The sequence below is a fragment of the Diprion similis genome, chromosome 10 (assembly GCF_021155765.1).
Source record: "Diprion similis isolate iyDipSimi1 chromosome 10, iyDipSimi1.1, whole genome shotgun sequence".
Lineage (NCBI taxonomy): Eukaryota > Metazoa > Arthropoda > Insecta > Hymenoptera > Diprionidae > Diprion > Diprion similis.
This window is the reverse complement of record NC_060114.1, coordinates 13,429,055-13,569,494: the sequence shown is the minus strand read 5'-3', so window position 1 is coordinate 13,569,494 and position 140,440 is coordinate 13,429,055. Positions and strand designations below refer to the sequence as shown.

General features: G+C 41.0%; 4 protein-coding genes across 4 annotated transcripts; 3 read left to right on the top strand and 1 right to left on the bottom strand.

Moving 5' to 3' along the window:
• Window positions 1-38,733: 38,733 nt before the first annotated feature.
• Window positions 38,734-41,270, bottom strand: LOC124411517 (SUMO-activating enzyme subunit 1). Its single transcript, XM_046890667.1, has 6 exons — window positions 41,044-41,270; window positions 40,522-40,693; window positions 40,201-40,457; window positions 39,951-40,123; window positions 39,696-39,828; window positions 38,734-39,293 (listed from the first exon to the last, which is right to left on the bottom strand). Exons 1-6 carry the CDS (start codon window positions 41,145-41,147, stop codon window positions 39,128-39,130), a joined length of 1,005 nt encoding a protein of 334 aa, XP_046746623.1. The 5' UTR covers window positions 41,148-41,270; the 3' UTR covers window positions 38,734-39,127.
• Window positions 41,271-42,274: 1,004 nt separating this feature from the next.
• Window positions 42,275-45,105, top strand: LOC124411505 (protein C12orf4 homolog). Its single transcript, XM_046890651.1, has 9 exons — window positions 42,275-42,965; window positions 43,207-43,428; window positions 43,501-43,704; window positions 43,789-43,904; window positions 43,982-44,118; window positions 44,205-44,325; window positions 44,395-44,513; window positions 44,610-44,735; window positions 44,849-45,105. The coding sequence occupies exons 1-9, from the start codon at window positions 42,469-42,471 to the stop codon at window positions 44,960-44,962; spliced, it is 1,656 nt and encodes a 551-aa protein (XP_046746607.1). The 5' UTR covers window positions 42,275-42,468; the 3' UTR covers window positions 44,963-45,105.
• A 1,243-nt stretch (window positions 45,106-46,348) lies between these two features.
• LOC124411508 (leucine-rich repeat neuronal protein 1-like) lies at window positions 46,349-48,770 on the top strand. Its single transcript, XM_046890655.1, has 4 exons — window positions 46,349-46,971; window positions 47,069-47,431; window positions 47,498-48,099; window positions 48,162-48,770. Exons 1-4 carry the CDS (start codon window positions 46,912-46,914, stop codon window positions 48,439-48,441), a joined length of 1,305 nt encoding a protein of 434 aa, XP_046746611.1. The 5' UTR covers window positions 46,349-46,911; the 3' UTR covers window positions 48,442-48,770.
• Window positions 48,771-60,189: 11,419 nt separating this feature from the next.
• On the top strand, window positions 60,190-92,205 carry LOC124411507 (homeobox protein SIX3). The gene is made up of 3 exons (XM_046890654.1): window positions 60,190-61,073; window positions 90,250-90,645; window positions 91,746-92,205. Exons 1-3 carry the CDS (start codon window positions 60,433-60,435, stop codon window positions 92,125-92,127), a joined length of 1,419 nt encoding a protein of 472 aa, XP_046746610.1. The 5' UTR covers window positions 60,190-60,432; the 3' UTR covers window positions 92,128-92,205.
• The last annotated feature ends 48,235 nt before the right edge of the window (window positions 92,206-140,440 follow it).

The following is a 140,440-nucleotide window of genomic DNA, read 5'->3' as shown; positions in this document are numbered from 1 at the left end:
GTCATTTTCACATGAAATCTTTTTCACCCTATGTTTAATTGAACAAACAATCAGTTGTTTTATTTCTTTTCAATTTTCACGCCATTTTTAACAAAATCCTTAAAAAAAAGGGGTAAAAGTTATTCTTACAAGTATACCTATTTTGCAATTCGGAATGTGCATAACAGAAATTTTCCAAAATTTTCGTACAAAAAATGTCTAAGGAAACAAAAATCGTAGAGAAAATTAAAGGGCAGTTTGAAAATCTATAAAAAAAAAATTTCTATTCAGACGTTCCATAAACTATAAGATCTATTTTTTTCATTTTTAATATACAATTTCATTTATATATTGTTATTGTAAAACTTTTTATTTCACAATAATAAGTTTTTAAAATCGTAAATGTGTTCATATTTGCACACTTTGAAGTTTATAAATGAAAACTATGGGTAAAATCTTACGTATAAGAAGTCGGAGGGGTGATCAAAAAATCTTATGTGTTTTTACATGGGGGCAGGGGGGAGGGGGTTAAAAATGGCTAAAATCGTCCTTACGAGTTACGTAATTAACTAATGGCTCCTAATGTCATAAAAAAAATTGACATAATTAGCGTTTTTTTTTTCGAGGCGATTTACTAAAGAGACCCCTTAATTTATTTTATTCTTTTTACTTGTTCGCATCGCGCTCCTGCAGTTTCACCCTCGAGTAGAGGATCGTTTGACAAACTTGGAGTAAGCAGGTGTCGCTAGGAGAGCAAGGGTTTGGGGTCTGATACGTCAAATTGAAGTTATTTTACGCACGCGATCGAGCTTTTGGCCCAATGAATTTTGGCGCGCGGTCATTCTTGAATTATTTAACGTCTCAGCCGTAATACCTGCCCTGACATGCTGCATGCCCGCGAGAAATCATGATGATTAACTGCGACATGGTCAATATAACAAATGCCTCCAACGACAAGTGGATCTGATGATCTTTTAATAAACCTTAACGAGCTTGTACCCCTCCTGCGCCGATTACGTACCTACTTATGTGCTTTCGTTACTTGATTCGGTTTACCGTTTCTGAGATGCAGGATTATACCTACTCTTTTTTTTTGCAACTTTTACTGCACACGATAGCATACCTGCATTATAATTTTTGAAAATTAAATATTTTCCACCTTAAAAAACAATTCAGCAAACAAAGAAATTAAAAGTTTGAAATTAAAAATGAATTTATTAGAAAAATCCACGACGCATTTCGTTTTTGAAAATCAAAACGACGCGTCTCTTTAAATCTCTTATCGAAGGACATTTTATTACCTTGGAAACAATTTTTCTGTCTCCAATATAAAGAAAAAAAAAACTAATTTCATCTCCTCACAAATCGCAAAAGAAAAACATAACTCGACGATCCGAAATTGAAATTCATTTGTTTTTCAAGAATAATGTAAAGAAATTGGGTGGAACACTTCAGTCATTGTTGAAAGTAAAAAATTTTGTCCTTAAATTTAACGGGTTTAAAAAAAAAAAATTTTCATCAAATCTGGCTAATCAAACAATATGAAACATCAAACAAATTATAAATCGTCGTTCCGTCACCATAATAAAATATTTGTTACTTAAAAGATGTACAATCGTTAAAAGTGTTGATTAATTTATACGATCTTAAGCGAAATTTTTATCAAACCAAACGAGAAAAGAAATTTATCAGTCTAATTAGTGACCGCGACTTGTCATTTTTTTTTTTCTTTTTTCTTCCAACCAGCGTAACGAGGATAAAAAGGTTACGGGAACATGCATGCATGTCTACCTGCTACCCGGGGGCAATTTACCAGTATTAAATTAACCCTTCGCGCACGCATCTATATAATATACCCTCTGCGCAAGTTCACCCCTTTGAACACGCCATCAGAGAATTTCCTGCATGGGAATCGCCTCGACAGTCCAACCTGCAAACACCCATAAAACTATTCGCAATTCTGTGTCTTTATAAAGCTTCCCCTAATCGTCGTAGTTATTATCATAAAACGCGGACTTGCAATCATGATTAAAATTGAAAATGTTAAAGGAATAAAAAATAATAATAATAATAATAATATCTAAGGCACTGGTTAATAGATTAGACATTTTTTCTTTTCAAATTGTTATTTCGGTCCAACTTTTCACAGAATTCTCCCTGAAATATGATAAAGAACCGAATCACTGATTTTATCAACGTTTTATTTAATCGTTTATATACAATTCTGTCAAGAAAGCAAAAAATTGTTTAGAATCAAAAAAAGGTTCATTATACGATACAATTATTGAATGAGAAAAGAATATTTACCCTACGTATAAACAACTTCTAAATAGACGGTAAAAAAAAAAAAAAAAAAAAAACTTATATGAAACTAAATATCATTTGTTATTTGTTACTACCACAATTTAAACTTCAAATAACAAAATTTTATCTCCGTATATAAAATAAGTATCAATTTTTCAATCACGAAATGAACATGCACTATAAAATTTCTACATGGTCTGTTTTTTTTTTTTTTTTTGGCACCGTGGGTTCGCGGTTCTGTTTTCGTTGTTCAATTTTTTTCTCTATTTTTTCTCGTTTCCCTTGTGTTAACCGTCAATTTGGCGAGCAAACGTGCCATTTTAACGCCGCGAAAAAGAAGGGGTAGGTCTATTGGTAAGGGTGCATGCATAGATGGTCAGGTCATGCGGGGTGGGCGGACGGACAGGCGGATACGCGTAGAACTAACTCCTCTCCTCTCCTCTCCTCTTCGGATTGCACTTAGCTGATGAAGTGCAACCCGTGTGCGCGGGCAGGCAGTAGGTAAGCGCATATACGAAATTGCACGCAACGAGTATAGACGCACACAAACGCTAGAGGCGAAGCCATCGAGGGTTGTCCGTGCGTGCGTGCGTAGAAGGCTGCGTGCGTGCGTGCGTGCATGCAGTAGTCTCAGAGGCGAGGGTAACCCCTTTATCATCCCGCAGTCAATTTCAGGTCTAATTATTTAACCGTGAATTATAAACGCCTAATTGAATCACTCGGTACCGAGACTATATACGGACGAAAAAATATCATCTCGTATTCAGCTGCGATCAACAATTGAATTACAACAATTCTTTTTTTTGCAAGAAAATAAGGATTCAATTCAATGCTTTGCTTGATGTAGTCGCGATTTACAAGTTCACGAAACAGAGGAATATTGATATTTAATTCAAGTTTCGAAATTCAGATTCGTCATTCACGATTCAAAAGTCATTGGGTATAAACGTATTACATGAACGTATAACGATTTTTTTATATTTAAACACTGTAATGGATTCGCTAGAACAAATTTGGAAGTCTGGTCTTGGATTCAGACAAGATTAAAAAAAAACTTCGCCTACTAATTTCTATCAAAATCGGGATGTTTTTAGACTTTTTTTCCACCATATTGGATCGGTATTTTGGATTTCGCAAACTGACGTTAGATTCGTGATTAGCGCCCCAAAAAACCTTCCGATATAAATTTTCATTCAAATCCGTTTATCCATTCTCAAGATATCATTATTTTGATTTAATTTTTTGAAATTTTATTATTCAAATAATTGAAAAGGTGCCAAACCGATCAAAGATAAAATCTAATCAGTTCTAAGTTTACAAAAGCCGCATATCGATTGATACCAAAATCATCAAGATCCGGTAAAAATCTTAGTTCATTTTTCAGCATATCGAATATGAATTTAAATTTTGAAACATTGACTTTGAATTCGTGATCAGTGACCCCAAAAACCTCACAGTAAGAAACGGAAGTAGTAAAAACATGTGAACTTGTCGCAAAAACACTGACAAGTTAAAGTGAAATGTGGTTTGACGTCATTCAAAACTATGAGGAACTGATCGCGACACGTATATTCTACTGCATTCGTTACCACGATTTGCATAGCCAGCAATCCATTTGCCAGTCGCACACATACCTAATATCTACGTGAACTCATTACCTTGAAGTATCCTGCCTGGCGATCAAGGCTCCCCTCCTTATTCCATCGCCAATTGTCTCCGGATGATTATTGGTAAACAGTCACCAGCAACAACAGAGCAGTAGGAGAGAGAGAGAGAGAGAGGGAGAGAAAGCAAACACGATGCAAGACGCACAAGCAACAGAACATCGACACGTGTAACACAGCACAGTTTTAGACACTCGAGACACAACGCATCACCAGTTCAACCGTCACTCAAGATTCCATTATTCATCCGAAATCACGGGTTAGAAATTTGCGAGATCCGTTCACCGCCGGCTCGGAATTAAGACTGAATTTCGAATTGCTTGGGTGAACCGGCCTTCTCGACTTTGTTTACGTTTCTACCGAGCGGTAGAAGAACTATCGATAATATAATCGATACCGAGGAAACCATAATATTACGAACGTAGGATACAGTCAAACACTGAGTCTCACGATTATGATGATTGCGAATGGTGCATGATTTGATCACAGATGCAAGCACGTGGGTATCGTCCATCCAACAGTACCAGAATCTTTGCACAGCCACACAAAAAATCGTGACTAGATTACCGTGCCTCTAAGTTTTTGAAGATGCTGAATCAGTCAGACTTGGAATATTCGTTCATCGACCTCGAACGATACAAGATTTTTCGGTGTAGGTTACTGAAGAGTGAAATACTCCGTATATAACTCAAAACCTCGGGGTAATGGAGCAATACTGACACCGGATTCGAATTCAACATGTCCAAAAGCATGTAGGCACGATGGTTTAGTCCACCAAACAAAGCTGTTTTACCTAGTCGACTAGAAAGTATCCACAGATCAGCTTGTTCAGCACCGCGTTACGATAACTACACCAGCGAATGTAGGAAGCATTTTGTGGTTGAGGACTGCATGCAGTACCCATTTACATGAAAAGTGTGTACGCGAGGTATATTATGTAATTACATTAATTTTGACCTGAAACTGTAAAATGCGTACGAGGTAGATGTTGTGCGACAGGGTTTGAGGGTCCTCGGGGGATGGCGGTAACCGATGATTAACTTTTGTCTGGTCACGTGCCGGCAGTGTTAACCCAACCATTATCGAAGCCACTGCCGAAAGTCCGTGAAGCATGGTAGTTTCTTTTCTTTTCAGAATCCGTGCACATTGTAGGTGTAGACCTCCTTTGTCGACTAAAATTACCCCGCGTCAGCCCTCGTGCAAGTATTCCGAGTGCTGTGGATTTCCTGATTATGGTCATACTGCACAGGCGCCGCCGCTACGCAAGTGTGGTTATAAATAAATACACCAGCTTATAACGCATGCGACCGCTGTGCCGCGGTAAAAGTAGTGCTCACAACTGCCTAGGCTTGACATTAGCCATATTAAATTACTGGGGTTGACTTTGGGGCGGTACGGACACCGACTCTCCATGCGCGCCTATCCTGCAACTTACTATTAGCCTCATGGGCGTTTTGCGGGACCCCACGTGGTCTGGCCATGGGAAACGGATTCACGCGGTGAGAACCAATTTTTTACCTCCTTTCTCTCGTTTTTTCCTCCCTCATTTTTTTCTCTCGCTTCGGCTTCATTCCCTCTACACATGGCCACTTTTCAGTTGTATTATTAGTAGTTGACACGTTGCAAGGGTTTTTGACCCGAGACTTCGAATTGCATATTTCAAATACGGAAAGGTCGTGAAAATTAATAAAAACTTCTCATCCAGTAACAACTTTCCTCTCTTATAACTGGTCTAATTTTTTTTCATCATTAGTCGTCTTTAACGTGCGTCCGGCAACCATTACTCACTCACCATTGACGGTGTATAGTTTTTTTTTTCTTTAGCACGACTTTCGTGGATATCAATTTTCAAACGTTTTTTAATCCAACAATCTCAAGTCAAAGATGATGATTCTAACTCCGTATTCAATTTAAAACGGTCAGTTGAATATACCCGACGAATTAATATCGCAAACGATAAGCATGACGTCATTTTCGCAAAAGTTCCTTTACAGAAGTTTTTTCCAACACAATTCCTGTCCTTTCAATAATTATTTACAACTATTTTCATCCGTTTAGCACATTTTCTACAAGGAAGTTGCGCTTAATGGTTCGTTACAATGGAACAAAAGTTCTGTTTCTAGGTTACCAAAAGTGGTGCAACAACAACAACAATAGCAAGAACTTAGAGCATCTCGACGATCCGGGGGCTGTTCTATATCACGTGACCTAGTTGCGTAGAGATTGCAGCAGGAGCTACAAACGCGTTGTGTACGTTCCATACGTACTATTGTCACGTTCAACGGGTTGGCTCGAGTTGGGTTATACGGAGAGCTAATGAGGAGAGGAGGGACAGAGAGTTCAAGGAGCGAGAGTGTGTGGTGTGTGGTTTACATACGCTGTAGGAGAGCCATGGAAGCAATGCCTGTTCAAGCCTGCATGACACAAGGTACACGTGCAGACTTGCTTAATAAAAATAACTGATAACCGGCCATGTAGCCATGCATACGTCCACTCTTATCTCTCACAAAACTACGCTGCGGCTATAATTAATCATTCTTCAGCAATGGTAGGTAACGTATCGTAATTGCGTATATATATATATATATGTCGATTGACTATGTTCTAGTAAACTTATAATCGTACCAGTCCAAGGAGAAAAGGAACGCTGGATTGATTCAATGATGCGAGTAACTCCTCCAGCCCTCCATCAACCTTCTTCATTCAATGACTACAATGGAAATCACGACTAACGTACCATTGACTGTCCGATTGGAGAGAAGGAAAAATGGAGAATAATCTTAATCCATGTATAGTGATGTGACTGGACAACACTTTCACACTGATTTGATTACAAGTTTAATAGTTTTCTAACTTTCTTAACTGGTTTAATCGTACTTTTATTTTTCCTCGGAATCATGGAAGTTACTTTTTATATCGGCACAATTCTAACTCAATTTTGACTTTGCCCGAGGCAGAAGTGTACCTATGGAATATTTTAATGGATTAGATTTTCGACTTTAAAGTTAACCACGAGTGATTGTATTTATTGTGTAATCGGAAATAACATTAAACATGGTAAAATCAACAACAAAAAAAGCATCCATCTTTTTTCTCCCTTGAAATCCTATAAGACTTTCAGAATGAAATCCAATCTGAAAACCCAGTCTGACCGTTCTCAAATTAGATAATCTAGGTTAATTCAAAATCGTTATTCCAATATAGCGGACGAACAGTATCTAATCAGTTCAATTACCATAAAAGTGAATATCCCGAGTTTTTTTTTTCTCGCTAAAACCGCAAATCTGGTGCGCCAACACAGAAGTTCATAACCTTAGAAATCATATGGCGAACGAAAACTCGCGAAATAATTTTAATCGTGACAAAAATATAAGATAGTCAAAGATTCGCTTGAGTTTGTTTGACTTGAGGACAAAACGCTTTCGCTGATATTGAGAATGTCACTTTGCAATGCGTCATCCTGGTGGAAAAAAAAAACAAACTAATACAACCAGGCTAAAAGCTAATCGTTGACGGTGTTTTTTCTCGTGTAGATAGCAAAACAGGTACATCCTTGCTTACATTTCATTAATTTATGCGACATGAGTAATTTGAAAGCCGAAGAATTCCGATTTGCCTCCATTAAAATGAAAAACTTAGGTTATGTGGTGATAAAATGGCGCCGACAACCATGCTCTGACGTCATGAGGACATTTTCCAATAAACTTATGCATGTCGCTGATACATAGATAATAGAAATGTGTATGTGTAAGGTATATTTACACCGACGCCACGCGTCTTCAGGGAACATAACCCCGATGCTAGGACATCGTGCAGAGTAATTTTAATCGCAATTTATTAACCATACGACGGGCTATTCCTCAAGAGTGTATAACCGCAATGACAAAATGTATATATCTAGGCTGCGCCGTGTACAACAGACATTACACGAGACAGCGTGCGGATAAGGAAAGAGAGAGAGAAAGAGAGAGAGAGAGGGAGATGGAGATGGAGAGACGGCGCAAAATGCAAATATACTAATTGAGTAATTAATTGTGAAGCTCGGACGAGAGCAGACGGCATCACATTGGCGAAGATACGGTATAGCTGAACATTACGCGTTTAGCATTGCCCTGTTTATAATTACTGTCATAACGGTCCGCCGTTATCGGATCGCCATGCTGTTAACGACCCAGAGTTTATAATCGCTATCGGGAAATGGTATTTTTTACTCTTTTAATACGAGCCTTTTTCTTTCTCTTTCGCCTTATTTCCCCTCCTTTTGTCTCGTTTCATATCTTCCCCACGCAATTTCACACGCAGTCTCGCTTCTCTTCGGCAGCGGAACGCGTGCCGCCATCTAGTTTCACTTTAGTGAAACAGAAATCAGACTACGGAACGAGTCCCTGATTAACTCGTCTCTCTCTCTATCTCTCTCTTTCTCTCTATCTCTGCATTTAGGTTTTTCCTTGGTTCTACAATTATCCGTATAATCGTTCAACAATTTATTATTAACCTTGTAAATATTTATTACGCACTGATTAATTGTACGTATTATCTATGGTATTAAAAAAAGCAGCGGAACTATTCTATTATAAGGATAAAATAAACTGCGTCAGAGATTTATTGCAAAGTCTCTTGGTTACGTATTGTTGTTTTATTTATTTATTTATTTTAATCGAGTTGGAAGGTTTTTTCTTTCTTTCATTCTTCTAACAATAATCGAGAAAATGTAATAATGAGGGAAATAAATGTAAACAATTGAAAGAGTAACCGATTATTCGACAAAATCTTCTTTTCCGCAATCTAATCTGTCTACAAATAAGACTGCATACTTGAAGTTTGAAGAAAAGAGTACATATTTTGACAGATAAACGGTTCGAACGGTATGAGATTAGACGGTAGAAAATAGTTTTAGTAACGAGCAAATAAACATTCCGAGTATAAACGCATCAATAACTCAGTGACTAGTTCAAACGAATACCTCGTACATGAGGATAAAGATGTTCGAAGGAAATGAACCTCTCAAAAAAAATATATATATGGCAAATAAAAATAAAAAAAAAAAAAAAATAAAAAAAAATAAAAGGGTGAAAGACACTAGATGATTGTTTATGTCATACATATATAATTATGTATGGGGTATTCCACGTCAACTCGACCAGGGTTAAACCCCGACCATCTCGAAATCATTTCATGTTTTTTTCTAACATTCTACTCGATAAAAAACGCGACCTGAATTTTTTTGATTTGTTTTGAGATTAACCACACAATTTAAGACAAATCTATTAATTCATCAGACCTTTTGTCGTCTGGACGGATGGATGGATGGATGGATGAGTGCAGCTATCACATTATCAATGCGAAGTGAAGAGAAGAAAAGGAACAGAGATGGACGGATAGACGGATGGATAGACAGATAGAAGGAAGAGGAAGGCAAAATGACGAAGACGGGGCCAAAGTGACAGCCATGCTTACAGCTGTTTGCCTCCAATTAGCTCCGCTTGATAAGCTCAACAATACCAGCATTATTAAGACTGCGGTGTATAAAACGCAAGCAAGGCCCTTTGCCACGTTGCACTGACCCTTTAACACATATATATATATATATATATATATATATATATATATATATATATATATAAATTGATGCTAGGCTTCCGAGTTTTACGCCCATTTTTTATAACCAAATTCTCGCCTTTGCGACGTTTCTTTTTCATTGCAATTTATTTTTCCAATTTTTTACTCGATGAAACGAGGTTAGAATGAATATTGAAAAAATATGAGGTTGAATTTGTCGCAGATAAAATTAATCTCTTTGTGAAGAATTGATATTAAACACGAGTTTCTTGAAACCGACGATGAATTAGAGAAAAGTAAGAAAAGTAAATTTATTCTTTTTTGTGTACATTAACCTGCAGGAAAATCAATTTACTACAATATAGCGAAAAATTTTTAGCTAAACTTTCACAAAAAGTGAATACGAAGAAGGCTTTGGTTCAAGAAGTGATTCACTCAGTGAGCAAACAAATGACACAGCAACACAAGGCCCTTTACCTTTATTTATTTATTCGGCTAATTTTACGTTAAAAATTACACGCTATTTAACCACCGATTTCTATAACGCTAAATGACTTCTCACGACTACCAACAATTTCTAATGCAAAAAATTTAATTTTAATATCACCGATTTCAGTATAAAAAAATCTTTTCGAACCTATTAACCTAACCATGTTTCCCTGATTATTCTAATATCTTATTTAGTACAAGTTAGACTTTTTCAAAGGAGAAAAAGAGAAAGAGAGAGAAAGAAAATAAAAAACAATAATACGTAGTCTGCTTTACAATCACTGAGTAAAATATACAAATCCTCGTCATCGTGGCTTTATAATACACGCGCAATTGCGTTTCAGCCGAGCCAGAGTTGATAAAAAGTACTCGTAGTGAAAAAGGAAGGATAAAAAGCGCGGAGAGTCGACGAGATGAAAAAGGAAGAAATCGAGCGCTGGACGCCACTCACACACATCGCTAATTCTCCTTACATTGTATGCGTATTATCCGGTGTGTACATCTTTGATACCGAGGCTTGTCACTCCTTGTTATACTACCGTTGTCATTACGATTGCCATTATCATTCCCTTATTTGTTCTCCTCCTCCCTCCCTCTCTCTCTCTCTCTCTCTCTTTCCATATTTATACATGTGCATACATACACTCGTATTGTATACAATTTCCACAAGTGCAGTGTTTTATGGAACTCGAAGAATGCATCCGGCACGCTGCGATAAGAAGCTTGAGGCTCTCTCCGATTTGTTGCTGTTCGTTATTTCATTCCCGGAATATTTTTCATTTAATTTTTTACCCAATTTTGTTTCACCGTTTTTTCTCTATTCGATGATCCTCGAAGAAATGATAGATTTTTTCAATTTATTTCGCCTTCCACGCAACTGACTTGTATAAGTACGTCATATAACTTTTATCCGGATGGATGTAATTCGAAATGCAACCCAAGACATTAATTTGAATTAATTGTTTGTTTGTTTTTTTTTTTATATAGAATTTTCGATCCGGATATTTAAAAATTGTGTAATCAATTAAGACAATTTTTTATTCAAATCGAAATAATGTCTCCAAATTCGATTTCGACAAGTCGATTTTTCAAGTTATTCCATAATTTTTTTTATCGAAATCGTTATATTGTACCAAAAGTAGATTTGTCTGCGTGCGTGTGCGTTTGTTTTTTCAGATTCTTTTTTTTATATAAATTGACACCCTCATCTGTACCCTAAAAAGAAGCAACTGCATCGCTCTTCTGTAAATGGTGCAGCACATGTATATTAGATACATGTATATATATATATATATATATATATATATATATATAGATAATCTGAGAAAACGAGAGTAAAAAAGAGAGAGAGAGAGAGAGAGAGAGAGAGAGAGAGAAAAGGAGGAAGATGAAGATTATATCACTGTTGAAGAACATAAAAAGAAACCAATCTTGAACTGAGAGTAAAAGAGAAAAAAGAAAAAGATAGAAAACAAGTATATAAGGAAAGAAAATGAAACGAAGAAGAAGAATAAGAAGAAGAAGAAGAAGAAAAAGATGATGCGATGATGATGAAGAAGAAAAAGAAGAAGACGGAAGAAAAACCGGTGACGAGGAGAAGAGATGCTGCGTGCTGCAACGCCTCGCTCTTGGTTACAACATTGAGTAAATTATATATACCTACTTACGTATCACATAGACAACACATAGCATGTATATATGTATATATACATTATACATATACAGCATACGCCACAGCTGATGATATAGTATACAGTCCGTAGCTCCTGCGGAGCGTAGCCGTTACGGGATTTTGCGTAGCGTGTAAAAATGCAGTCGATTCTTTTATTTCAATGCAACATATATTATTATGCATTATTCAGCCTCCCCCTCCTGCCCTTCCCCACCAAAACCGTAATCGTTTTTCTCTTCTTCCTCGTTTCGTTGATTATTTTATTCATTTTATCATTTTTTTTACCTTCAGCACTTCATGCACCTGATATAATAGATACCTATATATAATACCGTTACATTATCACGTATGAGATTACAAACTGTGCAATTACATTATTATTATTATTATTATTATTATTATTATTATTATTATTATAAGACTGTTGGCACGAATGCTCTGGCTACAAATCATATACGTATCGGATGTTTTCTTTATCGTGTATCGACGGAATTGCGGTCCGATTGATTGATGGTTATGCATGCATGCTTGATGTTATAACCTCACAATTTCTTCTGTATTGCTGTTTATTTTTTTCTTTTTTTTTTTTTATATATGTTTATTTTTTTTCGTTCGTTTCTTTTTGCAATTATTACACGTGTAATATATAAATGAGATTTATGGAATCGACATATTATATTCATTTCTATACCTCCCAGACCGAAATCAGATCTTTTGAACTATCTCCGATCAGGGATCTTAGCGAAAAAACGATGAACACTGGATAAATTTCGAGTGCTATGGAGCTGGATTCTCACTCTCGGGATCGGAAGAATTTCTTTCCGGTTATCTTTCTTTTCTTCAATTTTTGCATCGTTTTCGTTTTTTCCCGGAGATTATTTTCGAACGTCACGTGACTGGTGCGAATCAACTTTCTCGCGTGATTGGACTTTCGCATAAAAAATCCAACTTACACGCATTGATTACAAACGGATTTCATATTCAATAATCAGAAAGTGAATTCCTAAGGACTGCACGCTCCGTCGTCTGCTGATTTTAATGCGGACGCGCCACAATCCGAGAACGGTTATCTGCCAGGGTGACCAACCGTTTCTAACCTCGAAAATTTAATAAAATGCATATATTCAGAAAATATTACGATATTTTTTGTTGATACGTATCTTTCTAAAATCTGGTGATATTTCTTGGTACGAAAAATTTAATAAATAATCAAAAATAATCCGATACATACGGTTTACATACCGATTTCAAATCTAATAAATAAACAACGATACGTAGTTACGACATGCTTGCAAAAAAAAAAAATAAATAAATAAATAAATAAATATATATATATCACCTCGACGAATCTCTATCCCCCTGTTTATCCTGCATATATGTAATAATACTCTGCATCAGCTTGTGGTATAATATAGCCGAGGAATTGAGAGAAAGAGAATGAGAGAGAGGAGGAGAGAGAGAAAGGAGAGCATGTGCTGCATTTATACTGTAGAGTAGATGCAGCGCAGTGAAAGGCGATAGCGTAGGTGCTACAGTGCGAGGCGTAGTACTACTACTACGAGGCGTAGTAACCCACCAACCCCCCCTCCCTCCAGGCATCCGCTTACGGGTATGCGTCGTGTATTACGACAACGACAACGACAACGACGAGGACGAGGACGAGAAGGAGGACGACACGTATCCGCAGCAGCGGAGAGTAGAAGCAACAACAAAACCACCAGAAGCAGAAGCAGAAGCAATTTTATCGCGAGGTCACGTGGTGCAAGTACAGAGAGTCGAACCACGACGTCCTACACGTCACAGCACGGTTCACTAACCATATACGTATATAATATACTTATACATATATATACCATATATATATATATATATATATATATATATATATATATATATATATATATATTCACCTATGTATCATTTTCGCGGCACTGACCTTACCGCGACGTCCTTTTTAGTCTTTTACATGCACAGTACATACGTGTGTATTGTTATATAGATATATATGTATATGTATATGTATGCATGCAGCATCTGGGCAGATGAAGATCTTTGTATTTATATATATACCGAGTGTCCATGAGGAAAGTGCGCAGCTTATGCGCGCGCGTTAAGTCAATCCAATCTTATTGGCCGAGAGTTATTGATAGAAAATGTCCTTAGGACATACAGGTGGGCTCCTAGGGACATTTTCTGACAGTCGCGATTGGTATTACTTCGGCTGCTCAATCAGGCGGTAATTATCGGCCAATAAAATTTGAACAACTTGACGCACGCGCGTAAAGTGCGCACTTTTTTCATGGACACACGGTATATGTGAATATGTATGTACCGTCATGCTGCGGCATAATTTGCACGATATAGAATTCAAGAAACAAGAAAAGTCTATATTCGTTAGACAGGAATTGTATGACAGATATTGATATTTTTGAAATTCTTTGATTTTCGATTGAGAATGAAAATCAACTTTTTCATCAACTTTTTTACATAGACGTAGTGGTTTTTGATTAGAAATGAAAAATACAAGTCGACTTAATCGTCGAATTAATGTTGATCATGAATCGATTTCAATATCCTGTAGATCATACGGAAAACAATTTTTTGAACACTAGGCACGAGAGAATTCAATAAACTAAACGAAGCTAGAGGGATATAGTTCGTCCAATTTTCGCGAATCATAACTCACTCAATTGACCTACTAATTCCATATGAACCGACAATCTTAGTAATTAATTTTTGTCGTCAATCTCATCTGAGTCGATAACTTTAAACATTCCAAGATGTTCAAGATAGGCCAATTTATCGCTGATCTAAAGGCAGTGTTTATCCAAAACCCATGACATTCTCTTCCGTTTTTTTTTTCCTGTGTAAATAACAATTGTTTTTTTTTTCACTTAACACCGTCTATGAGATTCTTAAAATTTTCATTCATTTACCACTTGCTCAAGAGGCAGAAAAACTTGAATCAACATATCCGGTTGCCGAATCCTATTATGTATACTATAACATAGATCGAGTGTCATAATTTAATAGAACAATTGAAAGAAAGAATTAAAAAAGGTTGTAAAGTGCCATTTGAAAAAAAAAAATAATTAACCTATAAATAAATGTATAATGTAAAAAAAAAAAAGTCTTTCTTCATTTGTTAAAATTCTTAGTTGCAGACACTCGCAGCATTTTTTTTTCATTCTGCTCTTCAATTTTTATAACTCACACTGTTCAAATAATTCACAGAATTACTACGCGTAATGTGAAACGTTAAAAAATAAAAAAAAATAAAAAAAAAACAACAAATAAATAAAAGAAAAAGTTAAAATTATACACCAATATATATATATATATATATATGTACATGACATATAATATTATGCCAGGATGATATTGTCCTAAGAAATATCGAGTATAAGGTAGGTATGGTGAAGTGAGAGGCTTGGAGCGTGTGCCAGAGCTTGTGCCTGGAACAGTAGCCGACAGAATATCTTTCTTTCGAAGGTTCCCTCTCATGTTCTCTCTCTCTCTCGTCTTTCGATTTTTTTTTTCATCATTATTTTTATTTTGCTTTACTTTTTCCTTTTCTCTTTTTACTCCTGCTCCTACTCCTGTCTTCTCTTCGCCCCTTCACTCGGCTCCACTGCATGTATGTGTACATACATTGTGTGCAATACGTATATTTCGTTGGTTTATTTTCTCTCTTTATAGGATATAGGACCGTCGTAGCAGGCCTATGAGGCTGACAAACCCGTTCCGTAATAATAAAATAAGCAAAACCTGAGTGTAGCCACCGTTGAAAGCAACACGATAAAAAAAAGGCAAAACATCGTCGAGACTGAAGAGTGAGAGAGAGAGAGAAAGAGAAGGAGAGAGAGGTGGAAAAAAAATCGTTTATCGTTGACGAAGAGTGGAAGAAGAGCGAAGGAAGAGGATAAAGAAGATAAAATAAAATTCAGAAACAAGAAACGCAGCGAGACTAAAGAAAATCAAAGAATTGAAATTATCACGGTAAAATGACGACCAGACTAACGCGGAGAGAAAAAAACGAAGCGAAAACTTGCCGCGTGAGTCAGGGGTGAGGAAACGAATAAAACGGAATAGGAAAAAGAAGAAAAAAATATTGACTTTCTACGATTCTCTGCAGATTTCCCGCCGCGATTGTCGCGTTTGCGCAAAAATTATGAAAATCTAAAACTTGGCCAACATCATTATCAAATATCAGTAGTTTTGGAATTTGTGAAGTTATTCATTTGTTTGAAACCTGAATCGATGGTGAAAAAAACGTCGATTTCAAAATCAAACGTATTTAAAATATCTAGGAAGATAAATTTACATGTATAATTGGTTATTACAGGATATTAAGGTACATGCTAAAATTATATCCTGATAAAGAAGCCTCAGGAATTCAAATGTTCAGTAAACATAATAAATTTCGGCGCACGTATTGACCAAAAAATGTATGTTTCAATCAAACACAAGCAGAGATTGCCTCCTTACTGATCTGACCAGCTGAATCGAAGAATGAAATAATTCAGAAAACTCTGTCAGTATTCATTAGCACAATATAACGATGCCTGGAAACAATTGCGAGAATGATGGATGAACGAAGATTAAGTACAATTAAGTCGGAATCGCGCGGCAGTTGCATTACGAGGCAAGAATTCCGCACGTCGAGTAAACGATCGTAAAACTTTGGCAAGAGAATATCTGAACGAAAATCCATGGAAACCATAATTTGGCGGAGTAAATCCAATAAAGAAAACGCAGAAAAAAAATTGCAAGAGAGTTTCCGGAATTTGGAAAGAAAATAATCGAGGCCTCTGACGTGCCGTCATGGATGATTAAGGGGTCAGGATCAGGAGGCGGAAAATATTTCGTGTCGCGGGCGGGTTTCGGTGGTCAAAGTTTCGCGACGAATCTCTGCCCATAATCCATTGTGTTCAATGCCAATTAAACGGGGCTGTCATCCGTGCAGGCACCACCGATCGGCCAGAACTCTCCGGACGGACGGTCTGAACACCGAGGTGCACGGCCGCAGAGGACGGATACTCGCTGATTGGGGAGCATCTGGAGCTGCACTGGCTGCGGCAATTACTGGGCCAAGTTACACCCCAACCCACCCCCTAACAACCGAATGACGTAAATACGTGCACACACGTCGAGGCGTCGTGTATCCACACAGATGTCGCCTCGCGATCTGTAGCAACCCGCTACTGTATGTACCAGCCACATGTACAGAGTGTATTGTTAATTGCGTGTGATAGCTCCCGGCCGACGAGAAAGCTTACAAGCTCCGATTTATAGCTGATGTCTAAAAACGGTACCATGTGAGTGGCGAATTCTCTCTTGGGTTGATCGCATTTGACGGTCGGTTCTGGTGACCGGTGCATTGGGTTGGGATCTTTAGTTGTTGATGTAGGAGTTTACAGTAGGTGGTAAGGATATGTCCAATGAGTCGCATTCATAAGTTGTGGAAGCTTGGACTGATTCAGTTTTAGAATGGTTCAAAGTAACTTCAAATGGAACCAAACTTCGGAGGACCACATTTTCAATTAGTCAGAACTTGGACTGGACATATTGTAATCAAATTATATTTGAAAATGGTTTTAAATGGAGTGAACTGGTCTAAATGATAACGTTTCCAATGGTGAAAACTCCAGACTGGTTCGATTTCCGAGTACACAGTTTAAAGTGGTTTCAAATGGAACCAAACTTTCAAGAACTACATTTTCAAATGGTGAAAATTCCGACTGATTCAGATTCGATTACCGAATCGTTTGAAAGTGACTTTAAACAGACAGAACGCCAAAAAATCATATTACCATGTAATCAAAACTTGGACGGGAGCAATTACCGAGTATCTGAAGATGGTTATAAATGGACTAAACTAACCCAAATGGTGAAAACTCCGTCTGTTTCAATTTCAGAGTAGTTCAAGTTCATTACCAAAAATGTCCCCGAGGTTTTCTGTTACCTGGATTTAAACTATCATTTGAAAATTTTAATCTCGTTCCATAAAATCAGGCCTGATGTTGACGAATAATTCCTTGAATGACATTGTGTCTGGACACTCAACCCAGCGTCTATGACCATGACATCGTTCATTGGCAATCAATAACCCGAAATCGGTGGTATTCGACGACACCCTGTGCGTCCATTATTGGATGCATGTTCACATAAGGTTATACATAGGCGCGTGGATACATACGAGGTGAATCCGGCAACGCGTCTGTCTCTGGGTTCGTCTTGTGCGCGATGGAAGGGGCCGTGGTCTGAAGCGATGCGTTATAATCGACGGATTACCGGATGGACACTGACCGGATCGATATAAATCGGTTGATTGGTTTCTACCGCTGCAACTGCATAATGCGCCAGATCTGCACTTGCATACCTATATCGCAAGCCTTCGTTACATCCCGGTAAGTATAGGTGACATGATTGATGCGGAGCTGGATCACACTCGAGGTCGGAAAATTAAGGAGTCAAAAAAGCCTGGAACGAGGACTTTTATTGCCCGACGTTATGTCTCATCTTGTGGCTGGAATGGAAGATCCTTCTTCCCCCGGACATTCCCTGCAGCACATAGCAGCGGAACTTTCCAGTTTCGCTTGCCAAGTATTCGCCGAATGAATCTCTGATCCGTGGATCCTTTTGTTAAATTCGTTTTAATTTTATTTTCATGAGTAAAGAAAACTCCACGTACCTACCTACCTCCTATACTTCCTCGCCCAGCAGGATGGGTACTTATTCGCATTTTTCACTTCTACCAGCTCACTATTACGCTCATTATTTTCCCGGCTATCCTACGTACTCACATTCCCAAGCTACACTCGCTATTGCACCCACTCAATTCCGTTCCCCTGCATTAAGCTATCGAAAACCAGTGGCTCTCGAAAATTTATCGACAATTCTGTGCCCGGGTCGACTAGCAGAACGACCCGCGGTATGATAGGCGAGGATCATTTGCCCCGAGGGAGAAGAATAAAAAGCCACAAGGTAAAAAATGTACTACGAACAGAGGAATCCCTGGAAGAAAATAAGCGTCAAAGATGACGTTGGTGGATGAAGTCCGATGATTCGAAGGACTCAATAATCCCTTAGTTTTTCGAAAACTGAGTGTAAAATCAAACAGCAAACGTTCCTCCATGAATGCTTCAGCTACCGCGGAGTGAGGCAGAATTGGGGTGAAATTTGAGGGTGCAATATGAACAGCCCCGACAACTAGCAATATCGCACGGTCAGATTGCGCCGCACAATGGCCGCTGGCATTCTATTCTGCGATTTTCCGATTCTACAATGCCTTGCCGTCGAGGAGTCGAGCACTTGCTTCTCCACTGCCTTGCAGTGTATATAAAACTTGCTCACGTATACGATGAAAATTGCGCCCAGTCTGCTCGACAATAAATTCACATGAGGCGATTCGCATGCACGACTATCTCCTCCAGACTTGTCTGCTGTTGAACTGATTTACTACCATTTTCAAGCAGTACTAGTCACCTTTGCAAAATAGAAGAAATATAACAAGTCATGGCGACTTCAGTCATGTTACAATGACTTCACAGGAATAATTGAGTGATTCAACCGCACTTCGATGCAATTGCAGTCCCTGTCTTCTGACACCGCGTCGTTTTGAATTGCCGCCTCACTGCGATTGGCGAAAATTTGAAACCATGATTGCCGCTGGCAAAGCCTTGACTACTGTACATAGACGAAGCTGATACATCCATGCATGCGGCAGGAGTATTATACCGAGTAATACATTATACGCGGTGTCCATAATCAATATCTATCCTCCTGGTGGATGAGGTATATGGGTGGGTATAAGGCAGCCGCCTCGGGTGGCACTTTGCGCATGGATCCATAACTACAAGTCAGTTTGATGTTGTAATCAATTACGCCCGGCCTCGCATTAACCCGGGGCTGTTTACCCTCTGCAACCCCTGTCTGCACGGCGTATACTTATATTTACTCAGGTAGTATCTCGTCTGTAACATCCGCAACATCAGAACCAAACCGTGTCTTTTGTTCCCAAAAATCCAAATCGCAATCTGAAGAGAGAGAGAGAGAGAGAGAGAGAGAGAGAGGGAGAGGGAGATAGTGAGTGAGAGGTTTGTCAATTAGCGCTGGGATGTTTAATCAAAACTCGAATCTTTTCTTCCTCAATTTTTATCTTGTTCATCTTTTATATCCGACGGAGATGTAATTGGCTTCATACCTCGAGTGTTTGCTGCTACACGCTATACACAGCGAGGACTCTGCAGGCCTCTCAAAGAAGGAGTTGAATTTTCTATCACCCTATGGAACGGTGCCTAAAAGAATGGGAGCGACCCGCCGATGGGTGGACTCGAGGGGCTCGAAGCACCAGAGCAAACATGTCAGACACAGTCGATCGTTAATTCGCCGCGTTGCTTATAATTCTCTGTCGGTAACTCAGCTAAAAAAACTTTACACAAACTTGATTCAGTCGCAAATTGCCAATCCAATGTGCGCTCCGCACGTCAGTCTCCCGCCTCATTTTATTCATAACATTATTCGTAACTTTTTCCCTTTGACATTGTCTTCTTTCTCATCGTCCTTTACCTTTGAACGATTTGTAAAACAGATGCCTGTAATTGTGTGTAATTACACTGTCAAAATTGCAATCTTTTCTTTTTTTTTCTTCCTCTCTTCTTCTCCTTTTCTTCGTCAATAATTATGAATTGGAGTGTTTTTTTCACGTGTCCCATTGTTGGTAGTTGACAGGTGGTATCTACCGACTGCGGTGTATTAAAAAATATGAATGAAAATTAAAAATGCGTTGTTCGAAATTATCATGAGCGGTCATTGCCGGACTTCACGGTACAGTGACGTTATTAATGAGAGCACCGTAGTGCATATACATACATATAACTGCAGTACGAAATGCATTTAATGAAAGTTAATTGGCAATTGACAACAACAAAACGCTGGTGAATACCTACGTACAAGCCTCAGAAGTCGAGGGGTTATGTATATATGCGGTTTGTGTAGATATTGTGCGAATTATACGAAACACACTGCGATGTGTACCTAATGGTTCCGTTTTTTTTATTTACATTTATTTATTTATTTTTCTTTTATTTTTTTTTCGTCGAATCGAATCAAAAGCGCGATCCCCGCGACACAATGCACCGGTATATGCACCCGTGAATGACATGCGGTAGTGCGTTTAAAATGAAAAGTCAATAAGTTCCTTGGGGGAAGAGGAGGGACAATTATTAGCAGGCCATTATACTCGTCGAGCACATAATTACTAACGATAGCCCTCGTGGAGGCACGCGACTGCGCGACATCTGCTGGCACACATGACTACATCCCTGTACATACATGTTATACTTAGTGCATGTAGAGCAGAACTTTGATCGCGTCAAAGTGTCACGCTGATGACTCCCCCTCATACCCTCTCATCTAGAGCTATTCATTTTTCTACTCTCTTGACAATTACCCACACTGACAATCAAAGATGGATGGAAAACATATGCATGGATGTGAATGCAGTGTGCCTCGATTAATATCTGCCACATAGGGACTCAGAAACACGCGTGGGAAGTGTAATTAATATGTCTAGGTCTGATCCGTACCTCAATTACTCATCGATTTGAGAAATTTTTCAACGCGGACCGAGATGAGGAATTATTACCGAAAGACCAATGGATCGTTTTTTTTTTTTTTTTATGGAATCCACATTTGGTCTCTATCAATGCTACGGACGATACGTGTCCCCCAAGAGTTCGATAACGGCGCATGAAATGGAATGATTCAAACCGATCCCAAACCACAACTGAAAAGGACGATTTCCTCTTGCACGTGAAGAAATATCTTAGCCTGAATTCTTAGTATCTTCAGAAAAAGTTAGGTCATAATTGTACCGATCTCCTTAAAGAAACGAAAGAGAAACAACGTGAAGCTGTAGACACCCGCGAAAAGAAGAGTTGAGAGTACTTACTTGAGGGTTCTTACTTGAGAGGAGATCAACAGGCCTGACTTATAGAAGATGAATAATAAAACCCATCGGGATTTCGGAGACAAGGTTAGAAAGCAGGAAGAAGAAAGTGAGTATTAGCGCGGATCCAGGGATGGGCGGTTTGTTTCAAGTCGAACAGCTCTCTCTCTTTCTCTCTCAGGACGCTGAGATTCGGGGGATGAATTTCCCGGCGCCTCTTTGCGCCAGTTCGCTCCTTATACAGTTTACTCGAAGCGTCACAGCTCCAGGCGTCATACACCGGCTCCTGTATTCATTACTTTAATGGAGCGTGCCAAAGTCGGTGAACTGATCCTCCTTCGCAACCTTCTGCACAAAATCCTTGGATAATACTGCTTAAGGAGAAAGCTATCGGAAGCTATGCTGCTGGGCATTCTTCAGGTCTATTCTACAGCGTTCGCGAATAAACGTTGACGATCCGCCCAAGGCTCTCCACCATGTAACTCAACCCTTCCGAATTTGCAATCATGTACATGCATCAACACCACGTCAATTCGAAACCAAGAATTTAACGGTGGTTCAAAGCTGCGGTACAAATCGTAAAGGATCATTTCATTTCGCAAAAGTTTTTTTCTTTAGAGAGAGGTTACATACTGTTACAAAGCATACGCCATACAGTGACACTATACGATCATATAATTTCTGGTCTGAACACTTAGAAAAATATTGCGGTGGAATGATTGTTAACGCCATCTTTAGGACTTATGAAATCGGAAGAGTATCATCATTCGCGTTTACTGCGCGAAAAGATTTAACGTTTCTGAAGTACTTTTCACTCGTTGTCTCCATGACGGTGTGATTCTTGCGAAGTGGAAACTGGGTAAAGTGAGAGGGATATCAGAGAGAAGGAAATATGAAGGACAACAGAAGGGGAGAGAGAGAGAGAGTGAGGTAAAGAGAACGAGGAATGGGGTGCCGAATAGAAATTTCTGCCGTTGACATATTGGGCGCATCACACTTGGGCGGGAAAAGTGAAGCGATGCCGGTTGTCTGAGTGACTATGACCCCTCCGGGTGCCGAACGAGAGGGCCATTTCTCCGTAGTGCGCCTCTCCCGCGCCGATGACAGCCTCTTCACCCAAAATCGTCTCCATTCGGATTCAAATGAGGCCCCATCGCCCATCCCGACACGCGCCATATCACCCCGAGAACTTCCAACCATTCCGTCCCTCCGGGCAGCTCTTCTACCTACGCCTTGAGCGACCTTTTCCTCCGCGGACCAAAATCTCCGAAATTATTGCAAATAAACACCAGATGCTGATGACGCGCTTCAAGTTCTTCTGCCGCATTTTCGATCGATCCCGTTTCCGTCGGATTTCAACAATCCGATTATATGAGTGTAAAGGGATCACCCTCAAAAGACCTTTCACCAAATACATTAAAGATGTGGTCATCACCCGGAAAAATACCTTCTCTGATTAAAAATTTATGCATATAATCACCTCGTACAAAAAAAGATTTAGATCACATACTACCGCCAAGTACATGTCTGTTGATTATTGTTGAAACTTAACCCTTAACTTTCGCATCTCTCTGGAATCACACGGCTGCCACACTGGGGTCAGACTGGCCCTAAACTTATTCAATTACAAATGAGAATTAGGTATGATGAAGAGATCATTCGTCTTTTGATAAGTTTTTTGCGTAAGATACATTAACGAATCCGGCAGGATATGGTAACCCTGAGAATTATAAAAAATTATTTTCAAAGGTAAGAACGATGTTCGAGACAGAAAATTCATCTAGACTTGAAAGCATGCGAATAGCTATTAATTTTTCACGAGGCATTTAGAACCACAAATAGTTGGAGTGCAGGCCCCTTTCTTTTGAGATTTTCTTTGGTTAATCGGAGCCGAGAATTACGGGCGAGGGTTTGCTGCTCCTGCAACGGCAGACCCTGAGGCGTCTTAATTACCTAATTGGTTGAGAAATTCGTATCCCTGGAGAGTAAAGGGAGAGAGAGAGAGAAATAGAGACGATAAAGGATTCGTCGAGGACAGAGAATCCGAGCGACGAATCCCTCGCGGCATCGCGTCAATATCTCCTTACTTATTCATTTCCGTTTCATCTTGAAACGCAATCGAAAATTATACAGCTACACCACTTCGCGGATCTATTTGGTAAAACGGGCATACTTAGAGGGCTTTATGCCGTCGAGGATATACGCCGAAAGCTTTTAGACTTCAATTTAGATCCAGCTAATACCCGCAGCATTCCGTGCACGTGTGTGACGGTATGTGTGCGTGTGTTTAAGGTATTTATAACGCTCACAAACGGCATCCCGGGGGCGCGTCGAGCCGCGAGCTATTATGCGAATTAGGGGATGTGCCACTTGTGTTTGCGACACTTAACAAATCTCGATGAAACGCGATGCTGCGTTTTCCCTCTACCTACTCAAAATTCAAACGCCAAATTTGCCAACCTGCAACACCCCAACGTCCACGCGCAAAACTAAAATATTTTACACCTTTGTGCAAAATACATTTCACTTTTCATTTTGAAAAAATGTTCCACATCTTCAGATTAATCAACCGTCTGAATCTCATTCTGTGAAAGCTTTTTACCACGTATTTTGAGGTTAGAAACTGTAAAATCATGACAGGAATATGAACAATTTGCATCCCACCAGTCCTTTCTGGACTCCAAGTTTCGCAAAAAACCAACATCAAGGCTCTTTTAAAAACGCGCTAGAATGAAGTTTTCTGAACAGTTTCAAGTCTACGACGAACGGTTGTAAAAATGCAATCCAAAACGGGAAAAAAACTTTGTAGTGTTTTTTCAGCTGTCGATCCTGCGTTAGGTTTTTCCACAAATTGACTCACAATTAGTTAAGAAAGCAAAAGGCGATCGTTCATCTTTTTCGCTCGATGGAAAAATGACGGTAAATACGTTGGTTCGTGCATTATTTTAGTAAATTTATGAATCAAAAAGAAAGAAATCTAGAACGCGTCGTCGTCCCCTAAGACTATGGGGCGGCGTAACGCATGGCGGTGGTATCTATTCGGTACTGGAATATAGACATAATTCTACTCAATATTCAGTAACCTTCCTTGACCACAAAGGTTCGCCCTTAGAGCCCGAGGGTCGCTTACTGACCCCAAATATGAGGAGAGCTCTGAGCTATACATAAAATATTACGCGCATCAAATCGGAAGCGAACGGACGTTACGTCGGCTATATACGAGCCTAAATCGAGGTTAAGCTCTTCCGGTTTCGCACAAATCACAAATCCCATCGATATACCGGGTGCAGATACATCGAGATTCATCGACGACGGAAGAAACAGGAAACACAAAATTCATCGAGCCTAGACGATGTCATTATCGACATTATTCAAAAATTTTGATATATTCTACAAACTTTTCACAGTTCAAGTTTCATTTTTACCTGACTATCGTTTGTGATGGCTTGAGGAAAAACAATATCAATTCATTCCTCCTGAACGTGTAATTTTTCTTTTCTCAGTAAAAGATTTTCCTGACATTTTCAGATTTTTTATCCACCCATGTGTGATAACGAACAATTTCTGCAAGCATTTCCTCCACCCTCGTTTTACCTATAAATATATTCAAACGCGTCGAGAGAGACAGAGAGAGAGAAAGAGAGAATTAGGCGGGGGAGAGGGGGGCTAGTTCAATTTTATTCCCGCAGCCGTCAGCGATTGAGAATTATAGATACACTTATAAAGCGATTGTACCTCGACCGAGGCGTGAAATGGTACCGCGATTGTCTCAAGTGGTGCTTAAAAATTAATCAAACGTCTCTATACGAATAATCCATCAAATGTCAATGACCGTTATAGACGCATATTATAAACGTGTAAAATACACGAACGAGACACGTCTGTCGATAGTAGGGCCTTGATATAATCGTAATTTTTTTTATCGCCATATACCTACACGAGTGAAGTGTGTATATATACCACAAGATATAATATAATTAGATTCGCTGCCTCGTTCGGCGCGTTATCGCATTAATTTCAACTTGCCCATGCTGCGGTATCATCATATAGAGTCCTGTGAAGAGGAGAGATATCGATAAATTTATTAACTAAATGTATCAATAAATCGAGACTGCGTGAGCAATAAAAAAACTCGATGATAACGAATCCCGCCGTGGTCATAGATCACACAGTGCGAAGTGCTCTGTGCGTGTTTCGAAAAACTCGAATCGGAGCGTGCAGAAAATCTGTGAAAAGAAATAGCGATGCTCCGAAGTTCAGATCCTTGAATAAATTTCACAACTTATAAGTAATAAGGGGCCGAGTAACCTCGTGCAAAAGTTTTCGAAGAATTTCGAAAATCTGAAATCCCCGAACGGCATCAGTATCTCGACAATTATTAACAGCTAAGCGAATTGGTTTTGTCTGCGAGAACTGCGCGCCGTCTGGCGGCAGTTTGCGGAACTATTACAATAAATTTATCACGACATTCGCACCGAAATGAATGCTACCTGATCGATTTAGAATGCCTTGTAATTTAAAATTTATTTTCAAGGTTCTCGCCGTGCACCAATTTTCAACTTACGTTTGACAAAGTAATATGCACGAAACCTTCGTTTTACGTGTTACGCACTGTGTATGTTATACGGGACGTTGGCGTGTGTGGAGCGTGGCGAGAGCTGGAGGGCTCGAGGGTGTGTCAAGGGTCAGACCTAATTGGACACGTGATACCCTGGGTAACTCTGATAATTGTAGGCAACCAGAGGAATACCTACTCGTGCGGTATTCCTCGAGCAGAAGATATTGACTCGGGCTATCTGCTGGAGGTCGGCGATTATCATCATGCAGTAATGATTGATCGTTTTTTTCATTCGTGGTAGAACATCGTGTGTGTATATAAAGTATTGGCAAACATGCTGACGTCGTATTTGCAGGATGTTTGTTGTTTCTATTCTCTTTTTTTTTTGTTGAATACTTTCCAAATGTAAGTTAACCTAAAAATCTGCGAGAGAGTGAAAAACGTTGGCAGAAATCGGAGTGGAAACGAAAGGAAGGGGGAAGTTGGAGATTCGTGGCCAGAGGGCGCGACGTACGTTTCGTGTTTCGCAATATTTCAATAACTTTACGCTCCCACGTTCAATTTCAGATTCAGATTTTTCGGGCGAAATTTGTTTTGCCTTTTATTTCTATGCCGGGAGCGAGTGAACCAGCCTGAAGCATAAATCCCATAAATATGTAACGCGTTGGCGCTCTTAGGCGCGGGTTAGAAGAGGTTAGGTGAAGTCATGGCTGCCTTTTCTTTATTTTTTTCTCTTTCTCTCCCCCTTTGCGTCGCCGTTATACGTCGCGTAGCGGCCGCACGACTGCTGCAGCGAGGAGGGGGCGAGATACCGAGACGTAAATCACTCCGGGTAAAAGAACGAAAGGAGAAAACACAATGTGCGATATCCTGAGACGGAGGAACGGAATCGGAGCTGCCGCCATGGCTTTCCGCGCTTTTCAAAAGCGATACACAGACACGCACGCACATGCACCGTTTCGTAGCAGAGACGCCGAATTCCCGAACCCATAAGTCACCGCTCCCGCACCTTCGGTATATTACCAAAAAATACTCTAAACTACCCACTCAACTCGGGGCTTCAGGCATCAGAAACACTTTACCAGCTCTTACCGTTTTTGCCTCACCCCGTTATGTTGTACCTAGACCGATCTTCTAACGTCATATTTTATTACCTCGCCACTTTTCTTAGACTCCTTCTTCGTCGGAGTACTGATGTCAATTGATCTTATATCCACTCTACTCGTCGCAAGAAGTCCAGTACTAAACCGGAAGAAGAAGGAGAAAATGAGAAGTTGGCAAATTCTTCTGTCTCCGTCGATTTTCTGACTGAAGAAGATGAAACGTGTAATCACGCATTGAAGAAGTTTGCGGAGGAAAAGAAGCTGAATCAAAATCGTGTATAACCTAACCTATAACATAATTTATATATACCTAACCTATAATATAACCTAACTCGACGTTCGTTTCCTTGAATCATAGATTCCTTGGATCATTTGATTCTTTAAAAAACGGAACGGAAGGGAAAAATTGCAAAGTGATATTTTCATAACACGCAGTAAAAACATCTGCTGAATTATTTACACAATACGCCACAAGGCCGTATAAATATTCGACGAATCAAAAGTTGCATACGCAATTAAGCTCAATTCCAAATTTCTACTAAAATCGCGCGACTTTTACCACAACTTCTGCAGCTTCGCAAAACGGGGTAAAAAATGACGGCGATTTGACCGACGAGAGGTAGAGGGTCAACAGCCAGACGGCGGGTTGAGATCGATCGACTTAAGTCTGGAATATTAGAGGACTACTGCCTCGCTAAGTGTTACTTAAGTCGCGTTAGTCACCCTGCGGCAGAGAATTTCCGCGGCTTGTATGCACGCAGCGAGGCATTTTACACATGGAAATACGGCTTGGCTTCGGTTTGGTCGCCGATTCTCTACCCGCGCGGCCTCGAGGCGGACACAACCGAATCACTGAATTTTATATGAATATGAATTGAGAATTCCCCATTTCGAGCTGACGGAGGTTCGTTTATACGTTGCAGTCGACTGTAATAAAACCGCCTTAGGAACAAACCGCGTCGCGTGCTCCTCGAATTCACCGGTATATATAACTATACTTTGCCGCGGGAAAACAAGACGAATAATCGAGAGAGAGAATTCGGAAATGAGAAAAGAAAAGAAAACATAAATCAACCTCTGCATCTGGACATGGAAAATCATTCCGACTATTTGATTTGGTGGAAAAAAAAATTTAGTCTAGGATTCAAAAAAGCCAAATCAAATGAACTGGTATAAATAAACGTACGAAAATTACTAATTCAAAAATTAAACTGAAAAACTGTGAAAAAGATCAAGAGAAAGAAAATTAACCGAAATTCAGTAATCACGAAGATTTTTTAATTTCATCAATCGCTTCGCATATTCATTTACATCCGATATTTACTCTTTTAAATCCCATAAAAATCATTAACCCGTGTATAAAATTACTGAAATTATAGAAGTACCAAGGTATTTATTTCACGTGATAAAAAATATTCCAACAATCAAAAAAACTTGCTAATCGTTTTTCAAAATAAATTTTTTCATTAGGTAACACAAAAATCTTCAATTGAATTTATATATATATATAATAATTATTCTGGATAAAGGCGCATGAATCTTATTCTCTTCCACTTTAGCCTCGTTTATCTCGATCGCCTAGCTCTCGAGCATTTATTAAATTACTACAAAAGAGCAATCGGTAAAGCGACAGTCTTTCCGGCGTTTTCCTTTTCCTTTTTTTTTTTTTCGCTGTGCAACTTTTTTCTCTCTCTTTTTCCTTCTCTCTTCCCTTGCAAGGAGAAGGGGGAGGAAATGTATCATAAGTAACCGAAGGATAGAGCCGATGCGGTTTGAGGGCACCAGGGGCAATAATTCAAGCTTTTGTTCGATTCCGCGGGAGCATTATTTTAGGTTATGTCTCGAAATGCTTTTTGGATTGCTCGTAGAGTCCCGTTCCATTCCTCTCCTCTCCTCTCCTTTCCTCTCCGCGACTCGGCTGCTTTTTTCCTTAACCCCGGAGAAAAATATGCTTCACTTCCTGCCCATATAATACAGAATTTTTCTGTATCAAAAGAACCGCGAATACTGCACGGCAAAACGGGGGAGGCAACCATCCACTCGCCCGTAATAATTGCCTCGGTTCAACCGCCGTTGATCTCTCCTACAAGTCGGATAAGTAGACTGAATAATAAAATTTCGCGTATATACCTTGAGGGGATAAATTTTTTCAGCATATTTAAATGTTATTTAAAAATTCCCCATTTCTTTTACATTGTATTCCGCTTATGATTGTTTTTTTTATTTTTTATTTGTTTTTGTTTTTTTCTACCGAAGTATCTATCATACCCACGATGTTAAGATTTTTGTGTCAAATTCTTAAAGTATACAGAATTAAAGAAGGCTAAGGTATCATTTAAAAAAAGAAAGTTCGTTCTTCAGAGCCATTTTTTTTTTTTTTTTCTTACAAAGGTAGCTCTTAAAGAGTCTTTTTTAATTACCCTCTTCGATCAGTTGTCATCTTTTCTATACGTATTCATCTAAGCGTGGGTTCCCAAATTACCTCTCAGTCCTGTGAACAATCTTTTATATCTTTTGCGTTGCCAACTTCGCAGCAATGCTCTCCCTCTCTCCTAGGGACTTTTTAGCGGTGCAATAAGTTAATTTCGGATAGCATTTCAAATACCCTGATAAAAATAATAGCTCAACGATAAAGTTGACGATAACATTATACTCATGCGTTAAATTTTGCAAAAATCTAACTACCGGAAACAGAATACTTGAAAGAATAATAACGAAAAATTGCATGACAATATCCCTGCATATTCGCAGAGTGATTTCTTAGCATGAAGATAACTCGAATAGTTGGTCGTTTACGAGGTTAATATTTTACCAAGTTTATAACCTCGTCGCTCAAATGCAATTTTTCTACAGCCGGCCAAGATATGCAGCATTCTTCGCCACGGTACCTCAACGATCGCAAATAATAATATTAATAATAACAATAATAATAACAAAAACCGCATGAATCTGAATGATGATTAGGATGATGATAATAACAATAGTAATAATAATAATGACGCGCATTGCCTTGGAAGGTGAAATAGAGGCAGCTAGACATCCATGGGTGTATAAATAGGTGTAAGGTGCATATATATATATCTATATATATATCCATACACCTTACACCTATCTACCTACCTAGCAGAGTTGGTCTAGTATAAGCAAAGCAGTTCAGTTCATTGCAGCGTGTGCGGGTTATTCACTCACGTGCAAACAATGTATATAAGCACTTTACGACGGCTTTTGTATGCATATAGAGATCCGCATGTACGTACGTATATATACATATATATACTATAGGTATACCAATTTCTCTCTTTATTCCTCCTTCACTCTCTCACTGCTTTATTTTATTACCTTATTTTGTTAATGCGAACGGCGAGATTCTTGTATATGGATATGTATATACATGTATTATACACAATATAACATCGCAGTCCTTCGAACGACAGGAAATATCGGCGCATATGGGGCGTTCCTTCGAAATTCGATTGACATTTCTAAACCTCGGTATTTCAAATTTCTGCCATATTTTTATTAGATTGTTTTACCGATATAGAGAATTTTTATTTTTTTTTATTTTATCCAAATACAAATAAAGTGTTCAAAAACTATTCTTTGTACTTGGAGGTTATATCGTTAGTTGAGATATTTTTTTTCCTCTACCTTCAATATTGACATTTTTCTTCAACTAAACCCACTTCGTTCGAAAATCTGATTTACGAACGATTTTTGCTGTATTATATTCGGAGTGACTGAAATTTCGAGCAGACGGTTAAATATCTATGTTTTAAAAAAAATCGACTCTAATGTGAAACGAATGTTAAAATTATTATTACGTGTAAAATCGCGAAATCTTGATGATTATCTTTTCTTGAAAATTTGCAGAAATTTCGCATTACCAAGGCATGGAATGCGGAATGCCCCATGTATGCCTGCGTATATACGTATACATATAAGTAAAATGTTAAAAGGTGGGGAGGGACATTTTATACTCTCGTAAGTGCAACATACATTGTATAAACGCCTACGAGTTTGTATTATAGCTAGCCGGTTTATATTGCTACCATATAGCCACACAGGACTCGACTCAACTCAACTCAACTCGACTCGACTCGACTCCTTGCAAACGTTAATGCATATAGGTATGTAGTTCCTTCGGAGATGGGTAAAACGTCGTCAAATATTTTATCATCTCTTTCTGCAGAAATCGTCAATTTTTATACATCGACGTTTAGAGTAACTTCTCGTTGTTATGAGAACCTTCCAGGATATCTCTCTCCACATCCCTTTACGCCTCTCTCGATTTTCCGGGGTTTTTATAAACATACTAATTAAACTCATTTTGCATAAATTATGTAGCCTAAGTTACTTGAGCAAACGTGAGAAACAATTTGGTGCAAGTTTGATTTAAATCGGTCCATTGGTTCTCGAGTTTATCGGTAACAAACAGACAAAATTTGATTAACGAATGTTGAAAATTATTTATTCATTTTTTTTCTGTTCAAAAATCGCTGCCTTTTTCTCTCTCTCTCTCTCTCTCTCTCGCTCAGCTTTTCTCCGGCCCTTTGAGAAAGGAAAGGCTTCGAAAACGATATAAATTTGCGGTGAAGAGACTACAAGCCTAAGCGATGCACGCGTGCCGGTGGTTTAGAGCTCCGGGAAGCGTTTAACGTGTTATATTCTTGACGTTCATCGACGTAAAACGGCGTCGTTTTCATTGTTAAACACGAGGGGATTAAAGTTAAGTGGAAAAGGCGTTAACTGAAGACGGTTGTTTATGGTGAAACGAAAAAAAAATAAAAAAAAATAAAATAAAATAAAAAAATAAACGGGAACGAAAAGAGAGGAAAAGAAATTAAAACAATTTTAAACATTTGACGTGCATTATAACCGCAGACGCGTCCGCACTGCACACTCCGCAAATCTTTCAGCATTCTTACGCTTCTCCCCTTTCCGCCCCCGAGGTTTACTCTGCGACCGCGAATTGCCGCTTAAATACAACCCCGCCTCTCAGCTGCTTCATCGTTTAAGACTTCAGCCCTCGTTCTCGTTCAAAAAGACCAGAGCCTGTTAGTCGAGGTTATGTACCCTCCACATGGGGTATTCCACGCAAAGGCGATTCACTTTTGAGGAGATTGGTTCACCGAATATCGGTAGGTTCTTGGAAATTCATTACGAGATAGTTCCGATCTGAGTATTCACCGAATTATTATACTCGTAAGCTGCGGAGATCTTTCAAAAAATTTAGAAAAAAGAAAATGGAAAATTTAGATATCGTGCTTTGCTTCAAATCGATTCGAAATTCTTGAAAATCTAATAAATCAGTTTGGATTGACTCTCCAAAGGCTCGTTTTGTTCGAAAGATTATTTTCTACGGAGTCACAGAAACGCTGTTTAATTTTGTAACAATCGCACAGATACTGGTTATAATCTAGAAATTGCAATATTGAATTGACTACTGAAGAGGAAGACAATCTGTTTCGATAACTTTGAAAAAAAAAAAGGTTTTTGAGTGAAGAAAGCGAACTTCAACTTCGGTATATCGAATCAAATATCAATTAGAATTTATATTTTATTTAATGTTCAATACTCATCGATTCCAGTGGTGTTTTCGGTACAAAGAATTATTTCAATATTATTTTCAAATTGTGCCGATCAATGCATTCGTTTTTCAATATTGTAAACAATTCAAATCAATTAAAAAAATTCATTCGAGAGCGAAAACAATCGTGTAAAAAATCGAGAGCCAAATCAGAGAGGTCAAGGATCGAGAGGCAAGTTGAGTTGGCATGGAATGCCTCATATATACATACGGTATAATACCCACATCTTCAGCTCTGGCCATGAGTTAAGGCGATTGTTAGGCTGGTAGGTACTTTTTACGGTGAGGCAATAATTTTTTTGTCACTATAGCACGCGCATGGGTGGCAATAAATCACCGCAAACCGAGCTTGAGACACTTGAGCTGCTAGAAGGGCGACGTTTATATCCACCGCATGCTCAGTGTGAAGAAAAAAATGATTTTTTTTTTTCAAACACTCACCTGAACATTTCCATGCGGTTGCAATTTCCAAAAGCAGCATTGCCGATGCACGTCCAGACACACAAGCAAATTAAATTTCAAACGAACTGTTACCCTGCTGTTTAGAAAAATGGCGATTGCTCCGTCCGATGTCGTCTCACCTGGAATTATTGATACCACCTTTTTATGAATATTACATTTTTCAAAAAACCGCAAACTTTTTATATCAGTAATCGTTGGAAAAATTTCAGAATTCGCATTTTGGTCAGGACACAAAAATATAAGAACGACTTTCACGCTTGATTATTAAGTTAAGTTTAGCCTGCATTGTTGATCCACGTTAAAAAATTATTGATATTATATTAATTTATCTTATAGTTTATTTAAATTAATTCGAACCAGAATTTTTAGGCTTATTATTGTTAAGAATAAAATTGAATATTTGAATTCCAATTAAAATATGAAATATATAAGTAATAAAAGCTTCTAACTTTTTATACGATGATTAAAACACATTTATATTTATAATTTATATAGTTCTCGACGAGTCTGCATTTTTCTACGTCATTATAAGTGAAATCGATGGAATCTGCTAGATTTTAACAATTTTAAAGCAATTTAGTTCATTATTTTTATATTTTCCATTTCCGTATTTTCAAAGATATTTTGGTAATCGGAGAAAATTACAATTCGTTAAATACTCAATGTAGAATTATCTCGTAACAAAATTATCGAAAAAGTATCGTCCTTTGGTCAGTGAATCAGTTCTGACATCCTTGAAAATAAAACGCGAAAGGATGTCTACCTCTCCCCTTAAGAGGGTGCCTGTACTCAGTATTTACCGACAGAGTAAAATTTGACTCTTTTTTACGATTATCAGAACCCGACGTATCACTTATGTGAAAACACCGCAGTTAGCCCAATTTTACGTTTGTAATATCGAAGAAAAATATGAAAAAAACTTTTTTCTTTCACGCGATAATAAGCCAGGAAATGTATTCCTACAATTAGTGATAATTTGATAACAGACACACATTCCCTGGCATTATAGTTACGCGAAACAAAGCTGTTTTTGAGCATTTTCAAATCAGTGATCCGCAGGCTGTGGCAATAACGAAAATAAGTGACAATTAGCTCAGTCGGTAAAGAGAAACTCCAGCGTCCTTTTAAGCAACGAAACGACAACTAGATCGTAGATAAGACTACACGATATAGGGAGAAAATTAAATTACAGACAATTTGTTAGTGCGGATAATTCACGTTTGTCTGATTCACTATTTGGACACGTGAGCCATACATAAAAATTTATTATCTCTGTATGGATCTGGAATTCCTCAGGGTACACGTGTCGCATCGATTTAGCCTCCCGAGTTTCCAGCTCGTCACACCGGCACGCGAAATACTTCGCTCTACTTATACGTGTAAACGGACAATAAATGTCGTTATGTACAGGTGCCCGGCTGCCTCGGGAGGCTTGAATTATTCTTCACCCGATTCTGAGTCACCACACCTAATATACCTGAACCTGCAAACGACTCGCAATCATCGATCGATCGATCGCTAAAGTAACACTGTTAGAAATAATCGAGAATTGAAATTTAAAATGATTAGTCGGTGAACATTAATTAGCTTGTTTTGAACAGAGTTAGCAAAATACTCATTAGGGTGTCCCTTATTTAAGGTATTGACGAATTTTTGCCGCCCCGCCCTCCAAATCAACTTCAAATAATTAGAAAACAATTACCTAATTTTTTCAGATCTTTACTTCAACTCTAAGATAGTCCGCTTTGTGGTCGAAGTTTCTTCCGGAAATAACATGGGAAAAACTTTTTTTCTCAGTATATATTTCATTGTAAAAGTAATAATTGTAAAAAAAAATTGTAACCGTGAGGTTTCACTCGGCATTAGTGCTACTGTCTGGAAAAAAATTCACATAATCATCTCACGCAATATCGACGAATTGCACACCCTCGAAATCTGAACTTTCTTTTTTTGTTTAGAGGAAACGCAATTCGTCTAGATTTGCTGGTATCGTGATATAAATTTTTTTTCTCTACAGATAGTAACACTAATGCCCACTAAAATCTCGCAGTTACAGATTTTTTTCAATAATATTATTAATCTTGCAAGAAAATATATACCGAGGAAACAAGTATTTCCCATGTTATTTCCATAAGAAACTTCGACCACAAAGCGGAATATCCCAAAGTTGAGGTAGAAATGTGAAAAAATTATGCACATTGTTTTCGAATTCTTTGAAGTTGATTTGGAGGTTAGGGCGGCAAAAATTCGTCAGCTCCCTAAATAAGGGACACCCTAAAACTAATACATCGATACTACGAGTCTAGTTTTTGTACGTTTTTAACATGTATGTACATATAATTTTGGAAAATGTGAAGAATAAATATTCAAAAATTTATCTACGAGAATTGAATTCTGTTTACCCTCATGATTGAATGTAGATATATTTCGGTAGGAATAAAAAATTATGTATAATTTAATCATTGAAAAAAAAAAATTCAATTCTAAGTTAATAGTTTTTTTTTTTTTTTTTTTTTTTTTTTTTTTTTTTTTTTTTTTGTCTCTTCTGAATTTGGCCTGTATTGGCAGAATCACACGGATTCGGGCTTCTATTCGTCGACCCTTTTCATTTTATCCCCGATAATATTTATTCTCCTCATTCGGTTTTCTCTCTCCGATCAGGGTGAGGTAGGGGTGAAGGGGGCGAAGGGGGGGGGGGGAGGTGTACAGGAGCTATTTGTCCTTTGGGCAATGCGAGTGTATACAGACGCCAAGCGGAAACTCGATAAAGGGTAACCGTATTCTATTCAAGAGAAGTTGTATGGCGGAAGGGAGATTTTCAATTTTTCAATTCTCTCCAATTCCCGGTTTAGAATCTTTTTCTCGTTTTTTTCGGAGGGTCGGAAGGAAGGGGAAATTTTCCACCCAGTCGAACACGAAATGTCCACAAAGCGCGGTTTTCTAAATTACCTTCGGGTACGAACTCCGGAGGATCTGACTCATCCAGTCAACCGCGATCTCGACAATTTTGCGATAATCTTCTCTTCGCGGCTGAAATCGGGGCCTCGACCCCCCAAGAAATGCAACGACTCCCCCTCGGAAATAATATATTTTACAATATTGAGGCTGCACGTTGCGTTGCAACAGGAGCCGAGGATTCACGTCCCATTTCACTCGGGACCAATTGGCGAAAATTGTCGAATACATCAGTCATGAAAAGGCTCGAAGTGCAGTTTTCTTTTCACTTTTGACCACAAAAATATTGTTCCGAGTACAAAATGAAAATCGGTTTCTTAGCTATAACCAATAAATCTAGTACACTGAGTGAATTTCTAACGACTGTACGGTTCGTTATCTGCTAAAATTTAATGCGCATGCGCTACTATCTGAGAACGACTGTTTGCCAGGGTGACCAACCGTCGTAAAGGTAACCTCAAAAATTTTGACAACTGACGCTGTCGGTTGGGCTCAACACCGACAACGGTCAAAACTTTTGAGGTTACCTTTACGACGGTTGGTCACCCTGGCAAACAGTCGTTCTCAGATAGTAGCGCATGCGCATTGAAAACGAAAAGATAAATTTTCCTGAAATTGAAAAAATATATATACAAACTGTTAATGCAATGAAACCCATTTTACTATAATTTTCTAGTAACTATAAACAAATGAAATTTTTCACAGCACGTACGGGATTCGCTTTTAAGATTCATATAATTCGCCCAAATTTTCGGTGTATAAAATTGAAATTGGTTAAAGATCGAGGCGCCGCAGATACAACTTAGAGAAAATTATTCTATAAAGATCTGCTATTACACAGAAAATGGAAAATATTTTAATTTCGTGAATTTCGCAAGATGTGAAAATTTTTTGTATAAGTAAAAATTTTTTACGCATTTTCTATCACAAAAGACCTAATCTCAAAACGACATTTTTTCTTTCTCTAACGCGGCTCAATATTTGTACACAATATGTATATTTATATAATAAATATCTAAAAGAAAATAAGGGAAGAATCAGTAACGATGAATGGCAGGAATATAATAGACAGAGGAAACGACAGGACGATTTCGTGCGATGCAGTCTTTGCATGCGTGCACATATGTACATACACACATATATGTATATATACACACCGGCTACCTGTGATCCTTTTTTTCTCTCCTTTTGTAACGCTTCGTATCGTAACGACCGTGACGAATAAGGTACGAGAAGAGAATTTTACCCTGTTAGCTATTTGACCCAATTCGTGTTTCGTGACACGTTTAATGGGGGGGTCATTGGAGGCGTTTCTATGCCTTATATATACGGGGCGCTTCGATAGAAGAAACTGCCACCATTCGGATCTCCTAAAAAGCAATAGATAACCGTGCCTAGAACTAATTATTGTAAATAAAATTTGAAATCTGATAAGAATATACTTTCTTTACAATTTTCTTAGTTTTCTTAGATTTTCATATATATTTTCCCTTTTACCAGTTTCCTTTTTCGTTTTTTTTTTTTACCAAACACCCGGTATGTAATATAGTATGTCTATCTAGATATATCAATTTACCCTCCAGGACGTATAAATATGTGTGTTACAGCGCATGCGTAAATATAATCCTGCTCGAAGGATATAAACCATGCGATCGGCAGGTTGTTTTCATTATTTATTACTCACATTTCTTCCTTCGTCCGCGGTTCGGAAATGATTTTTGTTTCTCTTTTTTCACTCTTTTTTCACCTTTCTTTCCTGCGCTCCCTTTTTACGCTCCCTAATACGAGCGGCTCCGATCAGCACGCAAGCGTTTCCCGTTTTCCTATGTATAAGTAAACTGCCTTATAACATTGTTTCCTTGTTTTCTTTATCCTTCAGCTCACTCTATTACCCATTATTACCATTATTACCATAATAATACTACATGGCACTACAATTATTCATTATTACTTAGACTTCACTGATCATTGCCATTACATATTATTCAAATTGTTACGCGCACAGTTTGCCCAAGTGATGGATATTGAAGTTGACCGTTGATGAATCGCCACGATTATTAACGGAGATTTGATCAATCCGAACTTGACACGTTTCCTATACTAGCTATCATTATTTTGTTTTTTATTTTTCATACGTACCATAATCTTCGATTTCGTTTCATACACATCTTCAATCTTGTTATGAATTGTTATATAACAAGAGAAAAACGGAAAACGAATCTCAACATATGGAAAACAAGGAAAGGATTTCAAGAGGTATAACGTAATCGTTATTATCGTGTTCTTTTTCCTTTTTTACACAATGGCTTCAATCATGTTTTACTTTATCGTATTTTTATTGGAAAATTAGAAACTAATAATAAAATGAAGACGTGAATCGATATTTGTACAAATATGAAAAATCGCGAGTTTTTCGTAATGTAAAAAAATATGCGCACGCAGTATGTACTGAAACATTTGACACATCAATATTTTTCTTATGTGTTATATTCAATTATCATTAATGTCACCAATTTCTTATATTATCATCATTATCAATCATTTCTTATCCACACGCGACCTTCATAGAACATCAAATATAGGAGAAATTAAATTGACATAAAGGCAGAGCAACGGTATGACTGCATTAAAGATATCAATATTGTGCTGTACGGAAAGTACAAGAGTAACGAAAATTGAAACAAAATAAACTGTAATGATAGAAAAATTGTCTCGTTTAATTCCTCGGATTTGTATTTAAAACGAAAAAAAACAAATGAACCGCGTGTGATTTTGGAACGACACACTAACTAGAAAGTAAATTGTGAGTTTTCAAAATGACGAATGAAATGAAGGGAAAAATGTTATTTCTGACCCAAGCATAGGATCTTACCGCACATCGTTTCGGGATTAAAAAGGAAGAGGTTGTTGTGCGGCGATTGTTTTTGCGACACGGTTTTTATTATCTCCTGAGCCATTACCCCGCCGACGATCGCGCAAACCGGACTTATTTGCGCGTAGAGATTCTCACTGGATGGAAAAACATTTCACGTTATCAGAAGGGTTTGTATAAAAATAACAAGCATAGAAAATACGTTAAGGAAAGGTGAAAAAAAATAAATGTTTTCACCACAATTCTTGGTCACTGTATGATGAACTTCGCAAAATTACGTATGAAAAATAACAGCAGTCTCATCTACCTGTTTTTACGTGAAACATCGTTGACACTATGAATCATACGGATTATAAAGACATTTTTTTCTACTTTATTGCATCAGAAATTGAAGCCATCGAGTTCGATAGCCATGCATTATCAACTCTGAATAAATTCGTATCTGAGACTGATAACCTTCGAATATTACCGCAAAATTTTGACCTTTTATATTACACAGTTATTTGTTCTCAATGTCATACAAATATTTCAACACTTACCTTATCAGATAATCGATTTTGTCACCAAGATTGTACTTGTCGATGATGACCGCTGCCTCCTTTTTCAAACTGTCGCTATCTCGCTCGCTCGGTAAGGGATCGTGTCCATGTTTCTCTCGATAATTGAGTAATACTTAAAAAATAAACAACACATAGTTTAAATAAAACAAGAAATACAACGGTCCCAAATTCAAACCAATGATAAAAATAAAAAGAGCAATCATCGTCGTTATTATAATAAAAATTTGTACTCACTCCTCAACAAGTAGTAGGGCTCTCCATCTCGCGGTAAGTCATCGGTATCGAGTATCTTCTCGAACGGTACAAAAGTTACCGACTTTTTCACAGTCGTCGTAATACTTTCGAATTTTTCTTTAGCCGGCTCACCCGCCGCCGATGGCTGAACTTTCTTCGACTGAACGACGTCCCTGTGATCCGAAAATTTGGAAATTTAAAAACAATTTAAGACAGTAGTGAGATTAAATCTTTTCGCTCTTGAACCTACTCGACAAAGTCATGCTTTCCCAGATCTGCAAAGGTGTACCCAAAGGTTCCCCAAACGTCACCGGCAAAGAATTTGACCCCGTTCTTACGGCAGGCTCGATTTATTCGTTTCAACTGCGTCAATGAGCATTGGGACGCGCACACAACGTCAAAGTTCTCGAAAAACTTATCGGGTTTGTCATCGACACTCTCCGTATCCACAACCACTTCCACCATCGGATTCAGGGTCTGCGCTCTTTCTAATGATGCCTCGGCTCGCTGGAACATTTTATTTAAGATCAGTTCATTGAATGTTTTTCATAAATTAATCGCTGTAGCTTACATTTTTCCCAATAGCATTTTTTGGCGCCAAAAACTGTGCACATAAGTCGAGCTGTGATAGTTCTCTGTTGTCTAGGAATGTTATCGACTTGACACCTGCCAAAATTATGTTTTTCGCTACTTCTGCTCCGAATCCATTTAAACCGATGAGTAGAATCTTAGCCGCCCTTAATCTGCAATGTTTAAAATGAGCGAGACGCATATTTAGACATATTTCAGCCTTCTAGAGAGAATATTCGAATCGTTTTCTTTGTTAGAAAATGTAGACATTTAATCTTGCCAATTGAAACAAGAAAAATTTAATATATCACGGAAGAAGCAACACAGAATTTCTGTAATTTCTAATTTCGATCAAGAAAACAACAGCAAGATATTAATTAATGAACAAGTAAATCGACGAGTAAAAGAAGAACAAATCGATGATTTGATTTCTATCTCGTCATAAACAAGTAACTACTTTCATTCTATTAATTGAACATGTGATTTGAGGTTATGGTAAATAGGTTAGGTTAAGTTGACTTACCGTTTCTGAGATTCGAGACCCCAGAGTCGAATCTGTCTATCGTAAAGTTCAGCCTCGGCATCCGTGAGCTGGATGATATTACCGTCAAGCTCCTCGGTCATCATGACGAAAGCTCTGCGATTCAACCGTACGATTCGATTCCTTGAAGACAAGAAGATACCGGCAAATTAAGCAGCGTATCAATACAGTGAGCAGAATAAACAACACACGCGAGAAATCGAGAAGGCGGGGAAACAAGGTAAGCGAAGTGACGTTAGCAAATGGTGGTGGCAAATCCTAGACTATCGAGTATCGATTTATGGAACCGTCTGAAGTTCGATGGGAGCTGGATTGCCAAGGTTGTACTATCACAGATTCCTTCGCGAGACCAACAACGGCAAAACGACGCGGCAAGGTATGTTTGAAATTAACAATGAGAATTAATTTCTTGATTATTTCACAGTGACCAGATACGTGAGACTCTCTATTGATTCTGAAAACCTTTGATTCTCCTAATTCTCTCCAAGTCTGACGCCATTTTATCGCTTGAGAGAGAAAACAGTTGAAAATACGGTTTGTTGAATTTGTCGGTAAAACAGGAAAGTTACCATCAGCTTTGATTTTAAGTTTAAAAAAATCGTTGCTCAATAGTTTCATTCTATTTTGTAATCACAAGAGCAACCGTCTAGCCGTTTAACGAGGTATCTTAATTTTTGTATTGATAATGCTTCTGTGGTGGAGAAATTTTTTACCAGTCTAATAAACGCTACATTTCTTTCTACGCGAATTTTCAAAAGAATTCCTTGTTAATTCACTCTCCGATCCATCTATAAGCTAAAATAGAAAAATCAAAACTTGCGTAGGCCTGCTTTACAAAGCCTCGACTAGGTGGCTCTTGCAGCTTGAGCCGAATTCATGTAGTAGCCTGAAATACTGAACAAACTTTGACCAAAACTGTCAACTGGTGTAAACAGGGGGAGGCAAACCGTAGGAAGTGAGAAAGGTGGGCAAATACGAGGGATCGCATTTCGTGTTAAAAAGAAGTGTCTGGCAAGTTTTGAGAGTACAGTGATCAAGCTGTACAGTGCTCAGAAACCGTGCAATGCTACTATTGACCATTAATTATTTCCTAATCAATTATTCGCTCTGGAGTTCGAGTCAGCCAGTGGTTTCTCCATCACGGGGCGTCATCTATCGTTTGATCGGGCAACTGGTTACGCACGTATTGACTGAGTGTTTTTTGTTGCAGAAAACGAAGACAGAGGATTTTCCACTTTACAAACTTCGACAGTAAAAAGACACTAAATGTTCTTCGGCACGACCACGGAAGTCGATCAAATATTTGGAGACCTTGCGCTTTGATCTGGTACTTCCAGGTGCTGCGCACAGATGGCGAGAGCGTTCTGAGCGAGGCGGTAAATTCGAAAGGGAAGAGGGACTAGCAAGATGGGCGAGGAACGCGTTGAGCGCGTGTTTAAATTTAAATTTCCGACCTGCACCACGGGTCAGGACTACGAGCTTGAGATTCCTCTGAAGATCCCACACGACGGATGCATCGAAGAGCTAACCCACCGGATAATTTCCGCCTTTAAGCTGCCTTGCTACGTTGAAAACGACCTGCACAAGGCTCTTGAGATCGCGGTGAAACGGTGGACTCTCGAATTCCACGACGACAGATCGGAGCGCCTCATAAAGGCGGCGCAATCCGGCGACCTCGACGTAGACGAGGTGATCAAAAGCTGGGAAAAACTGTACAAGGAAAAGACGACCGCCTATGCCGAGCCCATCGGAACCACCGACGAGGAGCTGTTCGCTGGTGCCTATCACAGACTGGTGCACTCGCCCTCTCTCGAAACGATTCTTCAAGCTGAACACGAGTTCGGCAGAGCGGTGACCGAGGTTGTTCAGATGAGGGACGCGGAGTTTGAGAAGCTGACGCAAAAGTTGGTACCGCTTCCTCTGTCACGAGGGGTTGACAATGCTTGAAGCCTTGTACGCATTTGGCGCGATGTCAAGTGAATTTATTTAAAGTCATTTGATATCATTTGAATTCACCGCAAGACTTGAGAATTTAGCAACTCAGATGTCAACTTTCTTCTGATGCTGTGAACCCCTGTGACATAGGTCACTCCAATACCTTAGTCAAGACCCTGCAACCATCTTGTAGCAAACAACACTTTTCAGGCAAACCGACGAGGTCAAGGAGGCTGTGGAGACGTTGGAGGCCGGGTCCACGGAAAGATCGATAAACGAGATGCTTGGAAGACACTTCGAGGAACAGAGTCTGCTTCAAGGCCATTGGGGCTCCAGGGTAGACGCGCTGAAGCTTGAGCAGCGGAGGCAGTACCGAAACTGGATCATGCGTCTGCTGGAAGAGCAGCAGACCAGCATGCTACCGACACCAGTGTGGGTAGTCCGCCAATAATCCTGTAGCTAATCTCAATTCCACCTTGAACCAGTTTTCTTCTGATCCCGCAGAAGCTCCCCGATTATGCAGATGCCACCGCTCCGTGCGGCCCTCGGAGACTTTGGCGAACGGAACGACAAAGAAGCCGTGGATTTCCCGCAGCTTGAAGAAAGTTTCACGATACACCTTGGCTCCCAGATGAAGCAGATGCACAACATACGAATCATGACGGGGGATGTGTTCGACTTCTGCAAAACTAAACATGGAGACTCGGGGTGTGTGGGATAAAATTTGGATCTTTCAGCTTGGCTGCTTTGATTTTGTCGCCGATGTTCATCCTCCTACCTTTTTTGCTCCAGAATGGACCCCACCCCGCAAAGACTCCAGACTGCTCTCGGTCTCTATTCGAACGACCTCTGTGGCCTCGTACTTTTGACCGACAATCACGTAGCTAGTTATTCAGGAATAACTAAAGGTCTGGTTGAACTTTCATTCGTCGATTGTATGATACGGCGAATCGATACGTAGTCGTAATTAATCGTTGCTTTACAGAACTCTGCTCAATATGTCAAATGACCACGGAATTTCACTTCCCATCTTTTGATGAACAGCTTGAAAAACTTCGCGATGATGTTAAGGACGTTGTCGCATGGAGACAGGCGCACCAAAGGGAAGGAAGCGATCCCCAGGTAAATTCAGTATGTCGGTACACTGCCGTAGTTCGACAAGCGTTTCACGTGAATTTCTGTCTATTTTCTTATCGTTTTGTTTTCAGGCTAAAAAATCAACTGGAAGTAAGAGCCTGCAAATTGGAGACGTTTTTATAACGCGGCATTCAAACCTAGCTCAGGTTCACGTGGTATTTCACATGGTGGTTCAGGACTCCTTAAGATCAGGTTAGAAAATAAATCGATAAGGTGGTTCTCCGCCGCAAAGACGAGCTAAAATGAACGTAATGATTTCAGGAGAAATCAACTCCCGGCACCCGGCGATCTTGGGTCTAAGGAACATACTGAAAACTGCCTGCAGCAACGACGTCACTACTCTGACCATACCAGTCTTATTGGTCCACGAAATGTCTGGGGTAAAATGCGAATTATTGATGTTTCATATGTTCGAGTTACTATGTTAAGCCTTGATCACTAAAAATTGCGGTAACTCGAACTCTTCCTTCAATTAGGATATGACTGTGGCTTGGTGTACGAAACGAGCAGAACTTGTTTTCAAATGTGTCAAGGGTTTCATGATCGAAATGGCGTCTTGGGGAGGTGCTGAGTTAAAGAATTTACAATTCTTGGTCCCGAAGGTAAGAAGGATTAAACTAGTTTCAAATCTGTTGTTCACAGCATTTTTTTATGAATTTTTTTATACCAAAATCGGGGGTATTGACATGATTGCATCAAATATATCAAATTGCAGGGAGTGTCCGAGGAAGTTTTCGGAACCTTGGCCACAATGTTGCCGAGTATATTCCGAGTGTCGAATCCTCTCGTCTTCAAAGCTACCGACACTCTTCAAACACCGAAAAAATGATCTGCATTGTGCAAAGATAATTCTTTCAATCAAACCTGATTGTAATATGTATATTGAAATTACATTTATAAGCATATTTGCTGAAAGGTTGATTGATTTGTGTAATGAACCCAGAATCTATCAACCCCACGACGACTTGATTATTCACAGCTTATTATTTTTCTCTTCCCAATCGCTCGTAAATAATGGAAGCATAAATACCGCACTTTGTCAATATATTTTGTTGCTGAATTGAAAAAATATGCAAGCCATGATCACGCCAGTATAATTAAAGCACGAAATCAATAACGAGTAAACAATGTAATTATTTTCAACATAGTGGATAAAGTGTATACACATCCCGTCACAATAAGAGGTAAAAATCATATCCATGAAAAAAATAATACAAATCTTGCAAATATATTTTCTCATACACATGCAGAAGCGCAATCAGATCCAGTTAGCTGTGTAATGAGGTGTGATTATGATCGAATATCCAAGAAGCTAAATCTTCGTCCCTGATGGCAATTGAAGTAACCGCAGCCAAGACAAGTATCAACAACGGAGAATCAAATTGGCGGAAGTATGCGGTCAGAGTTAGCGCGTGATGATAATCTAAATTCTGCACGCGTTTTGCACACACGTACGCTTATATCGGTAGACATGCGATAATTCGACTCCTACTCAGAATGAACTCTGCGAGTGTTATAGCCACGGATATAAATACATAAAACTCCTCGACGGAGGCGTTGCGCAGATAAACGACGAGTTGAGCGATAAAATTTCTCTCAGTTCAAGATGCAGTTATTCATAAACATTATTATTAATTAGAATTCTGTTTGCATAAATGTATTCACTCGAGGCCGAGAAAGATATTCTACTCAACGAATAATATATACCAATGACAAAGCATTGTTCTCAAAAATTGAAAAACTATTGGATAATCGTTGATTTGTAAATTGCAATTTTATAACACAAAAATAGATTTATTTAAGTTACCAGAAATTGCTCTAAAATACGGTTAATAAATCCAGATTCACTTAAAATTATTAACGCAAATTATTGTTTTGAACACCTTTCTGTTAAATCAAGAAGCACTGATTTAAATATAAAAATCATTTCTTTCATCACATATGTGATGAACTCAACAAATCCTTCTCCCGAGTTACACGCGTGCAACCGCACTCACTGTTAAATTCGTACAGTGTTATTGCATGTACATAGTTACGTGCACATAAATTATACTTACAAATAATTGTCCATATCAGTGTTATGCGATACTATTAGCGATACTTATCGCTTATCGTCGGCTGAGTTTCCATTGACTTACCATTTCCTTTTTTTTATTTCTTTTGTCTTTTTCCGGCCACTGCTGCATCATATGAGGCTGCTGCAGCGTCAGTCTTGCAGTGCAGAGTGCATTGGCACGTCAGCCACACAGAAGCTGATTGAATACAATTAAAAATCGAAAGAGGATTTCGGATTCCAACGAATAATATTTTCAACAGTTTCTACCATTACCGGAATTTTTCGTTACGTGTTGATATACTGTTGATAGGTTAACGCGAACTAAGGATAGTTTATACGATGAAGTAGGTTGAGATTCATGACGTAGAAACAGAATGTGGAGGGACAAACAAATTCAAAATTGAAAAAACAACATTAAACTGGGGTCACGTAAAATTCTACACATAAAATCGAGTTTTGTAAAAGAAAAAACAAGGATTCGTAGATTAGGTATAATCTATCATTCACTACAATATTCCATTGTTATCTGGCGATAAAAAAATGGTGCATTAGCCTTTCGACATTGACCTTTCGCCGTTCGTATGATCCTGCTGGCCTACCCACCAACGACTTAGCAGCACCACTTTTCTCATTAGTGCAGTTTCACTCAGAGCAGCAACTACTGCACAGATTTCTCGCACTTGTGGAACCATCGCCAGTAATTACTTTCGCTGAACATCGACATGTGGGTCAACATCATTTTCGTTCTGACGGTGGCGCATTTCGCAGTAGCGACGTCCAAGGTTTGATCATTTCCCCGTTTTCATTCGTCGATTCTTATTCACCACAAACAGTTCGTGGTTTGCTTTTATACGTTTTTATTACCCTGGCTCCTTTCAGTTGGACTTGTCATGGAGCGGTTTGACCAAGGAGAAGTTCTTCAGGAATAGCAACGGGTCGGTATCGAGCCAGGTTGAAAAGGCGACGGAGCTGAACCTGCGGGGTAATTTCTTCGACAGTTTTTCCGACTGTTCGGCGTACCTGGATAAGCTTGAGATCTTGGACCTCTCGCAGAACAACCTGCAGCGTTTCTTTTTCAAATGTAGTACAAAGAACAATCTGGCCAAACTAAACGTCAGCCACAACCAGTTGCCGTTTCTGAACGACACCGCGCTGACGACACAGATATCGAACCTGCAAGTCCTCGACCTTTCCTACAACGTTCTGCAGCACATAACGCATTGGACATTCGAGCACATGAAGGTCCAGTATGAACAGATTTGAAAATAAATTAGACACGAGCTGACTGTCGCCGTTTCCGTTTTCCAGGCGTTGCACGTGCTCAAACTCAACGAAAACCCACTGAACAACAACATAGACGAAGATGCGTTCAAAAATCTTGTTTCGCTGATTGATCTCGACTTGAACAACATCTCGTGTTCGAATTTTCCCGCGGGTTTGTTTACTCCGTTGGTAAGTCTAAGGCATCTTACCCTGAGCTCGAACCCTATCGAGCATTTACCGGAGTTACCGGCCGGTATACAAGTCCTGGACATATCGCGAACGAACATAATTAGCCTGGGTCAAATCGCCGCGTCGCATCTGCGGATCCTGAGGATGAACGAAATGCCCAAATTCGAGTGCCTGAACCTAACGGACCTCGTGAACCTAAGGAACCTCACTGTCTTATCGGCCGATAACTGCCCCAAGCTGACCAGCCTCGCAGTTCAGCCACCCACCGAGGACCTGCTGCCGGAACTGCACCGGCTCTCCGTAAGAAACTGTTCGATCGACAGAGTAGAGCGTGAGCTACGGCCGGTGATGCTGCGCGTATCGAACCTCGACCTGCAGCTAAACCCGTGGCAATGTAACTGCAAGACGCAATGGATAGTCTCGATTAATTCGATGAGGAAGTACTCGGATGAATTGAGGTGAGGACGAGGATTAATCGGCTCATTTTTCAAACCCGCCAATTTTTTACGCGTTATTTCAGGTGCAACTCGCCGATCAAGATGCGGGGTAGACGCCTCTTCGAGGCGCTCGACATCGATCAGTACGACTGCAACGACTACAAGCGTTTGCTCACCCTTTGGATACCATTTGGACTTTTGTCTCTCGCCAGCATGAGCGCGGCAATGTATTTCAGCACGAGGGCGGCTTTCGGTCCGAGGGGATTCAGACGCGGAGTCACAGTCTCTTACTCGAATATGTTGACGCGGTCGAACGACGACGACAAGATCCTCGAGCACAGCGACATTACCGACTACCCTTAGCGGCACCGTGTGTCACCGGCTGCCGAACGACAGGCGGGAACCGACAGGGAGGGCTGAGACGAGAATCGCAGGATGTCCTAAGCGATTTTAATATCACTCGTGATGGAGTTAGGAGTCATTCTTTCCAATCTGTTGATACGTTTTATCTTTGAGGTGAATTGAACAACGCGATGATAGGTAGTCAAAGAATTATTTCAAGTGTAATATATTACCGTGTATCATCTGTATATAAGGGAAAAAAATATTTACCACTGTAGAAAATGATCAAAAACGTTGGTTACACATGTATCTTCTCCATATCTTTCTAACTAAGTGTTGTTCAGTTGTGATAAATTAATATCTCTCCTCTTTTTATTCCGTTTCACTTTCATCGAATATCAAGTTCAATTGTTAATTAAGTGTAATATTTTTTTATTCCAGAAATGAAACTGGGTGATAGTAATAAAAGAATCATTATTATTATTATTATTATTATTATTATTATTATTACTATTATTATTATTGTTGTTGTATTGAATGAGTTGTAGAAGAATATTTTGTAGAAGGATAAAAAATAAATTTACGTATAGACTTTCAACCCTTCTGTTAAAGATAGTATTCGACAAATTAGAAGCATCGGATTTCCATTCTCTTGCTTTTTGTTCTCATTATATATAATTCCACCGAATAAGTCACTTGATATCGAATGATAACAACTTATTAGTTAATAAATAAGAAACCTCTACTGGGCAGATATAATACGCATCATTACTTCCCAATGATGCTGTGTATATGAAAAATGAAAAGATACTTGCTTTCATAATACATCCTTTTGTCCGAAAAAAGGAATGAAAAGAATTATACGAGAAAGGGTTATTGTCAAGAGTTGCACTCGAGTGTTCTTTCATACAAAGGATAGAAAGAAGAAGAAAAGCAAATTGTTACAATAAATCGAATAAACAGAAGAACACTTTTCAAATAGAACAACAAATAACGGTTGAAGTAAGATATAAATTGAAATTTTGGAAAACAAGATTCACATTGAAGCGGAAATTTTTTTCCTTAGCAAATTAAGGACGAGAAAAGGTAAGTTTTTGGTCGCATAAATAATCGAAAATAAATATCTGGAGCATATTAACGTAACCACTACCATCGCGTTATATTTATGTGCACTTATACATGGAGTTTTACGAATTTGAGGGCCAGTTTTAATGCCTCGTCAGGGATCCTGACGTGCTTCTTGATCGCATGTGATGCGGCGATCAGCCTTTGTACCGGGACCATGATCTTTCCATCGGAAGGCTATTGAGTTACAGCACGAGGTATAAAACACACCCATACCCACCTATAGCTACCCCCATAGAGATTCAACGTCGAGGCGAATATTATACGTATATAATACATGTGTCATATATATATGTAGGTATATGCAGACCTACATAGCGGCCAAAGGCCCATGTATAGTATCTTTATTATAGCGATCGCACTGAATGGAATATTATAGACTACTTTGCTATACACCGAGCTGGAGCCAGAGATATTGGATGTCTGTAATACGATATTTCATTGGAGGCAATTTGGCGAGAGCCAATGCTCCGGAAAAAGAACTCTTATGCGCTTGTGGCTTGCGGCTTCACACTGGCTGCTGCTGTTGCCGCTGCTTTTGCTCTACACCGATACACCAAATACAGTATAAGGTCCTTGCCTACCCATAATACGGACAACGGCCCAACGCCATTCGGGTACTGATTACGAAATTTAATTTTATTCAGCAAATGTTTTCCGCCAAAAAACATTAGACATTTTTTGCATACCTTATACGGTTGTGAAAATCTTTCATTTTCGTCGAACACATCATTATCCCGAATTTTTCTTCCATTTTTTAAACCGTTTCAATCTTCAAAGTTTCGTAGTCCGAGTTCTAAGTTTAAAAATTCGAAACTTGCTCAAAATAATTGACTTTATAACGTACAAATTGTAGGTATAAAATAATGATGGGTTGAATAATTTGAATGAAAACTTTGAAAAAATTTTGGATTATGTAGTATAAATAGTTGAAATTTATGACAAAGTTACGGTAGTTATATAAAAGACAACAAGATAAAAATAGCCGACAACGTCATCGAGGATTATGTCATTATATTACAGTAATAACAATTATCGGTATCGTAAAGATGAGCGATAAGGCCTCGGAGACACGAAAACACGGGAATAGATGTACGAAGTTTAGTTGAGGCGTGTAATCCCGGGGTCCGTTGCATGCGGGGTGTGCCTAAATGAATAATAACGAAAATATAACCAACCCCAGTACGTATGTATAAGCGATGCTATCGCTAAGTAGGTACGAGGTCGACTGTGGATGTGCGCACCTTCCCGATCCTGATCCTGCTCCTGCTCCAGGATTACGTGCACGCATCAATGCGTTCTTCATGGGTGTAACGCATGAATTTATATGTTGGGTTATAACACCCTCAGTGAAACGCTTTGCGGTCTACCGCGAGTTTGTATACCTCGACACTTCGTGTGTTAGTAAACGGAAGTGTAACGTATAGACTGAGATAAAAATTTTCAGGATTTAAAAAAAATACTAAACAAGATGATGAATGAAATTTATTCAGTTTTTCGGGAAATATATTCTCATGCGTAATTTTATCCAATGAAAAATTATTCAATTTTGTCGATTGCGGTCGAGAAAATATTTTACAGAGGAAAAAAATATGGCAGATACATTCAGTTTAACGGGAAGCAACTGATTTGAAACAATCGATGTTTATTGAAACCAAATGAATAGATTGTGAATTTATAGAACGTATATTATAAGATGTAATAGCTAATTGTAAGAGATATTTCAGCGATAGCTCCGCGTACTGAATTCATTTTATAGATCGGCTATAATTTTACGCAGTCCGACTGAAAACTTTTTTATTTCATTGTCATCGAGTGAAAATTTCAACGAGGGGGAACAATTGGAACGCGTAAGAATATGCGGTAGAATCGATTGAAAAAGAGATTAAAATTAAAAATTCTAGTCACAAAAAAATACCAAACTATTGTATTTAAGGTTTGAAAATTGTGAAAATCTAGTTGAATTTTACAATTTATGCGGTCACTGCTTCTGACCATTTGACACTTTGTTTTTTAATTACAGATGAAAAAAAATCAAATTCCAGTTTTTAATTTCCATTCATTCGCAACAACAGCAAAAAAAAAAAAAAAACATTAAAGTAAAAGAAAAAAACTTAAAGCACAATGTATTTTCGCTTATAAAGTTTCCATCGTGTATAAAAACGAAAATAACGACGGTGTAACGCAAGATTTAAGTTCGGATGGCGTAACGTAAAAGGTTAATTTATTAGAAAATAATAGGGAGGAAAGAGCGATGGAGAAGGCACAAGTAAGCATTGCATTAGTTTGACCAACACACAGGCACATAGACCGCCTGTAATACCTTGCACTATGGCCGAGGTGTGAATTTGTGTAATTAGTAACCGTAGGCCGTTGTGAATGAGCGATTTTGGGTCCCTGCAGCGATATAATACAGGCACAGAAGCAAAACACACTGACTATCGACTATTATGTTATTATGTAGCTGATGAAGCGCGGCGTTAGAAGGTAATGCACGTTGAAACGTTAATACCCGGATATTCCCTGACCTAGGTATACATATATACCTCCATATATAGCCTATTTTCAACAAAAGTTCTCTCTGCACCTCTTAGAAAAGCTGCTTAAGCTCGAGATCCGAAGGCGTCGATCTATGTCGCGTAGTCCTGCAAATTTCACCAGCGATGGTGTGCAGTCGAACCGTTTGTTCGGTCGTTGCAACGATCCCGTGGAAACCCGGCACTGGAATCAAGAAACCGGTAAACCAGGTGAGAATTAGCCGAACCCTCATCGACGCAGGCTAGTTTGTTCTCAAAACGCACTGTCCACTAGTAAGTGGACCTACTTTACTTAACCAGGACCTTTGCCGTCCAACAGATTTCAGAGGCTTTCCGGAAGGACAGTCCGCCACACCTCGAAATAGGCACGTTCGAGATATTATCGAAAATCTTTTTCGACGTGTATCCTTTATCTACAATTGTTGCCGAATTGTGGGAATAAAGTTCGTGGAATGATTGTAGAAAAACGATTTAAACAATTCTACAACTGACGATTTTCTACGAAAATATAGTAAAGACTTGACATTTTTTATTCCCTTTATTCACCAGAGACGGTATATATTATTTGTAAAGATATGATTTGTGTGATTATCAAGAACTGGTTTCTGTTTTTTCAAGTCTACAGGTACCTAATTCAAAGACCAATAAAACGTGAGAATTTTTAGCGACGGTTAATTTCTAGTCGCAATATAATTAGGTATTCCTAGCGGTTTTCGGGGGGATGGGGGTGGGTGGAGTAATTGCCAATTTCCGGTGATAAAGACGATGGGATTACTTGGAAAATGATACTACGATCGATTACTGTAAGTACTCGACTTATGGCAACTGTAACTAAGGGGTCTGTTCCGTGCGATAGACGCTTTGGAATTCCGAGTAACATTTAACAAGTTCTTACATCCATTACTGCGCATGCATGTGATAATACGGAATAAGCCTGTATATAATGACTCTTTGGTATGCACTGTATTAGAAACGGAAGTATGCCGATCCGGCGCTTTCGCTATAATCAGGATTCACGTGAATTGAATAAGCTCGAAGCATATTATTGACTTGTTATTCGCAAAGATCTTTGAAATACCAATTCGGAACACTAGCCGAATTATAAAATGAAACTTCAAAGAGGCTGAGCAATGTCGGCGATTGAAAAAGTAAGCTGCCAGTTAGATGAGCACAATATTGTTTAAAAATTGACTCTGCATCATCGCCTCATTTCGAATCGATCATGCCAGCTGTAGGTATACAAATATAGCAGAGTATACATATATACAGGAGAATTGAAGGAAAAGAAAATATAGCGTATAATATCGATGTTCCTTTGATTTCTTGCTATACATGTTGCGGTGAAATAAAGTGACGAGGAATAAGAAGAAACAGGATATCGTCGTGACACGAGGTATATAACTATCGAGGAGGTGCGGGAACTAAAATTGGTGAAGGAAGAACGACGAGTGTAACGGGCAGTGGCTGGGCTAATCCTTGACCCTCAGGAATAGTCACGTACAGTTTCGCGCTGGTGGGTTCATCGGTGTCCTTGTAGTTTTGCACCTGAGGGAACCGGCCGGTGGTATATACGTGTACATTCACGTCGAAAGCTACCCAATGAGCCTCGTATAATTACTTCCAGATGTTGGATTTCGTTCTTCCGCCGATCCTCCATCATCCTTCACGAATTTCCATATTTTATTATTTATTGCTTACTGTAATACCGCCTACACTAAGGACCTTCGACCAACACCTCTCGACTGCAAGTGCGGAACCTGTCGTTCAACCTCTGAACAATGCGTCGCTTCTGTTGATGCCGAACCGGGAAGATGATCCTGGGGTTCGATATCAGCTTGAAGAAGAGACTAATTTTGTCTTTTAGACTCCAAACGACACCAGCTCATCGTGATTGCAAAAACTCGGGGTGTATATCGGTCGGATCGAATGGTTAAACGTGAAAAAGCGCAGCTGAAACGGTGAGTAAAAATAAACTGAGGTCGATTAGGAGGAAAGGAAGCGGCGCACTTCGAAGGACCATTAAGAATCGATGGGAAAACGGTTTGCGGGGGTGTCGGGGTGTCGGGGTGTCGGGGTGTCGGCGCGGCGGAGTTTGGTCGTTTGTCAGAAGTCGTAACAACAAACACCTTGGAGCCGTGTGGCTAGTAGCATGCGGTCGCATCAGCTCCTCCTCGCGATATCGAGTTCCCGGTGCTTCCTGCGGCGCTGAGACGACGGGGACCCATGAAGGCGTCGCGACGCGCGTCTCGGACTGACGCATGACGTCCCTGAGACAGCAATAACAGCCTCGACCGAACACAGAATCCGCTTCTAATGTGAAAGTGCATTCTGACTTAGGTACGGTCGCCTCTTTTCACCCGTCAGAAAGAGACTTGGTGTACCTACTCGGAGCTGCGCGAGATGAGGGAGGTCCAGGGGGATAATTTCGGGTAGAAAGAGAAGGGAAGAGAGAAAACGAAACAGCGAATAATGTACCGAATTGCAAAAGGAGACTTGAAACCTTGTTGCGAATTATTAACACGAAATAATTAACGAATTATGCGACGCTTTTTACTTCATCGAGAGGTGGAAGGAGGGGACGTTGTAAATCTGATAAATCCAAGGGATATATTTGGACACATATGCAGGGTATAGAGGATCGAAAGCTGCAGTGGGATTGGGAACAGAATCAGGGGAGCGTAAAATATGCTCACCGTGGTGAATAATTCGCGAAATTCAAGTACAATATACTGATCGAGCACAGGGATGCGGAGCGGTTGCGTATTCTGCCAACAATTCACGGCAGTGCAAATGACTCGATAATTGGCTAACGATCCGTTTGAATAATGACGTTATGCACTATATTGTTGCGCTAACTCGACGCGCGAATTAACAACCAACGCGCTCACCACGACGCGAATTTCATCCGCCTACTGCTATACTGATAAGCGTTTGAAAAAAAGAAGGATATTCCCAGGATGAAAAAGAGGAAAAATAGTGATAGTAATAATATACGACGAAATGATCGTTATATATTGTTGCCGGGTAAAAAACCTTGATCGGAATACCTTAAGACACTTCCAACGAGATTTTCACCTTATAATAATAAATTTAAGAACTAAAGAAACCGATGCAAAAAATGGAAAACAAATATGTGGTGAGAAAATTTGCAGAGCCCAATTTTAGCGACGTGTTTCATACGCTGCGTGATATTTAAATATCTTCCCTGGTGACGTCTATAGCCGGAAGTAAGTGATATTTTGGTCTGTAGGAATAACAGATGCATCTGTCAAAGAAGCTGCATCTCCTTGTTGTCGGACGTTAAGATTGAGTCAGCCGGGGGGTTAAACGTCCGCTAACGACCTCATTAACCCCCGAATCCGTTCGCGTTTCAGTGGTAGGTAGACGCGGTGGTAGTATAGTGGTAGAAAAGGGAACGAAAGTGTATTGGGAAAGCTCGTCTAGTGCGGCGTAGGGCGTTTGACTGGCCCATCCCGCGTGGTTCGCCGCGAAGTAAAACAAACAAATCGAGATGGCGCCAGCCCAGATGCGCCTCGTCATCCTCCGAGGAAGAGCCTGCCTCGGGTTGGAGGCGGAAAGATTCCGTCCTCCCTGCAGCGCCGCTTACTCGAGTAACGGGACGAACCTCAAATTTCACCATCTCTACCGCGCACCCCGTCCCGTCAACTCCTGAGTAAACACCTCGCCGCAAAGGAGGACTTCCTTGGCGCCACTCTTCTCAAATCTCAAACCAGACCCAGCATCCCCACGCGTTATGCTTCGGCAGCAATTATTTTCAACCCTCAGCTCCATCCCGGCTCGATAAAAAAGGAGAAGAAAAAGGTGAATCGTCATCCGATTGTCTCCAACGTGATGATCAGTGTTCTGAGAAGGTTTTCAAAACTGTTAATACTTGTGTGAATACTGAAAAGAAAAATGAATACGTTGATACAAAGCGAATCGGAACATGGCTGCCGTCGGTGACAATTTTACTCCACCTCGCGACTTTGACACCAGTTTATAACCAGCGACTTTCAGATTTTGGCACGATCAAGGTTTTCTATAATTTTCTACCGTTGGCACGTTTAAAGAATGTGTATAGAACCCAAATCCAGACAAAAGTGAAACCGTAATCCGTGAATCAAATTTTTATCACTTCGCGCATCATTGCGCCATGTTTGTCACTGCTTGTCAGACAAATTTGAAAACAAATATATTAACGTTTTTTGTCCCGAAAGGAAGGGACGCGCGGAGGCTGCGTAAACCATTAAATTCTCATGACGGGACGGTTGCGTGACGAGAGGAAGAGGATCACACCCCATTAGTACGCCGTTCAATAATAATGGCACCACGCATTAGCCCGCGCGGACACATCACCCATATTGTTACCCTACGCTCGCGATGGTAGAATGCGAGAGTATTACAACGGTGTAAGCGTAGATACCTACCCGCCGAGTCCTGCCTTCACCCTTACTTCGCCCATAGATGCAGGGTGTACCTACCCAAACAACAACCTCGAGCATGAAGGCCGGTATTAGCGGGGAACATACACGTAGAATTAGAGAGCCCAGAGCGAAGCTAGGAAAGGAGAGGAGAGAAGAGGAGAGGAGAAAATATCTGGATGCCGTAAAAATCGGACAGGATTATCCCACAGCGATACACCGAACGATCCCAGCCCCATTGTGGACCCCAAGGTGTCGTGCATGTCGTACACAAGTTTCCCCCTACTGTATGGGCGGCAACGTTCATCAATATGCCGGATTCACGGTTACACGTCGAAGGAATCCATCTCACCCGTTCGATTTTATTTTTCTATCATTTCCTGCGTTCCGAACACGGAATAAAAGGTCTGCTAGGAGGATAATCGAATTGCGAGATGAGACGTGTGTTTTTCACGCATTTGTATAAAACGTTATGCGGAAATCGTCCTGATTCATAAAGTCAGTCGGCTGCGTACAGCTGCAGTAGCTTAATGCATGTCGCAGTTGCAGGGTACTTATACTATAGCTACCTATTCTTGAAGCCTATCGAGGTGATCCTCTACTGTCAGAATTTACCTGTTTCAAATTCGTATCGAATTTCATCGTCATTGTCGCCAGCGTGCTCATGATATCGCTGACAGATTATTTTCATACTAAGCGCGAAATGTACGAGTTATATACGCCATATTGAGTCGTCTGACGACGATCGCCTATCTCTTTTGCTTACTGTTATATACAGCCAGCGATGCGACTTGAAAGAACAAAATGCCGGTTAGACTAGAGCCTCTTTAAAGTTACTCGAAGAGAACCTTTAAACCAGACCATCAAAGTCCGTGAAGAAAATAGCTCTGTATAATGAGTTACTATCAGCGTTTCACAGTGTCAATTCTCTCGGTATTGGAAGCCAAAGAAGAGAAAAATTTAACCTGCACGAGTACAGAACGAGATTTCTAGTTTGAAAGTCGATTGTGTACCTGCAATATACCTAAATTCTAACCGAAGTCGCAGAGACTGAAAAGTTTTAGAACTTAAAGTGGGTAATCCATTTTCTGATAACGGTGCAACAAAGCTGTTATAATAAGGACACAGCTACGAGACTGCGGAGAAACGGAATTGACGTCGGGAATTTCCCATGCCGTGGCTAATACCCGTCGTCGTACCAAAGCTGTATATAGTTCTAGTGAATGCGACCACCAGCCAATGACTAATTGGCCCCAATACCGAGCGGGGTTTAGGTGTAGGTACGCTGCACTGTGCATGCACCAACCTAGACTTGGGCATCCTCTTGACCCTCGGTGCAGGGTAAGTACCTAGCCATGTATACATACCTGAGGATAAATACGATGGACGCACGACCGTCCGTAGACACCTCGATCAGGATGACGGCGTCCCGCAGAGTCCTGCTGGTACCTCAGTGTCTTCTTAACAACTCGAAGGACCCCCCGCGATTGTCCTCACATTTGGGAAAACCCAGAATGAAAAACGACCTCACGGAAGCGAGAAAGAGCTTCGGAGATTAAGTATTACAACTTGTGTAAAAAAGTTCGGCGGCCATTTTACCCTGAGTACATACATACTTGGAGTCGTACCTTTTCTCGCAGCGTCGAAGTAAATTGAAGATGTGATGTAGCGTCGTTTGCACAATCGGAACATACGTTCCTGTTTAAATACGCACATTCCGTGAGAGTACAAAGCCTGAAGAGACCGAACCACCAAGGATAGGTACAAAATGCGCCGGCGGCGCTCGACAACTTTCAATAAGCCCTGAAGAACGCTTCTGCGCTATCACCTGCCACGCCGTGGCAAAATTCTTGCATATTACGATCAAGGTGCGAGAAATCTCGCATTCGATTGCTTACTTTGAATTTCCTGAATACGGCATACACTAGCTTACAGAATTGTCACATAACCTTATTCCTTCATGGTTTCCATTAATCCTGATGAAAGAATGAAAACCGACTCTGCAAACGTCCTTGAATAGGGGAGTAATTTTCACTTCTCAAACATCTCGGTATCTCTGGCAGGGTGGCTGTACAGGTTGCCCGAAAGATATCTCGTCGGTTGTTTCAGATGCACTTTAAGTGTACCCGCCCAGCGAGCATGTTATATCTACATTGAGCGCAGCACGTATAACGAGTAAGGAAGGCGTGGGTTGTTACTCCGACTTTGCGGGAGAGCCTAGCCGGAGGGATGGATGGATGGATGGTTGGAGTGAGTTTTTGAGGGGAGCCATGGAGCGAGAAGGGGTGGGGGGGGGAGGGGATTCGCCGACGGTATAAACGGGTGGGGATAATTAAACCAACACAAAACTTGTGCGGAGGAAGTGCAGAGAGAGGCGGCATGGGTCGGCGGGGTGGGGAGGGCGGGGGTCGAATAAAGGTTGCCATGGGAACGGGGATGGGATCGGGCCAATCGTGATCCTCTTTGTGGGCGTGGCTTGGTATTGGCCGGCGTTTTTGAGGAGTAGGTAGCACCGACTCCTGGTGCCGAGGCTACGATGTGCCGTCCACGGACAAACGTATCATGCAGGGGAGACCCGGGGTAGGGACGACGGCTTGTAAACGAAACCAGTTTGCTATCTGATCCGACCGAAGCAACAGCCCAAAAACTGGACTCTGCAGACCACCGCGCAGCACTACTACGAATTCCTATATCGAAAATCGGATCCGAATCAAAACCAAAAATAATAATGCGCTGACTCCCCCCGCCCCCTACACCCTGGTAACCGCAAGCCTTCCTCAGCCAGTCAAAGAAAAGCAAGAAAACAAAACGAAAAAACTATAAAAAAAAAAATAAATAAAACACACCCGCCCAAGAAAAAAAACGACCGTATAAAAATCGAAATCAATAACGAAAAAACGAGTAAATAAGTAGATATAAAACGATAAATAAACGTGAATAATCCAGGTAAAATTGATCGATACTTGTATCAATGAGTGAACGTGTTGTTGTTTGTTGTCTGTTGGTTCATCGTAGAGGCGAGTTTTTGTTCCGTCTCTCTTTTCGTAAAACGTGGCAGTGAAGTTCGTTGATCGTTTCAAGGTGCGGGGAGGATGAAGAGGAAGAATGAGGAAAAAATTTAAGCGAGTCAGGATGTGAGTGAGAATTGAATTCGAAGAAGTGATCGGAACTGTTTTGGGACGTAAATTGAAGAACGGAAATTAAAGGTGTTTGCAAGAGTGTTTGAACGGTTATTAATTGAAAGATGGAAAGGTAGTTGTCATTTAGGGATTGTTACACAGTGAAACATTTGTCAGTGCGATGGTTAACGGATGTTCAAGAACTTTATGGAAACTTTAGTGATTGAGAAATTACGGATCACCGATAATATACCACAAATGCGAAGCTCTAGAGGAAGTCTTACAAAATATTGTGTAATCCGGCGGACTGTAGAATGCGGAGATTATGATATCGCTGTTAAAGTGACTTTAACGCCGCGGGAAAAGCCGCTGCGTCGTAAACAGGAATTCATAATTCCGAGTAAAATTACTAGAAGAAATCAAACGAAGAGAAAAAAAAATGATCACGTACTAAGCCGAGTGTAACATGAAAATTTTAATAATCCATAACACCCTTAGCGAAAACTAATTCTCTTCAACTTTTTCCCCATGTGCCGAGATCGTTGATACGAATCGAAAAAAAGTTCATCGATAAACATTACCATAAAAATATAAAGTTTCTGGAACCACCTACGAGCCCGGATGAATTTTTGAAAGCGTCCCGAAAAAAGGCCTCCGGATCAAGTCGCGTTCAGCCAACTGCAATTCCGATAAATTCTCGATCTCGAGGAAGCGAATCGGCATTTGGCGGCGAGATTCCCGTTCCCCGAATGAATTTTGACTGTCGCTAAAAACCGGGAGGCCAGGGCGCAACCAGCAACAAGAACCGAGATGTCAGCCGTCGCTCCAGCTGGTACTGGAAGTGCGACGTCGAACAACAGTGGGCCGATCGTCCCGGCGCCGCTGTTCGCGTTGCCGCTGTCATTCACGGTTGGCCAGGTAGCGACGGTCTGCGAAACGCTCGAGGAAAGCGGTGACATCGAGAGGCTTGCGAGGTTCTTGTGGAGTCTGCCGGTAGCGCATCCGAACATCCAGGAACTGAACCAGAGCGAGGCGGTGCTGAGAGCCAGGGCGATAGTTGCCTACCATTCAGGCCACTTTCGCGAGCTCTACGCGATCCTTGAACGGCATAAATTCACGAAAGATTCGCACGGAAAGCTCCAGGCGATGTGGCTCGAGGCGCACTATCAGGAGGCCGAGAAGCTGCGAGGACGGCCGTTGGGTCCGGTGGACAAGTACAGGGTGAGGAAGAAGTTCCCCCTGCCCAGGACCATCTGGGACGGTGAGCAGAAGACCCACTGCTTCAAGGAGCGCACGAGGTCCTTGCTCAGAGAGTGGTACCTTCAGGATCCTTATCCGAATCCGGGAAAGAAGCGGGAACTCGCCGAAGCGACGGGACTGACACCAACGCAGGTTGGAAACTGGTTCAAGAATCGAAGACAGAGGGACAGAGCTGCCGCCGCTAAGAATCGGTAAGTTTTTCTACGGAGTTTTTGTTTCATTTTTTATTTTTACTTTTTTCTTCTCTTGGTCTTTTGTTAGTCGCTTTCGTTGGACGGTTTTCCGACAACGGCGACGACGGTCTCTTGGGTGGGACATGTGTAAAAACAGTGAACTTCGGAAGTTCAACATGTGTTTTTGAAGAAGCTACTTGTTTCCCTAGTCGCTCACTAGTGTCTCTTTGAAACTGTGTAACCGACTCGCGTTGCTGAAAAACTCGACGAATCTCTGAAAATCAGAAGATGGAATTTACATTTTACCGATTCGACGGTGGAAAAGTATCCAGAGATCGGCTCTCGGTTTTTCAAACATCAAGACGTTGTTTTGTTCCGTGAAGATCATCGTGACTTCAGCGACGTTTCGTTTGGGTTTATCAAATATAGCAAAGTTTTTGATATTCTATTCCAGCTACCGAAGCGGGTATGTGATAAGAGGCATTTCGTTTAAACGATCTACGCATAGGGTGAATATTTGTATCGCTTATAATACGACGTGGAGCGATTAGCGGAGCATTTGATACCAGTTAGCGGTTAGCCAAATTGTTGTTGTTACGACGTTGTGCCGAGCAAACGAGGTGCCTTTGTGGCAGGGTTTTCTCTCTCCGCATCGGTTCGCTCTAGGGACAATCTGGAAGAGGGTTGCGTAATTTCATTTCACCAGAGCCGCCGGGAGGGCCGCGGCTGCCGTCGGTTTGACGATTTTCAAATTACGTCTCTGAAATCGCATTTGGCGGACGAAGCTCCTCACTATCCCTTCATCGTCCCCAATCTCTCCTCGTCTCTGGTTCCGCTTCTGCCTTCCAAGATGAATAGAGAATTCTAAAAACTATAAAGGACTATCTCTCTCGTTTGGTCCTATCTTGTTCAACTCGACATTCAGAAACGTGCCTTAAGTGTAATATCACGCGTTTTACTATCGGACCGTTTACACCTGAGAACTCGCTGCCGGGTGTTCCTTAGAGTGAATCCCCCGCAAGAAGGGCATTAAAGACCGGGTAGCCCGTAGCGCCGTGCTATGGTTTCCATAGATTACCACCTGTCGACTGACTGCCGCTAGTCAGTAGGTAGACAGGTAGGAGGGGGGAGGGTGAGAAAGGGTAGAGATGGTGGGTGGCTAGGTGGATAGACAACTCGGACAAACGCGTGGTAAGCATTTTGCCGGTGGTTTCATTGTCGTGATGTTATATATCAGACCGTTCACTTCTTGTGTTTGGACTCCATCGCTAATGGGCATTCAAAGCGTTAAACGAGCATTGAGTTCAACCCTCTCTTATCTCCGCTCGCTTCTTTCCGCATCAACGGCTGGTTCGGAATTTCCAGACTTGGAAAGTTACCAAAGTCCAAAAAAGAAGAAGAAGCGTAAGACGGTATCTCGCCAAACGGGAATTTGCCGGTTCTATTATCCACTTGGTAAATTAACCGACAGATTTACTGTAGGTACTCTGGGGAAAACCGGGAACGGTAAGCTCGTATAGCCACCCGTGTGTTTCACCATTCGTTGTCCCAAATTACGGGTAGGTACTTACTTACTACATTTCTATGTTACACGCGCTGAAATCGGTGGGGAAAGTTAAATTTACAAGAGACAGCCGGATATACTGAAACACTGTATAAACACTTTTATTTCGATCGGAAAGCGTGCTGTTCAAAAGCACAACGATGACTTGAATTTATCAAGGAAGATTAATACCGGCTGACAAGTGGAAAATTATCTTAGTTTCAAGAGAATAAAAGTAAAGCATCAACCGTAAAACACTAACCAACTTTGAAGTGATAACACAAGATGTCGATGTTCCGATTCTTGTTCACTGCACTGCCGATACAATTCTTCCGAAAGACTTTAAAGCGACCACAGAGCAAAAGTAGGACCCTAATCACTTTCTGGCATTGCTGACGTGTTGAGAAACCTCGGATTCTCTTGAAACTCTAATGTATTGTTAATATCGATGCTCAAACGGAGTGCATTTATTCTTACGAAAGACCTTTCACGATTATGAATGAGTAAAGCTAAAACGCCGTGGGCTTGCCGGGTAAATTTAGGCATTGGCAAAGACCGTCCTTACTGAATCGGTCTTCAAACGAGTCATAAAAACCGTCGATTCGTGTCGTCGATAGTTAGATTCCAATGACACTGTGGCGATGAGTGATCGAGTAAATCATCCTCCAGATTACGAATAGATATTAGATTCAAATTACACGGATATGAGGGGCTGAGCGACGGATCTCGCAGGACCAAAATCGGCAACAAGGTGGGTATTGACGGAAAACAAATCCATGCAGCATACACTACACGAAGTCATCTCACCCCGCTCCGCTCGACGGATTCATCGTATATTTTCGCGGTCCAGCGAGCGAGTTATTCAATATAACCGAACCCAAAAAGCCCCCAAGCAATCTCCAAGCATGAAGCAAGCACCCGCCGCACAGAGAGCAAGAGAGAGAGAGAGAGAGAGAGAGAGAACAAGTAGAGTTGGAGAACCGGGGATGGGGATGTGGAGTCACACACCATCGCACATTCTCCCCAAGCTCTGATCCTCGACACTGGAACGTTGGCATGTGTGCACCGCGTTGAGCTCGGTCAGGTTAGTCGACTTGGATTGGGTCGGGTTTCTCGCTCCCTCCTTCTCCCTCTCTCTCTTCCTCTCTGGGCTGAGTCTGGGCTTCGTGGCGGATGGGTTTTGGCCCGAAGCAACACTGGCTTAGGACAAGGAATGGACTGCCGCTGCCCAGTCTTATCAGATTTTGATAAACTCCCAGGTGTATTAGAAGACTTACCCTTTGCCAGTGTCCCTCGTACCTTCCGGGCCCTCGTCGAATCCTGTGTAAGCGCGTTTTGCAAGACGGTCGGTGATACGTGGACCTGTAAGGGCATATGCAAAAATACCAGTCAATTAATTTATCATCAAAGCATCAACACATGGGGTATATATGGTGCAGGATAACGTTCATCATCATCGGTCGTCATTAGCGCTTCTCGCTTCGAGCCACGATGACACCTGCGCTATAGCACGAGTTCCCCGTGATAAATGACACCCCCGTTAATATAATTTTTTTCCTCACTCTCCCTTATTAATTACTCCGCCTAACCGCGTCCCGCACCCGTCTCAGTTTTTAATCATTTTGAGATCCGGCGCGCGTTTCTTGTAGTACAGACCGCGTGCAGTTGGATGAAAAATAAATTCCAAAAACAACAGAACCGCCGGTAGATTTGGAACTACAAGCGTGTGGCTGCAGGTTCGCGTTTTATTTTTCTCTCTTTCTACGTTCGCCATGTTGTATATATATATATATATAGGTATACGAAGTCGGTAGAATGACGAGAATAAGAAGGGGCGTTTGGTTGATATCGCCACTACCGGTCAAACAATACGAATCGATGGTGGTTAACGATTACTTTTTCCATCGTCAAAGGGCGCGGGTTGGAAATCATCGTCCAGAATTCCCGCGCGTTAGCTAAACAAAGAACCCCGGCCACTATTGACGGCCTATATAATGTAATCCATCACGAGGCTTCCACGGGACAGGTTGCTATTAATTCAGACCACATATTCTCCCTAAATCAATACGGTACAACACCAACAAATTTACCCCATTACACGACCTCCTTCTCTCCCCCGTCGTATATTACGAACCAAGAAAAATGACCGCCCACCGCTTAATAGATTGTGAAATAATTAGCCACCTTTATTCACCCACCTGGACAACTGCTTCGGCGGACAGGAGGAAACAAGAGAAACAACCCTCGAGACCATCGCGAGTAATTGCCCGCAGGGAGGAAACCTTTCCGTGTCCATCAATTCCGCCAATTCCTCCACGTCTTAAGTCGTAGAAAAGTTGTTTCCGCCCCGGCAGAGTTCATCGTCAGCTGTCACCAGCTTTCGTCGACAGAATCGCGAGACTGTTACACACACGCCGTTTATGTTTCACGTCCGCGGATCGTGATGCGTTGAGTTGTTTTCACGCCAACCCCACGGGGCGCTTCTCGCAACCCCCGCCGGCTGTTCTGGTCCGGCGGCACCTCGATGGGGCGAAAGGTTAGGGCGGGGAATATTGGACCACAAGCAACTAATTTGTCTCGTATATACGTAATACTGGTACAATATCGATTCGGTTCAGCTCCGCGAGTAGAGGTTGGCATTATTGTACCTACCTCGAAGCATTTGGCGTGCGTTTGGCAATTCTATTTCATGTTCCATTCCACGCACCCGATTCCATTCTACCGCGATCATCTCAGATCCCGCTTTGTTCCTTTTCGTGCTTAAGTATCCGTGCCCACCTAACCCCACGTTTCATATATATCTATGTATATATATATATATATATATATATAGATATATGATATTGTTTTCTCACCCCGACGAAGGGTTTCTGGCGAAAAAAAATTATTCCATCAGTTGTGCAATATTCTTTATGTTTCTAATATTGTTTATATATATATATCAACTGGTAGGATGAAAGAATGAGATGAGCTTGCCCCCCTGCATCGAGCTTTTATCATGGCGCGTCAGTCAGTTCTTTTGTTTTGGTCGAAATAAACGAGCGTCGGATCACAGAGAGCGAGCAGGGTGACCGATGGTCGATTGTTATACCGGAGGCGAGAGACATAATAATCGGTGCTCATTAGCGGCAGAGGTATTATGAGTAGTGAAAGAATCGTGATAGAGACGACGAAAATAGGAGAGATCGAGGACGGATGAGTGTGTGTGTGAGAGAGGGAGAGAGAGAGGGAGAGAGGAATTAGGTGGTAAGAAAAAAATGAAAGAAAACAAAGGAAAGATAAAGCCCGAGGCCGGGTAAGAAATAAGGAGAAAAGATTCGAGGCGTTGAAAGGAGTACTCAGCGCATAAAAGGGTCATAAGGTAACCGATACCTTCCATCGACATTGTTCTTGGAATAGAATGAAATATCGTGGATGCCGCGACGGCGGGAAAGGGACGAGGAGCGAGGCCTACCGACGCGTTAGGCGTTTTGCTTTCGTATATTAGAACCTTCCATATTAATCATGCTCCGTCGCACGAGACCGCCTAGAAGCTGCAGCCTCTCTCTCTTCTCTCTCGGTCTCTCTCATTGGGACCGAGAAAGAACAGCTCCCCTCGTACTGCAGTGTGTCCGAAAGTAAAGGCCGAGTGAAGAGAAATATGAAAACGAAAAAGCAACTTCTCAAGGAAACAAAGGAACGTCTTGCACCATTCTAATTACACGCATGATTTTCTTCACAGAATAACAACCAGACAGCGTCTACGCGAGGTACATGATCGGCTTCATCGAGAAGCCGAAAAAACTTAAGACTAGGAGCAATAGAGAGAGGAAGAAAAAGAGAGAGAGAACACAGTGAAACAACTCGAATCGTTTGATGTTCTACCTGTGATGATCTTATCGATGTATAGCTTTCAGGGTCTACGGAAAATAAAGCAACGACTTACTCTAGCTATCTTATTATTAAATCCATCGACGATGTATTCTTGATAAAGCATATAATGAATAAGACATTAGGAAGTATACTTATGAGAACTATGAGAAAACACGTGACTAGGTCTCAACGCACGTTTGGAGAGTGATCTTCTATCTGTTATTTTATTTTTTTTTTTTTATTTTTTTTTTTTACAACCCGCGTGTTCTTGATAACGTTCAAGACTTTGTAAATGGTAGGAAAAAGGTGTGAAACGAATTGGATGGGATCAGGTTCTTCCTTGTCCTAAGTTGTAGAGCGTACCGTTTGTTCGAAAGTAAATATCGTATCGTCGTTCGACACGCGAGTTAGAAGTTGGCCTGAAATGCGTTCAAGTGTCGTTTTCTGGAGAAAGCTAGGGGTTATTGCAGGGGATATTCGCCGGTGTAATGCTCCTCGTTATCTGGGCTCGTTAGGGATCGCTGGACCGAGTTCACGTCTCGGAACCTGACACTGCGCATTATCTCATCGATAACCCGGACTGCCGTCGACTGGTCGCTAATTACTGAGATTGAGACATTAGCCTGGCAGGCTAATGACTCGTCTTCTCACCCCGAAGAATATTGCACGTATCGATTTTTCACCGTGGCCGAGAGTAGTGGACTTCTCCTCTGTTCTACAGAGAGAGAGAGAGAAAGAGAGATAGAGACGGAGTTAAATGCGTTGAGATGACTCGAAACAAGGAGCAAAGAAAAACACGCATGCAGAGCGTAAGAGGGCCAAGTGAGTGCCTGATTTATGACAAGTATTATGAAGAAGACCGGGAACCACACTCTGACTGGGCAACGCCTGCACATGCAGAGCGACTCCGATCTGTGTTTACTTGATCAATAGCGGAAGCTTTTAGATAATGACTGGCTGCTGTGAGGTTAGTTCAGATGTCTTTACTGGGTCGTTTGGTCCGTCGTCCTATTCTCTTGCGGGATAAACGGTGCTCCGGTGCAGCCTCTCTTACTTACCTGGCTTTACCTGCGTCTCGTCCTCCCAGGTCCGAAGGAACGTGCGTGTATGTAATGCCATCAGCACCTGTGATATAGGGTTCCAACTTCCAGCCAAGAACGTTCGAGATCATGCGGTATCTGGTTACGAGGATTCAGGTACCTACCGATGGTGTTTTCCAAGGACTACCTTATAAAGGGCCTCCGGGCATGAGGGTGTATCAAATGTCCCATGCGGTTTCGTCTATGGTGTCCGCTCCTACCCTCCTCCCTTGTTTCATGGTTAATTAAACAACTGACAATCTGACCGCGGTAGTAAGCGGCCGCCAGGAGGTCCCCGATCTTCACGATATACGGGATGTAATGTGCACGTGTAACACACGTCCGTGGATGTGTGTGGGTGTTCGCCTGTGTGCGGGATAGTAAACAGAAGAAATCTCTTCAACCATGAATGAAGACACCGCGCGGAGGTTCGAGATCCCGAGATGGATACCTTTCGAGATTTTTGGATAACTGACGTGTGTAAGGAAGGACCACGCTATACAATGGTTCCTTGCAGAGCCGATATACGGAGAAGGACACGAAACCGAGCACCCATCTAGCAGTTCATCCCGATTTAACTAAACGATCAATTTCACTACGTGGCCTCTCTTCGTTCGGGAAATTCTTCCTCGGATGACCGTGTTTCGTCTCTTTCTCCTTCTCTTTCTCCTTCTCTTTCTCATGCTGGATACAGAGATGGAGAGAAAGCGCGCGAGACAGAGAAAGAGAATGAAGAATGGGAGGGTGAGAGAGATGGGTTGGGGTAACAAACGACCCGAAGGTGATTTAGCACATAGTCTGAAAAGGAGAGGAGAGGAGACGCGAGCTGGGCCGGATCGCGTCGATGGAGTGTTTTGTTTCGTCGAAGGCACACGTGATTGTTTTATAATTAAGTCGTTACCTGGTAACGTATGGAAGGCGATGATTAATTGTTTTCAAATTGAAAACCCATCTCACGAAAGCGTCTTAATTTCATGAGACGGTTTTCTACAAGCGAGATCATGCTACGCGGACCCACGAATACACACAACCGGGTAATAAGCTAGATCTTTATAGGTATAGGGTGTATATTATATCTCTCTTATGGTAAGAGAGCACGAAGATTGAAAATTCTATCCACGCTGCGCAATCATTACGCGGCAGAATTTATAACTAGATGACCTAATCTGTATTGGATCTTAATCTGGACACCTCGTTCGAATCCAGGCATCACGTCGCGCCGGTTACATCTTCTTCTTCTTCTCCTTCTTCTCCTTCTTCTTCTTCCTTTTCTTATACCATGCAGACATGTGTATACCGATTCTTTATACCGATTCTCGCCTAAACGATTTCCTCCCTCTTCCCTCAGCTCCTCCTCCTTTCCCATTCTCTTTTAAATTCTTGATTTACAAACAGTCTCTCTCTCCTCTCTAGTATTTAGCTGTGTAAACACGTCGGCTTAGCGTGGGGTGCTGCCCTCGGTCCTCCTCTCACACTGCTCCTCATTCCCCCTCTCTCTTTCTCTTTCTCTCGCACTCCCTTCCTCTCCAAAAAGCAAACAGTTTAGCTGGAAACAATTGACTGCAGATTTGAGTGCCGGAACAGACGGACAGGGAACACGTAGAGAGCGAGAAAGAGAGGGAGAGAGTGAATGAGTAAGTGTGAAGTGAAATGATCGAGCGCCTCCGTTGTTCGATTGTTTCTTACACACGTATAGGTTATGTTTTATGCTCGCATGAAAATTGGGCCAAGGAAGAGACAGAGTTGGATAAAAAAGGTAAAGGGTCTTCTCTTGACCGCGAGAGAGTTTGCAGGGTTAAAAAAAAAACAAATACCGCGTAACCTACCGGCGAGTGCAGAGGGAGTAACGGCATATAAGGATGTAGGATAAGGAGTGAACGGAAGGTTCGAAGCTTTTAGCAGGACGTAAAAACAAAACACTATATATCGATTTGATCAGGCGCCGCCCTCCAGGCCACCTCCTCTACCACCATCACCACCACCACCACCAACGTCGCCGAAGAACGATAGGTATTTTCGACGTGTCCCCCGGGAGTTTTGGCCCCGATGGTGAAAACAAGTGACACTCGATTCATCCCCCGCGGAGACTCTCGAGAGTGTATTTTGCTTCGCAGCTCACCCCCACATACACAGCTGCATTCGCTCTTCGTTGGGTCTCGGGGTCAAACAAAACACTATATCGACTTAGCGCGCGCCACCGACAACTTAACTCGAAAGGAGGGAGGGGGGAGGGGGGGGGGATTTTTTTCAATTCAACGATTTTCACGGAATATTAAATTCGCACCGTATTTATAAGCTTCCTTTCGCATTGTCTGCATGTGTACAATCCAAACTCAGATTTCATCCGCGATGGCGTTGATTAAAATTCATTTTGATCAGAGTTGTATTACACATAGATATAGGTAGGTGTAGGTACAAGCTGAAGAGAAGAGCGAAAATTTGTTTTTAAAAAATTAACTTCTCACGGCAGCTCTTGTCTTCTATTGTTATTATTCCTCATGTTTGTTTCAAACGGAATTAAGCCCGCGTGTATATTATACTCGTTTCGTGTCCATGTAAACGTGTGTAGGTACGTCGGTAGGTAGGTAGGTAGGTAGGTAGGTAGGTACCTATATATAAGTATAACACGTTTTTAACGGATTTGAATTCAACCACCGAATACTGCTGCCCGGGTTTTTCTACCTTTGTTCATCCTTTTTTCGTTACCCTTCGCTGCAGGCCCGGGGCGAATTAAATTTCAGATTTATCACGGTAAAACTTTTTCCCAATAACCCGCAACACCGCTCGTCATGTATATACATATACAAACACACATATATATATATATATATATATATATATATGTATGTATACATGTATACACTGTACGAGTATATTATAAATTATAATGTAATTCGGAACACGTATACGTATCCTACGTTGGTTTTCTACGACGTGATACCCTCTTGTATCGCGTGTCAATTAGCCACGGGCTCGGTCGAGTCGCACGTAGAAAGAAATTGCCGCAGTGCTTTCGAAAATAAGGAGGTGCCGAGCATAGCCAGCACGCGTAAACGACATCAGGATGTGTCCATACGGAAGAGGAAAAGAGGAAAAGAAGCAAGAAGCAAGAAGCAAGAAGGATAGAAAAAACACAAATTTCTACCAAACTTTTCGCCGCGCTCTGCATGCAGCATGAGGCAACCTAACATCTACATCGCCTATTTGATTATAACGTGTAGATTCTGCACACGCTCATTGTTCAAGCAACATTTATATTATCGTAAATATTTACTCAACTATACGTTATACGGGCGTTGGTATTACCGAATTTGAAAATGGAGCGTCGAATTGACAGCAGCGGCATATGTACATATAATATCTTACACATGTACATACATACATATATATGTATATATATATATATATATATATATATACACTTGTTGAGAGCGCAGGCATAAACTCAAATAACGATATATTTACCAGCGATATATACATAGTCAATTTTTCTCATATGCTCGATTTGTTAGCAGCTGCTCATCTCGGTACAGGGAGAAAGAAAAAGAAAAATTGTAAGACTATCAACAGAAGCTTCTGTCGATTGAATTATAAGACACTATAGATATGTCCGTGAGCACCTGCGCCAATAATCATACCGAACACGTGTAAAAGTAACTAATCTTTTTCGGCACTTGAATTTTTACCTCAAACACGTAGGTACAACATCTCTTTATACCCATTAGGATCTTGCACACGAAATCTTTCCACACGCAACGCTTCCGCACTGACGTTACGGGTCCTCGCGTGAATAGAAACTGAGTTCGAGTAGTCCGTATGCTGTAATATCACGCACAGATTGTACCGCAGGCAACGGAGCAATACATAAAATAACGATAAATTCGTTTGAATTTCGCGCCTCGCCGTAACCCGCGGCAGTCGATTCGCAATTGTTTCGAGGTTAATAGATATGAAGAGAGGCGGAGAGTGCAGGAGAGAAAGGGAGAGATAGAGATAGAGAGAAAGGCGGCAGGGTTCGACTCCGCGCGTTGTGTGTGGCCTCGGTAAAGTGTCATCAAGGCTGATTAATAGCATAATAATCCGCGAGGCGAACCGCGGGTCAGCCGTTGGGTTTGGCACGTGAGGTGAGTGGAATGGTTGGTAGGTATATGAACGTGTGTAATAAGGGACGAAGGAAAAGGAGGAAATCAATGGGGAGAAGAAATGTCGCCTTTTTCGATAGGCAGGTACAACGTACAACAACAACAACAACAACAGCAACAACAATTCGACGACGACGACGACACGTCATTAACGTGGCACAATGCGATTCCGCTACTCGTTCTTCAACAAAAGACGAACGTTACCCGCAGGCTAATAAATGGCAAGAAATATCTGAGAAATGATGACAATTGCCTTGTCCGATTTGCTAGGGGACGCGGACGGTGCTGAGACGGCTGGCTCTCTCTCACCCCATTGCGATACCTCGACACTTGGTGTTATTTCCTCAATAATATTACAGAGGCATAACTAATATTATACATCGTGAAACGCGAACGTAACTTGGTTTTGTTTATGGGTAAAGGCAGCCCGTGATAAGTTAAACAAATTTTTGTGTACAAGATTATGTGTATACCTACCCAGAACGGAAAAGTTGAAGAAGAAACAGACGTGTGTAAAGCTGCTCAGGCAGCAGCGACGGCATTTGTAGATAGAGAGAAAGAGAAGGAGAAAGAGAAAGAGAACGAGAAAGAGAGACCCGTCTAGTTGATGGCAAATAAAAAAACAATTGAAGCGCGTGCAAAGATCAAACAAGGCTGCAGCAGCGGGCTGCAAACATGAAACAAGTGACAGCCGGCTATACGGCTATGCGTTGGGGTTACGACCCCGCTATAAAAACATCATATACCCCGTGTATGGCGGAGTCCTTTGCCTACGGGATTACCATTTGGGCTAATCCCCGTGCAGCCCTATCCACGGACGCCCAAAACGGGGGGGGAGGGGAGAGATAACAACCCTAACCTAAAAATCTAACTCACAAACTCTTCGCAGGCTGCGTAAGAGGATACTTCGAAAGCTTCGGATCAGACTGCGAGGGGGGAGGGGGAAAGGGGTTCGTGATTTTTACGCGTATCAGGATTCGAATCGTCGATTTTTTAATTCTCGCAAAAGTCAAGGCTGCCGACATTAACGAGCTCAATTCGACGGCGCAGCCTCACCCGTGACTTAATAATTAATGTTAATGATATACGATCGGTGCTCGCGTTTTCTGCCACGTCATTAAACGAACATGGCTGCCGTGCATCGAGAAAACCGGTACGACGAAGACTGCATCGTGCGTTTATTTTTTCTAAAGCGGTCGAAGCGCGGCCAGAAATGAAATCGTGGTAATGTCTGTATAGGGTATACATATATATATATAGAAGACGATGCGAAAATTGAAAAATGCACCGACAAACGACGAGGCCAAGTGGATAGTGCGGCGGGAAGTGCGATGTACTTTTCTCAGTTCGAATCAGCATCGCCACGGCTCCGGGAATGATAATTCAAACGATGACTCTCGGCTTCTCGCGGTATATTCAATTACTAAATAATTGGCAGAGGCAGAGGGTGCAGAGAGGAGTGACGACGGCGGATGCCTTCGGACGGACATTATACGTGGAATTTGCACGATTCGAACAGTGTTACCGAGTCGCGAGAGCAGCACTCCGACTTCGATATTCCTCCCCCTTCTCGTACACCTTGTATATACCCAACCTACCACTGTAGCTGTCCAAGAAGGAGTAGCGTGACTTATCTCCAGCAAATTATAATCCAATTTGCGATTTACATCGTCGACGACTACACCTTACGAGGGCTGAGGAGGTTCCTGACTCGTATAACCTTATATACCACCACCTCTCTCACACGCCTCTGGGCTTATCTTGCTTGTCAACTTTCGGCTCCTCCGCTGCACGCTCGCAAAATAAATACCTACACCTGCCAGCTGCTGCTATGCTGCTACTGCTGCTGTGGATACTGATGCCGAATGCCACCTTTGATTGCATGCTCTCTGGTTAGCAGATTCGAACATCGTACATACGATGTGGCGACAGCAACGATTTCATTCTCCAATTATACTTTCACTGATAAATTTAATTTGATATGGTCAAATCCTGTAGCCCACCTTTGATTTTCACCTTCGAAAATTGGAACGAAAATCGAACCGAAAAATGAGGATATAAAAAATGGCAAAAACTTATATCGAGTCATCGTCACTTTCGGACTTTTATAATGATGGTACCGATGCAGTGATTACCGGTGTCTAGTGTACGGTTACCGATCTGTAAATTCCATCCATCTTTCACCTCTGCACGAAACACACACACGCGCATGATGCGAACACATACTACTTTCGACACTGTATACATACTGCAGTGCAGCGGTGCAAAGTTGAGGTTAAAATTACGAATGACGCGGTGGTTTGAACCGTAGAAGACGGTAACCAGGTGCTCCCGGTAAGTATCTCGAACGACGGAAGAGGGAAGAGAGAAAGGCAGCGGCACCTGATTGTTTTTGCCCCGCGGTGTCACGTGGAGTCGGTGAAATGATGAATTACACATCGCCGAGGAATGACTTACATTCCATTCCATTCCATTTCATTTTGGTCGGAACAAACAACAACGGTGACGTAGGAGTTTGGATTGAATTTAAAAATCGCTCGTCCCAAGTCGCGCATCCTCTTGCAGACATGAATATTACAGTTTTGTTTCCCCCGGGTGGTTATTGTTAATGGTAGACGGACTGGCTAACTAGCCTTGTCCAAAGAAAGAGACACGCTCACCTTACCTTGTGGGTACCTACGAGTGGTTGGCTCTGTTGGTAGTCTAACAATCTAACAAGGTGAAGAGAGGGGAATAGAGAAGTAGAGGACCGACCAGGTAACGGCTGGCATTGTGTTTCAGATCCGTTTGATAATTCGGCCGAGCAATTACGGTAGCCGCCGCCTATTTTAGTCGAGTAAAAGCATAACACAATTATTTAAATTACACTCAACGAACGAGCGGTGAAAACGCCAAGTCAGTCCCGATTCCCGATTCCAAGATCACCCCATTCTCTCTCTCTCTCTCTCTCTCTTTTTCCTTCTGCTACGCGTGATTCCCGTCCCCGTGAAAATTTTCTTCTTCCCATGCAAATGTCCTCTGTCCGTGATTCGGAATTGCGATCAGTTTCACAGAAAACCCGGGTAGAAACGTCGCGTATTATACCCGCACACCTATAAGGCCAGAGATCCGAAGGTGATATCACAGCGTAGGTACGAGGTAATAACTGTATGGGCGTCCACCGGGGCACGTCATATCCGGGAGTAAAAATGGCCGCCGGTTATAATTTGAGGGGAAAAGCGACACTTTCTGGCAACGAGATGTGCCCTACTGATAGGCAGCGGAGCCAAAGTGCTTCGCATTTGGAGTAGCGCGAGGTATAGTAATATTATATTTATATGCGGTGTATGTATATGTATATATACGTACATACATTTATATGATATATATATATATATATATATACATTTAATATGTTGTAAGTGCGATGATCGCCGAAAACAGTTACATGGATGTACGTAAGAAAGATGGTATAATAATTTATTTCAGCTATATACACAAGATAATTGTTATATAAACCTGGAGAATTGTTTTATTTCGATCGGACACAAAATGGCTGACATCGGTCGAGAAATGGAAATTCCTGGAGTTGTCGTTATTTTATTTTTATTTATTTTCTTTTTTTTTTGCGTTTTCAATTGGAAAAAAATCTTCCTACTTCGTTTTTTTTTTCTCTCGTTCTTTCAGGATGTGGATAATCGTCGCGGCGAGTTATTAATACCGTATATAAAACGAAGTAGTGGATGATGATTAGCTGGGTGTTATAATACGCCTGAATTAAATGTCAGCGTCTCTTTGAAAGGCGGTGTTTATTACAATCTTATAGAACCGGTCGTTGTCGGATTAACGCGTTACGGAATAAATAATTCGATACTTATAAAGAGACGACGCAGGTGAATATATATGAGTATGACAGGTCTGTCGAGACTTTGAGAATCGATTAACTAGCATCTCGGAACGTTCAACTCACGATTTCTAAAAAAAAAAACAAAATCGAAACTAAATAATCATATATCGAACCGATTGTACAAGTTTGCGTAAAAACTGAACACCAGTCGCTTCCTCCTCGGATTATTACAAAAAGATTGACGCAATAGTGTTAATTCAATCGAGTGGTGAATAAAAAGAAAAATTTGCATCTAGATTTTAATAATTCATATACTAAGAAGAAAAAAAAAAAAATCCAAACTACCGTCGTCGTGACATTTCCGTACGATTGTAAAAATTTTTTCTTCATTTCCTCAGAGGTGTATAAAATATATGTATAGTGGAAATATTAAGGGCTATTTGTACAATATTATACCGTTCGAATTCTTGAATATGAATGAATAATAAAACGACCTCGGTGTTATAATAAATGGCTTAATTTCGCGGATGTAAGATTATGAAAAACGCACACAAACTCCGTACGCGCGTCGTGTAAACCTAATACGACTTACAACTCGACACGACGACGATCGAGTTGTAAGATAGGAAAGAACGAACGGAAGAATGAGAATAAAAATGCAAAAATTGAGAAGAAAAAAAGTATAATGAGGAAAATGAGATTCCACGATGCGTATGTGTGTGGAATTCAAGCCTCTTTCATACGGCCGCGCACACCATTCCGTACGGGGTTATAATTTTCAAACGTGAAATTAATCGTACGATTGCAGATAACGAGGTAATTACAACACCCGTAGGACGAGCTGGCAATTTGGCGCAGGCCAGGAAGGCTTCTCGGCTTTTTGTGTAAACGCGAAAGATAAGATCTCGGCTTATGCATTATATATACATATATATATATATATATATATACTTTGTGTCGTTCATCCCTGTTCAGGGTTATACTTTTACCGCACGGACATTCCGCTCAGGAGCCGCCGCGTGCAAGGAATTTAAAAAGCTCACTTTACCTGTACAAATACATCTATCTATCTATGATCTATCTATCTATCTATCAACGGGTTGGCCGTAGGTACCTCGACTACCTACCTACCTACCTACCTACCTACCTTCCTGCGGCCACGTATTTACATTTATTCATCTTGGCCGCACTGCTTAGGGCAAAGCACTTTGTTCGACGGATATCTAACATCGTGATTACACGGGTCTGTTGTACTCAACTTCGGGATGAAAATTCACGTTGGATGTAAATCCGTTCTTAGTCTACCGTGGAAGAAATTAAATACGAATAAATTAAATACCGTTTCATTCAATAAGAAAAGGAATTGAGGTTTGCGTGAGGTTCTGGGACGAAACTTTTTCTTCTTGCTATTTTCAGAGAAAAAAGGAAGTTGTTGTGATCAACCCGAAAATGAAAATCTGAGTTTTCGATAGATCTCCACGTTTTGGAGTTTCGATCATCTCTGATCATTTTCAGCTGGACGCTGTGTGTGTACGTTTTGCGTATGCGATCAATTTTTTTGTCCGACGATATCTCGAGAACGAGTTACCGGATTTCAATGATTTTGATAGCAACCGACGCCACCTTTCAAAACTTAGAACTGATCAGATTTTGGCTCTTATCGGTTCGGTACTTCTTCAATTATTTAAATAATAAAATTCCGTAAAACGAAATAAAAATTACGTTTTGAGAATGGATAAATAGATTCGAACGAAAATTGGTACCAAAAAAAGGCAAAATTTAAATTTGTCGTATAAGGTAAGCAGAAGAAGTACTAAAAAAAAATTTATTTTTATGAAAATTGGTACTCGTCGATTTGTCTGATCGTTGTGGTCCGATCACGAATCTAAAGTCAGATTACTAAATCCAAAATGGCGATCTATTATGATGAAAAAAAAAAAAACAAAAAATATTCCGATTTCGGTAGAACTTGGTAAACGAAAATTTGTTCAAAGTACTAAAATTCGTAAACCATTGACAACTTTACATTTGTGTAAAAAATATTCTCATCCCATCTCCCGGTGTCCCAGTTCCCTCGTATTTCCCTCAGCGAGGGAGGCTTAAGTGGAGCTTGAAATTATTCTCGAGATCGTCGTCGTCCTTCGGAAGTCGTTCTTATTGTTAAAACATAGCTCGATTATTAAATTTGACACTCGAGGAGGCCGCCGTATGATTCCGTCCTTCGAAGCACCATCGCTAGGGATTTCCCCTCGGTGTTTTCGGACCGCGTGATGGAGCAGAGCGAGTCCAAGTCCCCGGGGATCTCGATCCAGCAGCTCTTCGTCTAATTTTACTCTCCAGACCCAGGAATCAAATATACATATATATATATAATATATATACATACTAGATTTACACGCACCGTGAAACCGCGTGAAAACACTCTCTGAAAAAATTTAAGGTCCTTTTTCTAGAGGAAGAAAATATTATCATTTGGGGATGAAAAATTTTCACCTGTTTTACGCAGCAACGTGTGTAAGTAATACAAAAAGAAACAAGCCGAAGAGAAAGAAAAAAATTTACAAACGATTTTACGTATTTTCCAGACTTTTTCCTTTTTTTTTTTTTTTTTTTGTTTGACCGTGTGTTTTTCTTTCCTTCTTCGTTCTTCCATCTTTCCGTCATCCGTGACCCACGTCACTCTCAAATACTCAAAACGATACGGGGTATTTCCGGGCGAAGAAGTGGGACTCGATATAACGCGATATACAGAACGGAGTTCGTGCAAACTCAGAACGATTTGGACCGCGGGATTTCGACGGAGGGGTCCAGACTTCGAGAGAGTAAGAGAGAGAGAAAAAGAGAAAGAGAGAGGAGGGACATTCATTTCCCGAGTCTCTGTTGTACGAGCGGTTTAAGGAGTGGTTGAAATTTGAAAGGTCCTTCGAAGGTCAATTCCGTTCTAGTTGTCGTTCGAGAGGAGAGTCTATTCTTGCTGGGAAATTGCCCGAAATTGATTTACGGACTCGACCTCTCCTCTCCTCTCCTCTACTCTCCTCTCCTATTCTATCCTCCTCCCGTTATACCCGATGAGAGACTTTTACGTCACAAGTTATCGAGATTGATTCGAAACTCCCACGGGAATACGTAACCTGGCTATTGTACCGCTGCACATTCACACGTCGTGTGAAGAATCTTGGCATTCGGTAAAAGAAGAAGAAGAAGAAGAAGAAGAAGAAGAATGAATCGAGTGTGATCAGAAGATGAAGAATTAAAATCACGGAGTATTTTATTTTTCTGATTCTCATGTCCCAGACTCGAAAAGCCCGTATTGCGTAACACTTGGAGAAATCTGAAACGGAGGGTGAGATTTGTCTCGTCGATTAATGAAGCGAGGATGGGAAGTTGAGGAGCGACGAACGCAACCCTCGAAGGGCGGAGTTAAACCAAGTGAAGAAATAAGGAGGAAAGCCGGAACGTACCTTAATACGCGTTGTGCAGTAGCCATGTATAACACGTACAACAGCGCGGTGTAACGAAAGAATTATTAAGTCGGAAGTTAGGACGGCGTGCACCATCAATTGCGTCTTGAAAAGAGAGAAAACTCGGCCCTTCCCCTTCCGGAAGAAAAGAATTTATATTCGTTTAGCTAATTTATGCCCGCACAGCCCCGAGTCAACTCAGCTTGGCACGCGGAGCCCTACCCCTTGGATTCGTTTTTATTTTCCACGCCCCACAGGCAGCGCACCTGATTACGAAAGACAAACGTAATCAGGAAAGGAGACTAGAAACAGACTGGGAACAAACTGCCCGCTGCAGAAACGGCGTTGGATAATCAAAGAATAATTAAATCACAGATGGACTTGAGCAGAGCAGAGATGGGATTGCGAATTCTAATCCTTTACGCACGGATGTGAAATTGTCGACGTCCTTTTCCACCGCAACTCGATACAGGGTTTATTTAAAACATTAAAAAACGTATATTTCGATATAGCGGTATAAATGTTTCGTTGTTATTAACAAATTTTATAGAGTGCCCGCTAAACCTCCGTCACGAAATTCACTTCAGTTTTAGTAATTTGAAAAAAATTTTCGTATTTTCCATGTAATTTTTTTTGTTTTATGAAAGTACGAAGTACACGATACTGTCACCCATCCATCCTTTGTAAGGAAATATTTAGGAATATTGAAAATTTGAAGAGAACCTTATGAAGGTGGTGGTGAAAAAATTTTTATTTGAATAAATCTAAAGCTTAAAAAAATTTAGTGAACGAATCCCTGAAATTTCCGGGACTATTTCAGAGTTTCAGAATTCCATGAAATTTTCAGGTTTTCCAGAATTCCCTGACCAGTAGCCACCCTGAATTTTAGTTGATCCAAAAAATGATCGGTAATAAAAATAATTTTAATACCTAGTTAACGAATCGTATTCTGCTTAAATTTGATATTAATACTGAAACGTTTATCTCGCCATATCCAAATATACGCTTGTTTACATAAATTTATTAGTTTACGTATCTAGAGCGTAAAACACAGTTTTACACCCCGAGTGCTCGGCGTGATCGCACGAGAGTGTAAGTCCTTACAAAAAATTTTTGCCCTACGTACCGTAATATTAACAAACATTATTAAAAAAGTTGCAAAAAAAGGCAGGAAGAAGACAAGATGAACTCTTGAAATGAAGAAAAAAACTCTTTTCTCACAATCAGTGTACAATTCTTTTTTATGAAACGCTGTTCAGCAAACACGAAAAAATTTTACATCTTTCTTCGGACGATTTTGTTACCGAACATGTTATTTCGGAAGCACCCGGTAGACGAAGGGATAAAGGTAGTTACCCCGGTGTAACGCAACACTCTGGCACAGCCCTGATCCTGATCCTGGTTCTTGAATAAGATAGGATCTTAGTGATCCTGCACGCCACGATATGCACTATACTATTTCAGTGCTCGCTGCAAAAGTGGCAGAAAATCTATGTGAACGCGGGTTTTATTTTCGAAAAATATCACGTGAGGATAAAATCGCCGAGACGAATATATCGCGTGTGCTAAAAAAGTGGATGGAAAAGTGGATTCAGTGATGGATACGCCCTTTCGGAAGCAAAGTATATTTCCATTCATCAAATTTATAAATGACACAAAGTCGCGTCCACCATTCCTGTGGCTTTATCGTCAGCGACGCAAAAACCTTTGAAACGTAAAGATTCGTTGATTTTGGAAAGAATGTTTGAATTTTTTTGTTTTTATTGTCAAAAAACAATATCGGATGTAACGGTATGAGATCCGATGTGTCCTGACATCATTAGTGAACGCGATTATTTTTCGTAAAGTTCTCGATGGAAGGACATAACCGACATTACTTACGACCTCTTACCATTAACTGATCCATTTTTCGATTTCAAAACTTTTGAATGTATCCTCATATTTCTCGCGTTAACGTGGAAGACATGAAAGGTGGTACTATGCAAGCAAATTCATGGTCGCATAGACGAGCAACTCCTTTGAACACTTGAAGGCATTTGATAATGAACATCATGCGGTCCACGAACGTGTAACCTCTATGACCGGAATTCGGAATTGGTCAAATACTGTTGCAGGTTTCGAAGTTCGAAGTCTATCAACTATCGATCTTTCGCAGAAGATTGGAGGACTGGATTGACCAACTACTCAGATATTCAATTACCGAACGACGATGTTGTAAGAGAATGGTCAAAGATGCTTTGGGTTGAATGCAGCGGTTTTGGTCATCTTGGTACCACATTTAGTCATGGTTTGATCCAGTCGTAGCCATATTCGTTCCGTATGATCGGATCTTACGTAGACAAATGACATAGAGATAATTTCATCAGAGCAGACACTATTTTCGAGGTAACAAAGTGTGCCAAGTATAAAAACTCTTGACCAAAACTCGTTAAAAGTCGAATTTTAATCAAGAATTCGATACCAAATCGAAGACCTTATTAGATCGAAACTAATGAAAGCAGAATTTCACAAAAATGTAAGCAAACGAATGGTGTGCACCTACCCTATACCGAGTTTAGTTTGTTTCGAAATTTTGTTTAGTCGTAACCCGATCGAAAGCAAAGTCAGAGCAACGCACGGCACCCCGGATCCCGGCATTGCATAGGCCGGAGCCTGAGGGCATGAAATTGTACCCCTATCGCGCATTGATATCCCCCGGTCGGTCACTGGAGCATGAAACAGTTGAGCATCGACAATGTAAGCCAATCAAGACCCGCGGGCGGCGGCGTAGTCGAAGCGAGGCAAGACGAGGGATGGAAGGGGGGTTGGTATATCAGAGACTGGGAAGGGTAATCGCCTGAAATTGCATTAAATTTAAATTTTTAGTTACGTCAATCCCCCGGGGGATAACGCAGCCCATCGTCTACGGTGCTCGTCGTCTTTTGATGCTGCGACAAATTGATCCCCACCCAGCTCGCTTCTTCTATTCTGATCGAATTCGATACTGGAATACACGCGCGTCTAAAAAGCCAGCTTCGTCTTAGGCAGGTCCTCGATTATTTCAAAAGCAGTAATATTACGGACTTCTAGGTTAATCCATCGCGAGAAGACTCTTCAAACGTTCGAATTTTGACTAGATCCGAACCTCGAGTGGATTCCAGATCTCGTTGGTTCGATGCTCGGATATAATTGGAAACGCGAAGTTGTCTCACAGAATTGAATTTCACATTGGAATACGTTGAATTGCGTGAAATGGTACATTGAACCTCTTTGTTGGTATAAGAAATGGAATTTTTTAATGGTCGCGAGACTCGATTACAAGTTGAATTCCACTAGCGAACATCGATAAGGTTACCTTAATCTTTTTGACGTTTCTTTTCTTGCTCGTTGATATTTCTCCTCCTCGCTACGTCATCGTATTCCAGTCAAGGGTACAACAAGTAGGTTAGGTTATACCGAGCTAGTCACGAGGGCTCGTAGGGAGAATCGGTGTAGATGTGTTGGTATACCTGAAGCGAGTAATTTTGTAGAAACGAACATTCTCTTTGGTGGATTGAAATCTTAAGCCCTGTGGGGGTTTCGCGTTATTACCGAGGTAGAAAATGATCATACGCCAGCCGGCATCCCCTGTTCTCGAGGTCACCTCCCCCTCCTCTTCCTCCTCCTCCTCCTCCTACTCCTCCCTCGCGTCTCAACCTCCGACATTTTCCTTTCCTTCCCTTGCAGACATGCCCGCACGATGGTGGTCGAGACCACATTATAGTGTACAAATTAACCGAGCCTCTAAACTGAAGCGAAACCAACCTAAACTAGAGTGCTGGTGAGTCGTAAGCCATGGAGTATGGAAAGGACGAATATGGACGTAGGATGGCGAGGAGGAGGCTTACGGTGTAATTTGCAACGGCTTAAGCCGCCAACTCCGACCAATTTGATCCCCCGCGTGTGAAATCTTATACCTCGTACGATCTTTACGTCTTTTTTACCCGTAATAAGTTTTTTGTCCTGTTTGTTATATTCACTCTTGCTTGTTTTATTTTCTGTTTTCTTTTTTTCTTCTCTCTCTCTCTCTCTCTCTCTCTCTCTCTCTCTCTTATCCTCCGCGCAGCGCAGAGTCCAAGAGACTGCAAGTGCATCGTACGACAAATAAATAACAAGAAGAAGGAAGAAATTAATATTCATATATATATACTCCCTTGAAAAGCGATACCCTGAACCATCCGCTCAACGGTCAATGGCGATGTCGCAATTTTTCTTTTACCTCTCTCATCACCGATAGTGCTGGTGCTGCTGCTGCTGAGGATACGGTAAACCCCATACTTCTTAACTCTTAGTCGACCACGGATGTATGTCTATACTCACATACCCGAGGGCATCACGAGCCGAGAAGACGAGCTGTGGGTTTTACGGGCTGTCGCCCAGAATCTGGAGTAAGAATTTTTTGTCTCACCAGGCATTACCACACACCACCAAAAATGCTTAATTTAATGGATAAAAACCGGGCACCGCGGCGTAACCACCAGGGGAACTCAATACTCCGTAAAGAATATATTTCGTAAAAGCTGGAACCTCGCGTCATCCGAGCATGCCGAGCATTGATCAGACTGTAATGAAGTCGTTTTACTTGACGTCCGACGCTGCAGTTGTTGAAGCGATTACCCGAAGGAGAGCCAAAGGAAGGCATGACGGTTCGCTCGTGGTTAGCTCGAGAGTGCATTAAACAAAACACTATATTAACACGGGGGGGGAACGTCCGGTGTTTAAGTACCTATACCCACACTGTGACGTGGATGTGGATGTGGACGTGGTTGTGCGAGGGGCCGAAGAGCGTGCGTGGCCGACAGGTAGTCGATGATTTGCAACATTTTATCCACTCGAACATCGAGTGTTTTAAACCGACGGTGCAATATGGCGGACTCGGGCATGGAAGGAAGGCACGGTTGACAAGCGATCTCCACTTCACCACACCGAGGAGGTTCTCCGTGCTGCACCGCAGGCAGGCCCTTCCGATTCTCTTCCCCTGCCCTCGCTGATGACCCGAGCAAATGTTTATACAAGAACAAAGCTACGCGAGTATCGGCTGTCGCCTAGCTTTTCACTTGTTTTTCAGACATACCTGTATTTCGATATGTTTGACGATTTTAAGTGACCAAATACACTTCAGGGGAAGGGGTAACAACCCAATGAACTTCAGGGGTGGAAGGAAGACGGATAAAGTCCCCTCGAGAAAAAGAGAGAGAGAGAGACGAGATCTTGAGTCTGCGGTTGAAGAAGTAGGTCTAGTTCCTCGAACTCCATGGATCGTGCAAAATTACGAACAACGCAAACTGACTTCCTTAACCCATATCGCTGGAAGTATGAAAACCTCTTCGAGACCAAAAGTTTGTCAATTTTAATGATCGTCTGTAATGATTGTTGGATTGAAACGCCTCGCGGTCTTTGTCGTAAAATTTAAATCGTCATTCCGAGTTATGTCGAGCAGCTGTCTCGGGGACGTCTAAACATCTTGATGAGTTTCATCATACTCAACAGTCGGCCGAGACACGCCTCTTCTACTGGACAATGTCAGGCCAAAAATATCCTACAGTCATCCTACTAAAGCCGGAACATTCCCATCCTGTGACACGTCTCGTGATGACTTGAATGAGTCTTCAACCGGCCTGCTTTCAATCCCTCTAAAGCTTTCGTATATACTCCAAATAAGTCGTCTTGGCCAAGTCTAGAAATGCTTTACGAATCTCACGTATTCGCCGCAGTCTGATGATGCGTATATACTATTATATACCTACAAAATTCCAATGGCCGAGTGCAACGTTTATAGCATCACCTCAAATATTAATTTTAAAAATGTTTGAGCATAAAGGCGTGATTCTCACGGCGATACGCATGCAGCGTTGTGTGATCAGGATGGTCTCATTTGACTTGGGGAACAAAGCCGCTATGCAATCGCGTCACACATAAACAGATATTGAGCGATGAAACAGGGTCCAGGGACCAATCGTCCATGTGTCAGAGTCCGATCTCAGCTTCTCATGGGCGGAACGTAGGTACATGGAATTACATCCGAACGATTTTTTGGAGACCTCGCGTTGTGGGTAGGTACTGACGAGGGACAAACAAGGTACCAAGAGAAATGGTCGGTTAAAGTGTTTGCCGAGGACCCAGCTGAGCGGTCCACACACAAATCCTCCTTCTCTTTCGCTCTTTCACTCTGTCCTTCTTCTTTTCTTTTCATTCTCTCCTCTCACTCTCTCTATCTCTCTCTGTCCGTTCTTCTTCTGTCGTGGGAAAAATCTTGAAAATTAAGTCCTTCCGAAACAAGGAAAGACCAGAACCGCTCTAATCCTGTTGTCTCAAGTAAAATTGCTGCGCGCTGAAAAAATCATCCCCATCTCAGACGGGCAGCCAGATTCTAGTGTACCTCGAAACCTCTACTGTCCTAATCCTGTTTACAGGATCCACTTCACATACCGTTTCACCTCGACCAGGATAAACGGGTAATTAAATTACGGTTTCGAACCCCTTTGCGGTTCATTGATTTTTACCAAATTCATGTTTTTTTCTTTCTCTCTCCCTACTTCACCTCGCTGTCATGCCGGACAGGTTTCACCAATGCAGTAATAATTTTGCAGACAGTTTAATGAGGCGTCATCTAATTACAAAAATTACCATAATTACGGCAACATTTGGCAGGCGGGTTTATAATCCCAGGATGTGTACATTCCAAACAAAACGAAGGGGAATTAAATGGCGCAGTAAAATAGATACGAAGACTGTTCGTAAAGTAACCGGAATGGAAAGAGAGAGAGAGAGAAAATACAGAATGGAAGCAATTCGATTGACAACAAAAGGTCGCGATTCCGGATTCGAACGTCTCGCGTAGTACCTATATATAAGGTGTAGACTGCAGAACGAAGTCAACGTTGGTAAATAATTAAAATCTTATCAGACGCAGTTTGTGTGTCAGAGACTTGAGTACGACGAAAATAGGGTGTCCTTGTACGAAAGGCAACAGAAGAGGGAAGGAGGATGTTTGCCATCAAACACTAAAAGGGCTCTCAACAGATCCTCCGCTAGTTTTTGTACTCGCTCGTGTCCTCTTCTCATTGTCAGACAGAGTAGTCAGTCGCTACTGCAGTCTACGCTCAGGGAACAGGGAACGACTGTCTCCCATCATGAGAAGAATAAGAAGAAGACTGAGAAAAGGAAGAAGAGAAACTGAGCAAAATAAAGAAAAAGCAAATCATGGCGGCAGGAATGAAAATCGAGAATAACGCTTACTAGATACATCGAGGAGTATCAGAAAGGGTATATTTTACAGGCTAGCTATTATTTTCGCAGTCAACGAGCATCGACACTTTGGTACCAGCGGATCGATGCTTGAATTATCGTTAACGAAGGAGTTGAATGACGCCTGATTAAGCCACGTGCCACTTGGCAGCTGCTCTTCTATCCCATAGTGTCACTTGCGCTCTTTGACTACGCGCGGCGCTGCTTGAAGCACTCTCGAATCGATTTGCCGCAGGAAGTGAGTAGGTACCAACCCACCACCTCTTCGTCACCATAAAAGCTAGCGTTGAACCTCCCAGTCCAAGTCAGTCATACTTTCTTCCAAATACTTAGCCAGAGATTCGAAATCGTTAGAAAGTTATCGTTATACTTAAAAATTTCGCAACTGCCTTATGGTTTGGGTGTTGGAAAAAAAAAAAAAAAAATCTCAGCGAACGCTGCGTGCAGCGGGACGATATCGAAGGGGGGAAAGGGGAAGGGGGAAGGGGCTCGCTGAAAGGAGCAGTATCGTTTTAACGTCTCTATTAGCGGCTATTAAAAGCGAACAGCGAAAAACCTCTCGTCCGAATCGTGCCCTGTTCACATACAGCTTCGTTGGGTATCGCGTTACCCATTGTGCAGAGCTCGGAGAGAGCTCAGATTTTCTAACGATATACCCATTGTAAAGACCGGGGGTATTTAGCATGGGGTGGAGAGACGCGGAGGCATGAGTCCGGGGAAGATTGTGCCCAGGGTATGTGGAGTCTATAGAACGTCTCTACTCTCTATGGTGTCTCGTGACACACGGGGTACGATTTTGTTAAAATGATATCCCCCGACCCGTCAGTATTATTATTTTACCTCCACCTCCACCCCCTTCCCCGGCAGACGGGAGAGAGAGAGAGAGAAAAAACACGTCGAAATGGAGGAAAGAAAAAGAATCGCAAGAGCTGCATACACGCAACAGGAAATGGAACTGTGTGAAAGAGACTCGAGTTGAAATTATATTCTTTCATAATTCACTTCTCAACGATTATTATTCCTGATACATATGCGACGTACGACGTAAACTATCGTTACATATTATCACAAACGGATTTGAAGATACTGACGTACTCGGAGATACGATTTAAAAAAATTTTCAAATTTTCTTGCTCTTCTTTCTTCGTACAGGGGTTGAAACGTACTTTTCTTTTACGTTTTGATTTCATTTATTAATCGTTCAATCTTCGACTAAACAGTATCTTCAAAGGAATTTGATCAAAAACTGTGAGCTTTTCATTGATTTTCATGATGACTGGACTACCACTCGGATTTATCGATGTTTAATGGATAATTTTACCTTCACTATGGATTCTTAAGTCAATTTTTAACTGTGCAACGTTTTTTCCTCTATTTTTTTTTTTTAACTTTATTTTTGTTTTCACCGCTAATACAAGATTTTACGAGTAATCAAATTTTTCTAAGTATGGCCTCCCTCAGGGTCGAAACGTCAAATCTTGACTTTCTCTAGACATAAAATTGTCAAGCTTCGAAGAAAACACTTTTATAGACATTCCTAGGCGTCGAAAGTGTTGATAATTTTTAGCAAGACGGTCGCAGCTAGGCTGTGACTAATTTTGATTCACGCTTCATGACGAGGAAAGGTAAAAAAAATATAAAAAATTACAGAGAAGTTGCAGACATGCGGCTATTAGCGAAGTTGGAATTATTTTTCACTCTTTGCATTTTTCAATTCAATTCCTTGCGCTTCCTATTGCTACCACCATTATTTTTTACGTTTTATATGCTTATTTGGCGTCCTCGAAAAAATGATTGGTCATCCGTTCTAAGCGTATTCTTGGTACAGACACACCCTAATGACCGACTCACGCTCTTCGGGCTCAGCTGACGCGTTTTAGTCCACTTTTGGGATCTTCTTCGGTGGGTTTCAGTAACACGGGATGAAAAATAGAAGTAAAAAACGAAGGGGGAAGTGAGAAGCCGTGTATAACGAGCCGAGATGTCGGACTATTTGCGGCGATAATTAATGCTGAGAACGCGTTCTCGGTTTTAACACTCTCGTTCTGTTCGTACACTCGAAAAAATTCCCTCATTTCATTTTTAATTTCTTTCCAATCCTCCTTTTTTCAATATCAATATCAAACGATTGCAAAGAACTTGAAACTGGCGTCGAGGCCAGACGATCGACTTATTTCTCAAGGCAAATATGGGATAAAAAAGAAACAACTCAGAACCGAAAATCAGCTACAAACGACCGGTACAGGGATTATGATAATTAAAATCTTTTAAATCGGTATATCGTAGCACCGGATAGATCGGCATAATCAATCGGATTACAGGTGACACCTTAACCGAATCCAACTATGGCTATCTCTCGCTCTTTTGAGAAGAAAAAGTAACAGTGACTGATTAAATATATAACAGAATAAAAATTGATCCCGCTTTGAAATTTTTTTTATTTAAATCGCTTCTCTCTTGTAATACGTATAAGATTGAAAATCGTTTATTTATTTATTTATTTATTTATTTTTTGCTCCTATTCGTTACAGCCGATTGAAATCGATTCAGCATTCGCACGTTGCAATCTTCACTTTTTCAAATTTTAAACGAATTTTTAAACAGGCAGAGAGGAAAGCGGTTTGCGAAAAATGAGAAAGGATTGAAAAAAAATATCTGCACAGCCGGTGTTTCGCTCGTGAGATAATCCGCACGAAATGGTGAACAAAGTGGTGAATTTTGCGGCCGATGTTTTAACGCGGAGAAAACCAGCGCCGAGCGGTTCGCGGATGTAACGCGTAGCCATGACAACCTGAGCGACTTGCGACTCAATTAGCAGCGAAAACACGGGCCGCCGTTTCGCATTTATACGCATCGATCTGAGAGAGGAAGAGAGAAACAAGACTGACTAAACCACGTCTAAATATCGAGGCAGAGTTGTGACGACTTTTAATAAAAAAATCGTACGTCGATGCCCAGAATTTTGAGAAAAACGAAAATAAATGTCGTCTGATGTTTAATGAGGAATTCTAATGCATGGATTAATGCTTAACTGCTTCGATATTTCCTTCTGCAGAGTTATGGAAAATTTTATTTAGTAATTGTTATTAGAAAATTATGATAAGATTGTTATCGTGACAATAAAGTTTAAATACTTTCTTAAATTTAAGCCGGTTTGATTATTTAGGGTAATTATTTTTCTGAATGCTAAATTGCGACCAGATTTTTGGATGACAGTTAAAAAAACAGATTTTTTCCTCGTATTCGAAATCAAATTTTCTAACTATGGTAAGAAATTAAAGTATAATTGAAGACTGTGTAGCTATTATTCGAAAATTATATATCCAAGCGAATTAGTATCGAGAATGAAGAACAAAGGTCAAAAGTCAACCGAATTATCGTTTCTGAGAAAAGGTGACAAATAAAACCGTTAAAACCTGCATAATTACGAGTGTCTTTAAGCTAATGGGAAAACCATACCTATTATACCCACTTTAAAAAGCGTAACTGTAACTGTAAAAACAAACGATTTGGTCAAAAGGTTCAGTTCAATGAATTATATCGATGAATATAGAGGTCAAGAATTTTCTGTACGTTTGAAAGTTGACAATTTCGAAACCGGTACGTAGAAAGGATCCCACAAAGTTACTCGACCATCTCTTATGCCTAAATGCGTCCAATTTTCTGCCCACATTTCAACCAAATCCGCAAAATCTTTTGTATTTGGTATCGCAAAGAAAACACGTTTCCAACCTGTTTTAACAACGTTTTTTTAAACGGACATTTTTTCCGAAGGGTACCTTACAGGACGCTGATCCGTTTGTGAACGGTCCTGCTTAAAATGGTCCGAAAAATTAACCTACGCAAAAAAAAAAAACCAAAAACAATAAAACACAACCCAAGACAAAAAAATTGAATTATATTAAATTTCACTCGAAGTCATGCAATCGGCGTCTAAGCCGCAGAATTATTTGTAAAAATTTTGCTTCCTCAATACCGTAACAGCAATTTGATTCGATTTCAAATGTTTGAATTTTGTTTTTCAGAATGCAGCAGCAATCCGGACCAGGAAGCGGATCTCAGCGACGGACGTTGAGTCCTGGACCCGGCGGGAGCGATTCGGAGGACTCTGACATCTCCCTGGGACGAACCTCGCCGCCCTCGCCCCCCTCCTCGCCACCCCCGACCCACCAGCCGTCCCCGGTTCCGATGGGCCCGCTGGGCCCTCTGCCCCCACCACCCCTCAACTTTCGGTTCGACCCGGCGCAGTCCCAGTTCCGGTTCGCGCACGCGCCAGCCTTCAAATTCCCGCCAACCGGCTTCCAGTTCGGACCGCACAGCCCGCAGCACAACCACCCGAGCATCGCCGGAGGGGGGATATTCAGACTGGCTGAAACCAGTCCCTTTCAGGCCGTAGGACCCAGGGGCGATCTCGGCTCGAGGTCCGTACCGAATATTCATTTCCCCTCCACTCGAGCGTCCCTTTGTTAGATATATTTTATTCCGTGTCAGTTAGATTCAGAACGATAGGATCAAAAGTCTGACCGTGCAATTTTTCAGCACGTATGTTTCGGTGATTTTTTTTTTTTTTTTTTTCTTTTTTTCTTTGAACTGGGAAAGCTAGTAGAAACAACGATTTTTGTTTCATCAAGATTTGCCAGATATAGATAGAATGGAAATACATGTTTCATTTATGCAATCGAGAATGAATGGAAAAAAAAACATTTGATTTTTGAAAAAATTAAGAAGAAGAATAGACAGAATTCACGGTATTTGGTACCCGGTAAAGTACATGGTAATTCGAAAAACGATAAAAAAAAAAAAAAGTAACATCTTTTCGAGACTCATTTTATCTTATTGATCATCAACGATTGATAATTTTTGTTCAGTAATGACCAAGTCATCGTATTATTCGGCAGACAAATAACTGCAATTGTCGTATATGAATTCCAAGTTCAAAAGTTGATCTGATTTCTGAACAGTCAGAATTTCTAACTTTCCACAACATAAGCCTCTACCACGTACTTACTTAATTGCGGTTGAAATTAACTTACAAGGTTGAAGTTAGTAACGTTGGCGGTAACGAAATATGGAACAAAAAAATCGCTATTTCGGTGCTTAAGAACGGTTTCGAAAAATTTGAATTTCCGAATTATGGGCAGTTATGTTCTGCTTGTAAAATTTAGAAAAAATTATTTCTAGAATTCAGGCTTAAAACTACAACGATCTTAAAACTGACATAAATTTTAGTCAAACGATTTGAAATACACAAAAACGATTTTCGGTAAAAATGGAATCCCTTTGCAAGAATCGATACCTTACAAAAACGCCATCCATCAGCAGTCGAGTTTATTTGATGAAAAATATACAATCGTTTGTCAATGATTCGATGACAATAAAACGATTAAAATAACTTCCGACGATTCCTGACGTTTGTACTAATTATTATCATAATCAATAAAATTCACACCGAAGAATCGACAAAACTGAGACTTCCGAGGAATAAAATAAACACGGTTATTCCCTGACGGTTATTTTCCAGACTTCCGGATCCGCTGGGCCTGCCGCCCCCGCGACTCCACCCCCACAAAGGGCTGCTGCACCACCCGCACCCCCCGCACCAGCTGACCGAAGGGATTTCGAGGTTATCGGAGGGCTCGCGGCTCTCCGACGGCGGCGTTTCCCGCCTCTCGGACAGCCTCTCGGAAGCCCACAGCCCCCCCTTGATGGCGACGAATTTGTCCGTCACCGGGCCGCTCAGAATCGCGGTGCCGAGTCCCCACACCCCCTCGTCGAGGGGCAGCCCCCCGGCGGGGCAGCATACGCCTCAAGGTCACGGGCAAGGTCAGGGGTTGAAGAGGATAGCGACGCCCCCGCCGCACCCGACACCCCCAAAAATTCACAGACCCTTTTCGCCCGCGTGATACACGAGAAGATGAAACGTTGCGTGAAAATTAAATGCGATTTAACTAAGTATGATGATAATACCGATGATAATTGCCTGGGAACGCAGGTCAGAAGTGTGTATAAATAAATCAAAACGTGATTAAAGAAAAATTTTTATCACAAATTAATATACGCGACACGCGATCGTTTTCGGAATTATAATTGAGCCATGATAACTATAGTGATGATGATAATGATTATATGTGAGACGGTATATATTGGATGGACGTAATAAAACTGATACGTCGGCTAATTAATTTGACGAAAACAACATTGTTAATAACTTGGAAGATTATTTAACGTGTATAATCGACTGCGGAGATCATTTTTTTTTAATTTTTTTTCATTTTTTTGTCTTTTTCATTTCAATTTCCAAAGTTCAGCTGGATTTGAACGCGAATTGTAATACATACCGTATAAACGAATTGTGAGGGGAAAAAAGTTTACCGCAGCTGCTCAAAATCAATCATACATGCAGATTACGGAATTTTCGTTAAGGCGCACAAAAACGATATACCTACATCAATGTATAATGTGACAGGACAGTTTTGTTATATATACATATATATATACATATACATATGAACGTGAGAGATTTAATTTTCAATAAAAAAAAAAAAATTAAGATTAGAAACGACGAAAAAACCATCCTCCGATAAAGAAACGTATAATGTAGAAAACCGGAGCATAAAAAAATAAATAAATAAGAAATAATAATAATCATAGAACGAAAAAAAGAAAAGAAAGTCTATAGAAATTCATTGAAACGTCTCGCGCTGTATTAATGAGAAAAGTTGTTACACGACAACGCGCCGGATTAATAAAAGGAAATAGAAATAAATAACAATTGTAAGTTAACATTGGTTTTTGTCAAAAATGATCCATTCAATACCGCAGAAAATTTTTTTAAAAAATAACGATATTAATTAAACGTTTTCTTATCATCAATTTTTATAACACTAACTACTCTTCTACTGCTACTACCTCTACTTCTACTACTATAAAACCTTCTCCCTCATCTTCAGCAGCTTCCTATTTTCTTCTTTGCTCCGGGAGTAGATATAATAAAATGTAAAATAAGATTGGAGTCTAATCGAAAATCACAGGTTGAAGAAAAATGACGTAAAACAAATAAAGAGAAAGGTCGAAAGGGAGAAAAACCATCTTCGCGTCTAACCCGGAGCACCGTTATCTCCCATTCCCCTTCTCCCAAGCATCAGTCACCTAATCGTGCCCCTGTTTTTTGTAGATAGTATCGATAGTGAAAATTCTCGTATAAACAATTCTGTAGCATTAAAAAAAATATACATGGACTGTATAATACATAAATCGGCATACAAAAAGCATGTCTATGTATATACATATGTGTACATAAATATGAATACGAATACCTATATATGTACGTGTGTACGTATATACATATATATATATATATATATAAATAGTTACGATTATTGATATGAAAATTATACATACATACATACGCACATACGCATATATATATATATATATATATATATATATATATATATATATATATATATATGTATTCACGCGTGTGTGCGTGCGTGCGTGTGTATAGATATTAAAAAATGAACACTTACAATTATTATTATTGCTATTATTATTATTATTATTATTATTATTTACGCCTGTACATAAATTGCCCGCGCAAAAATATATTATCAAATTATTATACGAAATTTAATTTTTCTATTATTATTACAACCCCTGTCGTGCTCTCCAGAGTTTCTCCTTCGCTCTTTCTCCCTCTGTCATTCCATCTCGATGTGCAAGCAGGAATCATCCATACATAAATTATGCATGTAAGCAGATAATATATACTCAACGTGTACGAGGAGTGTTTTTTTTTTTTTTTTTTTTTTTTTCTTCTTTATATATCGAGTATAATATGTTAATATAATATTTCACATGGACAGGCGAAGAAAATCAATCGATGTATAACGTATACACATCCGGAGATATTAATCTCCTTGCCTTGCTGTACGAAACACATCAAACATCGAAGACAAGTATCTCGCTCTCTGACACACAGATTTCTCCACGCGAGCTCTATACAAGGCTTGTCAAGATATCATTTAAAAATACTCAAACCTACTATATCCGTACAGTTGCTGCGTTACGTAACGGACACAGCACATCGCATAACGAATTTATCGACACCGCGTATATTGCGGAGATGAAATCTAAATCTACACCCACTGTAAATTTAATTGTGGTTGTTGTTGTTTTTTTTTTCTTCTTCCTATTTTCCTTATCATATTTCACATGAATATTGCTAAATGTACAAAGAACGAATTCGTTTTGTCTCGTCGCTCCTGACAAAGATGAATTTTCATTTCCGGCAACGAGGCCGAGCAGCTTCACTGCGGCGAACCGGAGGATTTCCTGGAGCCACAGCGTGGGCGGGTGTCGTTGACAAAAACGACCAATCCGTAGACGACGCGGTCTGTGTAACTGATCCCATAGGTTTAGCCCTTTAGGAGCTGGAAACATCGACCAGGCGGTTGTCGTACTCGAACGCGCAAGCCTGCGGGGGCTCAGAGACTCCACCCTGCGCTGAACGGAAGCGCTTACGAGTTTCGACGGGCGATAAACTCGGGAAAATGTCGCTAAACACGAGGCGAGGAAACTTCCGGGATTTTTTCATTAGAATTTACATCACCGTATACAACTGCTTAGAAGATAATACGACAATCTATCTCGGGCAGAACCTTCGCGGATGCTGGAAGAATCGGTGACCGATAAAAGTGACGAATTTTTCGGGTTTTCATCACCTCGGATTGTCGTATCATGTCGTATTCAACGGGTTTTTGAAACAACAAGTCGTATTTCGAGAAAAAATTCAAGATACAATGTCTGATTCATTGTATTATTTCGATAAGAGTGACAGGTTTTTCCGGCTTCTGGTCATTTTTAACTGTCGTATCGATTCCTATTTAACGTAGTTTTTGACACAACAAGTCGTATTTCCACAATGTTCAACTGTTTACAAGACAATACGAAGATCTATCTCGGGTACAATCGTCGCAGGTGGTGTAAGAATTAGTTGCCGATAGGACTGAAAGGTTTTCCAGATTTTAAATCACCTCGCACTGTCGTATCATGTCATATTCAACGCGTCTTTTGACACAAAAAGTCGTATTTCAAAAAAAAAAGTCGAGATAAGACTTTTCATTTACTGTATTATTCCGTTTGAAATTTCGATCTCGATACGATGTCGAATTATCATTATCATCGCGTCGTATTCGACGCCTGATTGAAATAATACGTCGTAATTTATGAACCTTCGACATGTTATGTCTGATTGACTCCTTCCTCACGAATTTCATAACTTGGGACGATACCATACCGTCGTATCATGTCGTATTAAACGCGTGTTTAATTTGACACCTCGTATTTCGTTATCCCTCGAAATACCATGACTGATACGTCCCTGATAAATTTTAATACTTTATGCAATTTTACACTGTCATATCACGTCGTATTAAAAAAATTAACTGTCAAAACCTGGATTTTAATGCAACTGTTCAATGTTGGGTTCAACCTCTGCGACATGCTATTTAAAAATTTGTTCGAATAATGCTATTTAACACTTCACAGTATGAGGTTGTATCTCGGACAAATTTCACTGCAAATAATACGCCAAATTTGAATCAACTTTCAGACCCAACAATCTACACCTTTTTTGGACATCGCGTCGTCCACAAAGCACCCATTTTTATTACAAGACGCATCTTTAATGCCTCCGTTTTAGACGAACCGCTCTAATTTGAGCATGTTCATGGCCAGAGTTGAATGGCGAGTTGGTATTGGAGTGACCGGATCAAGGCGCGCTATCTCGGTCGAATCATTCGTCTTTTTGGTGTATACAGGTATGGGAAGGAGCCGTAAAAGCGAAGCCGTGGAGCTGAAAGATCGTTCATCTTTCTAGCGCGCGACCAGGACAGCACGCTACGACCTGTCTCGCTCTTTTCATGTTTTGACAGTTGCTGCTCCGACACCTCGGCCACATTCATTAGAGAAAGCGGTTCTCACCTCGTTGAACGAATCGTAAATTTAAACTTCCACCACACCCACGTTCTACATGCAAACATTTGACTGTTCCGTTCCGTAGCTAATTAATTTCTCTGTAATTAATTCTGATACTAAAATTAGGGGTGAGTAAATAGGGCGTGAGTCAGATACATATTTTTAAACTACAATTGAAAACTGACCAAGCTCTTTGAATAAATGTGATAAAAATTCATCACCATATATTTTCAGCGTTTATGTCACACTATATAAGACAATCTATCGGAAGGGTGAATTAAAAATGTATCAAATATGAAGAGATTGATAATTTTCCTAACAGTCTCGGAGTTTCCATATGGCCAGGTACATAAATGATTGAATAATTACCATCGCGACTCGACATCCGGAGGATATATAATCCGTATATTACAGTCGATTGAGAGCCTCGGGAAGCACAGCTGTTGGGATTTAGATGTTTAGGATAATGCGGTCGGTGCTCGCGGAGGGGCCGCTTGCAACAAAATAATGCAGAGTGAGCGAGAGGGTGAGAGGATGAGAGGGACAGGTAGATAGGAGAAGAGAGATAGAGAAGGAAGGAAGGCAGGCAGGAAGGAGGGAGGGAGTAGTTACGAAGTAACTATTTCTCTTATATAGACTCTAGTGGTTATTTGTAGACAGATTCGACACCCCAACAATGGCGTGAAATCATAATGGGGATCCCTGGTTCGGCTCTTTATGTCCTGCGGGGCTTCGGGTGTAAGATTATTATTTGTCACGGGGCGCTGTGCTCCGACCTGCGTGCCGCTTTAGCTATTTGTTGTGGGTTTTAACGTCAATGGATAGGTGTGAAGCTGCCGTACCAAATCTCTCAAGGATCTTTTAAAATCGGTTTATCGCCATTGTTAACCACCAGCTACACCCTCCTTTTCTCCATCGTTCTCCTACTTCCAGCACGGCCAAGAACTTTGCGCACAGTACCTCATACATGCGTACCTCAACGCTTTGGCAAAACTCATCGCGCCCTCTTGGGCACTCAAGAACGCGTCTAAATTCAAGCGCAACTTCTAGGGACGTTCCGTCGAAGAATCGATGAACTCGGTAGTCGACGTAGAAGAACACGAGGAGAGTGGCTACAAGGATCGCGTGTCGGTCATCGCGGGTCCAGAATATTGAGGAGATAATTTATCCATCATCGTAGCATCGAGTTCGGGGTGTCTTTGAAGTGTCGCCGACAAGCTCTCGCTTACGACCGTAGAGACGACATGTCATCCATGCATGCGTGCATGCCCGTATAGGGTACACGTGCAACGTCGACGCCGAATTGAATTAAAGCTCTATATGTATGTATGTACCTATATAGATTATACCTACATCCAATGCTCCGTCCAGTCTTGTTCTCCGGGCCTGGTTTGGATCCCTGAATATGACCCGACTGTGCCCCGGGTTCCACGAACCAGTGAGACCGGATCATATTTCGTACGTCACCGAGTCGCTATCAGATTGTGATGCTGACGATAATGATGACGATCGCTTCGCCGCCCGGCATATCGGAATGATCAGGAGCTCCACCGCGCAGATATCGATCCTGGAACTGAGCGACGACGTTCAGTTCGCACGGCGTTAATTACGGGTTAGGTATAACCGTGGCATTAGATTTCACAATGCCGATGCCTGTAGGTGCGTTTAATGTAAGTACACGGTAACGCTCCCCGGGTTTCTGTTCAAGAGGAATAAGAGGAGGGCCCGGGGGGCGGTGATCACGGTGCAGAATGCCCAGCATTAACAGTGGTCATAGGTGCCGCAGTGCAGCCACCCTTATGCTAACTGTTGTTCGGCTGGGTATGCGGGAAAATCCGGTCGCGAGGGTGACTACGGCTTTCGTTCATGGGAAAAATACTGTGTTTTATTAGCTGCGTATTACAGCGATTTACTCACCGAACGTACCTATCACCAAGCCTTTTCATGGACCAGAGTTAGGACTGCGCAGATCCCTGACATCCGTTTACAACGTCAAGCCCAAAGCGAAACATGCATCATGCTCTTGGGGGACGGGATCACGATGATGAAATCCAACCGCACACCGAATCGGCTTTCTAAAAAATACAAATTTGGGGTACGTCAACTTTGCATCGCTCGATGTGTTATCTTTCAGGGACAATAAACATGACTCAATTCGAGATTCAAGCACCAAAAGTAAAGGATCCTTATTACCTAGGTCTTACAGATACTGTATAACAGCATAAACTGTAAAAACGGTGGTTAACTGCCTCGGTTTTCTCATAATTCGTTTATTAATTCATGCACGAAGGGTAGGTAGGTAGGTAGGTAGGTAGGTAGGTAGGTATATGTATAACGGCGAGAAACGAACACCCAAGGATCACTTGATACGCCGGTATCAGATTGCGGGTCGAAAAAGAGGCTGGTTTTTCTCAGAGTGCTCGCGGATGAGCACCAGCCGTTCGACTTAATTTGTCTAAACATGCGTTAGACGGCGGTTGGGCGTCATTCCATGATTTCCTACAAATAGTCGCGCGGCATGGGGATGGCACCCCCTCCCCCCCATCGCGGTATAGTCGGCAACAACTGTAAGTAAGCGCTGCTGGGTGGGTACTGTACCTAGTGGTATTGGGAGCATATGGAAAGGGATTCGATAATGTCTGTGCAAACCGGCGCACACGCACACAACTTGGGACAACACAAGTCCTGGACCAGGAGGAGCGAGCTCCCTATCCACTCTCCGTGGTCCATGCTATACTATCTCGTACGTACGTATATGTAGTCGGTAAATGGGGTTCATGGCGTTAGCGGATACCCCATTGGCAAAACATAAACCCTGTGGTGCTAAGCGGCTTATAGGGCTAGCAGGGCTAGTGACGCCTGACATATCTGCCAGCCCCCACTCTACTCTGACCAGGGATCCTGGCTGATCCTTCGTTATTCAGAAATACATACGCAGACTGGCATAACGAAGTCTGCTGAAACTTGCTGCGGTGGAAGATTTTTCGAAATCAGTATAGGAACGAAGTAGGTAGTACCATGTCACTGGTAGCCACAATTTTTGGTTTTATTTTTTATGTGATAATATGTGTGATATTCTGTTTTCATCGTATACCTGTATTCGAGAAAATTCTTTTTATTCAATCATCTCGTGCTTATTTTACTGTCTTTCTTTCATTTATTTTTCATTAATGTTTTTGTTTTAAATATTTTTCGGGGTGTTATTATTAGCCTGGCTCAACGACAGGCGAACGGAATGACGGACGGATGGATGGATGGATGGATGGATGCTGAATTACTTCCCTAAGCAGTAACGGCAGCTTTGGATTATGGGGTGAAATGTTATTATTGCAAGGGGTAGCAGCCACCTATACTTATACAAAATACACAACCACCTCGAATAACGGTGCGTTAAGTAGCTCGGTTAAGTGTGTTGTTTAAGCCAACGAGGTAAGTAGTTTCTCTCTCACAGGGCTGCAGTTATACATAAATACATAGCCATATGTGCACACAATACGACATATTACCTGGAATACATATCCACGATAACGTTCAACATCAACGATTAAGAACTGACTAGATAAAAGAAAACGCTTGAACGTTAGTTTCAAGCACATCGTCAGCTATCTATAATAGTATTTAGATTTGCTTCGTCATTAGTTTTACGTCACCCCTCTATTACCGATTAAATCCATGGCCCCGAAAATTATTTCCTGAAGGTGCTAGGAGGAGGGAATCGACGGTATGGATTCTCCTTCCAGAGTTACTGAGACCAGTGTAACCGGCTTCCGGGACTTTGAGGGTGAGAAAGCTAATTAACGGCAGCTCGCTGTTTCTCAGCTTCCATCACTCGCACCGTTTCATATTATAGCTTTACCTTACGCAACCTAGGACCAAGACTTTAAAGCAGCCGTTTTGCAGGATCAAGGCTACCTTTCATTCCATTCTATACGGTACATGTGTACACTACAAAGCAACCGACGAAACCAATTTCGAGTAAAAAATTAACCTGAAATGCAGTGTCCTCGCAGATTTTTATTATTTTCTTCGGCCAGTTCTACAACTTTGAAATTTAGTTCAAACCTCATGTTAATTTGAGGGTAAATAATTCGTATATTTATTAGTATCGCGGATCTCGGTCTGCTTTTAATTGACAATTTCATTCGTTTTGCGTCCAGTTAGTTTTCAATCACTTTCCTTCACTTTTTTAAGTCAGGGTCTCATCGCTGCAGGATTTTTAGGGTATAGACATTCACTGACGGGAGACGGTGAATCTGCATTCAGGGCTCTCGCGTTTCATTTTGCACTTCAGCGGGGAATATCGGCGTGAAATAAAGGGCGTGGTTTTACCGCGGGGTCGAGGATTGGTCGCGATGGTACCCGGTCGATACTAACCCACCACCTATAGCTATACCTACTCTGTTCACCTATCTACCTATCCAGAATCCACACCTACACCTATGTACAAGGAATGCTCGATACCACCTTGATTGACGTCGTCTCGCGCCCGCTTCTCTCCTGATCCTCATTACGATACAGTCAATTTTCCAAGAAAGAGACTGAAAGGAAAGCAGCTGCAGAAGAAGGAACCGCCACTGCCATCGACAAATGTTTTATCCTCAAGTGCACAGGAAGCTAAATACAGCTCCGTGTATTACATCCGTTAAGGAATATTCTAGGCAATAGAAATAGTCATTCAAGGATTTTTGCGATAGTTTTTTTTTTTTTAATTTATGAGTCATATTGCAAAACGTCTATGAAATGAAGCCATTTCTTTCACGATGAAATGTACGGATCGTCTTTCACTCGCCTGTTGTGTACGTCTACTTGACAGAGGTCTGTTGGTTCAGAAAGTATATGTAAAAATTGCAAGTCTTTTTATTTTGAGCATACTTTAAAAACGCAACCTTCATACTTCACACCGACTCGCACATAAGGTGTGAGAAAACTCCCGAGATGAAGTACCATCCATTTCCCCTATCCTGATAGAGTTAATGAGAGGTAAAAAAGAACACAGTCTCTTCAACTGTGCAAAAGTCTTGTGCGAATCCGTAGGATATGGTTGACGTTTCGCACTCCCAGCAATGTACTGATTCTGTTTGCGTAACAATATAACGGTGTGATGCTGATGATAATATGAACCGCAGTGTCCTCCCATTGAGTATAACAAAGCCTGCGGTAGATGAGTTAATCGGTGAGTTCCTCCCGCGTCTAAAGTCTTCTCATAGTTTTACGATCTATTGTGTGGTACAGCAGCCACAGCAGCCACAGCAGCCACAGCAGCAACAGCAGCAGCGCGCCCTCGTGCGTAGCTTACGATGCTATAATATGGTGTGGCCCATTACGGAAAGCCAGTATCGGAGAACAAAAGAATGACTGACGTCTCCGGTGATCCTGATCAGAGCTTAGGGGGTTCTCATCCCCGTTCGCCATTTTGTTCACCCGTGACCACTCCGCGTTTCGAGGCTCTCCGGTAACCATGGAGAGTCGCTGCTTCGTCCCACTCCCTGAACTGATGGAGTAATTCGTCAGAGAAGTGGATGCTGGGTAACCCGATCTACCGCTCACGTCCGCCCTGCTACTCTCCTCTCTTCGCTTCTCGTCTCTTCTCTTCTCTTCTCATCTCCTCTTCCCTCCTCTCTCCTCCTCTTTTCCTTCGTCGTCTTTACTCCTTCGCCTACTTCACATCCTTCCATTCTTACGCCGAGCGACCCAGCCGATGCCGCCGGGGTCAATCCGCCTCATTCGTTAATTCGTCAGTCGGATCTTTTGTCTCAGAATACTGCGGTGTGCGCGGCTCTCTTTCGACGCCCGTTTCGTGATGAGCATGATGTCATGTATAGATCTCAAAACTCGCCCTGGGTGGGTCACAATTCGTGTTTCAACCAGCCGCCTATCCTTATATTTATACACACGGTGGACAAAATAATAACAATCTGCAGAAACTTGGATCAATATTTCAAAGTCCCATTAGACACGTGAAAGGAAAACTATTCATTCCAACCAAATTTCATTTCCTTCGTGAAGTTATCAGTGTCAGGCAACCTATGATTTAGACCAAACGATCCATATATCATCTTATTGTTAGTCAATGACATCACTCGAATATAATGTAGCTACAAAACATGTCTGTTGAGACAAGGATTTCCATTGATGCCAAGGCATCGCCGTTCCTTTTACAATTATACACTTGCCGATAATGAAAGATCGATTGGGACCAATTCAATCCACCGATTGATCACAGCGCTACAAGATCACCGGCCCTTTTGCTCAATATTACAGACAATGCTGAAGAAGCAAGCCGCAGCTTCCCTGATGACGAACCTTTGTGGATTCCGTGCCGAATGTGAAGTAACACCTGGTTTAGATTCCACCATTACTTTCCGTCCACCCTGTAAGCTGCGCTCGTATATTCGCATGGTTTTTTGAAGAATATAAGTGGAGAGGAAAAGGGTTGGAGAGATAATCAAGAGTTGACGGTTTCATTAAGCGCGTCTCTCTCTCCCTGCCTTTCTCGCCTCCTTCCCTCGTTATTCGCTTGGATCATCATACTTTGTAACCGTGTAGCGAAATAAAAGCGAGAGAGAGAGATAGAGAGAGAGAGAGGAGTGACTCGAGTCCCGCGGTGTAAAAGAAAGGCGAAAACAAAGACGACAGGGTCAGTGCTTACACCACACCGGCCACGTGACGTGACGTATGATGATAGCCTCGCCATGGGAATCAAGATGACTGTTATACTAATAATATCATTACCTCCCGGCAGTAGTCCAGGACTGAAACATGGCAGTCCTCGAGTGAGACATTATTACAGCGAGAACGACGCTCATTTGTTCCTCAAATCTGTCCTCCGTCGCCCTCGGAACGCTAACGCACCATAAACACACGTGCGAAGCACGCACGTTGAGTTTCGCCTGACCAAGTAAAGGTGCGGCGAGGGCACGTGGATAATCGGAAGTGGGAAGCGTCCGGCATTTGTTTAACGGATTTCACGGGGCGTGAGGCATTTGTTTCACGCAGAGATCCTCATTTGTTCCAGCGCGCGTTGCGTTGGGTGGTTTGGCATTCGTATTACGTGTAGGATGACGACCGACAACGAGAGAGCGAGAGAAGAAAGAAGAAAGAGTCGCGGCACGGCGGCAGCAGAGGCAGAAATACGGCTTCATTAGGGAATACCGCACACCGTTGGTGGTGCCGTTGATGTATATCAGCGATATCTCAAGCCGGGCGGTGGTGCGTTATGGGTAAAAAAGCACGCGGAGAGAGAGAGAGAGAGAGAAAAAAAACCCCATAACGACGTCAAGAGCTGAGCTGCACTGGCAGCTGCGAGGGTTATTAATTAAAACCTGGACGCTGGCGTTATGGCCGGCCAAAATTCGCCCGAGGAGGTGCGGGACTCGGCATTCGGTCACCTTTGATGGAAATTAATCGAGCTGATAGATTTCCGAGGATGAGCTAGCTAGCTAGCTGCTAGCTAGCTTGAGCGATCGTTGCACCGCGGGCGCAGGGGAGGACAAAAAAAATTGTGACCACGAGTCACGAGAGAAGACACGGATACCTCAAGGCCAGCACGTGCTCCGCACGGAACTTAATTACCTACCTTATACCTTGTACCTTATACCATTCGCCAGCGTGGTGGTTTTCACCGTATAACCTACCTTCATATCTGCCCGCCATCCTCCTCGCACTAATGACTACCAAATTTCTCTAACGACCAAATTCATCAGGAAATCATTCGGCGAGGCACCAACCGATGCCACAGCGATACACATGCCGACTCGAAAAAAAAGAAAGAAAAACAGAACGTTTGTTAATTAATTATAAACGAAACGCTTCCCGTATGCATTTTTTAATAGTTTTTTTCCCCCCAGGAGTGTAACAAGGTGTACAAAAAATATCCGCAACACTCTTTGCAGTCACGTGTGTCGGGTCTTAATCGAATGTCAGGGAGTTGTGTGTGTCGTTTAGTTTTTTTTTTTATTTTTTTCACTTTTGTTAGTGCAGCGGTGAAAAGTTTAGTAAGCTGCTTGCATAATGTTTAACATTTAACTAGCTCCAAGTTCGTATTATAGGGTGAGTCTCTCGCCACCTTCTAAAAGCTTCCCGTTAAGCTCCCCCGCGACATGTAAGCACTGCATAATTCTCTTCACCAAGGAAGTCTTCCAGGTACTCTTGTACCACATAAAAATATAACCAAGGACTACTACTCTTTCCCCATATATTTAGTGACCAAAATTCTTTCCGAGTTTTTGAAATTCCGTCCTGAATTAAGTTGTAAAAAAAATTTATTCTTCGGTCACCGACAGTTACGTACACGCTTTCCGTTCCCTCACTGTTCTTTCCGACAGTTCAAAACTTGAGTATATTTCTCCGAGTTTCGAAGGAGTCAGGACGGGGTGGCAGGAGCTTTCCAAGAATTATAATAACGAATGCTTAAATCAGCTTAGCTGCTCTCTAACTTCGCTTTTGCCGAGGCTACCACCACCTCCCGAGATGTAAATATGGAAGTGGCTTCCATCTGCGGAGTGTACACGTTGTACATCCACACGTACGTGCACATATAATACATTCCATACATTTGTACATTTACACGTGTATGTGTACCTACAGGGACGAAGAACACAGAAAGGGGAAGGAGACGGAGATGGAACAGATTCATGAATCCCAGATGCTGGGATTAGACCGTCTCCCGAGTACCTAGTACCCCATGTTTCTGTTTTACTCCGGCAAAAATCACCCGGGATCTGATGGTGAGGTTCAGTGTTCGGATTACCCGCCGCCTTAACTTCCACAGCGCCCTCATCTTGAGATACAGAATTAAACGCGGCTGCCATGATGGCGCTGAAAGTTTCACCCGCCGAACGAAAGTACCTACCCATCATACCTACATACGAGTGTTGTTACCTTCACTGCATGACGGCAGTTTTCACTTTCCTTTATTTTCTATTTATCGCTCCTCTTTCGAATGATTCCACGTCACGTGGGTACAATTGAAGAAAAAATTTGTCAAGCGTTACAAATTGTTCATAGATACCTTCCGACGCGTGGGCGTTGGGCACCGTTTGAGCGCCTCGAGCCCTGGAGGATCGACGAGGCAGCATCCTGCAGCGATAGAGAGGCCTAAAACCGAATCCAATCCTGATTGACGTACGGGATAGTAAGAGGGAAGAAACTATCGGTGGGATTATCTCTGGCGCCACTAACACTACACTGGTCTAACGCCCACGGGGAATTCCCGTGTGTCTATTATAGGTGTATGTATATGGCTATTCGGTTCGGGTTGTAACACTGCTGGCAAAGCATCCCGGTGGTGGTGGGTTGGGGTAATATATTTATTATTCCATAGAGTCATTCCCACACACGGGTTTGAAACAAAAGACTGTCTGTCAAAAAAATTCACCTCAGATCTTATATCTCCTAGAAAATGATCCTTAACGATCCGTTCACAATCTAGCAGGAGATAGTCTCACCTATAGAAATTAGAAACATATGTGTACCTACATATATTAAAGTTAACGAGATACGAACCAGTATCGCGCATTGTCCTCAACGACTCCCGTCATGTAACTTCGACGAAGAACCGAAAGTCATCGGATAATCATTTACGAGGATGAGCAATATCCAAAGAGTTAAAGAGTTCGAAAACAGGCATAAAACGTGAATGCACTCTAGTAATGTGGAATCTATTCAGTCAACGCGTTAAAAAACGAGGTGCAATAAATATCTTGAGATAAAGAGAGGCAGTATTTTGCCCAGCTGACGAGGTCATATCCGTATCTGAGGTTTGCCTTGGGACGTCAAAATTGCATTAGCTTGTATAATTTATTGGCGTAGTTCCTCCGATTACTTTTTCCTTCTTTCATATCATCAAGATGCATTACGGACAGATCCTCACGGAGGCTGAAGGATTAATTACACAGTCACTGCACGAGATAGGGTTGTTACAAGCCCTACGATGTCCTCTGTCTCTCTCGCGTACTAAAAATAATAAGTCTAGAATAAAGTGGTATTGTTTCGTTGCATCTTCTGCCATCTTAAAAAAAAAATGTCCATAAGTTAAACCTTCGTCAGTACGATGTTAATTCAGCGATTAATACTTAGTGCCGGTGGCACGACGCTCTTTCTCAAGAAGCTTGTCAAGTATAATATGACTGGGAATCTGAACCTAAGGACGAAGTAGAAATAAATCTTCTTCCTCTTCTTCGAAACTCTTGCAGCTTAATGCTGTGAGTAAATTTTATTGCAAGGTATGTTCCGCAATACCGGGTCAGAGGATCCTGAAGTACGCGAAGGGAGCAGGAGTTGTTGGACCCTGATGGTTGTTGCAAAAGGCAAACAGAGCAGCAAGGATGGTCCATGAGGCAATGTGGAACGAGGAGACAGCCAGGAGGCGCGCAGCGCACCAGGTCGTCGGTTAGTTAGGGTTTGTGTTTGCGAAGCGCGTTACCCTAACCCAACTCAGGCGGTTGGCGGAATTAAACGTTCGCCAGGGCTCGTTAACGCCATGAATATGTACCCTCCTACAATCCCGCAGTCCAACAAGAGTAGAGGAGAGGAGAGGAGAGGAGAGGAGAAGAGAGACAGAGGGAGTAAAACCCCACGGAGTACAAGCTACACCATCACTTCCCCCGTCTCTCGTCGTGCGCAAAGTGGAGCCAACATTTACTGCCGCTCCTGCTACTGCTGCTGCTGCTGCTGTTTGCTGATTAATATTCATGATCGTCGTTCTGCGATGCTGTAAAATAAAGATATATCTATCCGTCCACTCCGTTTCCCGTCTCCATTTTCACCAGTCTTTACACTGACGCTGTGAAACATTTCCTCGTTACCATTCGAGGAGAATATCTATCAAGTCGCGCATCCTCATTCAGAGTTGATGAGTATTTGATCTCTTAGTACTCCTACTCTCTCACACCTAACTGCGTCAGATCCTCGTCAATGGTGGTTAATTGATAATGTTCAATGATCGAATCAATGCTCATGATCCACGTGACAGAAAAAGCTTGAATGCAGGCAAATTCATTCACGACTGTTGAATTAATCATCCTTCTGTATCGAATGGCCGTAAGCAGGAATGCTCGTGTAATGGAGTTGGAACATTGCGCATAAGAAGTAGCACCTGCTCCGTCAAAGACCGCCAAGACGATCTCTGGAGAAGACAGTTTGAATGTAGTCCGATCTGAATGAGGCACTCGCGGTTGAGTTAGCTCGAGTGTGCACACTTACCTATACGAAGAGGACGAAGAGAAGCGGAGCTTTTATTGTTCCCTTCTTCATAAATGGAAGTAGATGGACGTGAGTAGAATTAAATAGACGTTAAAGGGTTAACGAAGCTTGCAGCCAGTGAGTTCTCCCTCCGAAAAAAATGTAATCTTTTTCCATGTTCTTCTAGCATAATAGGAGAGTGTAGATAGACCATTACTTGTATGTGCATTAAATATGTCTGCCACTGTCCAGAAGTAACGACCGAAAGAGGTTCGCCATTGTCAGTCCAGTGTTCAGCTGCATTCTATCTTTTGTACAGACAAAGAACACCAAGTGCGATTGTGCCCGAATTTTGATCAATAAAAAGTCTTTTTAATAAAAATTTCATTTTAGGTTTAAAAAATTCTTCACGGATAATTGCTTGGCATTATTTCTGTACAAACGTAAGTCAGATATGTGTGGGTAGAGGTATATAGTGATTGTAATTTTTATTGTGCAGCAGTGAAGGTTGTGTCTACTCGAGGGTGGCTGGAGGGGGAATGATTTTCGTTTTCGTAAGGTATTTTAATTGGTAGTGTTTGGTCAATTCAGGAGCCGGAAAGTTCACTGATCCAACGAAATACAATGCCCAGTCTGTAGAAGGCTTATTGAAAATAATATAATACGTACAATCCATCGAGAAAGTTATATTCCGAAAGTTACGCTGCGTCTTATAATCCTCGAGATTATACATCGATCGCAAGACTAGTTAATGAAAAAACATCCATCCAATTCCAGGATTATTTGAAAAAAGTTCAAAATTCGAAAAATAAATTTCAACATTACAGCAAAGATAAAAAAAAAAATATCAACATAATCGATCTAAGCTAGTGGGAATCTAATTTGTTTAGAAAAAAAAAAAAAAAAAAAAAAAAAAAACAACGAGAAAACATCTTTCCAACGCAATCGTGAGATCGAGTAAATTACGTATCTAGGATCGGCAAATATTTGACGTATAGTTGTGTAACCATTATAATAATTTACAATTAACGCTGTGTAAATTTTGACTGTTTGAACTTTAATACCTCGTCGACGGGACGACGGGACGAAATTTTTACGCGATTGTACAGGTGTGCACTTGTCAGGGAGATTATTCGCTTGTCATTTATATAAATAAGACGGTGAATTGATACGTGGCGTACCTTGACTTCTCTCCGGTTCTTGTTCCCTACTATACACACCGTCTCGTAGTGACTTCACACTTTGCTCCACGGACTGCAGCCTCGCGGGCACCATACACAACAGCTGTAGATGTAACTCGACGGTGTTTTTCTCCTTCCACGTCGTTGTGCTTTAGGTATTAGGTACAAACGCGTATCGTTAGCGTATTTTTCTTGCCTGACTATAAGCAACGAAAGCCCGAGTTAGATATTTATTTACTATTTATTCCTCTCTCTCTCTCTCTCTCTCTCTCTCTCTCTCTCTCTCTCCCTCTCTCTAACGAGCTCCTTCGAGATCGCGGTATTCAATGCTGCCGATGGTGATGCTGTTGCTGTTGCTGCTGTAGTTACGTAACGAACTAGAGAAAGATCTTCTCTGACCAGTTGAAAAATATTCCAAAAATTTTCACGTCTGAATTGTTAATAATTCAATAAAAATCCAAATTTCTCCAAGGACTTTGCTTCTGATGGATTATTTTAAATTTCTTCTAAACCGGGTCGGGGGTTGGAAATTTAATAAATTCAACAGCCAGCCGAGGGCTTGATGTCGCAGGTTGGAATTAGTTCCGGGCCAGTTTATACAGGCACAAAAGAACTCTTTGAGTAAATAAACATCGTGACGAACCAGTTGCTTAAACCAGGTTCTGACCACTTCCCTCGACGCCTGCGTCCCCCATGGGTCGCCCCTTATTGTACCAACTTTTTAAAAGATAACAGTGAGGATAATGACTGAAGTGCCACTGAGGTGTGCGCGAGAAATGAATCGAGGGAGAGAAAAAGAATTCGTGTCTAAAAGTGAACTGGTCCATGCTCCTCGCGATGGTTCAGCAGCACTGGATGCTGCCTCGCAAGCTGTGGAAACATCGAAGACCAGATAGTCGAGTTACGTGTTCTGAGGTAGGTACTTGGGGGATCTTTGACACCAATTACGAGATTATTGGGAGTCTGGACGCCCGTTGTGGACCAATTCGCGATATTTTTACAGCCAGCAAATCAACTGGCAATGAATAATAGGATGACCAGTATGTAGTATACATATATGGAGCAGGCTTCGCGTACTTACGTAGTCAACCCCAAACACAAAACCCCGAACATCTATTATGTTCAGTTTGAAATTGAGAAGGGAAGCGAGAGATAGATGAAACGAATTTTTTATCCTATAAACATCGTTTTTGGTGTATCAGGCAGGGCATATTGAGAAAATATTCACACTGCGTTTTTTTTTTTTTTTTTTTTTTTTTTCCATCTCTGAAAAGATAAACGGATTCGGAATATTTTATTCAGAATTCAGAAATATTCCAAATCTTTGATATTGAATATGTGCATAACTCGTAATTATTCTTGATATTCATTTTTACTGCGGGCAGAATGCGGCGGAGCAAGAGAGAGAGAGAGAGAGATAGAAAGAGAGAGAGAGAGAGAGAAGGTGAAGGAGGAAAAGGAAGAAGGGATTAGTAACTGCGTTAGTTTTGTTGGCTTGAAGTTTCGAATCTCTCGAGTCTCAATTAACCAATCAGCTACCGCCTGGCTACCGCGTTTAAGTTAGGTTGAGCAGTGGGTTGGGTTGTAAAACGAGGAGCATAACGAGACGGAGACTAGACAAACCGAGAGGAATAATAATAATAATAATAATAAACAAAAAAAAAATTAATTGAAATGAAATGAAAAGAGACGAAAGAAAAAAAAAATTAAAAACACGAGAGAGAGGGAGAAACAAAAAGAAGAGAAGTAGGTACAAATGAAGATAAAAAATAAAAACGAAAAGCGTCTTGTCAGATGGATATAAAGCAAAAAACGCAAACAAAAGAGACTGCAGCCCACCTCGGCAAGGGCCGTTCAAACCGCTTAATTAATTCGGATTTACCCCGCAGGGAATGACGTGACGAATTTCAATTCAATCCCATCTTTACTTTAAGTCACACACAGAGTTCACGAAGTAAGCCTTTGGTAGATTTTTTTATCCCCCTCCCCCCCCCCCCCCCATATCCTTCTTTTAAGTTGGCTATTCAGATATTTACTTTAATAGAGAAGAAAATCTGTGTGTGTGTGTGTGTGTGTGTGTGTGTCTAAATCTAGACACATACGTATATACATACTTGGATATTATTTTATACGAAAGCGAGAGAAAAGCAGCAAACAACGAAGTTTTCGCGTGCGAAAGAGAGACAGTGAGAGAAAGTCTATGCTGGGTACTTGGCAGTATTATACGCGCCTTTGCAAAGATAAAAATGAAGGAATGAGAACCTCGAGGTTGTGCTGATGTTGCCGGAAAAATGATGTATTCAAAATGGCTACCTACATGAAGTGGCAAGTGTTTTCTTTCGTCGTTTCGTTGCGACGTGACGAGGCGCGTGGCATCGTTGTCACTTATAGCCTGACGTTGCTAAAGATTTTTTTCCATTGTTGCGGTCTCGCATTATTATAATTCTGACGAGTATTACGCATCGCTAAGATTTCCTAGGTGGGAAAAACATGTCGTGTAGAATATTGAAATATCGCTGGCTTATAAACGCTTTTCCGCATATATGATTGAATGGATTAGTTTCAATTTGACATATCGAATTTGATTATTCAATCGAGGGGAGATGTTTCGTGGTGAAATATTAAATTAGAAAAGTTCCGAAGGTGTCAAAATCCGAATTTTTTAGTCACGAGTATTAAAGTAGAGAAATAAAACTTTGACGAAACATCAAAGTTTCGAATGCTTCGAAGGAACTCGACGCTCAAAGTTCCGAAGGAAAAAAATTTGGAAATGACAAAATACCGAAAGGGCGTAACTCCGACAAGTCGAGCTTTCAAAAGTGCGAAAATTAAAAAAAAAAATTTAATCTAAACACATCGAAATTCCGAATAATCGAAGATTTTCAGTTCCATGAATTTCTAGCTTGATAAAATTTCGTCACTTTGATCTTTCTTTCTTTTCGATTTTCGATATTTTTACGTCCAGATTTCTGATCATCCTGATCTTCGCTGTTTCTAATTTTTTACACCCACTCGTCGAGTAGATCACACTGTATGAGTATAATTATCGAAATGTTTCTGATTATTTATCTAATAATTATACCGATTAAGTATCTCACAATCAGTACTAACAAAGGTTCGCGTAGTGGCGAAAGCTTTCTTAATCCATAACCAATTACCATTGCACCAAAATTTCATGAGATGCAAAGTTTCACCGCGATTCGAAAACGTTTAACGCTCTCCACCATCAAAGATGAAAGTACAGATACCGTGTACTGTACACTTAATATATACCGAAGTGAATAATCGCAAGCACGAGGACGATGTAAAGGTGGTACAGTTTAAAGGGTTCCCGTGGCGCATCCTTATCCAATAAAAATGCAATAATAATCATCGTTTTACTGACAGCTACTGCATTTCTCGTTCAGAGTCAGGTGGCGAGCGCCTAGACTCAATGGTTTTATTTTCTTCCGTTGGTAGTTCGTTTCGGCCGATGCAGCCTATCCCTGTGTAGCAGCAGTAGCAACAGCAACAGCAGAAGCAGAAGCAGCGAGTTCCTTCGCCCTGCAGTCACACCTTGCAGGAAACACTTCAAACTTAATTGCTCGCCTCCGCGCCTTCTCGCGCCAACGAGAAATAAGAGGAAAAAAAATTTAAAAAAAAAAAAAATACTAACGTAGGACGGATCGACGCAAGACGGTTTTAAAACTTTCAAACTCACCTTCCTCGTGAAGACCTTCGCCTCACTTTTCTTTTTTCACTCATCTTTTTTTTTTAAACATTTTTTTTTTTTTTTTTTTGTTCTTGTTTTTGAAAAATGACTTCAGCAAGTTTTTTCTTCTGCGTCTAAGCGTCGCGTTTAGTACATTTTACAACACGCAGTGAGATAATTTTATGGTAGGTAGTTAAAATTAAATTGTTATTTGTTAGTTGAACTCGCTATACTTAGTCGATTGTTTGTAACAACATCGAAACATGTTTTCTTGCGTACTTTTTATCGGTGAATACAAATCCGAAGTCAGAATGGAGCATCTTCCGAGCCGATTTTCAGCAAATGGCTGTTGAAAGTAAGAAAATAGTGATGTACACAGTCGTATAAATTTTCGAAACTACCGCAATCGTCATAACTTTACGTTTTTGGGATCGCCGAATCCAAATCTAAGGTCCGTTAGAGCGCAATCAAGACCGTAGTTGACACGAGCCTAATCTATGACATATCTGCGAAGCAATCGCGTCGCTGAGTCTACGAGACATCAAAGGGTTCTCAAGAGAGATAAAGAGCGATAGACAAGGAGAGAGTGTGAAGAATGAAGGTTTGGTGTAAAAGGGGTGATTCGTGACGGCGTTGGCAATCTGGCAAAGTGTTTGTCTAACCTCGAGGTGTATATATTCTCTGAACAGGAGTGGTTGCAGTTCAGGGGAGGAAGTTCGAATCTCGAAAGGAGGTTGGTTGGTTGGTTGGTTGGTTTGTTCGTTTGTTCGTTTGCAAGTAGTGAATAGATAGTATACCGATTTGTAGTTCGATGCAGTAGCGACGTCTAGATCTGGTCCCGTGGCTGTTGAAAGTGTTCCTGCAGTACATATAAGGGATGAACATATTTGCACGACGCGAATTCTGGTAAATCGCTTCGGGCTTCACGCGGATCTTGCGAATGCTGCAAGTGTTTACCGGGATGTCTGGATTGTTTGAATCACGACCAGAGAGAGCGAAGAATGAAACAAATAAAGGGTTATATTGTATTTGCAGGAAGGATTTCTCACCCCAAAACTACGTGCCAAGTACTCACACACACACACACATACTTATTACTGTACATATATCTACACGCTATTGCCCAGGGTGATTAGTTTCTAAGAATTTATTGGCTGTATACCGTAGTAGACCTGCGGTTTTTCATCTTCTGTTCTTTGTTATCCACATTATATGCGAAAATTTCACTCACAATTTATTACTCGTAAATTGTTACTTAAGATATAAATTTCAGCATAACCACTTTTATCTGTGGCTAAATTTTTTCCTCATTGTGAAAACACTTCCAAGAACTAGCATAAATTTATCACAATAATGTATCCTTTCTCAGGATTCTTCTAAGCGTTAAATTAGGTAAGAACGTCTTGCTAATATTCGTCAAGCAATAATGACGACTCTTTCTCTCTTCGCCTAATTTTTATAAATAAAACGTATTTCAACAACGGACATATGCATACCAAAAAAATATTTTACTTTCTAAAACATAGAAATCGATGACGATTATCAGCCCATAAAATTTTCTCATCGAAGACAAAATCGACCGACGTAACGTTGCGCTTGGGGTTGACGAGGTGGGAACGAACGTAACGCGAACGTGGACGTTAGCCTTGACGTTAACGTTAACGGTCGCTGCCCTGGATGATGGCGAGCCTTGTGATTAGGTAGGCGAGTAACTGGTGCCCGGTCTCTCATCAAGGGTGGCTCGTCTAGCGCGCAGAAAATAGGGGTGTATCGCGAGCGCGGGAAATTGTGAGTGTCGCGAGATCAAAGACGCGGCTCGGTAACGCGATATCTCCGAGAATTCGCTCGACACTTTCCAACTTCCTATAACCACGCCGCTCCAACCAGCCAGTCGACGTGTACCGCGACCGAAGAGGAATTAATACAACGTGACGAGGAAAATTGACTTGATAAAGAATTGAAGAGGAGAATTTGAAAAAAGGCGATGAGTGAATTATTTTTCAAAATAAAGACAAGATTTTTCCTCGATAATATTGACCTTGGCACATATAGTTGTTTTGTTGAGAAGATTTTTTTCCGGCCTGTTTTTATTTTCCTTTTCGATTGTACGGATCAACGTTTCAACGGAAATCGGTATCTGGGTAAATGTGAATCGTGAAAGTCATGGCACAGCGCGTAGTTCGTATAAGTGAAAAATATCCGTATTCAGAAAAGATCGAATCGGATGTGCAACTAAAATCGGTAAGAATCGGTATCGAGAATAAGAAAAGAACTAACAATCAATAATCAACAGAATACTGCCTTGAAGTAAATGATACAATTCAAAAATTATCTAGGAATATCCGAATTCGATATAAATCGGTAAAAACTGGTTGAAATCGGTAGATCCGAATCGATAATATAGCAAAAAATGGCTAATAATTGACAGTAGGTAAAGAAGATTTCTCAAAAATTGATGAAAACCATTTGAAAATGGATAAAACTGAATAAAAAAAACAAGTGAATATTAGTGAAAACTGATCGATCCCAGAATCAATCTATCGATCGAAGAAGCATTAAAACAACATGCGAATCAATGGAATAACAGCAACGAAAGTTTTAAATCTAGTCTCTTGAATCTTTTACGATGGTTTTACAAATCGTTATCATCGAGCCAATTGATATCTCGTCCCGATCGCCACTTCCTGCGCAATAGCTGTTTGTTAGACGTTGTACTCACCTCGATGAAATTCTTCACCGCCTTCATCTTGTTCCTCTTTTCATTCCACATGTTTTTTAGTTTTTCTTATCCCCCTTGTTCTTTGCGGTGCCGCGATTTCAACGCGATAGGATGACGTGCGGTGCTGCCGTGTATCCTAAGACTCGATTATTTACGATCGATAATTAGCGGTATCTATCGCTGCCGGCGCCAACTTCACGCCGGTACCACGCCCTGCCTGGCAATGATATACCTTTCGGAGTTCTTACCTTTCCTAAGGATTTCATTCTCTCTACAGGCTCTTCCACGAAGGTGGTCTCGAGCCTTTCAACCTCCAACGAAACGTTCGCATAGAGTCGAAAGCTACCAAGAAACAACCAAGATCGTCAAAACTTACAACTAAAGATCATCACACGCTCTCATTACGTACGCGTCTGATATTTATACAAACGTGAATCAAGTTTTTATGCACTTTGAATCGCGATCATTGACGATCGATCATACCAAATTGAATTACTTTCAGCCTCAACTACGACAAAGTCAATTACGACCGAATGCTACGGAAAAAACCATCCCTAACCAGTCTTTACGTGTTCGAGAAGTAAAGTAACATTATAACTCGGTGTAGCAAGTTTTTGGAATAGCCTGTATGCACCCTCATACATGTATTCATGCTAGGTACGAGGTAGTCTTCCGTGATATGAAGTCAAGACGAGTTATATTTCAAGAGAAGCCGTTAATTTATTTATTTATCAGCACTTTCTCGTTGATTTATTAATAGTACGATAGCAAGAAGAACCCCGTCAAATAGAAAACGATTGGAATTAATCGCGGTTGAAGAATTCCTCAAAAAAAAAGGAAAGAAAAAAGATCCAAAAATTTTCTTAAACATTAAAATTTTGGTAACGCGGTTGTGAACTGCAGATGGTGTACCTATTATGTGCCAGGCGTTAGATTGGCCCTACATTATGGCCAAACACACGCATAACGGTACGCCTATAAGGTATATCCATGAGGCGGTGCGGAACAATTAGCGGTAAGTGTCTCGTGAGAGTTAGAACGACCGAAGGAGAAGGAGGAAACGAATAGTGAGAAAGAGAGAGACACAAGAGTGGTAATATTTCACAGCAAATGAATTATTTTGACACCTTCCTGTGTCGCTGTGTACAGAAAAATGTCCCATTAGCACAACGGACGATTAATCAAGGTACCTGCACGGCTACGACAAATAACGCTATATATATATATATGTATATGCGGCCACTCTGAAGACTCCAGCTCAAATTATAAATTGGATAAATTATCGAATTTATTTAGATTATAAATTCTCGTTAAGAAGTACGAACAAAGAAATTAAAACTGAATAAAAAATAAGAACCATTACGACACTAGTTAGGAATGAAAATCTGCAGCAAACCGAGAACTGAATTTAGGCAAAACCTTGGTTAAAAATGAAATTTTTCATTCAGTTCCGAATAATATGTGCATCGTAAACGTTACACCTATACGTCGACGAAGCTGCATAGTGTAGAAGAGAGACAGAGAGAGAGAGAGAGAGCAGCAAAGAGCGTAGCGTTTCTAAATGGAAAACGAACGGTTGACGTCCAGATATAAACATGTCACGCCTCCAGGGCGGAATAAACGTCGAGAAAGAGAGAAAGAGAGTTAGCCTACAGCCGCGCTGGAGTAACGGAAGCGGAAATACGCGTCATATTATGCACACAAACAAAAGTAACAATACAAAACGTAACATTCAGCGTTCCCGGTAGATTAGGTATAGGCAGGCACTTGTTAACAGAGATTTTAATTAACGCCCGACCCGGTATTCGATGTATTCATGACTGCAGTTGCAACTCTGCGACTGGCTGTTAAATGAGATGATAACAAGAGAAAAAGAAAGAGAAGAATTTAAAGCAAGGGTGACTTTTATCCCTTTTTATGGACTGTTAGATTAGCGTCACTGTGCAAGTGTTGAATTGCATTGAACAGAAATTCATCAAGTAATGGAGAAAAACGGATTATTGGTACCGCAAGGGTGTGGAGGAGTGTAAAGCATAAGACAGCAATGGATACACCTATGAATGTCCGACGTAAACTCGCTGTCTGTACCATGTGGTCAGCAGACTCGGTTTAATATTTATACCTCAGTAACTGTCCGCCCTCCAGTAAAGGGTTTTCAAAAGCATTCATTTCACAGCCCTAGTGGTGTAAAAGGGCGTGAATATTTGAAACAGATATCCATCATCGAGCTGTTTTAACGCACCGAGCGGAAATCTTACATCGTATCTTAACAGCGTGCTTCGCAAAACGTTAGAATATGGTTCTGGATATCGAAATGATCGATGGAAATGGCAAAAAATGCAAGTTTATCCTGATTCGAGAAAGCTGAAAGCATGAAAGTTGTTGACCCTTTTCTCCGTAAGTGATTGGAAAACTTTTGAAAGCAAGTCTTATTAGACTATAGAGCAGTAATAGAGCTTGCATAAAAATGTACGAGAGGATCGATATAAAAGGATACTGCAGCACTAGCAAACGGAGAATGATTCGATGCGGAAGGGAAATGAACGTCGAGCGATTGTCTTCCGAGCAATTTGTTTGCGTTTATAGACGATTTGCAGTGGATGAGGGAGTGAGTCCTGCAAACTGTTGTATAGGTGATCGAGGGTCGCGCACAGGAGAAGAGACGAGCTAGCAATCGGCGGAGAGAAAGAGAGAGAGCTGGGGAGAGAAAGCTAGAGGGGACCAGGGCGTGTAGTGGGCGCTTTGTTCGAGGAATTTGGTATATAATGTCGCATGTATTTGGATCACGTGCGACGATATGTCAATATAAAGGAGCCCTGCGAGTCCTGCATACGAATCGAAGTCAGAACAGCTTGTTATCCTAAATACACGAAATCCTTTGGTCGTGGACCGGAGAACGAGGAGGACGAGGAATAGTGGGAGCCTTTGGAAGCCTTTGGAAGCCTTTGGAAAACCTTTCCGAACCTTCAGCCTCGCGTTTACTTCACCGGCAGTCTCGTCCCTCCTCGCGACGCGACACGACGCTCGTTGCTCTCGATAATGCTAGACAAATTGACGATTCAATCTAACCCCAAAGAAGGATACCAATTCCAGAACGCGGCTTAGACGCGACTATAGTCCGTCACTATGACGAGGATCAATTCAACCAAATCATACTAATGTAGATACACTAGGGTGGCGCAAAAAAACCAACTATTTTTTTTATTTTTTTTTTTTTGAGTCTCGTGTGACAAAATGTTAGTTTTTAATGTTTTAAGAGCCCACTACAAAAGACGGTTGAAAAAAAAAATTTTTAAGAGGTCGCTCCACATTTTTTAAAACGTCAGAAATCGTCAAAAATCGATTTTTTTTCTTTTTTTAATTTATTTTCTCGTTACGGTATAATTTTATAGACAAACAAAAAAAATAAGTTTCCGAAAGTTTCAGTTCAAAATTTGAATTTTGAAAGGTCGCTCAGAATTTTTTTTTTTTTTCAATCTTTTGGTGCATTTCTTTAGATCTTTTCGAGCGACCTTTTAATATTCATATTAAAATTTCATAAATTTTTTTTCTTCAATTCAGTAAGAAAGAATCGATAACAGTACACCACGACATGAATTAAAAATCAAACAAAATACTGAAAATATAATTTTTTTAATTAAATTTTTTGACGATTTTTGACTTTTTTTTTAAATTTGGAGCGACCTTTTAAAATTCTATTGTTGAGCCGTCTTTTGAAGTGGGCTCTTAAAACATCAAAAACAAACATTTTGTCTCACGAGACTCAAAAAAAAAAAAAAAAATAGTCGGTTTTTTTGCGCCACCCTAATATACACAAATTCAAACTGCAGTTTGAACGATCGAGCGGTAAATAGTCGATGAATATCGATCATGCTAGTCGTCCTCTTTCTGACACACAATGAGGAAACAGTATCTGAGGATAATTGTAATTGCCGGTAACACCAATTTTTTTTTTTTTTTTTTTTGGAGACTTTCTTTTTTAGGTAAGGGGGTGTAACGGAAAAGATTCGCGACACAAATTTGATACCGATGGATTGATAAAAGAGCAATGAATGTGTGAGGAAGTCCCGCTTCTCGAGAACCTCCCTCGATCCATCGACGAGGGGAAAGTTGGCAAAAGATTGAATCGAGAGTAGCGGGGGTAGAGGAGGATAGACTTGAATCGACCCGCGTATATATATATGTATATATATATATATATATATATATATCCATCCTGGATCTTTATTTTTCATCCGTTTGCATGACCCGCTCGTCTCCGCGTCAGCAGCTCGATCGAACCATCGTCGTCTTTGCATGGCGTCTCGCGTGTTCAGTCTACGGTGACTATAAGATATTTGCTTTGGTAATGAGGCCATGTTCACTCGAATACCGAGACTGAATAAGGCTTGGTAAGGCGGGGGCGGAGACGGGAAGCCGACAGAGCAGCAGCGCACACCGAAAGGGACAGAATTGAAAGATTCGAAAGGCAAATACGGGGTGAGCTCAAATTATATCACCAGTACGGTGCGGTACCAGCCGGTGGGGTACGTGTTCAAACATTTATTAATATTACATCCTCCTCGAAAAAAATTATGACATACTCCCTGGTATACACTCGGCTGCTAATTTCAACACTCATGTATTTCTATTGAATAGCATTGGGAAGGAGAAAAAGAGGAAGGGGGAGAAGAAAAAAGAAAACAGGAAACACAAGGAAAATGTGAGGAAATCGTTGTAATAATAGTGTGCCAGGCAACGATGCAGAGGAGGGCGAAGATGGGAGGACAAAGAATTGTTAGAAGCGATCTCCTCCGAGCTGGGTAATCATGATATCAAATTCTTTGCTTGTCAGCAAAGTATTTCGTTCCTGGCCAAGATATCTTGGGCGTCGAGACCACCGCAGGGGGTCCCACGGCCGGCCGCAACGTCTGCGGGGCGAAATGACCGGCAGATGACCGATTATGATGAAGTGATTCCTCGCTCTTCGAGGCAAGAGACTCTACACGACCCCTCTCCCTGTAGGTGGATACCGTTCACCTATTGCAGGTAATGCTGGTAATTGAAACACGCAACGAATTTTCAGACGAAACAATATCCATATATATATATATATAGTGGCAGAATCTGCACGATGCACGTTGAAGATTTCCTCCATTTCTCGATGAAGGCGTCTTTCATGATCGTTAAATTTTCCTGCAGCAAGCGATTAGCGCAGGGAATTTATTTTTCCTCCTTTTAAGGCTTGTAAAACAAATGATGTGGGTGTTTTACAAGGTCTGGTTGGGTTGGGTTGGGTCGGGTTGGCTTAGGGTTATGTTAGGGTTTCATTTAGTTTTGTGGTCTGTCTCATGACGCGCCAAGTTTGCCCGCGTCAAATCGATCATGGTCTCGAGTCGGATCCCCGCTGTTCAACAGGACACTAGCAGCTCCGAAGACGCGTTTGATATTATAATAAAACTACATTATCTGTCGTACCGATCCCGCGGACCTGACGACTCTATCGTCATCGGAGAGTGTAGGTATACCTATTCAGCGAGATCTAGCTCGAGTTCGAACCCAGGCCGAAGATCAAAGCCTCGGAAACGTAGATCGAGAGAGAAGGGAGGGCACTCGGTGAGAGACAACGATGCATCTAAATAAAATAACAAAACTATATACATATACGAGAAACAAGAATAAGAGAAACAAAAACTCAATCTCTCTCGCCATCGTAAAGCTGTGAGATGTCGATATACAGAAACAGCCTTCTAAGAATCCTATATACGTCCTACAGCAATGCCACGCAAAAATCAACGTGTAATTTACACTTCACAGGTACCATAATTCAATCAGTCCTGGACAATGTTCAATGCAGTCATTCAAACGTGGTATTACATTTCTGACATGTTATGCGCATGATGTGAGAATGCGTGCTTTCCACACTAGGGGTTAAGGTTTTATACCCTGTCAGTTTCGTACGTACGTACGCCTGGATAAGTTGAGAGCCAGTGTAAATCGGTGTAGCCTTAATTAGTACGATGAGCCATAAGTCTTATTTTTTGTTTTAAGATAGAGTGGACCGTAGAACTGTGGCTCATAATAGTAACTTGACATCCATGATCTCTGAGCCGCTCCGATAGTACCAGACAATGAAACGAGTTACTGTAAGACGATGGATCTCGATCGAACACCAAGATTCTTATTTCCTTGAATACAAACATTCGAACGTCGATGAATATTGCACAAGACTTTGTGGACGATAACTGTACCAGCAACGGTTAGTAAGAGTACTTCGTAGTTGCGAATCCAAGAAAACGTTGATACTCTTGTCAAAATATCGCAGCAAACTGTATTAATTCATCAATAGAAAATGAAAATAATTGCGTTCAGTTCGAGACTGAGATTGTGAATCAACGATATTTGAAGATAGGTTGAAGAGCGGTGATAAAGATGTCTGAATGTGCTTACAAAAGGAAGAAAGTAAGTAAGAGAAAATAAACCACGTAGTACATGCATCGATGAAGCTGAGTACGAGTGTGTATCGGGATCGTTAATGTTACAAAGCGTGCGCCTACAATGTGGTCCATTGTCCAAACAATCGCACGATGAGAGAAAGAGTAAGAGATGAATTTTTCTTGAACGTTGTATTAGTCGTACGACAACGTGTATAGCGTATAGTGTATACGGTACCTACGAATAGAGCACGAAGTGTAACCCACTACGAAACCATTCGACGTTCCTATTAGATATTTATCATCTCCTGGCTGACACGAGCCTGGCCATCCAGTCAGTCAATTCCTGCACCACCATAGCGTCTCTCCCTTTTCCCTTTTCTCTTCTCTTTTCACTTCTCCTGCAACAGCAGTAGTAGTCAGTATACCACTGTCTACTGCCTACCGTAGGATTTTCCCCTCTCTGGTTTAGCACCGCTCTGCACGTGGCCCAAGATTACAGGGTGCGAGACGCCCTTATAAAACTCTCCCGTAGCCGGGCCACCAGCACCGGAGCTCGTTCTCCCTTAGCTCCCGTCGCGCCCGCGACACCCCCGTCGACGAAAGTCTGCAAGATTATTTAAATTCGACACCCACCCTCGATCCGCCCGTCGTCTTTCCCAGCCCCCAAGCACCTCCTCATCCAACGTTGCCAACCCCTGACTGACTGGAAAGATTTTCAAGAATCTCGTACTTTCTTTAAACTCGAGTCAGAGATCAACCCCACAGAGTGTACCTACGTCACGTCTCACGTGTAGATTAGTTCTTTGGTTTCATTCTTTTTCTCCATCGGAACAATGAAACGAAATTCATGAACACCTTGGGTCCTCGGATGAAAGCAATTCTGACCAGAAATTACCGAGATCAATGGATGTGGCACGACGCGAAACAGATGATGCGAAGCACGAACAGCAAAGCTTCAGATATGATCAACGACATTGTCGTTGTTCGTCTCGAAGAAGAACCGCGTGGTGCTGTTAATGAACAATGATTCCATTTGAGTTTTACATCCCTGACTTGTGTCTCTTTTTTTCTTCTTCTTCTTCTTCTTCTTCTTCTTCTGCGAGCTTGTTGAACACGTGTGTACATACCTACCTAGAGATATATCCTGGACCGCGTCGTTCGCAGGCGGCAGTTTCATTATATAACATATTGGTTTGCGGTTACACTCTATCACTGATTGAACGACACCGGCACATTACGCGCTCTGCGGTTTACTGTCATCACCGTAGCTCACTTCTCGCCGACGTTTCAGGCCTTCGGTACAACGCGTTAGTGCCTGACTTCTAACACCTCTCTGACTCGTGATGTGTTTATGCGACTACTACGTCACCGACAACCGACACTTTGCAATTACAGGAACCCCGTCGCGTCTCGCTATATATGCATATTTACACACACACACACACACACACACACACAGAGAGAAAGGAAGACACGGAATGCAGATACGCGGATGTATTATTCATCGAAAAATATACTGCTTAAAGAAGAAAGCTTATTGTACCCTTAACTGAATTTTGTCCAGACGATGTGGACATCATCATCAACCCAAAAACGCGTTCACCTGGTCAATTTAATACTCGATACCAATGACATGCAGAATGTGCTAATACAGTTGTAAAGAAAAATTGCGGAAATGGTATAGTAGTGGTGGTGGTGGTGGTTGCTAATTTGCTGTATAGATGGTATCATGGACGTCGCACGTATAGCTACCCACGTATGTGCGTGCGAGCGTCTCCTTCTGCGCATATATGGGTATCGAGCAAAAAGTATAATACCTGTCCAATGTTGTGCCGGGGCTTAACGACCCGCGCGATGTGCCTACGCGATATCCGGTACAGATCAGTCAGCGATATCCCGAATGCGTGATAATACGCGCCTATTTCCTGCTTCGTATGCATATAATGCACACGATGTATGTGTACCTACATGTGTCTCGTATACATCTCGCGAGAATTAAAAATGTATTACTACGCAGCTCACGTGATACTCATTACTATTCGTCTTCCTAATTCATCTTTCCCCCTTTCTACCTCGGACTCCCCCTTAATCCATGGTCTGTATATACACAAAACCTGCATAGCGCTACCAAATTATGTCTACACATGAATGATAAACTTCTCGTTAAAGTAATATGTTAAACAGGCGGATGATTAGCATACGAATCAGACTGGAACCGAAAGTCGATTCTTTTCACCACATGGATGTCCAAAAGTTGATTGTCGATGTCCAGGACGCGTTTTATATTATCGAGGATAACACAGTATAGCAAAATATTTCGGCAACGCTATTGAGTCTGTATTTTAGTGACCTTTAGATGCAGATTCCTATCTCTTCAAGGTGTGTAAAAAGTAGATTGACAGGCTGTGTCTGAAGCTTCGTAGCGACTAAAAGTATGCGAAAAGGATGTAAGCCCAAAAAGTAAAGCAATGGAGTCTCTTTAGTTGGATTATTTAATTGCTATTCCGTTAGAAATGATGAGGAGTAGAATTATGAAACACGTGACCACTCGCAGTTGAGGGGTTAAAATGGGTACAGAAATTTCGAAAAGTCCGTTTTTTTTAATTTTCGCTGTCTAATAGTACAACATCTCAAGAATATTTTCCCAAAGTTTCACTTCAATGGAGTAGAAGTCTAGAAGAGACAACTTTTTGAAATTCCTCTCATTAGACTCGACTGGCTGGGAGCGTCGCAGGTTCATCGTTCGTTTCTCAAAATTATATTTTTCAAGTCGGTGGAGACGATTTCACAAAAAACTGATGGTGAAAAAGGATTAACTAGTAATTGGACGGAGGTTTTTTTTCTTCGATCACGAATCATTTTACAAGGCAGTACATGGTGTGTAGATTTTACGAAAAATTGTACTTGTTTGCATACATCTCTGTCAAAAATTGCAATTTCAATTTTTTTTCTTAATCCTTTTTCCAAGTACAAGCTATACTCACATACTAACAGAAAATATTTGGTTTTTTGATTTCAGATAAAGCTAGCATGAGTTATCATGTCCACTGCGAAAATACCGGGTCTACAAAAACAAGTTCTGAACGTTTGAATTTACAAAATTTTTTACTAAAAATTTTATAAAATATTTTGCAAACATTTTTCTTTCGTATTCCTTAAGTTTGAATCAAATAATTCTTTTATTATACCTATTTTTAAAAAATGAGAGAAAAAATTAGCTTTTTCTACTGTTCAAAACCCATGTAGGTAACCGCTTAAGGAAGACTCTGGTTTAACGTCCATCTCATCGAAAACCTCGTCGAAATTCCGGTACCACGCAAATGTCACGATCAATACCTAATACTCGGTGAATACCCGCAACCAAGCGATAAATGAAAAGTATCTACTATGATACAGCAGCATGGAACTGAGAATAGTGTCAACTAGCTTAAATCACAACGTAACACCGCAAGTATCAATAAACAAGTGAACAAGTTCCGGTCAGCGTAAAAATGTATCCGTCAACAAAAATTTTAGCTTTCGTCAAATTTTTTACACCTCATTTTTATGGTGGTTCGCTCATAATTGTATGCTCTGCCACCACAGCGTGAATTCAAGAACCTTCAAATTATCCGTCATTATGCGGCGTTTAAAGCATCGGCAATGATGTATATGTCAAACAAACGGAGGCCAGTATATACACGTATATTGTACATGTATTCTGTATACATATTACATAGGTGCCTGGTATTATTCAAGGCCTGGCAATTAGCAATGATTAATTCGAATTATCGCGAGCACGTGGGTGTCCAGGATATCAAAACCCCTGACCTTTACCGCGGCGATGTCGATCCGGGCATTACCGACTAGGCAGCCAGTCGACCCCCTACCCACTGGACATTCGAATGTCCGATTCCTCTGGTCCTCTGCAGCATTCAACCCCACCCTTACCCCATCTTGTCTTTTCTTCGCGTCTTCTCTTCGCCTTCTCTCTTTTGCCGCGGTTATAATTTTGCTCGATCCTCGGACGGCAGACGGCGACACCTTCCATTACGCCATTCTAACTGTTGAGAGGTTATAATGAAAAAAAAAATTGGGAAAGAGAGAAGAAGTAACGAGGTATTTATAGCCTTCGGCAAAGTCGGGAAATTATTTTTCAGGATTTGTTAATGCGCGAGAAGGGGTTCAAATTATTTAACAATAAAAAATAAAAAAAATAGTCGAATTGTAAAGTATAATTTAACCAGATGGCAAATAGATTAGAAAATAAGGTAAAATAAAGTTTGCTAGAATTGAAGAGGAAATCCGGAAACCTTAAACTGAAGACAATATTTAGAATGAAAAAAATCTGACAATCGTTGCGCTCAGGGAGGATCGATTACGAGATGGCGCTTCGAGTCAAAAGCAGTTTCCGGAGTACGGCTGGCGCCATCTCTGGGATTATCCGTGAAGCTCGTGGTACTAGAACAGCGTATTACTATCGCGACTTACTTACCGCTTGGGTAGCAGGCAAGGGTGAAAGTAGAGATACCTACGAAGTGAGTGTATGCGATAGAATAATGATAATAATAATAAAATCGGTGGAAGGATAATAATCATAACAACGATACTGGCGATGATGATGATAATAATAATAATAATGGTATACCGTTACCATCGTGAATTTTCGGATCACGCCGAAGATAGCCGAGTAAAAATCCCCGCCCAGTAACGCCCAGCGTCATATGGCATTGGATCGGATATTCTGGTTGATAGTTGAAAAACTGTCATGGCCGATCCGCCCCCGAGAGATCCACCAATGGGAAACGCCTTCTTGCAAAACAAAAGATGAGCCTCGCGGGGAAGTCCGCGTGTAACGTGAACAAATGAATGTCGAGCAGGATGTAGCTGGGGTTGTCAGCCGGGGAGTGAAGAGAGAGAGAGAGTGGGCGGAGAGGAGAGGAGAGGAGAGGAGAGGAGAGGATAGGATAGAAGAGGGGAGCAGCGGAGAGAGAACAGAGAGCCGGAGAACTCGCTGCAGTTTTTGATGTATTAAATTCCACGGGTACGTGACACCGAATGCTAAGTAAGCGAGCGCGTTTGAATTTGCAAGCCTCGGAGCGCAAGAAACAATTTGACAAAGGAGAAAGGATTTGAACAAAAAAAATAAATAAAAAAAATAAACGTACAACAAAAGAATACTGGAATACCAAGTCCCTTGAGGTACCTGTATATACTTGATTGTTCAACGAGAGAATCTCATCGTCAAATCTTAAGTCAAATAGGTATAGTAGATAATTGGGATCACTGTCAGAATTGTTGTAGAAAAAAAAGATAAAACATAACATGAGTTTAATAATCTCGTGTTAAAACTACCCTGTAATTCCTCATCTCAGTTCTTTCTGTTGTAGGTACATCATTTTGACCTTACTCTTCACTAATTTATAGTCTGACGTAACATACGAATCAACTCACTATCTAACCATTCGAATATCATCAAGAAATTTTGAAAATAATCCTCGACAAATCACACAACAATTGATATAGGGACGTACAGTGTGGACTTGAAACCAGTCGACCAGATGTAGTACCTACTTATCTTTGATCGTTCACAGTAATCTGTTTCAGTTACCAATTATCATACACCCTGATTCTCAGCATATTATACACTTAGTTGAAATTTTATTCCAAGAATTATTTCACCCGTTAAATTCACTCGCTTCGTCAATTTTACCTAATGTCTTCCGCCTTTCGTTTGTATTATATTTTATTTTTTTGTTTTCTTGTTCGTTACGAGCAACCATTTTTATCTTGTAGGTATTTAGAACTTTATGCCTTGTCACCGGGGGGGAGGCACTTTAACTTCTATTTCCAGTATCATTATCTCTTCTACTCGCTCATCCTCGTCTAGCTGTTATGACTCTCCTCGTCATTTGTCTGTCATCACTCAGAGGTTATATAGTTTTAGTTAAAGGTTTAAGACTGCACCGTCCAGTAGGCCGGTGAAATACGTAGGTACCTACCTATACCCACCTACCATATTACGTCTAGACAAACATCTGGCCTGGCCCACGTCAGCACACTTAGTTGGTCCTCGATAATCATTATCTATAATACCAGAGCTTTCATAATACCTAACTACATCACCTTGGCCCGGTCCATATTGCCATGCATCTTAAAACAGGAGAGAAAATATATGGACTGTGACTGGGTACTCGTGGAGTCGTTTCTCCACCTTTTGTCTTGACTTGGACTATCCTATTCATCGTTAGAGTGTATTTTCACAAAGTTTGTATATCCGTTGGTTCAATCCGCAGAAGCTTCTTAGCCGCAATCTGACCCAATATCTTTCGTTTTCTTCGTCTCATGGTATCCTCTTCGGTGTTTTCGTTTTCGTTTTCTTTTTTCTTTTTTCTTTTTCCTTATTTTTTCATTTCTTCTTTTCACGGTCCCTGCGCAACCCATAATTTGTACCCACGCCGATGTTATGACCACCGACCAAACAAACCACGCAGTCAATTAAGGAGTCTGGAACGAATCCTGTTGCAGGCTCCGTGTCTGCCTACAGCAGGACCCAGACATCTCCCAGCGACACCCACTTATCCATACCACACTTTAATTTATGCACATTGCCGCGTGCTTTTCTCGACGAAAAATCACCTGACGAGTCCGTTAAAGTCTGCCGCGTCATCTTCGGTGAGGAAAAAAAAAATTGTAGATTTTATTTTCAAGATTTGGATAAATGTTTATTCGTCTTTCTACTTCATCTCTCTCTCTCTCTCTCTCTCATTTTTACGGTCATTTTGCTAAACAAACATGTTCGAAGAATCGTTAGATTTTTTCGTCTGCTTCCTTGCGTTCTCCACGTTTCGATAAGAGTCTGCCTGAAACTACACGTAAGCGATGGCGGCCGGAATTGAGGGTTGAAAATCAATTCCTATGGGGGAGGGGGGGATACGAGCATGCACGATTCGGTAAAGCGTGTCGAATTAGCCGTACGTGACGTTGCAGTGCGGACTGCATTGTCAAGTTTCGATACAATCTGGGATTATTATTTTCGTCATTAACGAACCTCGGCCACACATTAATATTACATATATAAGTGCGCACAATGAAGTCTGCCATGAAGTACACAGAGCTAGCTACAACGACACAGTACGTATCGGTGAATTGCAAATGTGAAGAGACGTTGTAAACTCGTACAATAAATGTACGTGTCATGTCATTCATTCTTCTCAGCCTAAGTACTGCAGAACCCTCCACCCCTATTAGCGTACACTACGCGCAATATAATAACGAGAAAGACACGTTTTATCATACGAAATGACATCCTGGTAGATTTGAAACGTTGAAAACTGAAAACTGGAGTTTAAATCCCTCCTTCGAATCCGTAAACTTATTCCTGAACAGTAAAATAGAAAATAAAAAATAAAAAGGAGGATAAAATACGTGAAATAACTCTGTATCAGCAACATAAGCATAAAACACTTGACAGACTCATTATACCCATCACTGAACGGAAGCTTAATATTCATCAGTATTCAGTAAGGGTCACGTGTGACAGGTCGAATAAGTGCAGAGAGGGCTCAGGAGATAGATAGTATCGAATGGCGGAAACCCGAGCCTGTAGGAGGACGGTGAGGATATAAGGTGAGCGAGATGGGTATGTAAGGTCTGGTGAAAATGTAGCTGATTAACTTTTCGCGGTCGATATAATCCGAGTGACGTGAACAAGGCAATAATCCCTTAGTCCGGGTTCCCGGATTCTCGTCGTCGCGTCGACGTACTACTCGAGGAACAACCGAAGTTGAAGAGGAGCAAGAGGAGGTGGAGAGGAGGTCGTAGTCTGAACTCTCGAATCAGGATCATCTCCCGGTCCAGACTCCATGCCTCGATCCTGGAGCCCGTCGGTATCGGGATTACGAGAGTATAACAGAAGACGAGACTGATCCTCCCGCAGCCAAATCATCCTTTGTCTCATCTCCGCGCGCCATGGCGACAGACTGACAGACAGTTTCCAAGTCTTCAGACTTTTCACCCCGAATCCGGGACCGCTCAGATGCTACAGCTTGATTGGCAATCCATTAAAAAAAAGTGTCACTCAAGTAGGTAGATGCTGATGCGAAACCTGTGTCGTCAGTCGTAACGGAGTTTAGGGAAAACACAGAAGACACAAGCCCACCGACGGAGCTTGAAGTGTTTTGTATTGGGACAAGCTTCTATACCTTATACTGTTTTGATATCCAGTAACGCCAACAGCCGAGGTGAGGCAGGTATGTACGCTAATCGGCTAATATTTACAGTCAAGCCTCACGCCTCTCGCGATTCCATAACTCTGACGCTTGTATGTTTTGACGGAAAATGCACATCGTCACTGTCAACTTAGAGCATTATAGCACGGTAAACCTGTGACTTGATTGTTTATTTTTCTATGCTGAGTAGGTATAGGATAAAAAATATGTTGGTTAATGGTGTTCGTATCTATTCAAGTTCAATGTTCTCTAATAAGTTACAACTTTCTACGGTAATATTCATTAACGCCTTGCTTAACATTCCTGTTAACTCGTTTTCGGTTCGAAGCAAAATGCGAGTTGAGTTCTATACGAATTATGTGGCAATGACTGGAAAGGATTACTTGAGTCAAGTGGTTTTCGTTTCATTGGCGCAACTATACTTTACGGGCTCCAATGTGGAAAAAATGAAGAAGCCCCCTCCAGCATTGATTATAAAAACAAAGGTTGACCGTCGTTCGTTATAAACGAATAAAAACTAGAACTGCAATTAATTTTCAATCTTGAATTACTACTCACTCTACAATACAACAATCTACTAATCCTGGCCTCTCACGTCGTGCAAATAATTAAAAATTATAATCAAATTGCATAACAAAAGCCTACATTTAATTCGAATGAAAATAAATCAGAGGAACGATGTTTAAAAAATGAGACATTGACTGACCAAAAGGTCCATGAAATTCGGTTTATTTCAATGTAAAATATTGTTAAATTCATCCTGAACGTAAAAAGTTTTATAGTTCGAGTCGCGTGAGCTCAATTCACGACACTTTTTTTCTTGTGGAGTTGCTTTTTTGTTGAAAGTTTGAGAACAAATTATTTTTTTGTTAAGCTCTTCTTAAGTCAGATTCCCCGTCGCGACCGCATTGGTTGCATTGACCATAATTGTCATAAACTACGCGACTGATTCGTTTCATTCGACCAAATACGACGAACATAATTCAACTTACTTGATACAACAAAATACTTTTGTTGGTCTAACAAAATTTAGTTGAATCAGCTTAACATTTGACGTGAATGAATGGGATGCATTGTCAAATAATTCGTATAGAATCGAACTCGTATTTTATTTCAGACGGAGAACAAGTTAGCCGAAATGTTAGGGTGTTAATAAACATTACTGTACACGAGGTAGCATCATGAATATATTTATTATTATATATTAAATTTCTGTAATTGTTTGATCCAAGATTAAGATAGTAAAAAGAATGAAAAAAGATAATGTGAAAACAGCGAGTTCTAAAATAGTTCTGAATTCATATCCTCTAAAATGGCGTCTGCGTGCTAAGGGTTGGCGCGTAGTCCGCCCCTCAACCAGCCCCCAGCCCCCAGCCCCCAGCGATCGTCCGACCCTTGTGTAACCCGGTCCCCATACATATGTAGTGGAAATATCCCTAAGGGTAGCTCCTGAATTCGAGGGACGTCCTTTGTCACTCGGCCATGTGTCGCTAATGCGAGTCGCTCGACTCTCTGGGGGGGTCATTTCTATTCTATTTCCCTTAGCCAGGGGGTGTGTGCGTGCCGCGGAGGCCCAAAGGGCAAAACCCTGAGCGTCGCTTACGATAAACGCATCATGGTGGAGCCTCCCCTTTTCACAAGTTACATACTCCATGTATACGCTGATACATATGTAGTTAGACTCCGAGAGGGGTTGCCGCTGACTGCGTCTAGATTGACGTAAAATCAATGAACAAAGTCAATGAGTTCTCAAGTGGGTTCCTGGTTAACACTCGTAGAGCCTTTTCGGGCTCCCTTCGTTCGTCAAGATATTGCCAAACCCAAACCCCCGCACGAGGCTTACAATTCTTCTGGGTATTATTATAACGGTTACGATTTGTCAAACGAGCAAAGTGATTCCACGTACACGAAACTACGTGTCAATTCTTCACTATCAAATATACCAACTATCGACACTATTTTTCAACTAATCTTTACGTTGTGCACATTTAGTAGGTATCTATATGAGAAACCATTTTCCTATCCGACGGGTCTCGGATTTAACACCAGTTACAACTCAGAAATTGAAAACTCACATTCTGACTACTGGGTGAACTGGCTTTGAAAAATATTTTACAGAACGCCGAATATAAGCATCTTCGATTTTTTCACTACGATATTCTTTTTCTGAAGGCATTTCTTCACGCCTACTTCGAGTAAAAGGTCGTAGAAATGCAGACGAGAAAATGGAAATCAAAATGTAAACACCAGAATCCTATAAATCTAAAAACACTGAATTGATATCCAGCCGATGATTTATACGCTAAAAAAACATTCAAAATCCTGTGAGGGTCAAAACATCGGTCAACTTTTCACCCGTGAAAAATGATTTTTACCTACCACCCCATAGAGATTTTTTGTGGCTAGACGCAATGTAAACAAAAGATCGGTCGTCGTAGCGTAAAAGCAAAAGTTATTGACTAATTGGCACAAGATTTGTTTATTCGTTATCGTGTAACCGACACTTGGCCACCGTTTGACTCGAAGGTGTACCCAAACTGCTGGTACAGGTATTTAGGTGTAAGGGTTCGCCCTGTTCACTCAAAAATCCACCAGTCATTCCCGCTAACAAGACTTTCGAAACAGACTTCGAGCGCAGCGTGCCTGAATTACAAGAAACACCGATGCAAGAAAATAATGGAATCGTTGGAAGTTAGGCGAAAAATACTGGATGTAATGGGCGCGCGGTACAGAATTCTTAATTTTGCCTTTTTCGTATCTGGGAAAATTCATTCTCCGTGAATTTGTCCCTGTATAATTATACCGAGAAGAAAATAATCAGGAGAAGATTTCTCGAGAGAAACGAATTACGAGATTTTTCCATTTATACCTATATAGACTGAGGACACCTGAACCTCTGTAATAGGAGGAAAAGCACTTTACTGGATCTGGATTGTCGGTAGGTATTAGGTATAATCTGCGCAGCAACGGATTGCAGCAGACCGACGTTCGTTCGTTTGCCATTTCCTTGTCACGTAACGTGCGAAATGTCGCGAAAACAAAGAATCTGCAGAGAAACAAAAGGGAAAAACTGATAAACGATTCACTCGTGTAATACAGTTATAGCGACGTGCACCACCCGCTGCTGTAAAACGTCGATGCAGAAATAACAGTCTCTGCAACCGCCCATCTGACTGAATTGGAAAAACACAATTTCCAATCAATTCTCACCCCATTCTTTCTGCTAAAATAATTACCACCTGCTATCCTAGCGCCAGTCATCCCCGCTACTTTTTCTCTTCAATTACACGGGGATGAATTCCGTCTGTGCAAAACACAAAAATGTAGCGAACCCTGAAAATCCTGATCCTGCAGGCATCCTATGAATGCAACACTCGAATCGGTGCCTCTTCTTCTCCGGCCCTTCAAATACATGAAGTTATAATCTGGATGTGAGTAAGGGTTGTGCAGGATGGCGTTGTATACACGAAGGACACCGAGTAGATAAGGATATAGAAAAGAAAAAAGAAAAAATAAAGGACGTGCCGCGTGTCTCAACGAGTATCGATTGTGTTTCAAAGTCGATTGTATCTCCGTTGGGTACATACTTTCGTGAAAGTAAGGGTAGGAAGGGAGACGACGACGAGTTGAAGGAGGAAAAAAGACCCCGAAACGTGCGAACACCATAAAGGGGAGAGACGTGCAAAGAGAAGGATAAGAGGAAGAGAGAGGCCGGTGAAGTGTTCACGTTCGCAATTGACTCCGCCATATTGAATTAGGTTCTATGGGTTCTCGACGGTATTATTGGACTGTCCAAAGGGGACCCATGACTGGGTCTGTACGAAAAACGATGAGAATCAGACAAAGCACTGGATTAAGATGGACACGTCATGTCCATGATTAGTTTGGGAGATGAAGAAATATCTACGATAGTAAAAGCGAAAGAATACGCTGTACTTAGTGCTTTCTATAATCTGTCAAATTTCGGAATTAAATGTTATGATCGAACTCGAATTAAGTAACGCTGCCTAATGTAACAAATTTGACGTAACTTTATCGTTGGCTTGTTATTGGAACGAATTCAACGGCAATTCTGTGCAACTTCTGCGCTATGTGCATGTTGTGAAAGACCCATGAAGGGTCTGCCATTCCTACAACCGACTGTACCTACCTTCATACCTCGGTATAAAATTTGTATCAAATTATTATCATAATAGGGTGTACCACATCGGTCGCAACATTACACTTCCCAGGTGCTACACGGATCCCCTTATAGCTATACGGTACCACCACCACCAGACATATTTGTGAATATACATGAAACGGTTACGGTTACAATGAAACGAACGAATGGTCACAAGCTTACTTCACACCTTGGTGGGTGCATGGGTGGTTGTACGGTAAATAATAGTAATAATAACAACAGTAATGGGCGCACAATGAGGGAATGGAGGTAGGGAGTGTATTCACAAAAGAGTCTTGGTTTAATAGGAGTCTGGTTTCGGCCATTGTCGCGCCTTTTCTTGATTTTCTATCAGGGAAATCGAGCATCACGATCTCCACACGCTTACAATACGCAGGTAAAGGTGTATACATACCATTATATACGGTGTGGCGTTACGTATACATACGTACATAAATTTACGTGTCGTGCGTTTCTATGCCGCGACATGTAACCACACAGGGTGACGCATTCTTCGTCAAGGATCTGTTTTTCTCCTGTGAATTTGGTAAAGTTTCTTTTCTTTTTCTTTTTTTTTCTACCTTCTTCTCGATTTCGGGTAACTTGGAAACCGTTACAACGTCCTGTGCAACGATACCGTATTTTCTTCTGTAATTTGGCATCGTTCATGTAAAATATGTGACAGCGTATGACTAAAATCCCATTAGAAATTTAGGGAATTTGTATTCGTCGATGCAATGTTGATATCCCTTAGGTACTTCAATGAAGATGTACAGAGGGAATTGAAAGAAAGATGCCAACAAATCGCGCCAGTAGAAACGGATTCACGAAATCCTTTCCGACGGAACGGAATATGCGCGGATGAATATCAAAATCCTCATTAAATTTTTTTTTTTCCTTCATCTTCAAGGACCTTGAGATAAAAATGTATGTAAAGACGAAATTATTTATGAAAATAAAAATTTCCAATATCCTGTAGAATCGAATTAATTTTCTTTGGTATTGCATGCTATTAAACCACTATAATTATCTCCAATATGTGAAAATGATAACGATACTTTTAATCGTACATGTATACCTGCGTTTTTGGAACATATTTTCCCTCTCGCCGATACCTACGACTTTGAAAAAACAAACAGCAACGCGAAATTCAAACGATCACTTAAAGTATATCCGTGAACAGTCGCACAGTTTGTTACTGAGTTTCAAGAAAAAATCTACAGAGAAATTTGACAGGTTCGAAGTGAGAAGAGAAGAGAAGAGAAAAGAAGAGATGAGAGAAGGAGACACGGCCGCACTTGAGAGTAGCTCGGAAAGCATATTGCAGAAGCTGGAAGAAAGGAGCTAGAAGTCGAGTGAAGTGGCGGAGAGTCGATGCCTGGCGTTTCCGGAAGGGTAGGTATTTGGTGCCACCACCTTCCAGCATCTACTTCGAATCCAGCCAGAGGACCCTTCGCTATTACTGTCAAGGGCTTTCGGGGCGGGTACCACTCGACAAATCAGTATTCACTAATTGCGTTCGGATTCAAACGGATTCCAGACTCGGTGGCAAAACCTCTCCGTGGAACAAGAATCCACGAGGGAATCAGGGAATTGGGTAACTCCGTGCATGATCACATGACACGAAGTCAGTTACAGGTCATCGTGTAGTTTCACTGACATGATCAGTCAGGCGTGCCAATAGTTTGTTTTTTCGAGTTGCTTATTTTCTTATTTTTTACAGGACACTTCAAAAGTCGATCTTGTGATATTGAGACCTCGTTTCGCTTTGTGATGAGCTTGCTTTTACAACGCATTGTTTTCGTGAAATGGTTATACACGCATCAACTATATACGGCCTTGAATAGAATTTAACAAATGTAATAAAGAGGGAGTGAATTATTATTTGCAGCTGAAACTTTCGCTCGAGACTTGAGTCGATGGTCCATTATTTCAGTGGTAGGTAATTCCGAGATTCCATCTCGAGGATCGCTCATTATACTTACGACGGGAGAAATTAACGATTTCATTATATTGGCCACTCGAAAAGTAAGATCCTCTCAAGCCATTGAATGTTTGATTGACGGATTTTACGGCCGATGAAGTATCAGAACGGCGCTTATTACTTTTCGTCACCTTTGGTGATAGATATAAAAAAAGTATGATTTTCGTTTAAAAACCATTTTTTACAATTCCAACGAACCTTTACATTTTCAAACCTCTGGTCTTGAATCCGAAAAACAGGTGAAAAAAATGTCCTTTCAATTAATTAATCATCGATAAATTTAGCTGTCAAGTCCTGTCAGTTTCAGATTTTTCACTCGACCGTTTTCGCCATCATTGCAAAAATTTTTCGGACTCTTCCTATTTCATGTTATTGAAAAGTATCGCAAAAAAACTGTTTTTCCAAGTTGTATATCCGAATGAATTTCATTAATTATCACTAGGCGACGACATCACGCGTTCAATAATGCACTACGTGGACAAAGCTCGAAATTTTTTGCTGCTTCGCTATTTTTTTCCCTTTACAGTATAGTATAGCTGCGTAGGTATATGTATACGTCATTCTCGCGGAGTTACTGCCACCCTCGAAGCTGACGAGGGAAACGGCGTGTCTCCATGGTAACAACGGCGAAAACCACCCCCAGAACGTGAGCTAAGGGGATGACAAAATGGAGCTCGATACAACAATGCTGCGTTACCTACGCTGCAGTGCATGATGGGTACGACGAATTCGACGAACTCATGGAACGTGTATAGTAACGACAAAGAAACGACGACGGTAGGTACCTTCACGTCGCAGCTTCGATCGACGGAAATGAAAAGTATATAATGTAGGTATATACGGAAGTCGGAATAATTGGAGGAAATCTGTCCATTGTAAAATAGATAAAATTGTCTTCTATTTCATTGCTAAAAGGCGAAATGCAAAAATCTCTAGAAACCTCCAGATATTATTAACTCAGAAATCTCTAGTATTCGTCAAAAAATGAACGGACGATCTAGACGACGCGACAGTTAGATTGCGAAGAAAAATCGATATTACAACGATAAAAAAAAAAAAAAAAAAAAACTCCAACAATTTGTGTATTATAAATATTTTTTAGATATCGAAAAGCTGTCTCTTGCATTCGAGTTAAATCCTCAACTATAAAACCCAATCAGTGAAAATACTTGAGGTGCTGTAAACTACCGACGGTCGGTAACAAAAACTATTATCAAGTTTTTTTTTTTAATGATATTATTAAAATTCGTCAACGGATCTGACGGAAAATCGTTACACTTTGTTTATCGAACGCTTCTTTCTGAGCTGATTTCGAAGGATGGAACACCGGCCTCATGGTACAGTGAAAAAAAAAATCCCTAGACGTCCCTAGAGAATCACTACGGGCTATTAAAAATTTCTAAAATTCTATGAACCTCCTTAAAAAATCACCAAATTTTTTCAACACCTTCTCTCAGTCAGTCTGTTTCTTTGTTCGTGAATCGTGATAAAAATTCATGCGGTGAGGTAGTAAGTCTTTGACTTGACTTGACTTCTTCTTCTTCTTCTTCTTCTTCTTCTTTTACATTTATTTATTTTAAATGAGTCACCATCGCTGGGCGGCGACCAGTGGCGCCCGTATTGACATTATCTGGGATCTGAAATCTCCCGAATCACTGCAGCAACAATATTTTAAAAGCGTAGGGCTGATGGAGAGGAGAGGAGAGGTGAATCAGTCGGTCGAGCAACCCGCAGACACAACCAGGCATGATTTTATATAATACGTAGCCTGGGCACCGGAGCTGGAGGCTAGATCCTATCTCCGAAACCACTAAACAAACTACATACTTCCTCGAGAGGTTCGAGATAATTCCAATAACGGCCTTGCCTCGGAAAATCCTCGCGAATTATAATAAAGTAACTCACCCTTGGTGAAGGACTGAAATAAATATAGCGCGGCATTTTTGTGGATGATATTGATTCCAACGTTTTCGAGACGAGATCGAACCAAAAATATGCTGAGTAAGAAACGAGATAGGGGAGGCTGGGGCAAAGTGGGCCTCCTCAAAATTGTTGATATCTGATAAAATTTGGGGGCAAAGTGGGCCTCCCAGAAAGAAAATAAAATCGAAACCAAGCGAAAATGAAAAAGAATAAACGCTTCTCTTTAACGAGCTACGCTATGTACATTAATTATCTTATCCCTCTCTCTCTCTCTCTCTCTCTCTCTCTCTCTCTCTCCTTTCCTCTCTTGTTATTACAACCCGACGACGGCAGCTGCGGCTGCTTCTCCTTCTGCTACTACACTAGTGCTGTCAAATGATTAATTCTCCAGATACCGAAGGTGCTGATATACGCGGGCGAAAATCCACGCGCGAAATCAACCGTCGGATTATGTCAATCACTCAATTAATTATTTCATTCTGAAAGAATACATTCTGTGCCTGGTAATATGATATAAATCCATATGCAGCAATTAGGCCAGACATTTTACGTTCTGAAAATTATATTCTTATTGTTCGAAACGGTTTTTGATAGCTATTAATTATTCTTTCGTCTCACCGAAAGAGAACAATTTATCATTTTCAATTGTTTTATTCCTCGTCACAGCCGTTCTTTCAAGAAACAAATGTATTTAAAACACGTTTGAGAAACAAATAGTAAACAACGTAATAACAATATAGTCAAGATTTTATAGTAGAAACCACATAATTTTATACTAGAGATTATTGAAAAATGTTTCACGGTATTGTAATAGGTATAACGATGGTCTAGTTAACAATATAGATATGTTAGTGGAAAGTTCTGCTATTTTTCTTGAGAAAAGTACTAAAACGTTATAGTCAAGTTAGCATTTTTTCTATGTTTAACCCTAGAACGACAAACTTATTTTTTTGACTCGTCGTATCAACATTTAACTAGTAATTTTCAGTTGTTTTTTTTTCTTTCATTTGATACCTAATTCATAAAAAAATGGTTAAATTAACCCAAAAATTTTGGTCTACCTGCTGGGAAATTTTTTTTCTAACCGTATATGAAAGGAAAAAAAAAACACTTTCACACCATAAAAGTCGACGAACTATATACGTGAGATGTTTGCATGTGAGCGTATAATCGGATCAGTGTAAAATTGAAAGTGAAAATAGAAACGTTTAGGTAGACGGTGCAGAATGAAGAATAATTTTTCAATCTCAATCCGCCCTCGTCCCGCCGTTATACAACTCTTAATTCTCTATCCGTATAACATACGGGGTTTTATACTATAAACGGTGACTAATATCCGTCTATAAACGGCGTTGATGGTTGCTGAACTTCAATGTTCAAATAGAAACAAACGAAAAAAAAAAAAATTGAATAGTATTGTACAGAGAAAATAAAACGTTATTTTGCCAGGTCAGTTAAAGTTATAATTATTTTTTCATGTATTTTTAAATAAGTTTCTTTGTCAACGAGAGTCGATTTTCTTCATATATATATACTATAAATTATTGATTTTTTTTTTTTTTTTTTTTTTTTTTTTTTTTTTTTTTTTTTTAATAAAGATTTTCGGACTTTTAATGCACGCCTGACCACGCGACTTAATTGAGGGACGTATAACATTCGTTTACAAAACTCAGACGATAATCCCTGGCGAGACGAGGATTAAATATTATTCGCGTCATCAAGCCCCGTATGAAAATATTACGAATGAAATTATTTTGGAAACATACGAGTTTTTTATCAATGCATAAACTTAAAATCCTGTTTACATCACTTTTTGCAGTATGTTTACTGTTTAGGTACATGCAGAATTAAACAGATTAGTTTAGCCATAAATAATTGAATTAAATATTTACAAGAACCTAATTCGTTTAAATTTTTTTTAAATTCTTTACCGACTCAGGTTTCACCCCGCGCAGTATTACACGACGTGAAAAAGTTTATTTTATCACAGAATTTCCAGCCCAAATTACTTCCGACTTTCAAATCAATTTTCAAAATTTATATCATACATCGACTGCGAATATATATTTTCAAACGAAAATAAAAAGTTCCTTAAAGTTGCTACATACGATATACTAAGATTTCCAAATTTTCTGCACGATTTCGAAAGTCCTCGGAAATTCAACATAATTCGTCGTGTATGAAATAAATGAAATAAAATAAAATTTCATCAACGTAAAATTCTCTCTATAAAATATTGCCAATATAGCTTTTAATCAGCTAGTAAAAATTAATTAGCTTCCAGAGCATTATGGGTACTTCGACAAATTCCATGATATTAAATTCCCGCATTAGATGACGCATATATATATATATATATTGGTTGATGACGCATAATCAACAATAGATATAGCAACGCCAACTGCATAGCAGCTTATATATATATACACATATTATGTATCCATATAGGAGGGAGAAATTGGCGCGAATGAAAAAAGAAAAAGAAAGAGAAGAGAGAGAGAGAGAGAGAGAGAAAAAAATTGAACAAATGAAAAAGAACTGCATCGTGCACAATTGAACGTCGCGACGTACCTTCGGCTGCAGTATAACTGTTATATGCACGTGCATACGTATGCATACGTACACATACGTACACATACGTTGCAGCGGACGCGCGTGACGTAGGTATAATAATTCGTATAACGTTCGCGTCGGCGTTTTAACATTGCGTCCTCCCCCCTCCTCGACCCCCTCGACGACCGATGATTCGTGAACGTAGCAGTGCGCGGCCA

Bases quoted from the DNA above. Each gene is read 5' to 3' on its own strand.
- LOC124411517 (XM_046890667.1), bottom strand. From the start codon at position 41,147: ATGATGACCGAGGAGCTTGACGGTAATATCATCCAGCTCACGGATGCC. The intron at 40,694-41,043 runs GTAAGTCAACTT...TAAACATTGCAG, and splicing joins GGTCTCGAATCTCAGAAACG to ATTAAGGGCGGCTAAGATTC. The intron at 40,124-40,200 runs GTAGGTTCAAGA...TTCGGATCACAG, and splicing joins GGAAAGCATGACTTTGTCGA to GGACGTCGTTCAGTCGAAGA.
- LOC124411505 (XM_046890651.1), top strand. From the start codon at position 42,469: ATGGGCGAGGAACGCGTTGAGCGCGTGTTTAAATTTAAATTTCCGACC. The intron at 43,705-43,788 runs GTGTGTGGGATA...TTTTTGCTCCAG, and splicing joins ACTAAACATGGAGACTCGGG to AATGGACCCCACCCCGCAAA. The intron at 44,736-44,848 runs GTAAGAAGGATT...ATCAAATTGCAG, and splicing joins TACAATTCTTGGTCCCGAAG to GGAGTGTCCGAGGAAGTTTT.
- LOC124411508 (XM_046890655.1), top strand. From the start codon at position 46,912: ATGTGGGTCAACATCATTTTCGTTCTGACGGTGGCGCATTTCGCAGTA. The intron at 46,972-47,068 runs GTTTGATCATTT...GGCTCCTTTCAG, and splicing joins TCGCAGTAGCGACGTCCAAG to TTGGACTTGTCATGGAGCGG. The intron at 47,432-47,497 runs GTCCAGTATGAA...TCCGTTTTCCAG, and splicing joins GGACATTCGAGCACATGAAG to GCGTTGCACGTGCTCAAACT.
- LOC124411507 (XM_046890654.1), top strand. From the start codon at position 60,433: ATGTCAGCCGTCGCTCCAGCTGGTACTGGAAGTGCGACGTCGAACAAC. The intron at 61,074-90,249 runs GTAAGTTTTTCT...TTTGTTTTTCAG, and splicing joins GCTGCCGCCGCTAAGAATCG to AATGCAGCAGCAATCCGGAC. The intron at 90,646-91,745 runs GTCCGTACCGAA...GTTATTTTCCAG, and splicing joins AGGGGCGATCTCGGCTCGAG to ACTTCCGGATCCGCTGGGCC.